This window comes from Hakea prostrata, chromosome 2 (genome assembly GCF_041222555.1).
Source record: "Hakea prostrata isolate BN-2017 chromosome 2, UWA_Hpros_2, whole genome shotgun sequence".
Taxonomy (NCBI): Eukaryota; Viridiplantae; Streptophyta; class Magnoliopsida; order Proteales; family Proteaceae; genus Hakea; species Hakea prostrata.
Window position 1 is genome coordinate 36,717,597 of NC_142601.1, and position 144,179 is coordinate 36,861,775.

General features: G+C 39.4%; 1 protein-coding gene, 1 long non-coding RNA gene, 1 other non-coding gene and 1 pseudogene across 8 annotated transcripts; all 4 read left to right on the top strand.

Moving 5' to 3' along the window:
* The first annotated feature begins 20,387 nt into the window (after positions 1-20,387).
* On the top strand, positions 20,388-113,492 carry LOC149024276 (putative UDP-N-acetylglucosamine--peptide N-acetylglucosaminyltransferase SPINDLY). 6 transcript variants are annotated; one of them, XM_089144591.1, is made up of 19 exons: positions 20,388-20,690; positions 20,904-21,054; positions 21,172-21,607; positions 35,071-35,232; positions 35,352-35,527; positions 35,622-35,697; positions 38,467-38,595; positions 39,533-39,652; positions 39,784-39,852; positions 39,968-40,049; positions 46,005-46,099; positions 80,081-80,145; positions 81,386-81,584; positions 81,797-81,991; positions 98,136-98,230; positions 100,250-100,385; positions 100,507-100,724; positions 110,851-110,978; positions 112,349-113,491. In XM_089144591.1, the coding sequence occupies exons 3-19, from the start codon at positions 21,197-21,199 to the stop codon at positions 112,708-112,710; spliced, it is 2,718 nt and encodes a 905-aa protein (XP_089000717.1). In that variant the 5' UTR covers positions 20,388-20,690; positions 20,904-21,054; positions 21,172-21,196; the 3' UTR covers positions 112,711-113,491. The 6 variants fall into 6 exon arrangements, with proteins under 6 accessions (XP_089000717.1, XP_089000718.1, XP_089000716.1 ...); XM_089144592.1 differs by having other exon boundaries at positions 20,920-21,054; XM_089144590.1 differs by having other exon boundaries at positions 20,388-20,685.
* On the top strand, positions 56,474-59,517 carry LOC149024277 (uncharacterized). Its single transcript, XR_016171619.1, has 2 exons — positions 56,474-58,562; positions 58,658-59,517. It is a non-coding gene; the product is annotated as an uncharacterized LOC149024277 (long non-coding RNA).
* LOC149024278 (putative ribose-5-phosphate isomerase 2 pseudogene) lies at positions 84,000-96,521 on the top strand (annotated as a pseudogene).
* A 6,195-nt stretch (positions 113,493-119,687) lies between the features above and the next one.
* Positions 119,688-119,794, top strand: LOC149024279 (small nucleolar RNA R71). The gene has a single exon (XR_016171909.1). It is a non-coding gene; the product is annotated as a small nucleolar RNA R71 (small nucleolar RNA).
* Positions 119,795-144,179: the final 24,385 nt, after the last annotated feature.

Below are 144,179 nucleotides of genomic sequence, written 5' to 3' on the forward strand. Positions count from 1 at the left end.
CGATGGGCATCTTCGGAGAACATCCCATACTATTCCCTCCGATGTCCAAGGACAGATGTACCAGTAGGGCACTCCCCAATCCCAAATGATACCTAAGCAATCACATGCTCAAGTCCAGCATACCATACACAAATGATACATCATCATAATAGAAGTTAAGTCATAACATCACAATGATTCCTCATATATATAAGTAACAAGAATGACTAATCATTATAACACAAATATATATAAACACAATACTACTGTTCTAAAGCATGTATAGCAGTCCTATGATGTCCAAAAGTAATAAAGAAACTATGTTCACTAAGTTATGAACATCAAGACATAATCACATAGCCTATGAATTTATGGAGATAACCATCCTTACCTTAAGTTGAGTTGATGATGATCCAAGAGTCACAAAAGAATGATCCAATAATAGTGTAAAGACCCTAAACAAACATAAATGAAAGATTAGAGAAGAAATCCGGAAAACGGAGGTCGAATAGGTCAAAACAGCGGAGGATACAGTTCAGCAGCATGCTTGGTCGATGGGATCGACCAAAGAGGATCGACCAAGACAGTCTCGGGGCTGCCTAGGTGGATTTTGGTGATTTGGTCCGAAATCAGTCTTCCGGGGCTTGGATAGATCCGAAACTTGGAGAGTTGATTAATAACAGTATAAGAACACTACCTAGTAAGTATTATCATAATCCAATGGCCCAATTGAAAACCCCCAATTTGAAATCCTATGTTCTATATGCTAGAACCATAGTCTTCAATGAAAATCATTGCAACTTCAAGAGGACTTAGGAATTTAATCAATAGAATGATGAACAACAGAATATAGACAATTACTAACATATAATCAGACCTAATTGAAAGAGAAAATTAGATTAAGAGATGAATTCATGTTGTAAAGAAGAGAAAAATCAAAATAAGAAGGCAAGAACATCATGTATGAGAATCATAGCATGGAAAGGATGAAGAGAGGTTTAATTAAAGCAAAAGAGCTTGTAGAAGAGGTGGTTGCAAGGTTGCAGCACCTTCTTCACGAACTCAGTAGCAAGAAAAATAGTAGATAGGAGCAGAATAGAGAGAAGGTGAGAGAACACATACCTTGTAGATGAATTTTGAGAAGAGAGACCAAGATTTCTTGAAGAAACCTTCACCAAAGCCAAGGAGGAGGCTAAGAGGAGCTTCTCTCATTTTCAGGAGTTTCAAAGAGTGTAATAGGGTTCAAAATACGAGGCTAGCATAAATAAAGTAGGGAATATTCCAAAAGAATCATTAACTTCGAGTCTGGGAAACTTTGGTCGATGCTCTTGGTCGATGGCATCAACCAAGGAGGATCGACCAAAGGCAGTTCAGAAGAAAAATCCAGAAATAGTTCAGCAACTTTGGACAAGGATTCGGAGGACTATACGGGGTCAAATTGAGTGGGGTTTTCTCCTACAAGTCAATCAAGAAGTCTAATTTCGGGAAGTACCTTCGGATTGAGCACGGGAGTTCATTAGGTACTTCAACTAATTAAACCCTCTTCGATGTGCAGAATTTCACTAAACACTGACAATATACCCAAGTAATGGGCATCATCGTCAATGTCCACAGGTTTCGGGTCAAACACCATGTCTTCCATAAAGAGGGACCACAAGGACTTCTTCCTTCACTTCGGGACATTGGATTTACCCTAAGAAAAAGGTCGGACATGACCTCTTAAGGCTTTCAAAGATAATAATACTGAAATTAAGGTCCGACTTCAAGGTCAACACTAAACATGTCTTTCTTTATCTCAAAACAAATAGGGTGTCCCGGCTAGGTTTGGGCTGGATTTCACACTCATAGTTGAAGACTTGGTGTATGATTCGGAGCCCATGGATATTGACAGTGAAGCCCCTTACTTGGATACACTATCAGTGTTCAGTGAGAAACTGCACCTAGAAGAAGGGAAGCTTAGTTGAAGTGCTTGATGCGATTCCGGTCTTGTTTCGAAGGTATTTCTCTACTCTAGACATGTTTATTGACTTGTAGGAGAAAACCCAACTCAATTCGGACCCGTATAGCCTTTCATTTCCTTAACTCAAGCTTGCTGTACATGCTTGGTCGACTGAGTCAGTCGACCATAGCTAGTCGACCAATGGTTGTACAAATTCGAGAAAAACATGCTTTTTGGATATTCCTTTCTCTATTAAAGTGTTTCTCGTGTTTTGAACCCTATTATACTCATTTAGGCTACTGAGAACGAGAGTGGAGCTTCCCAAGGCACTCTCTTGGTGTTTGTGAAGGATTCTTGCCCCCAATCATTGCAATCATTGCCTCTTGTCTCCATTTGCACATTCAAGGTATGATTCATCACTCTCACTCTGTATTCCACTCTTTTTCTTTTATTTTCTTGCTATTGCAACCTTGGAGTTGATGTTGCAACCTTGCAACCATCACTCCAAGTGTTCACTCTTAGCTAATCATTGATCTCATTCCTTTTCCATTGATGCTATGCTCTCATTTCAATCCTTGCATATGCATTCCTTTGATTCTCTTCTTAGCTTCATGCATTTCTATCCTAAACTGAGGTATATAGTGTGCTATTTCTATGTTTATTGTTAGCATATGATTCTAATCCAAATCCTATTAGTTCTCCCCTAGCTAATTCATTCATTCCCAATGCAATTTCATTTGATTTCAATTCTTGCACTTAGAACATAGGGTTTCAATTTGGGGGTTTCTAATTAGACCTTTAGATTGTGTTAATTACTTGATTAGTAGTGTTCTTATATTATTACACTGAATCCCTCCAAGTTTCGAATCGATCCAAGCCCCGAAAGATCGATTTTGAGCCAAAAATCACTATTTGGCCTCGAGAACTATTCACTTGGTCGACTGGGTCAGTCGACCAATCAGTCCACCAATGGACTGCTGAGTTGTGTACTTCGCCGATTTGATCCGTTCGACCCGATTTTCCCGATTTCTTTTCTAATCTTTCATTTATGTTTGTCTAGGGTCTTAATACCATATTCGGATCATTCTTTTGTGGCCTTTGGATTATCACCATCGTGGCTTAAGGTAAGGACGGTTATACCCATATGACATAGACTATGTGATTATTACACTAATGTTGGCAACTTAGTAGGCTTAGCTTATTAGTTGTTATAGACATCATATGACTACTATAGTTAGCTTATAACAGTAGTACCATGTTTATTACTTTGCTTATCATGTCTATTCATTCTTGTCATTTACTTATACACTTGATCATGTGATGTTATGACGTATCTTTCACTATGATGATGTATCATGTATATATGATATGTTGAACTGAGAATGTGATTGGATAAGTATGATTTGGGATTGGGGAATGTCCTTTTGACATTTATGTCCTTGGACATCGGAGGGAATAGTATGGGATGTTCTCCGAAGATGCCCATCGACACTTTCCCGAATTATTGGATGACACACATAGGACTTGTCTAGATGTGTTGGCTAGGACATCCTGTTGTATCAGACTCAAATCAGAAGGGCATTGAGACCGAACGACCCTTGGTAGTAGTATGGTTTGATGGGCACTCAGGACCTGTAACCACCCCGTGAGAGGACATAAATCATACTACGAATACCCGAAAGGGACCATTTATTGGTAGGGTTGCAAATAACTAGACTTGGGCTCACGAGCACTCGAGACCGATGGGTTAGATCCGTGAGAGGACGTGAGAGCTTCCCATCTACTATTTGTGGATGACCAATTGGGCTGGTGAGTCCGGTGAGTCCAGTGAGTAATATCTGTGACTCTAGAGTGAAGGATACCAGAAAGGATCTCGAGATGGGAGGAATGGACGTATTTGGATCTAACATGATATGACTAAGTAGATGGCTTGCATTGGGCTAGGCTTCACCTTGACATGCACCACTACTTAGACTATTGGTGATGTGAGAGAGCGGTGACTTAAACCTCGGCCATGGATTGTCCCGAGGGATGCAGGACCCATTGCCAATCGGTGATTGAGTGATTGAGACTTACCTAAAGAAGTATGGTGCTATGACTTAAAGCATGTTTACCATAGAGACTAGCATATGTAGAGTTAGAATCATACTTGCATCATGTGTTTTATATCATCTTGCATCATGTTATGATTTGTATCATATGGTTTATGTATTATTGATTAACTGCCTTGCTGAGTTCTTTTGAATTCATTCCTTTTTGTGCAATTGTTTTGTTAGATTTATCCATAGGTACCAAAGAAGTCGAATGGGTCATACTTCGAGGCGGACAAGGATTCCGCATACTACACTGAAGGTCCTGGCCATTATGAAAGTTACTGCGAAGGTGCCGAGGGTGATTACCCTCTGTACCAAGATTACCCGGACTTTGGTTTGGGAGAGGCCCTGCTTGGTTTCCTTCGTGTACACTTACGAGGACATCTTATACAAGACTGAGGAGACCTTAGCTTAGGCCCTTTTTATTGTTATTATTTGGAACTCGGATCTGTGATACCATCTATCACATTCCGCAAAATCCACCCAGGGTACACCCTACCTGGATTACTCGGGAGAGTGATCCACAGCCCAAAAGATCAAGTTTAGGAACGATCATATCCACTTAGCACAATAATATAATCAAAAGCAAGAACAAATCTTTGTATTCAAGTAATTTAATGAAAGTCAAGAAGGATCTCAGAAGGATCATAAATGAACATCAGAGTGCGGAAATGATACCAATGAAATTAATAATAAAAGTGCGAAATGAAGAGGGAAAATCACTCTACAACAACAACGGAAGGTAGATCGAATAAAAGTAAAGATTAAAACCGGTTCCCAAAGTGAAAGGGGAACAAACTAAACTACGATCTCAATGAATCAAATACAAGGTCAAAAGAAAATGGGATGATATCCCATTGCTGGCACGCAAGTGCAAAAGCCGAACTGCTCCAGATAAGAGACAATCTCATACTGGTAGCCTTCACCAACAAGTCGATGTAACCAATATTGTATGAGTCGCCAACTTGGTCTTCAAAGTGTTGACCATCGTAGTCAACAGTAGTAGTACCTGCAGGAAAGTCTAACAAAAGATGTTACAAAAAGGAGTGAGTTTAAAAGAACTCAGCAAGGTAGGTTATTCCATAATATATAAGCCAAATGATACAAATCATAACATGATGCAAAATGATATGAAACACATGATGCAAGTATGATTCTAACTCTACATATGCTAGTCTCTATAGTAGACATGCTTTAAGTCATAGCACCTTACTTCTTTGGGTGGGTATCAATCACTCAAGCCGGGGGAATTCGGTCATGCATCCCTCGAGACAATCCATGGCTGGGGTTTAAGTCACCGCTCTCTCACATCGCCATTGGTCTAAGTAGTGGCGCATGTCAAGGTGAAGCCTAGCCCAATGCAAGTCATCTACTTAGTCATATCATGTCAGATCTAGATACGTTCATTCCTCGCCCCGAGTGATCCTTTCCGGTATCCTTCACACTAGAGTCAGCATAGTCCCGGACTACGGACTCATCAACCCTATTGGTCATCCACAAATAGTAGACTGGAAGCTCTCACTCCTCTCATGGGTTGGTTACTGGTCTTGAGCGCCCGTGAGCCCAAGTCTAGCTATTTGCAACCCTACCAATAAATGGCCCCTTTCAGGTATCCGTAGTATGCTTTATGTCCTCTCACAGGATGATTACAGGTCTTGAGCGCCCATCAAACCATACTACTACCATGGGTCGTTCGGTCTCAATGCCCTTACAATTCGGGTCTGATACAACGAGAATGTCCTAGCTAACACATCTATACAAGTCCTATGTATGTCATCCAATAATTCGGGAAAGCGTCGATGGGCATCTTCGGAGAACATCCCATACTATTCCCTTCGATGTCCAAGGACAGAAATGTCAAATGGGCATTCCCCAATCCCAAATCATACTTATCCAATCACATTCTCAGTTCATCATATCATACATATATGATACATCATCATAGTGAAAGATATGACATAACATCACATGATCAAGTGTATAAGTAAATGACAAGAATGAATAGACATGATAACAAAGTAAATAAACATGGTACTACTGTCATAAGGTAACTACAGTAGTCATATGATGTCTAAAACAACTAATAAGCTAAGCCTACTAAGTTGCCAAATCAGTGTAATAATCACATAGTCTATGTCATATGGGTATAACCGTCCTTACCTTAAGCCGCGATGATGATAATCGAAAGGCCATAAAAGAGTGATCCAAATATGGTATTAAGACCCTAGACAAACATAAATGAAAGATTAGAATAGAAATCGGGAAAATCGGAGGTCGAACGGATCAAATCGGCGAAGCACACCATTCAGCAACTGCTTGGCTGACTGGCTTGGTTGACTGACTCAGTCGACCAAGTGAATAGTGCCAGGGCTGAATAGTGATTTTTGGCCAAAAATTGATCTTCCGGGGCTCGGATCGATCCGAAACTTGGAGGGATTCATTGTAATAGTATAAGAGCACTACTAACAAGAATTAGCCTAATCCAATGGCCCAATTGAAAAACCCCCAATTTGAAACCCTAAGTTCTAAAGACAAGAATCATAGCATCAATTGAATTCAAATGTAAATGCAAGGAACATTAGGGAATTCAAGTAATGAAATGATGGACCATAGATTAGGATCAATTACTAACCTAAAATCAGACTTGGCATACAATAGAAATCAGATTAGGTGATAAAATCATGATGCTAGGAAGGAAATCACGGTAATGCAATGATAAGAATCAAATGGGAGCATAGCATTAATGGGGTGAGAGAAGTTTAAGCAAATGAAAAGGGGGAAACACATGAGGAGGTGGTTGCAAGGTTGCAGCACCATCTTCATGGCCTCAACAGCAATAAAGAGAAGAGGTGAGAGTAGATTAAAGAGTAAGAGAGAGAGAGAGAGAATCCATACCTTGGGGAAGAGATTTTAGGAGACTATGCTTCTAGAAGTAGACCTTCACCAAAGTCAAGGAATGGTCTCAAGAGGCTCTTTCCACGTTCCAAGAGAGTCCCAGCAGTTGAATGGGGTGAAAACCACGAAGTTCCACATAAATAGAACCCAAAATGACCAAAAATCCAGATTTTCTCGGGCTTATAAATCCTTTGGTCGACTGGCTAAGTCGACCAATCAGTCGACCAAGCAGAGATAGTAACTTGGGGGAGGGAATTGGAGGGCTAGATTGATCCGAATTGAGTTGGGTTTTCTCCTACAAGTCAATCAATAAGTCTAGATTAGGGAATTACCTTCGAATCATGCCCGAGAGTGCATTAGGTCCACCAACTAAGCTCTCCTTCTTCAGGCTGCAGATTCAAGACTAACATTGACTGTCACACCCCACCCGCCGGTCTCGGTTACCCGCCCGACAACCCATGGGAGTGATCCGTCACAGGATCCACGGTTTTAGTCTATCAACAATAATAAATACAAATATATACAATCAAGAGCAATAAATGAATTAAAGAATTATAGGAGCCCAAATACTCCAATAAAAATAATAATGGAAAGAATAATGAATTAAAATGAATACGAGTTCAGCGGAAGCAATCAAAAGAGTTATATTATTTTCTTTCCAGTTTCCTTTTCTAAGGCTAAATAATGTTTTTCATGAATCTCAAGAAAAGGGGTCCTCCAGTTCTTCTCTATTCATTGAGCGAACTGTCTAACCACTTTCCGTCTCTGTCAATCAATAGGTGCAATAAGCGCACTCCATGCACTCGCAGGAGCTCCCGCATAGGCTATCTCCATTTCCCACTGACGGTGCCACATCCTCTTCATACGGGATGGTTCCTTCATAGGAAACCAGTCCATCTTCCGGCACAATTCCTCCATCTGTGCAGGCTAATAAACATATACAAAATAAAGGAGTGAGTTCTAGTGAACTCAGTAAGAACAATTACAATTCCCATCAATTATCCAACAAAGCATAAATGCATAAATGATATGAATGAGTGCAAAGCATGAATGATACTACGATTCTAACCATGCAGGTCTCTAACAGCTGACATGCTTTAAGATATACACCAGCCCTCCTCTAGGTAAGTCTAGTCACTCTGATCCGGCAAGGACTGGTTACCTCTGTAGGGATCCTAGGCAAAATGGAAGGTCCACACTGGCTCTCAAACCATGGCTGTGGTTAAGTCAACACACTCTCACCATGACCATTGGTAATGAGTACTGGCGCATGTCGGGGTTTCTAATCCAATGCAAGGTCATACTGGTAACATGTCTACATGAAGTCCAGATACATCCCCTATGGCACCAACCAACTCGGTTCAGTATCCTTCGCAACCTAGGAATGAGAATCCTCACGAACTGGCTACCACTGTTGGACTCCACTCCTTAACCCTATGGTCATCCACATATTATTGGGGCGGATGCTCTCATGACTCCTCACGACACCCGGTCCATTCTTTGGACATCCATGAGCCCAACCCTAACATATGCAACCCTACCATTTATATGACTAACAGTGGACCAACGTCACATCACTGCATCACGGGTCATCCGGTTTTAATCCCCCTACCGAAATGGTAGTAGCATGTGGGGTACCTAGCCATGCAATTCTAGACTCTACCTAAGAATGTCATCCAATAGTCATGACAATGCTGGAGACATCAGCAGGCATGTGTCCCATTCCACAGCCTTCTGATATCCCAAGCTATGATATCCCAGAGGAATACCTCATCCATCAAAACCACATACTAACCATCATCAGCACATGACATTCGTAATCAACAAAGTATATATGTAAACAAGACAAACAATAGTAGTATAACAAGATCAGTATATAAAATATGTCTACAGCAATATATATAATGAAAAGCTAATGCTAACAGACACTTGACTAGCATGTTTAAGTCTATTCATAAAGATAGGATTGAATGTCCTTACCTGCATATAAGTAAATTGTATGTAAAATGGAATCCGTAAACTATTACAAGACTCTCTTCAAACAGAGAACACCTAAACACAGGGTTACAATAATGCATAAGTCAATTGAATCAATTTGGATCAAAATCAAAAGTCATTTGGTCACTGTTTACCAGCCGGTCTCTTGTGCCGGTCACTTAGGTTGAGCGACCGCCACTAGTGACCACCCCAAAAACAGAGAGTTTCAATCCGAAACTCAGGCTTCTGATCACCCGTTTTCAATCCGGATTTCAAGTGATCATGGCCTAAATCTTGAATCTAACACTCCTATAGCCAATGGGTGAAAGGAAACCTAACAATTACCATCATTGGATTACCCAGATGAGGGGATGGGTTAACACGAAATTGAAAGACAAAGGAGATAAAGGATGAAGGGTGAATCCATTACCTCACTCCAGAATACCAGAAACAGGGAAGGACTGATCTCCAGATCACTGCCAGCACTTTAGATTTGCTTTTGGCACTTCTCTGCAATCGTTTAACCTCCAAAAACGGTAACCACGAATAAAATATTCGTAATTTGCACGAGGGTTACCTTTTATAGAAGTCAGGGGGCAAAATAGGGCAAAACCCCGCTTGGTTTGATCGACTGCCACTAGCAACCGCCCCCATGTATTTTGCCATACAAGGGTGCTTTTGTTAGGGGGTTGATATCCAAGTACAACCTAGCCCTAAAGAAGAGATGGGGGAGATCTTACCTTCATTCTAGACATCTCCGAACAACACTTGTCTTCTAGAAGTCCAACTACCAAGCAAGGCAGGCTCTTCAGACAAGGGATCTAGATCCATGGGTTCAGGGTATGGATCATGGACTTCTATCTGGACACTCCACAAACTTACCCAACTAGACCTTCGGGTTCTCGGACCTGCTATACGGATCTCGGGTTAGAAATACAGGGGTTGTTACACTGACAATGCTTCCAAGTATGGAGCACCATCAACAATATCCAAGGGTTTCGGGTCAAACACCCGGATTAACACTAAGGGAGAGGCTTGGCTTGACTTTCTAGGGTCTTATAAACATATCTAAGCTGAACTTTGGGTCCCACTTCAAGGTCAAATACAAACAAGCCTTTCTTCACTCAAAACAAATAGGGTGCCCTAGCTAGGTTTGGGCTGGGTTTCACAAGATTTGCAAAACGGACAAAGGATTGGATCTTCTTTGCAAACCATGCTTCTCTTACCTTCCAGCACGTGTTCTCTGCCTCCTAACCGTCCACAGCAGAAATCCCAAATAGAATAATGAGTAAAAAGGTTGGGGTTTGCTATTCATATGAGACTTGGGGGCAAATTAGAGTTAAAACCCCGCAAGTAAACCTGGCGGTCGCTTGGGGAGATTGAAATCAACCGCTTTAAGCAAATGCCCCCTAGTACTTTTAGTACTTGGGTGCTTTTCTCAAGGGGTTGATCCCCAACTCAAACCTAACCCTATACAACATGTAGGGGTGATCTTACCTTGGTTCCGGACATCTTCAAGCACACCTTGACTCCAACTGGTGACCCTCTTTCCCAGTAAAGAAGGTTCTTAATCAAAAGAATCCAGATCCATGGACTCAGGGTATGGAACATGGACTTCAATCCAGACACTCTACAACTTATTCCAGCTGGACCTTCGGATTAGCAGACTTGCAATATGGATCCCGGGTTAGAATTACGGGGTTGTTACATCACGTCCATTAAGCATCTCGGTAAGCGTGGACAATTAAAGGAACATCGTATTAATCAATGCTCGACCGGGACTAAACCGAACCGATGATAACCACCATCGCACGGGGCTAGGGGGCTAGTGTTACGAATGAGATGCACATGTGTGGACATGCACGTGTATGTGGACAGCATATCGCTCAGCCCGTCACTTGGCTTAATGGTCATGACATTCCTCTGTTAGATAAAACCAATAAGGAATATTGCAATCACACTAAGGCAAAAAAGGACATGACATGAATGGAAACTCCTAATTGGGGATTCATCCCACAAACAGCTGGACGAGTAGGTATGCAGGACTTTGTCAGCTTAAAGAAAAGGAACCCACATTGTAGGTAATATTCTATATCTTTATACTCGAAATAGGAGAGAAATATCCTTACCTGGATTTGCTCTCCTAAATATAGAATATCTACAGCGGAAGTAATTTGGATCCACGTCCTACAATCCCGTCACCGGTTTGATTCCACAATCTCTAGGAAAGGGAATAAATTCCACAACCCAAATGCCGTGTGGAATGATGGTATAGAGATCCAAAGCCAGGGGGAAATTTTCACTAAAGAAATCTCCTTCCTGCGTTTTCTTGCAGAGAGGGAGAGAGAGTGTGAGCGAACCGTCTTTCTCTAGAAATCTCACGTAATGCAATCACACACACTTATATGGTGGTTACCAAAATATGTAACACTATATTTTGTAACCGCCCTAAAAGTGATTTTCCAGTTTTGTCCTTGGGCATATAATTATATTAATAATTAATAAACCCACATATTATATAATAAGGTTCCAATCCTTAGGTAAGCACATGAACTTTTTTTGGATAATCTCTTAGTAGAACTCGCTCGGAATCCTAATTGTGAAATCCAACCAAAACCTAGCTAGGACACCCTATCTATTTTTGGTAAAGAAAGGTTAGTTTAATGTTACAACTTGAAGTTAGACCTTGATTTCAATGTTCTATCTCCTTCTTCTCTCTTTTCTTCTTCTTACTGTTCTATCTTGATGTTTTGATTGTGGAGAAGGTGTTACACTACTCTAACTACCTATTCTCTAATCTCCTTATGTCTTAGAGTGAACCCTCAATCACTCTATGCATTCCTTGAAACCACATGGTGAATCTCTTCAATTCTTCATTTATTTTGATTGAGTTTTGGACAACATGATCATTCTACTGTAGCTTCTTTTCTAATTAATGTTTAACATGTTTGATCTTAGCCTTTACTGTCGTTCTAATGTATTACATCTCTTTGAATCAATTCCCCTTTCTTTCTAGCCATTATAGCCTTTTACGTTGATCATTGATATAAGCATTCTAGTAATTTTCTATTTTTGATTCCTCTCATTCTAGGATTAGTATTCTTTTGATTTTCTATTTAGTCATTCTTGCCTCTGATATGTTTTTGATATTCCATTAGAGTGAAGTCTTGTTCTCTCTAATTCTTCCCTTGAATTCATGGTGAGTTTGCTATGAAAACCATGTTGTTTCCAATTTAGAAACTCATGTTCCCAAATTATAAAGTACTGATTTCTGACCATGGATGATGTCCAATTCATGCTAGATAGTCTTGGTATGTTTGTGTGAGGCTCCCTTTTGAATTTCGGATCAATCGGACTTCAAACGAAGAAGTTATGACCAAAACAATGCATTCTGGCCTTGCTATCTCTATTGATTGGCTGGTTGGTCGATTGGGACCAGTAGACCAACCAATCGACCAATGAGATCTGTTTTGACTGTTTAGGTCTTGGTTTCTCTATTTAAGTGCATCCTCGAGTTTATTTCGTCTCCTCTGCCTCCTAAGCCTCTGGAACGAGTCAGGACTCCATCCCAATCAATTTCTTTGCACCCTAGGTTGGATTCTTGCAAGAACTCTTACATTTCTCTTTTTCTTGCATCAAAAGGTATGTCTACACTCTCTTCTTGTTCCCCATCTCTGTTTTTTCTTTTCTTTTTGGACTAAGACAGTAGAGTAGATGCTGCATCCTCTGTTGCAAACATCTCTCCACTCATCTCTCATGGTTTCCTAAGGATTGATGGCTAATATAATGATCTTAATCATGATCATTGCAAGCTTTTGAAGGAACCATGATCTTCTTCTTTGATTCATCTTCTGATTCAAATTCTTATATTCTTAGATTTGTTTTCTTGATTAGATTAGTGTACAATCTCTATGTTTTCTTTACTAGATTAGTAATCTATCAATCTCTGGTTTTCCCTTCATGATCATACCATGTTTTCTTCAAAAACCCTGACTGTTACTTTTATAGTAAGTTTTGTTTCCTTATTTGTATCTTTAGGTTTTGATCAATGATAGTGTTAGACTTGTTCTTTAGTACTAGTACACTGTCATTGTAATTCCCTTTTTGTATGGTGGTGTTTTAGATCGCAAAATTCTGTTTTCAAATCAGAAACCTCTTTTTTGTCTGTTACTGACTCGGTTGGTCGACTGATTGGACGACTGGGTCAATAGACCAATCAATCGACCAATGAAGACAGTAGCTCTTTTCTTGGTCTGTTCTAATTCATTTGATCTTTTGCCTTTTAGACTTCTTTCCTAATAAGGTATGTATACTTGTTTAGGATCTTCTTGCCAAGTTTAGAAAGATTCTCCTTGATTCTTGGGATTCTCTTCAAAATTATATAAGGTAAGGATAGTTACTTCTTACTTCCATAATTACGTAGATTGCATGAATCTTAGTTTCTATGTTTGGATTCATTTGGATTCACTACCATAAATGTAATATCTTGTTGTGATTCTACTAATGTAGGTACTACAACTATAGTAGCATTACATATATGAATTCTTTTGATTATGAATGCCTTTTATTGTCACTTATGTATGAGATTGATCATGTCAACATATATGTTTCTATGTGATGAGACAATGGTTGTGTACGTTATGACTGATTGATGAATGTGACTGATTAGGTATGGTTTGGGATTGAGAGGTGTCCTTTTGACACTTTTGTTCTTGGACATTGGAGGGAATAGTATGGGATGTTCTCCGAAGATGCCCATCAACGCTTTCCCGAATTATTGATTTTCATACCTAGGACTATCTAGCAATGTTTGGTTAGGAATACCCTATTATATCAGACCCGAATCGGAAGGGTATTGAGACCGAACGACCCATGGTAACAATGGGGATTCATGGGCGCTCAAGACCGGTAACCAACCCGTGAGAGGACAAGAATCACATTGTGGGGGCCATTCATTGGTAGGGTTGCATATAGATAGACTTGGGCTTATGGGCGCTCAAGACCGGTAACCAACCCGTGAGGGGACATGAGAGCTTCTCGTTTACCATATGTGGATAACCAATAGGGTTGATGAGTCCGTAGTCAGGGACTATGCTGACTCTAGTGTGAAGGGTACCGGAAAGGATCGCCAGGGATGAGGAATGGACGTACCTGGAACTAAGTTGATATAATTAAGTAGAAGACTTGCATTTGGCTAGGCTTAACCTTGACATGGGCCAATACTTAGACCAATGGTGATGTGAGAGAGCGGTGACCTAAACCCCCAGCCATGGATTGTCCCGAGGGATGGAGGACCCACTACCAACCGACGTTGTGAGATGAGACCTTCCTAAAGAAGTATGGTGCTATGACTTAAAGCATGTCTGCCAATAGAGACCAGCATACATAGAGTTAGATTCATACATACATTGTTTGTTTCATATCATATTACATCATGTTATGTTCTATAATCATGTGATTTATGTTATTGTGGATTTAACTTGCTTTACTGGGTTTCTTTGAAACTCACTCCTTTGTACAATATCTTTTATTAGACTTCCCTATAGGTTCTGAATACTATGACAGTCTGTATGAGGAAGCGCAAGGTGAAGAAGATGAAGACTGAAGAAGAAGAAGAAGAGCCGATTGAGGATGTGAATTAGATTTCCCTTGTTTCTTCTAGACTTTTATTTTACACGTATTAACCTAGAGCAGTGCCTTAGATTTCGATCTACCTTCCGCGCATGTTGTGGGGTATATTTCCACTATACTCTACAGTTGCCTTTTTATTTGTTATCATGTTTTTCCGCACTCTGATATTCTTAGTGATCCTTTTGAGATCCTTTCTTGAATTTTATTATTAACTTATTAGAATACAATGATTTGTTCTTGCTTTTGATTATGTTATTGTGCTAAATGGATATGATTGTTCCTAAATTTGATCTTTTGGGCTGTGGATCACTCCCCTGGGTAACCCAGATAGGGTATAGGCTGGGTGGATCTGGCGGGATGTGACACTAATCGGATCCCCAATTGACTTAGCCATCGGAGGCAGTTGCTCGACATCTTAGCTGACCCGCGTCTAACTCTTTTGCAGGACTCATTCTTCTGTGGATCGGGACGTTGATTGGATATCAGTCTTCCAGTTTGGACGTTGGTCAGATCTGAGACGCAACAGGTAGATTGGGCTGAAAATGAACCTCAGGATTATATGCTAACCTGGACAACACAAAGTCTGGAATTTACATTTCTCCTTGTGGAGAAAAGGCCCTATTGGGAAGCCTTTTTGGGTGCCACAGACTAGAACCTTGCTCTATTATTCTGTCTTTCCACCTTGCAATTTCAATTTGTATATTGAATTGGAAATATTCTCCACTTGAAAAGGTTTGTTACAGTTGTTGTATGCCAAATTCTCTACTAGGCTACTTCATAAACCAATTATTTATTCTGGTTTTAGCTCGTCCATGCATATATTTTTACATGGCTTTACCTCTTGTTCTGTAGGGAAGATTGGTATCTAGATGTGGCTATTTCCTGTCTTTTTTTTTTGTAAGAAAGAGATTTATTTATTATAAGGTGAAATCTTGGAAACCCAGCCCTAACCTAACCCTGACCTTGACCCGAAAACCCGGTTGTTTTTAGGTCCGAAGACCCGGAGTAAAGGAAGAAGCCAACTATGGGCCATCTCAGTAGAAGACATGGTGTTTGACTCTGAACCCATGGATGTTGATGATGGAGTTCCATACTTGGAAGTCTGTGCAGATTTGGAAAGAAAGCTGCAGCTTGAAGAAGATGAGATTAGTTGAAGGACTTGGAGTATTATCTGACTTGGTTTGAAGGCATTTCTACACACTAGGTATGTCACTTGATGTGTGTGCAAAAGCCCATGAGGTTTGGACTTGAGTTGGGCCTCCATTTCCCTATTTTGGCCTTGCTGACCTGATTGGTCGACTCATTGGTCGACTGGGCCAGTCGACCAACTGTGTGTTAAATCCGAGAAAATCCAATTTTAGGGTTTTTCACTTATATTTAAACCCTACTTCGTGTTTCTTAGTTACGGCTGCCTCCTAAACACTTTGTGAACGTGGGAAGACCTTTCTAAAACTCTTTCCGGTGATTTCGAAGTCTCCTCTGCAGATCTGAAGCCTCTCATCTCTAATATGACAATTCAAGGTTAATATCTCTTCTGAATTCTAAATTATTCTTTCTTCGATCTTGTTCTTGATTGAGATCAGGAAGAAGATGCTGCATTCTTGCAACCATCTATTCCATGATCTCATTCTATTCTTTGAGATTTATGATCACCGTCATGATCTTAACCCTAACCCGAAACTTTTCTTGAAACCCTGACCCTTGTTTGATCTTTTTCGATACCTTTGGTAACCTCCCATGTGAGGGTAACCACATGAGTTATATTTATGTTAATCTAAACTCTTTTCCAATGATTTTCTTGTTATTTTCTTCAATTATTCCCTTTCATCTTGTAACCCTAGCCTTTTCATGAGAGCCATAAGGTTGAAACCCTAGTTTCTTGGTTCAAATCAATAACCCATCTCTTGACCTTGATTTGATGATTTTACCTTCCCATATAGTTCTAATACGTTCTAGGAAGTTCCCCTTCGAATTTTGGATCAATCTGACTTCAAACGAAGGAGTTATGACCGATCTAGTTTCTGCAATTCCGTACTGACTCAGTTGATCGACTGCTTGGTCAATTGGGTCAGTAAACCAAGCACTCGACCAATGATGTCAGTAGCTTCGTTTTTCACTCAGTTTGATTTGTTTGCTCTCTGATCTTTCAGGTATCTTTCCTAATGTTGTGTCTATGATTGTTAGGGGTTTATTTGCTAAGTTTGGAGTTGCTCTCTTTGATCTTTGGATTATCTTCAGCGATAATCAAGGTAAGGACAGTTATTTCATAATAACATAGATCGCATACTCTCTGGTTTCTACTTTAAGAAACCATGAGTTTAATTATTGTTCTTGTATTTTATACTACTGATGCACTACTGTAAGTACAGTAGCACTTTACTTATGTTTTCTTTTTCATTATTCAAGCTTATTACTATATTGTTTAATGATTAGATCATGCTTCTATATTCTCTTTTATATGATGAGTTGTTGATTGTGTATGTCATGACTAATCTGAGAATGTGTTTGATTAAGTATGATTTGGGATTGGGAAGTGTCCTTTTGACACTTCTGTCCTTGGACATTGTCGGATTTAGTATGGGATGTTTCCGGGGTTGCCCGATTGACGCTTTCCCGAATCATTAGGTGTCATACCTAGGACTGTCTAGCTGTGTTTGGCTATGATGTCTCCATCATATTAGACCCGATTCGGAAGGGAATTGAGACCGAACGACCCGTGGCAGCAGTGGGGATTCACGGGCGCTCAAGACCGGTAACCAACTCGTGAGAGGACGGGAATCACATTGTGGGGACCATTTATTGGAGGGTTGCATATGGATAGACTTGGGCTCATGGGCGCTCAAGACCGGTAACCAACTCGTGAGAGGACATGAGAGCTTCCTGTTTACCATATGTGGATAACCAATAGGGTTGATGAATCCGTAGTTAGGGACTATTAGGACTCTAGTGTGAAGAATATCGGAAAGGATCGTCAATGACGAAGAATGGACGTATCTGGAACTGAGTTGATGTGACTGAGTAAATGACTTGCATTGGGCTAGGCTTAACCCTGACATGCGCCAGTACTTAGACCAATGGTGATGTGAGAGAGCGGTGATTTAACCCCCAGCCATGGAATGTCCCGAGGGATGCCGGACCCATTACCAACCAATGATGAGTGATTTGAGACCTACCCAAAGAAGTATGGTGCTATGACTTAAAGCATGTCTGCCAATAGAGACCAGCATACATAGAGTTTAGATGCATACATACATTATCTGTTTCATACTGCATTGCATCTTGTTATGTTCTGCTGCATGTTGTTTATGTTGTTATGAGTTAACTTGCTTTACTGAGTTCAATCGAACTCACTCCTTTTTGTACAATCTTTTTGTTAGATTATTCTACAGGTACTGACTACTATGAAGGACAGTACGAAGAAGCACAAGCCGAAGAAGCGTACTACACGCAAGGTGTTGGCAACTATGAAGATAACTTTGATGATCCCTCGAGCGATCACATTGCGTACTACGATTAGACGTAATGTAGAGATGGAACATCTATGTTGGATTGATGAAGTCCACTATTTTGAAGATGTCATCTATAGATTAGAAAACGCATAGTTTACTTTGAACATTCTATCCTTGCTTTTCTTTAGAAACAATTGTAATTCTTTTTAGACTTATGTACTACTTTTCCGCTGTAGCTCTGGAGTGAGTTTCTGCCTCACTCTACTTCTTTTGATGTGATTACATCTAGTATCATTTCCACACTCTGATATTGATTATTCATTTCCTGAATTGAATCTTTTGTTTATAATATTAAAACCCTGATTATTTTTTGTTTATGATTATGTTATTGTATATGTGGGAGGATGATTTCCTCGATACTTGATCTTCGGGGCTGTGGATCACACTCTCGGGTATGCCAGTTAGGGTATCGGTTGGGGGGATGTGACAAAACTTCTATTACAACCTAGTCCTAGTATATCAAATAAAATAAACCAACAAAGATGTGGGGGTGGGGAAGTGATAGTTAGGAAGGCATCTTGGGAGAGAGCACTATCCTTAGCTAGAGCATCAGCCACCATGTTAGCCTCACGAAGAACATGCCTGAAGGATATAGATTTGAATGAGGCCGAGAGATGTAAGATATCTACTATAATTGGGAAGACTTTCGAAGGTGCTTCATTTTGATTGTTTTTCAGGATACTAATGAGAGCTTGGTTGTCAGACTCTACTTCAATCTTAAGCAGTTTAAAATCAATAGCCCACAATATAGTTTGTCTGATTGCCAAAGCTTCTATAGTTGGGATGTCATGAGCTTTAATTCCTCGACCAAAGTAGAAGAGCATTTGTCCCTTATGATCTCTTAGAATTCCTCCATAGCCAGTGACCCTTCTGTCTTTAAAAAGGGATCCGTCGACATTCAATTTAATGTGGGAAGGAGTTGGAGCCACCCATTTAATGCGATTGCTAGTGTTGTGACTTTGTGCTTTCTTGGGGTTCTAGCTATAGAAATGAAGGCCTTTCCAAATCTGAAATTTCACCTGTGAAGGAGAGAGTCTCTCAGTTGAATCATATTGACTGGTATAGGCTTTCCACATTAACCATAATGCTGTTAAATTTGCAATCACTATCTCAGTAGCCGTCTTGTCATGCCATTGATTCATCAGCTGTATAACTTTCTCCACCAAGGTTCCTTGTATATTCATTAAGGGGAAGTGTAAAGTGTTCCAAACTGTATCTGCAAGAGGGAATTGAACGAAAATATGGTTAGGTGTTGTTTGCTCCTCACCACAGTGTAGGTAGCAAGTGGAACATGCACATCCTCTTAGAATTACTAATGTGGCTATTTCCTGTTAGTTTTACCTGCTCATCTCCATTTGGAGTCCAGCGACCATTACACAACTTTACTAGCATTTATTTTACTTGTGAGGATTTAATGAACCATTTGGCACGGGACGCAAGTGTTGTTGGTTCTAGTCTCATTTTTTTAATTCCATTATTCTTCTGGGTATCAATTTTGTGTTTCTTGTATAGGCTGTAGATCTTTGTACAGTTATTTGACTTGGCGATTTTCCAAGCTCTACCTTGTGTTGCTCTCCTTCAAAAGGGATGTTGTAGTTGAAAACTATCATCCCTGCTAGGAAATGCAAGTATTCAAGTACACCTCTCTCACTCTATTTAAACAGAGCAAGAAATTTGAATTAGTAAACTATTTAAATTAGAATTCAAAGCCTCTCGCTTCCTCCTAAAAGAGAAGTGGAGGTGAAAATGTGTATTCCATGAGAATGCAAACGAAGTTGCATTTCCTGCCTGAACCTTCACATTTAGGTCTTCAATTGAGCATTTCTAGTCGCCATTGACAAATGAGAAGATTCTTGAAATTTGAAATTGAGAAACTCAAATAAATGAAGTTGACTAGTGAGTTTTCATGGCAACCGATGATAGGTTACGTGTGTTGGTTTCTTGGAAACCTAGTCCAAGTCGCGGGAATCTGAGCAAATAGAGATTTGAGAGATGGGTAAATGGAGGGTTAGAAATTTAGAATGTAATACTAAAAATAATACTTACAACTAAATCCTGCCGCTTGATTCTATATCGTTCGATTTTATTTTGACGACATGGTATAATCTATGCCATTAGCTGCATGCTGCAGCGGTTGCTGCAAATAGTATAATGGTTAAAAACCTAACTTTCTCAGTAGAGAAGTTATGGATTCAACCTTGCTAGTGACATATGTAATATCCTATCCCCAATTTCTCAATATATAAAAGTGCCTTTTTATAAAAAAAATATATAAAAAAAAGAAAATAAATAAACCGAAGAGAGCTCGTAAAGGTTTATCATAGATTTTTACATTAATTTCTGTGTTTATTATACGTTTTCAGAATGATAAAACACTCCCTGAGGGTTACCAACAGCAAAGACTTGACAGCAGCGACATAAACACAGATCGCAATCCCATTCCCGACCAGGAGACTCACTTTTGCCCACACAACTGAAGTGGACAAAGTCTCTCTGTAGCCTCCCTTTCTTTTTCGAGGGCTTTCGCTCTCGAGAAAGAAAGCCTTATTCCAGCTCTCGTAATCCTTAACCTTCACCCTTCCCTCCTATCCTACGCTCCATTGTATTGCAGCGTTCGCAGAAGGCATCTCCATGTGAACATTCATTCTTTTCTTCCTTAAATGTAAGGTTGTAATCCCTAGTTTCCCCTATTATTTCTTCCCTTCGTCGCACTCTCATTTCCCAAACTCAAAGAAGAAAAAATTATTTGAAATTGGTTTCTTATTTTCAGTTATAGCGAGAATTGAGAAGATTTTCATCCCCACCCGCCATTTAAATGCAAGTTTAGTCTGTGTTATGTAATAAATTTATTTGTTGGCAAACGGTTTTCTGCACTGACAGAGCGTTTGGTCTTTAGTGATGTTGATGAAGCCAAGATTTTGTGCGGGAACTGTGATCAAAGAATGCGCTTTTGGCTGTGCCCTCGAGCTCCCGTTGCAGAGAAGTGGCTCAAAAGTTGTAATTCGTTGTTGGAATCTTGATTAGAATTTAGGTTTTCCCCCTTCCATTTTGGTTCAGTTAGTGGTTTCCTTTGATTTAAAAGTTCAGTGCAGAGGTGTACTGCGTTTAAGGTGTAACCTTTCTTATGTCGAAGGATACTTTGGTGCAGAGATTTGCAGTATAGGTTCGATTAAATGGCGTGGACAGAGTCTTGTACTGGCAATGGTAGACAAAGAGACGGCACTGATGATAATGATTTGTTGAAAGGAGAACGCCCTTCTACTGATAAGATTGGTTCTCCATTATCCATCTCCCCAGCACAGAAGAAGTTGGAAGGGAAGGATGCTTTGTCTTATGCCAACATCCTACGCTCCAGGAATAAGTTTGTGGATGCTCTAGCTATCTATGAAAGTGTCTTGGTTCAGAACAGTGACAATGTTGAAGCTCACATAGGCAAAGGAATCTGCCTTCAGATGCAAAACATGGGTAGTCTTGCTTTTGAAAGTTTCAGAGAAGCAATTAGGCTGGATCCACAAAATGCAGGTGCTCTCACTCATTGCGGTATTCTGTACAAAGATGAAGGTCGCTTGCTTGAGGCTGCTGAGGTATACCCCTATGATGGGCTTCTTAAGTTGTTGTTGCGAAACCATTTATCTTTCTGAGTTGTACCGGTAATACCATGTACCTGCTCTGCGATTGGGTCTCTTGTCTCTTTCTCATGCTTGCAGCCACACAATAGTTTCTGTTGTCTCTTTTTCATTGTTTAGATACCTTTATGTTGATTTTTCTCACCACTTCACTGATTTTTGACATGGAAGACTCATCCTTTGGTAAGTATTACTATTACTTAATAAAATTCTTGTGTGAAGCGTGCCTGAGATTTATGCTGATTTTTGACATGGAAGACTCATCCTTTGGTAAGTATTACTTAATAAAATTCTTGTGTGAAGCGTGCCTGAGATTTATGCAGGATATCGTTGTGTTGGCCAGCCCAAGGCATGGCATTGCGTGCTTGTTGGGAAGCGGAGTCCAGTTGGCCAACTTCAACAAATCCATAGAGAACACATACCAAGAAAATTAACTCTTAGAATTTATGAGGCTAAGAAATTCTGAAGGACTCTTAAGTAAGCCTAGAAAATATTGAAAGGACTCTCTGAACTACACAACAGAGGGCATGGAGTTTCAATGGATTGACATTTTTGGTTTAGTTTTTTATTGTCTTGGGGGTAGATTTCTACGTCTAGGATTTGTTATCTATGTATGGAGAACTCTGAAGGGGATTTTGGAGTTCTAAAGGGGTTTTGGGATTTCTATCTCTATCTATGCAAGTTCTGGTTGTTCTCAAAGGGAACCATGAATTGAGTAGAACATTTGCTCTCTGTGGAAACTTTTACATGGGAAACTCAAGTGGGACTGAGGTGGACTCCTTCGATTGTGACCTCGGTCTAGTGGAACTCCTGACTGTTACCTATTTATCTCCCTTTGTGTTTGTTATTGTTAAAACATTAAAACATTTTATAAAAGACATGACCCTGTGCACCATGGGGGTACACTGGGTCATGTACTCTCCATTTTAAGTTTCTCCTTTTTACTATTTACTAGTTAATATTTACCCTTGAACTTAGATACCAAGTAACCTATTGTAGGCTCCAGATTTGTCCAGTATTCTGGGGTGATATGTTTCCGTATTTGGTAATATTCTGGGATAGAAATCTTCTTCTACGGTCCTACTTCCGTCACGTAACTGGGAGGGCCCTTCAAAAACTAGGCCCCAATTGGTGGCCCTATAGGGTGGCTGAATCCTAAGGGGTAAAATTTTCATTTTGATAGCCCCTTTGGATTCCAATTGGCCCAGAAAAGTTTTATTAGGGCCCCAAATCTACTTTTTGTTTTTGATTCGAGTTTGGTTAGAATCCTGGTCTCTTTAGGAGTCCTAGTTGAAATCCAATTTTCAACTTGGATTCCTTCTTTGGTAGGAAATTTAATTGTGCAAGTCTATTTGTTTAGGAGTTCTAATTGAAAACCCTCTTTTAGATGTGAGTATTTAGTGTGACATAGTATTCCACTTCAAGTTGAATTCCTTGTTGAGTACTAAGTAGTCTTTTATTTTGTTGAGTCCTATTTTAAATTTTCTTCTTGTAAGAGGCTATAAATACAGCCCCATGCAGCTGTAATGGATTAGACTTGATGAATTGAATGAATTGAGATTTGAAGGAAGGATTGGAGTCGTGGTTTCCAAGGAGGATTCCCACAGCTGTGTGATTGTTAATTTTCTGCAAATTCATACCTCTCCGCCTTTCTTCATCCCTGTGGCAGCCTTGTACTGTAGTTTCAAGTCTCCATCCCCAACTACAATGAGTAAGTACAACCCTAGCCCCCTTCCCTACCCTTTTCCACCCTGCCAATCCTTGCGCAACCCTTCCCCTCCCTCCCTCCCTCCCTCCCTCTTGCTTATGGCACCCTCCCTTCCCCAGCCCCCTACCTCTTTGCAGGCCCTAACCCTAACTCTATACCTACACTATAAACCCAAGAGATCATAAAACCTTGTTAAGGAATAATTCTGCAATTAAGAAATTCTATTAAAACAGAATTGCTTTCTTCAAATTTCAGACCCAAAACAGCCTGGCCGAACCCTAAATAGCTTTCTCACTTAACCCTAGATCTTCTCTGACCCTAGATCCAAGGTTTGGGAGTCAAAACCCTTAACCGCATGACATAATTTATTATATACAGCTGCTGTTCATTTAAAATTGATCGAACCAAGCAAGAACAGTAAGATTAGACCCTAAATTGCTGCTGGTTCTCGAAAAGAGGATCCCAATGGCTGGCCCCTGATCTGGGGTTACATCAATTGGCATTAGAGCTATGTAGACCGCCATTTGAGGGGTATGAGACTGAATTGAGACCGCCATGTAGACCTAATTGAACTCCTACCACCCTAGAAGAGCACATTTGATCCTATTTCAGTGAAGGACAGAACTAGTGACGGGGTGTAGACTATCACAAAGTCAAGCACAAACTCAAGGATTTCAATGGTTTCCTTGATCCACAAGTATTCTAAGATTGGAGAGCTGGCCTAGATGATTAATTTGATTTGTAAGAGTTGTTTGAAGATTGGAAGATGAGACTAGCTAGGTTGAACAAGTTGGTGTTGCTAGAGATTGGTGGAACACCATGGAGTGTCAGTTGTGCTATGAGGGGTTAGAACTCACCACTGGGAACCGATTGAGAGAATTAATAGATAGATACCTACTAGATGATGTGAACACCTGTTGACCCCTCCATGATTGGGTCCAAAACTCCGACCAAAGAAACCAATTTAAAGCTGGCCAAATCCCTTGCAAGGGTATTTTGGTAAATTTTTAGGCCTTTTAGGGCTCAATATGGGTCTAGATTGAATCCTCTCAATCCAAGGGTTATGGATCTAATTTTATTATTATTTTTTATTTGGGTTAGTAAATTTTGAGTTATGATTTATGAAGAGTCCAAGTCCATTACAAGTTAGTTAGATTCCTTATCCGAGGTGGTTCTTATCTTTTAGGAGTTTGTTTTGTTTAGAGAGTTCTATTTTGAGTTAAAGTTGTTGCTTGAGTCCTAAGTTATCTTAACTAACATGTGCTTTTAAGATTAACTTAAAGTGTGTTTTAGTAAGATTCCAATCTAAGGGTTGAGATCTTGTAATAATTTGATTCCATTTTGAGTGTTTTCGTCTAAAGTAGGGAATCCTTATCTATCAAGGATTCCCAACCTCAGACAGAATCTGTTGTTTTAAGGCTATAAATAGCCTCTTCATGCAATGTAATTTTCAGTTTTGATGAATAAAATCTATTTAGTTTTTAATTGCCTGAGTGGTTGGCATGGTTCCTTTGAGGGGGACTCTTCGGTTGTCTATTGAGTGTATTCTAATCATCCTCCACTGCAATCAAGCATTCAAGTCATCAAAGCAATCAAGCACAGCAACCTCCATCTACTAGTAAGTACAGTGGCTCCCCCATCCCTTCCCACTTTCCTGCGCAACCCTAGAACCCCTCCCATCACCCCTGTAGCATCCCTGCCCCCCCTCTTTTTAGGACTAGAAAACTACCCCAACCCCATTGCAAATACCCCCGCCCCTTCCCCTTCAGTTTCAGCCAAGCCTTATCCCTCCCCTAACCACCGTAACCCTCCCCTCCCCTCCCCTTTCTTCTTCCCTGCAATACAGCAAAACGCTTCGCCTGTTAAACCTTGATTCCTAGCCCCCTTTCACCCCTCCCTAGATCGCACTAAGCTGTAGAACATACTCCTACAGTTACCTTCCCAATCAGCCGTATTTCCCTAACCCAGACAAATTCTGCAATTCATCTTCTACCTTGGAAAAGTTCTGCAGAATTTTAAAACTTCTGAAACCCTAAATTAGTTGAACCATACCTCCTTAAACTCTCTATAACCTTGAAACCCAGTGCTGAACTTACAAAACCAGTAAGACAGACCTAAAACCCACACTGGCTGAACGCTCCCCCTAAACCCCAATTTTGACTTTTTAGTTCAAATATCAAATCTGGACTTCAGTTTGCAGAACAATTCAGGCCTGATTTCCAGTTACAGCATGCTCTAGAGTACCTGAAAACCCCTGAAACATCCTTCCCCTTCTCCTAGATTTCCTGGGCAAATGCTAAGTCTAGGGAATTACTAAAATACCCCTAACCCTGGACCTGGTTCGATACCAGAACATTATAAGACCAGACTATAGGAGTAATTCCACACACTGAAACAAGGTAATATGTCTATTGCAGATTATATTCATCAATTTGATTATCTGGATTCTAGGACTGGCGCTAGAGAAAGCAAGCTTGAAACCATGACTAGATTCAAGCTTAGGCTGAAACATGACATGCAGATGGCCTTAGGAGTTACTGATGTAGACTTGTTTGACAAAGCCTTAAGGGCTGAAGCACTGTTGGCTCAGGAAAAAAAAGCAGTCAGGACTACATGAAGGACTCCTCCTACTCTAAATCACCTCCATCTACCACCCTCCTGTAAATCCTCCACGGGGAACCCTTCCACCCATAACTGATTTCCCCAACACCAACAACCTTGGAGAGTGTTCTACTACCATGAGAAGGGTCACTTTGCCAGAGATTGCCCGCAAAGAAAGGGAGTTGCTGTATTTGACCCTATGCAGCAAATCCTGAAAAAGTGATTTGCCCTCCACTGGGGGCAGACCCTGAGAACGAGTAAGGTAAAGAGTGCATAGAGCAGACCCCCCACTTGAACACTATGCCAAAGGTTCTATTGTTAGAGACTGAAGGATAAGACTGGAAGAGTAGTATCTTCTGCATAAAGTTTGGTAAGTTTTTGGCCCAAACAATTGTAGACAGCAACAACATGTCTACGTGGTGTTACAGAATTGCATTAGAAGGACATGGCTTAAGACTCAAAAGCATCCCCAACTGCTTCAGGGTCTCCCTCCTTAATAGTGCCAGACTCGAGGTGACTTATAGATGCCCAGTACCAGACTACCAGTAGGCTTACATTCCTACTCTGAAGAAATCTGGTGTGATGTGGTCCCCTATGAGGCTCGCCGACATCATCCTTAGAAGACCTTGGTTGTATGACAACGATGTCACCATCATCAGTAGGGACAATGAGTGCATGTTCAAGCAGAAGGGTCAAAAATTGTTTTCTTACCTCTCAACCTTCTAGAAGAAGTTAAGGAACAAGAGACGCATAGGATAAATAAGAAGACCGCAAAGCATGACCAAGAGCTCCTAGTGGTCCCACCCAAGGAAATGAGGAAAATCACCAAGGACTTCAAGAGAATTGAGTCAGGGCAAGGAAATTCTACCCATTCATCGGGAATGAATGAATTTAAAGAAAGGGAGAGTTGATGTTAACCAGGGAGGGCCCTCCAAATAAGGGCCGAAATAAGGCATAAAACTAGGCCCAATTGGCGGCCGTATAGGGTGGCTGAATCTTATTAGGGGTAAAAATTGTCACTATGAAAACCCTTTTGGGGTCCTAACTGGCCCATAAAGGTTCAATATTTTATTAGGGCAATATCTACTTTTGTTTTTCATTTGAGTTACTGCTTAAAGTCTTGGTCTATTTAGGAGTCCTTGTTGGAATCCAATTTTCAATTTGGATTCCTTCTTAAATAGGAAGTTTAATTGTGGAAGTCAATTTGTTTAGGGGCTCTAATTAGAATTCCTCCTTTTGTTGTGTGAGTAGAGTCTTACTGTGACTAGGAATTCCACTTCAAATTGAATTCCTTGTTGAGTCCTATTTTAAAATTCTCTCTTTTAAGAGGCTATAAATATAGCCCACTCAGCTGTGATAGATTAATCTTGATTAATTGAATGAATTGTAGGAAGAATTGGATTGGTGGGTTCCAAGGAGGAACCTGATGGGCACATTTATGTGTGAAATCTTAGGGCATAAAGCATGCATTTTACACACTTAGAGTGGAGCTACCTTGGGTTTTATGTTGTTTTTGCAGATTTGAGGACTTTTCAAGATTTAAGCAAAAATTTGGAGTTTTGGGTATGAAACATGCAATTTTACACGTCAAAAGGTTCGTTCAAATTCTCAAGTGCGAAAATGGGTCTGATCTGGAGCATGATGGGCTAGAGATGTGATTATGGGCCAACTCTAAAATATTTTAGAAATAAATAAGCAAATTTTGATTTACGGCTGAGATTATAAGTTATCAATCAAATCTACAGAGGTATTATTGGAAATTTTTGTAAAGAGAGTCCTAATGGAACCAAGTTGGATTGTATTCCACTCCAGAAAGCAAAGTCTTGCTCATCAAGTTATAGTGCACTCTAAAAGCTTCCTTAAGTAAAAAACATGGAGAGAAGTCCTTGCATGCTTCAATATTTTATTTCCTATTTGGGACTTGGTCAAAGAAGGAAAAAGAGGAAAAAGAATCCTATTCAGAGAAGGAAGAGGGAAAAATCCCGTTTTTCAGTGTCTCTGTCCAGTTTTGATCAATCCCTTCATCGAATGGTCATCCGGTGTCCGATTGAGCTGATTTTTGGAGGAGAGCTTCACGACTTCTTGGTCCTCAAATCCAACGATGGAATTGTGCATTTGATCCAAGTCGGTCCGATTAGTACGCCAAAACCCTCCTTGGTTGAGTCAGATAGGAACTTTGAGTTTGATTCAAACTATGTCAAGAATCATATCCCATGTAATCTATGAAATTACTCTATAAAAGGAGAGCATACTCCAGCAAGGGAGAACGTTTTTTGGAGCTTTGGAGGAGCAAACTTTCTTTTTTCTTTAGTTTATTTAGGTTGTCTACACTTTTTCTTTCTCTTTAGTTTATTTAGGCTTTCTTTAGTTTTCTTTGATTGCTTTGTGGGATTCTAGTTTCTAGATTGAATGTTAAGGTTCAATTTTTCTATGTAATGCAACTTCAATTTCAATTTCAAGTTCAAGTTTCAAGTTTGAGGATTTGTTTTTCTCTGGGTCTAGCAATTGCAGATCTAGATCATTCTAGATCTGGTTGTTAGGGTTGATTGAGATTCGAATCGTTCGTTCAAGTTTTTTTTTATTATTCGAGATTCAATATGCAAGTAACCTTTGCCAAATTTAGCATTTATGATTTATTCGTTCGTTCAAGTTTTTTTTATTATTCGAGATTCAAGATGCAAGTTTTCTCTCCCCCCTCCGTTCCCGCTTCTATCTACCCCTCCATATTTTTAACTTATGATTTATTTTTCAGCATTTATTTGTTGTTCTCCTTTCCCCCTGGGTCCTTGATCAAAGATGCTTATAGTCGTGCCTCTCTTTGGTTAAAGTTTTTCTTTTCCTTTTATTGCTTTGTTAATTACTTTTTGCAATTTTTTCTCGCATTTATTTATTGTTTTCCTTTCCCCCTGGGTCCTTAATTAGAGATGCCTACAGTCGTGCCTCTCTTTGGTTAAGGTTTCCCTTTTCCTTATATTGCTTTGTTATTTACTTTTTGCAATTTTTTTCTCACATTTATTTATTGTTCTCCTTTCCCCCTAGGTCCTTAATCAGAGATGCCCACCGTCGTGCCTCTGTTTGGTTACGGTTTCCCTTTTCCTTTTATTGCTTTGTTATTTACTTTCTGCATTTTTTTATTCTTGCCTTTTATTTATGCGTATTTATTTAGTAGATGATGAATGGTTAGGTTACGTTTGTGTTATTTTTAGTCTCAATTCGATCGCATTAGATGTATGTGTTAGGACCGCTCATTTAGGTTAATTTTATTTATTAAAATTTTGAATCATTGCACTCTTGTGTTACCTTAAGAGGTTAAATTCTGAAGTGGCATGTCTCCTTGAGATCAACTCGTTAGCTACACGATACCGTGTGCTTGCGGTTATTTTTATATTGCAAATAGAACCCACGGCTGTGTGATTGTTAACTTTCTGCAAATTCAAACCTCTCCCCCTTTCTTTAAGCCTGTGCCTTAGATATTCCAGTTTTCTGAAGTTTCAACTTTCACGTCTCCATCCCCAACTACAGGAAGTAAGTACAATCCCAGCCTCCTTCCCTACCCTTGTCTGCCCTACCGACCCTTGTGCAACCGCTCCCCTCCCTCCCTCCTGCTTGCGGCACCCTCACCATCCCAAAACCCTTATTCACTTCATCCCCAGCCCCCTACCCTTTTGCAAGCCTCTCCCTTCCCTCTCAAACACTATGGTAGTTACTCCTCTCCCTAGACCCTTCCTTCCTATCCCCTTCATTAAACAAAGAATCATCAAATAATCATTCATTATAAAAAAGAAAAGTTTTTTTGAGTAATTTAAATGATATGAATCATATGATAATTGGTGTTCCTTCTGCTCATTCTCTCTAGTCGCAGAGTGGCATACCCAAAAAAAGGCATTCCCCAGCCCCATCTGTCATTCCTTTCTTCTTTTTATTCTTCTCTTCCTTCTTGCAGTGGCCTCGAAACCCAGAAAAATTTAAGACTGTAAACCCTAATGTAGGTTTTTTATTCACAACCCCTTACCCCATCCTAAGACCACCATCTGCTTCCCCTACCTTACACTTTACCGTAACCCTAAGCCTAGAAACCCTAGAAATCATAAAATCCTAAAAACCATAAATCCTAATTGAGGAATAATTCTGCAATTAAGAAACTATGTTAAAGCAGAATTACTTTCTTCAAATCCCAGACCCAAAATAGCCTGGCCGAACCCTAAGTAGCCTTCTAACTTAGCCCTGGACCTTCTCGAACCCTGGATCCAAGGTTTGGAAGTCAAAACCCTTACTGCAGGACATCAGTGATCTTATACAACTTCTGTTCATTTAAAATTCATGAGATCACACCTAGAACAGTAAGATTAGACCCTAAATTGCTGCTGGTTCTCTAATAGTGGATCCTGAAGACTTAACCCTGATCTGGGGTTACGTCACTCAGCTATATAAATAAAGCTCACTGCCACATCTTGCATAACTCTCCCTCCCCTTCTTTCACTTCATACTCTTCTCTTCATTTTTCTCTTGTTCTCAGTTCTGGTTTAAGAGGTGAGATTATCATGACATGGTATTGGAGCTGTGAATTTAGATTAAGTATTGAAAATAAGAAAGTTAGGGCGCGCTTGGTAACGGGCCAAGGAACTGTTTTGGCGTTCTATTGTTCTCAAAACGCAGAAAAATGACTAAAAAGCGTTTGGCAAAATTTGTCATTCTATCGTTTTTAAGAAACGAACCGGTCCAATTTTCGTGTTTGAGAAGGCTTTTTGCACAACAACTTTCACTTATTTTGTCGTTCTCAACAACAAAAAGCACATCTCAAAATTAGGCATAAAGAGGGACACTTGACCCAAATTTTATTTCACACACAACTTCTTACTCCTTTTCACCTTCATTAAAAAAATAAAATAGAAGTCTTCCCATGAATGTCTGGTAAAAGCAAAACCTCTATTGTCTCTCTACCTTGCTCTCTGACCTGTGTATTCTCTCTCTCTCTCTCTCTCTCGTCACTCTAATCTCCTCTGTCCTCATGTTTTCTGTTCTGTCCGTGCTCTCTTCAATCCCCCAGAGAAGAGCCTGTATCAATATTAGAAGCTTGCAGAAATAAACCTGACTACTTCAACCACCCAGAGAAGTTCAACCAGACCCAGATAACATAAATGGCAATTCTATAAAAACAAAATCAGAAGTTGGACTAAAGATTCAAATTCAGAAGTTCTTGCAGAGAAAATGCAAAAGCAGAGAGGGAAGCAGGATGGAAGAACAGCGGAAAAAAACCAGAAAGAGCAGATGTGAATAAATTTATGGAGGATGCCTTTAAAAATTATTTGTTCGAATTAAAGGACAAACACCTTTTACCACCAGTCAACGCTGTATTTTTCTGACTGAGAGAAGGAGAAGAAATTAGAGAATACACCATTTAAGAACAGGGCCTGGTTGGTTTTAACAAGTGGAAAAAAAGAAGCAGCAGGGCCTGGCAATTTGCATTCAAGGAATCTGGGTTCTGGGTTGGGAGAGGGAGAGGGAGAGTGACAGAGGGACAGGGAGATCAACCAGTGGACCAATGGGGCACCTCTCTTAATTACACGTCCTTATTGACTCGTCCCATGCAAAGCTTTTAAAGCAGAAAGCTCTCTGATGACACTTTCTGCTTAGCTCTCAGGACAGAGGAAATTCTCCATTTTTCAAAAGAAATTTCCCATTTTATCCTCATTTTTATCCAGTTTCAGTGGATTTATATAAACGGCTAGCTTGTTTGTTTCAATGAAAAAGAAAGGAAATCGGAGTAGCTTTATGTGGCATCGGTTTTTGTGCAGAAATTATGAGGTGGAATTTTGCTGGATTTTTGAAGATTCCAGTTTTCTAATAGAAGAGCTTCTTGCTAGACTACTGCATTCAATTACACCCTTCAAATTGTTTGAAGGATCTATAGAACTACTGATATGGGGACCAACAGAAGATTTTGAAACATTATGATACGAGGCAGTTAGGAAACCTCCTTCCCACTTAGGAGAGGAGATTCCAGGTTTTCTGCCCTTTTTTCTTTTCGGTAGAAATTCCAGGTCTTATGCCCCGATTATACATTGGAACAGAGCTAAAATTAGAAACTGGAGATGAATTTTTTTTGGGGTGGGGGGTGGGTGGGGGTAAAGCAGGAGATGAATTAAATGATACAAAATGGTGAGTATGAACAGGATAAGGAGGCATTGATGTTCCCTTCTCAAGTTCAAATACTTCATCAATTAATTAAGTCCAATTCAAAGAAAAACAAATCTAATCCTATTAAGCAATAAAAGTGAAGAAATATCAGCACTGGATATGGTCATCTATGTGTTCTCTAGGAAGTTGCACTTAATTTATAATCTGTGATGAGGCCACACCCAATAGTGTGATGTCTGACCAAAAGGTTTTGAATTTTTGTATTTTAAATATTAGATTATGTGTTTTAAATCTCAAAAAGCTTTTGTTTTTTGGGTTTATTTCATATATGTATCAATGACGTTTTTGTAATAAGACTTGTTCTTAAAAACAAAACTTACCAAACGCTGATTGTTTCACAATCGTTTTGAAATGTTCTCAGCAAAGATTTTACCAAACAGTCAAAACTTTGCTTAGACCGTCGTTCTTTGATGAAAATGCTAGAAAATGATTCTTGGAAAAAATGCAGTTCTCATAAAGAACGTTATCAAACACATACTTATTATTTTGAGGGTCTTCTTGAGTTTCTTCTCTCAACCTTTACCTATCACAGCGGTTGCTGCTTTCAATTTACTCTGATAAGATTCGACTATCATTAGATAAAGAAGTAAATCTTTTAAGCTTGATGTACATATCTGCTGTTGCCCACGCGATTTTTTGAGAGTTCATTTCTCTGAACTTTGTGCTTCCATAACCTTCTGCTGCTGCCTCTGCCACCTGATGATGCTGGAATTTTTGGGGGTTTGTTAATCACTCCAAAGGAAGATCTCTCTCTGACTTTGATGCCCCTTTTAGTGTTCTGATTTTGCTCTTTGAATTTTCCTCTCCAAAAGGCTGGCGGTTCCCTGGTTTTTGTATTGTTTTCAGTTAACAGGTTGGTGCCAGGTTCTTCTGTGCCATCTAGATATTTTAATTGTTTGGGAGTTTATTTGCTGCCATGTACAAGTTATTTACATTTACACTACTGAGACTCTTCTTACATTGAGTTCATTTCAACTCCTGTGCTGGCTGGGTTTTGAGCTCAATTTAGTCTTATTTGCAAGCCCCTGTTATTTTTTATGTCTGACTCCAAATCTACCCCTAATGTACTTCAAGTTTAGATCATCACATCACAATTGAACTGAGTGGTGTATGAATGGGCTCAAGCAGTGGAAGCTTATATTTATGTTAAAGGAAGAAGAAACTAAATTAAGGAAGACCCTCCTAAGGTTGATTTAAAGATACTATTACTGTCACTCTCCATGATGAACGGATGCAAGAGAATTCAATTTTTAAAATCTTTTCTCAAATAGGTTGCAACCATATTGCTGCCAATGTGATATTTCATGCATCAGCTAAAGGAGTGTGTGACGATCTTACTGAAAGTTACTTCCAAGTGAAAAATATTTTATGTACTTATAAATTTTTTCCCAAGTGATAAACTTTCCCCTCGAACAATCAAATGCAATTTCTTCTCGCATGCAGAAAGGTTATTGATGTTTTGATCCTAGCACTAATCGTCTTTGTTAGTTCCAATGTTACTGAGGACACACTGTCTTACTCTATATTGGACGGGTTGTCAAGTGTGAGTCCCCAAAAGGGGAGTCAGTTTATAGGCCACTCACATGTTGTCAATTCGAATGCTTTCACATTTGCTTTCTTTTAAGGTTCCTAGGACCATCTACTTGAATTTCTACTTGACTAGTAGAGCAAGGCAGGCTACTGTTCTTTTTTCTTCTGGGCACATGGATCAAAGCAAGTACCCCATCTAAGGTAAGGGTAAGGTTGGTTGTCCCAGAGGTTCCCTGTTGACCATGCTTCTGTCCCTACCATTCATTTGCTTCCTTCTACTGGTGTGGAGTCTTGGCTATGCTAGTGTACAGGAGGCTACCCGCATAGCCCAATGCAGTGCCTAATGTCCTCCAGCCCCTGTACGTTTTCTTCCTGATCAACCTCCTGTTTTTGCAGATCTTCCAGAGTTACGAGTTGCTCTCCACGAGGGTACTCATCTATACTTTAAAACCTTCCACTGTATACCCCATTGTTATAGTCTTGTTGATGCAACCTTAGGTCTTGGCCAGTCTTCAGGCTCCTCTCAATTTTAAGATTAGCCCTCATTACAAATCCCTCAAACACCACATTAGAACCATTGCCACACAATTGCGGAAGCTTTATATTCACCTGGTTTGAGCCTGCTGTAGAAAATACAACTTCTCATTCAGTCTTCTTCATTTGTTTCTGCTGCAAGGATCTTTGATATGACATTGATGGAAGGGTTGTAGTCAAGGTATTCTTCATTATAGGGGTCCTGTGTTTTCTTCCTCCTTTGTGACAATATGTTCTATCATCCATGGCTCTGTCTACTGCTGATACAATGGTCATCCTTTGATGACTGTTGAGAATAGAATCCCCTTGAAATAATAAAAGATAGAATCCCAGCTCCCTTGTTTAGGAACCATTTGGTTTTTAAAGGCATTCATACACAAATCCTTCCCTTTTATAAATATTAGAACAGTTTTCTGGTTGGGCAACCAAAAAACGGATTCCATGATCTGGAGTTGTCAACTATGGAGAAGGCAGAATTCTCCTCTCTGTGGAACAAAGTGTCCAAAGTATCCCATAATGCTGTTTGTCATTAAAGCTTTCTCTTCTTTTGTCGGTCAGATCAGAGAATCCCTGCTCTTTTTATGATAATATATATTTATAGAAGAACTGCTGTCTAGGGAACAGTACCTGTAAGTTTGTTCTGGTGATCAATGAAATGATAATTTCTCACATTCTTGTCAATTAATTATTTTTATCACTGCCTCCACCCCCAACCGATTATCTTGTATGCTTATTCTGATTCTCTCTGTTCCAGTCTCCTTGCTTCTAGTGATGGCTTCCTTTTTTGGTAGTTGCTAATATTTTTCTAGTCAGTGGTCAATTCACATGTTAACAAATTTTCTTTTTGCAGTCATATCAGAAGGCTTTAAAAGCAGACACTTCCTATAAACTGGCTTCAGAATGCCTAGCGATTGTCCTGACTGATCTTGGCACCAGCTTAAAAATTGCTGGCAACACTCAGGAGGGAATTGAAAAATACACCGAAGCTCTTAGAATAGACCCCTGCTATGCTGTAATGTCATGATCCATGTTATAACTTTTATCTGAATGCTTGTATGATTATTGGATCGTCCACTTTGTGCTAGCATGCAGATTTTATTAATTCTAATATGTTTGATGTTTTACATGCAGCCTGCCTATTATAACCTTGGGGTTGTTTATTCAGAGATGATGCAATATGATATGGCTCTTAGTTGCTATGAGAAGGCTGCAGTGCAGAGGCCCATGTATGCTGAGGCATATTGTAATATGGGTGTCATTTATAAAAACCGTGGGGATTTGGAATTGGCCATTGCTTGCTATGAGAGGTATTGTCATTAACTATCTCTATTTGTCGCATTAAAGCCTCAAATGTAATGAATGTTTGTTAGGTATAACACTTTTGGTAATTCTTTGTATCAGGTGTTTGGCTGTGTCACCAAACTTTGAGATTGCAAAGAATAATATGGCAATTGCCTTGACAGATTTAGGAACAAAGGTAGTTTCCATTTCCAACGGGTCTCTCTGATATCTGCAGTATTTAAATCCTGGTGAAATAGTTTCTGAAATTCGTTGTGTAAAGTTGTATTCAAGAGGCTGGTGTGCTTGGTGTATGACACCACTATGTTAATTTTTGTTGTTGCATTAAGCCATTGGTGCTTTTAAATTTGTTAAGGAAATGCGTTTTTCCTTGGCGTTTATGTATGGAGAAGATTCAACAACTTTTTACTGTAAGCATTTTTTCCTGGGTTGGTGGGAAGTTGTTGCTTTCATTGTTTTTTTCATGCTTGGTGAATCCATTAAGCATAGTTGTCTAGGTGTCACGTGGCTCTCTTCATGTTATCTCAGATTCTCAGTACATCCAGACCTAGAAACTGGTTTTGGGGTCCTCTCCATGTTATACATGTTAAGTATTTCTTGTGTTTTACTATAAACAGTTTCTATAATGCCATTTTTAGCCCCTCACTTCTATGTATAGAGTTAGGAAGCAAACAATGGCCTGGGTACTGGATTATAAGTTATACCTAGTGTTTGTGCCTTCCTCACCCATGGTCCATTTTGACTAGCCTTGCATTGGTGCCAAAACAACCCTAATCAGGTTTTTCTTTAGGTTCCGGCCACATTTCCTTTTAAAGAACTTCTCAGTCCATACTATACTTTATTGTCTTGCTTTTACTATTAAACCTTTTAATATAGTCTCCTGTTCACTCCCGTTCCTTCTTGGTCAGAACCATTTCCGAGTTTTGGTCAAGCCAGGTTTAAGATGGGCCTTACCCATACTGATGCAAAGTGGTTGCAATCATCACAACTGAACTTCCATTGGGATGGTATTTGAAGTGAAGTGTTCAATTCCTCCACAATTGAAACACTTTAGTGGTTGCTTTGCGTTGTTGTTCCCTTTTTCTCTTTTTAGGCTTCTAATGTAGTTGTCTTCCATTCACTGTCTGAACTTTCTGCCTTCAAAACTCTTGGCTTGCTTTGTGACTCTTCTGTGCTTTGAAGGCCTCCTCTCCAACTGCGGGTATGGATTTACCAGTCCTTATATGTTGTTAAACCCATGCATCTCGTCTGTGCTAAACTTGTCTAGATCCTTGGCCTTTTCAATTTGTGAGGCTTGGAGTCAACCTGGGAGTTAGTGTTCTGAGGATGTTTCTTCACAACCATTGAATTGTTGATCCTTTCTCCAAGTCCTCTGATTGCTGGATTTGCTCGTCTAATGTAGCCTTCAATATATTCATCTTCACTTTCTCCCACCCTGCAAACAGTGGAAATGGTGTCTGCAATTTTGTTGTGAGGATGTTTCTGTACAGCCATTGAATCATTGATCTCCTCTCCAAGTTCTCTGATTTCCGGGTTTGCTCTCGTCATGTAGCCTTCACTATATTCATCTTCACTTTCTCCCACCCTGCAAACAGTGGACATGGTGTCTGCAATTTTGTTGTGAGGATGTTTCTGTACAGCCATTGAATCATTGATCTCCTCTCCAAGTTCTCTGATTTCCGGGTTTGCTCTCGTCATGTAGCCTTCACCATATTCATCTTCACTTTCTCCCACCCTGCAAACATTGGACATGGTGTCTGCAATTTTGTTGTGAGGATGTTTCTGTACAGCCATTGAATCATTGATCTCCTCTCCAAGTTCTCTGATTTCCGGGTTTGCTCTCATCATGTAGCCTTCACCATATTCATTTTCACTTTCTTCCATCCTGCAAACTGTGGACGTTGTGTCTGCAATTTTGTTTTGTTGATCTTGGCATCACCTTCATGGATGCTTCTCATTTAGTCCCCAGTTTTCTTTAGCTGTTTGCAACCCATACCTATGACAAGCTCACGGTCCACCAGGCCACAAGAAATGGCATCCATGGCCCTTTATCAGGAGAGGTAGAGGGTTCTGCATGCCGTTCACAGCCGTGACTGTATCACATACTGAGTCTTGAAATTGCTTTAGACTTTAGAGCTTTTTCTTTTTTTTTTTTTTTTGGGAGGGGGTGGGGGGAAGGGGGTATTTTTGCACCTCAAAAAGTCACACCTGCGTGGACTTCTTTTCTTACCTTTGGTTCACACTTTTGAGTGCTTGGGCTGCACCCATCTAGTGCAGTAAGTTTCTTAATACTTCTTGTGTTTAGGAATGCCAAAAGAACTTGTCAGTTGGTGACACTTTGTCTATAATAGCTCTTACTGTTTTGATTTATTAGCTCTTTCCCCACTAATGTCTCATGATGGTTGCATGTTGGGCCTTATTTAAGTGACGACTAACCTTTTTTTTTTGTGTGTGGAGCCGCTATGGTCATTTATTGCATAAGTTGGGCATTATCAATTTGAATTGACTTACCCCAATTGTGATGAATGTAATTTTCATATTCTCAGTCATAGGGCTGTCTTTTCCCCCCATGTTTTAAAAATTGACTTTTCTCGTCTCTATTGTATCCGAAGGCTTCTGCACAAGCAGAGTCCTTTTGGGGTGGGGTGGGGTGGGGGTGGGGGGTGGGGGTGGGGGCGGTCCTATGCAGCCTTACCTCAGCAATCTTTGCTGAGAGGCAGGCTATTTCAATGCCTCTACTTTGTGTTTGCCAAATCTATCCTTGGATCCCACTCTAAGTTCTTTCATGTGCTGGATTAGATATCTGTGCATATGAGTTTCCACAACGGCATATCTTTCCTAGGTACTTCGTAGGTTTAGATGCCATCTAACTTTGCTTTATCTGTTTTCCTTAATTCAGTGTTAACATTCACTTTTCTTAGTCCCAAATTCTGCTTTTTCTAATAAGGTCAAACTGGAGGGAGACATGAATCAAGGCGTGGCATACTACAAGAAGGCTTTGAGTTACAATTGGCACTATGCAGATGCATTGTATAATCTTGGTGTTGCATATGGTGAAATGCTAAAGTTTGATGAGGTGAGTTTTCCCAATAGAGTATGTTAGACCATCTGATGATATTGAAGATCTTTCCCCACAATGTTTTTAAGGTTCTAAAATCTTAATTTTTTCAGGAGCATGATGATTCATATAAAGCTAAACTAAGCAACTGATCAACAGGTTATCTAATTTCTTAAGGGTGTGTTTCTTTGACTGATGGAAAGGACTGGGAAACTTGTGAGGGTAGATCCCAAATCTTGTGGGGGTTGATTGACATGGAAAGAAAAGGCGAGGAAATTATTCAATATGCACTTTGTAATGGGGTTTAGTGGGAGTGAGGAAATGGAGATGGAATGGGTTATTTGGGAAAGACAGAAAATGGGAGAAGGAGAGAGACTCAAAAGTAACTTTTCCATGATTAGTGAACTTTGAAAGTGAATTGATTCTTTAGTTGAGTTTTAAGTGGATTTGCACCTTGTATTATAAAATTCGTATGTAAACTGGTGCTAAACTAGACTTCATGAGTTCTTAGATAATGTATAGTCAACACAAAATATCAATGTAGTATTTAAGTGCCAGGATAGAGACTATTTTAAGTGATAAAGCATTGAGGTTGGGCTTTAAAAATGCAGTGGGTGGTAGATGTGAAAGAAGGAAACAGAATGACTTTGTGGTAGAAAAAATAACTTTTAGTATTTTATTCTGGGTGGTGGTTGGAAAGAATTGCAAAAGTGACAAGAGAGGATGGGAAAATGAGATGTTTACAAACTTGATTTGGAGAAAAGGGTCGAATCAGGAGAAGAGAAAGCAGATTTAGTAATAATTATTGCCAATATGTTCACTTGTTTCTTTAATTTGCATAGATGCTATAAATGTTCCATGTTTATACTTTATTTTATTTGAAAGTGGTTGTTATTTTATTTTCCTGCTGTTTTATGTCTCTAAACACAATTTAGAACAAACTTCTACCATGTAGGCAGTTGTGTTCTATGAACTTGCATTGCATTTCAATCCCCACTGTGCAGAGGCATGCAACAATTTAGGAGTAATATACAAGGACAGAGACAACCTTGACAAAGCCTTGGAGTGCTATCAGGTGAGTATTAGCTATCATGTTACATTGTTACACTTAACGTTGGTTTTACAATTTTTCTGTCTTCTTGATCCCATATCGTCTTAATATTATCTTGGAAAACCATGAACTTGAATTGTTTCTGGACTTTGCAGATGGCATTGTCAATCAAACCAAATTTCTGCCAATCTCTAAACAACCTTGGCGTTGTGTACACTGTACAGGTCTATCATTTCTATATAAATTCATATTTGAAAATGGAACTGATTACATGTGTTTAATATGCATTTGAACATTGAACTGATTAAATGTGTTCGTGATTGCTAAAATTCTCTGTAGGGTAAATTGGATGCTGCGGCAACTATGATTGAAAAAGCTATAGTTGCGAATCCCACATATGCTGAAGCATACAATAACTTAGGTTTTTCCCCTTCCAACACCCTTCTCTCATTGTCAGCCAATTACTTCTTTCTAATATTTTCGTATGTATCTTAACTTGAGAGTTTCTCAGCTGCTTACCTGTTCCAAACTGGTTGAGTTTGGTATTACTACCATAACTTTTATCCGGCAAAGGTCCTATTAGATTCAATCTGACATCATAGTAGATTTCAGAGTTCCACCCAAAGGAGAACATCAGGTTGAAATTAGAGATCAGAACAGGAATAGTGTGATAGTAGTTAAACAACAATTCAAATAAGTAATGTAAATCCCAACTCTAGGATTAGTCTTCAGGATCAGTTCAGGTGAACCAGCAGTAAATTTAGGGTTTATAACCCTTTGGTGTTGGTATAATGCTGTCTTGAAAGGTTTTGGGGTTTATGAATAGGGCCTGTAGGGTTCATGTATGGCTTCGAGTCTAGGGTTTAAAGATTTTCAGAACTGAACTTCAGATTTAGGGTTTAAGAAATTAAGGGTTTCTAGTATTCTAGGGTTTGCTGAAGGTAGAGTTGGGTGATGTAACCCAAAATTCTGGGGTTTTTGCACTTGATTATTTTATCCTAAATTTAGGGTTACTGTAGGATCCTCTCCTTGTGAACCAGCAATTAAGGACTAATAATTGTAGTTGAGGATTGTGTGGGATGGATTAGGTAAAAATTAGGGTTTTAACAATCACTAAGATGGGAGTAGATTTTGGGTTGGTTAGGGTTTTCGGGTAAAAGGTATGGAGAAGAGTTTTATTAACAAAGTCTAGATGGGTTGGGATAAATTGGGAAAAGGGTAATTAGGGTGTTAACGAAAACCAAGATGGGATGGTTTACTTTGTAATGGGATATTGGAACTCATCCTAGGTAGAATGGGGTGGGAAAGGGAAGCCTGCAGTTGGGTCTAGGGAGGGTTTAGGGATGAATGGATGAAGGCATGGGGCTGTTTCAAGGTTCTTGGCTGATCTTGATTGGGTTCTTCAATTCTTGGATGTATCTTGGACTCTTTTCTTTCTTGATCTTTCTCTCTTCTTTCTTTCTTTCTTTGCTTCCTTCCTTTTTGAATTTCTCAACTGCTGCTAGATCAAGAAGAGAAAAAGGAGAGGGAGGGTGGGGGTTTTCTGCTGCAAGGGTTAGGAGAGGTGGGGGCTTGCTGCCGCAAGGGCTAGGGGAAGGGGGAAGGTCTTGCGATGGGTTTGGGAAGGGTAATTCAGTTGGGGAGGGTGCTGGGATTTACTTACTGGTTTAGGAGAGCTGTTGGCTTGAGAGGGAAGTGTATCAGGTCTATTTTTGACTAGGAAATGGACCATCCATTTCCCTTTGGAAGGACACCTGTCCATTAGTCACATTCAAAGGTTGAGATTAAATTAAAATATAAAATTTTCTATCTTCTAAATCTTTCCTTAACCTTTGGATGTGACTGATGGACGGGTGTCTGATAAGCCCCTAATAACCAAGGGAAGGAATAAGAGAGAGTATGCAATATCACCTACAGCTGCTACAGGGGATCCAAATGAGGAGAAGACAGATGGCAACATCCAATTGGACAGCAGCCACTAACCTGCTGTAAACAGAGGAGCAGAAGGAAGTCAGGAACAATCCAGGTGGCAACAAATAAGTGGCTGATTGTGTAAGAGTTTGTTATGCGTAGGAGTTTGTTAGAATTCAGAGAGTATGTAAGGGAGGAGGAGATGAAAAGGGGGGGGGGGGTGAGAAAAAACAATAGCAAGCTGTGCTTGTGGGAGAGGGAAGACCTCTCGGGGAAGCTCTGGGTGTGGAGCTGTTCTTGTTATTAGGGAAGTGAAGTTGTTCTTGTTTATCTGATTTTTTATTTGGTTTTTATTAATCTCAGCAGTCCTTATTAGTTAGTAGAATTACAGTTTGTATTCAGAGTTATAACCAATCGGTGTTGCTTAATGAAGATGACTGTTAATTCAATAGCCTGCTGATATATGTTTATGAGTTCAGTAGCTTGCTGTTATATGCTTCCAAGTTCAGTAGCTTGCTAGTGATAATTCCTATTAGTTTGTTAGAAGTAAAGGATCAATGGGGGTTTAGGGAGGGTCCCATCAGTGTCCTTCATCCGGAGGGAAATGGATGGTCTATTTCCTTGTCAGAAATGAACCTGATAAAATTTTGCTTGAGAGTGAGTTGAAGAAGGCTGTTGCAGGCTTGAAGAGAATGCTGGAATTTGCAGAAAAGCTGACTTAGACTGTCAACCCAAGTCATGGGCTATGCTTCCCATGAGTCCATGTCTTCAATTCTCATTATCTTCAACTGAGTTGTTTACAAGGAGGTGGGGGCTTTATAGAGCCTTACATAGGGAAAACGGAATTGGACTTAAACAAGGAAACTAGTTAGGACTCAACTAGGGAATCCTCTTTAGATTAGGATCCTTTTTACAGCTTAACAACTAAATATCCACTAAAAAGGAATATTCTTAAAACAGCTCTCAAAATTAATAACTAATTATTTAGAAGGAATCTTGCTTTAAAATTTATTCCAATTGGGACTCCTACTTTGGCCAGGACTCTAAACACTAATCCAATTGGAAAACAAAAAGTAGATTTGAACTGTCAAAAATATTAGGAAAATTTCTCAGCCTCTCTTGGGTGCAGAGGAGATGGGAAAAGACCAAAATACCCTTTTGAGGGTTCAGCCAGCCCCTTGGCTTTGTTCTTGGGCCAGTTGCTGCTAGTTCTTGGAGGAAGAGAGAAGTGGGGTGGGGGGGGGGTGGCTTGCTTACATCAAGGGGGAGAGAATGATGGATCCTAGAATGAATTGGACTCGGTTGAGGGGTTAGAGACATATAGTGTTGGGAGGTTGCTAGGGTTTTAGGAGCAAAAGATGATTTGTGAATTTAGAGAAGAAGGAAAGGAGGGTTGTGATGAAGAATTAGGGTTGGGGAATCGAAGGGGTTGGGAGAATATGGGTATGTAAGGTTTTTTCTTTTTTTGGGGTTTGTTGGGGGGGGGGGGAGCTGGGGCAAGGAAAGGGAGGGATGAGTGAAGGATGCGAAGGGAAGGGGACTGGGGTTTAAAAAACCTAGGATTTGCAAACTTAATGAAAAGTTCATTCATATAATTAGTATATAAGATAGGAAAATGTAACATAGTCATTAACTTCAAATATAACCACATCAGTCACAAATCAAACTTCAAAGTTAAACAACCAAATTATCAAAACAACTAAACAACCCTACTCGGAGACAAAAAGTAACTCAGATACCTGCTGAATAAATAACTGAGGCATTATGCATACACTTCCAGTTGATAACCAAGAAAAGTAACATAAAAAAAAAAACAACCCAATATCAGAATTGTAGAGAAGAAATGCTAATTCAGAATCACAAAGATGTGATACTGGGTTTATTGTTGGTAATCAAAGATGCGATGTACTGATATTGGGTTTACCATAGAAGTACTATTTTGAAATCTTAAAGAAGAAAACAAAACTTCTAAAAGAAGGATTTAAAAAAAAAAAAAAAAAAAAGGGCGCCAATAAAGCGGTGGCTGGGAAAGCAAACCATCCAAAGTTCCCACTTGGATGCTTAAGCGACTGCTTTATTGACTTAAAAAAAAGCGATGGTCGCTTTGACTGGGCAAGGACCACCCAAATGCTTAAGCGACGCCTTAATAACTATGGTAATTACATACTTTTAACCTGAAATAGTACCTTGTGTGAGAGAGGCTTCAGCATCCTTTTGGATAAAGTGATATTTGCCCAAAGGCATTTGATCTTTAAGCCCCAATTTTGTCCTTATTGGCTTGGACCTTGGCCTCCTTGTTGGTCCTTTTGGAAACCAGCAACATTTCTACATTCCATTGCTAATTGCCCTTGCTTTCTACATTTATAACATTCTGTACTTCATTGCCTTCTTCTTGGAAGCTTCTTGGCTTCTCCCCACCATGGTGGGAGATCTCGCGAGATATCTTGCTTTTTCAAAGAAGAGAAACCGGATGGAGGTCGAGAGCAGAGAGTTGAGATATCTCGCCATATCTCGGCCAAATTTTCACTTGCAACTACTCTTAGCATGTCTACAACATCGAAGGAAGATCAATCATTCTTTGCTTGTCATTTGAACATATGATTTAATGACTTATATGGAACTTCTAATGGTTGTATGATTTTATTAATCTATTCTTGAAAATTGAGATTGTAATACTCTTATGGATGGAATTTTGATGAAATTTAGGTTACTTGATGCATTTGATACACTTGCTTTTCATTTATATGCCTTAAAGGTTCTATATTATAGGTTGTATTACCTTGCATTCCTTAATTCTACAACATTTTGGTTTCCCACTATGGATAGACATAGAAATCATACTTAGGGTTGTTTTCTGACAAATCGAAGGCCACCAATGTGTTCAATAGGCCTTAAATAGGTTTGAAACCAAGTTTCAGCCCAATTGAGACCTTAAAACCCACCGAGATGGGCCGCCGAGTCGATGTCAAAAAATTGCATATCTCGACCAAGATTGTTGAGATCTTGGTGTTTCAAGGTGGTGAGATCTCGCTCGAGAGCGAAATCTTCTACCTTGCTCCCCACTCTAGATACCTGCCAAGTCCATTAAAATATGGACCCCAGTTTTAACACCACCAATGGGGGTGGGGGAAGATTAAAGACATTCTGTTCAAGCATCACAGTTTCCCCTCTTCAAAAATTTTTGTCATTGAAATTGATGTACTATATTCCTAAAATAGGTTGGGAAACTTTGGTTACTTCTTGTCCTATATTTTCCATGAGGCTTTTTGCCTTCACATTGTACCTTCATAGGATCTTTACCAGTGGTGCAATTCCTTAAGGCTTTGCTTATGGTCTAGGAATTCCACCAGTTCTTCATAGGGGGAGGTCTTCCTTCATTTGCAATGGTTGCTTTATGATGTGTGATGGAACAATGACATTTCTTGAGCCAATTCATGGAACATATCGTGAGTACTGGACAATTCGGTGGTAAAGGCAATTTATGGAAGTCTATACAAGCTTTTCAAGACGTTTGGATGGTTTCATGTATCAAGGGTTCAGCTTGCGTTTCTTTCCTAATCTTATCACAGCATTTTGTTGTATCAATTTTAAGAAGTACTCTTGTTGCCAACCTTGAATTCTAGTGATTTAACTTCCTTTCCTTTATCAGTATTAGCTTTTCACATGTTGCATTCCAACAAATGGGAGATCTGTATTCCTTCCATAGAATTACCATTTTGTTGGAGCAATTTTAAGAAATACTCTCATTGCCGACCTTGAATTCTAGTGATTTAATATCTGCATCAGTTCTGTGGTAACTCTGAGCTGCGCTAACATCCTTTCTTTCATCAGCGTTAGCTCGTCACAAGTTGCATTCCAACTACTAGGAGATTTTCATTTCTTCCACAGAATTACCATTTTATTGGAGAATTTTAAGAAATGCTCTTGTTGCTTCATCACCGTTTGCTTTTCACATGTTGCATTCCAACAAATGGGAGGTCTGCATTTCCTAAAATAGAATTCTATGGAAGGAAATGCTGATCTTCAATTTGTTGGAAACCTAACGTGGAAGTTAAACACATGGGAATTCTGCATGTATAAGCACAAAACCATGGAATTAATATTATTAAAATATTTCAATCAAGAAGCAAATAATAGTAAAATAGTTGCTACAAGGGAATTGGATATTACGTTTATGCCCAAATCTAGACTCAGGACCTCTGTTGCATTTGTTCTTTTCTGGCTGTTAATAAGCTAGGTTATATATTTGTTTTATTCCTGCGGAGTAATTTGGGCTATTCGTCTTTGTTCCCAAGTTTAAGAAGATGCTGGATATTATTTCCTTTTGTTCTGTTTTAGATTTTGATTTTTGACATTTCACATTTCTCTGTAACATATGAATTTTGAGTCTGTTAGTTCTTGCTGATTGTAATAATCTGTTTTATTGAGATTGAACTGAATTTCACATCTTTGATTCACTGTGTAGGGGTTCTTTATAGAGATGCAGGCAACATATCTCTGGCTATTGAAGCATATGATCAGTGCCTTAAGATAGATCCTGATTCTCGTAATGCTGGGCAGGTATTTTGGTGACTGCCATTTTGCATGTTCTATGTATTTACTTGAATAATTTCCACAGGATTTGCCTGGGGTCCTCCAAACTAATTTTCATTGGTCTAAGATCTATGGCCTGTAGCATGCAGACAATTTTCACCTTTTTTTTTTGGGTTGGCATGCTTGTTGTTTTAAGAAAAAAATTGTCATTCTTTTTTTCTTTCTAACCAATCCATGTAGTTGCTAGAGAAACTGTGACAACCCTGTTTCAACTGGGATAGTTTGGAGCCATTATTCTGATTACTTGTTCATGCATGACGGAGCATGAATGGGACACAAACTTTACATTCTACCGCATATTACCCGTGCTTTAAACAGAGGAGGCATTAAATGGAGGCCTAGCTCTTGCTAAGAATTTTGACAATTACCATGTCATGTGTCCAAATTTTGTAATAGGATTTTCGACTCTTTAGTCTTATACTTTGGTGTTTCCTTGATGGTTGTTATGTCTTAGGTTTCAATCAAATGTGGGAGTTAGTGTGGTGCTGTTGCTTAAATAAGAACCTTAGTGATGTAATATGGATTGAAAGACTCAAAACTTACCGATATCAAGATGATATTTTCTCTCAGAATATGACTTAGATTGTTGAAAATTCACATAGTACGAAGTTGGATGAGTAGAATAATTCTGAACTCCATTTGAGCGTGAAAAATTCAGCATGTGATTGTTTGCTGAAAATTAGACTCAATTTGATGATTTGATGGCCCAAATTCATGGAAACAAATCTAAGTTTTGCAGGTGACTGGGTTAGCATAGGAGTTAAAAACAATATGCAATATCTCGATTTGCTTTGACCAAGGTTTGAAATCAGCCTCGAAACCGAGATATTTTCGAATTTCAGGGAGATGGGTCGAAACTAGGTACTTTTCCCTGGAAATTTGGGTCCCTGGTTTCAGCAATATTAGGGCTGTTTTTTGACCTGGGTTTTTGCATAAATACCTATTTAAAGCCTAGTAAACAAAATATGAGGTATTTTGCATTTAAGAATTGACTGACTGTTAAGAAATGCATGATTTACCACTTCAGTGGTCACCACATTATGTGAAGTGCACCATAGATTGGATTAGATTTTATTTTATTTTATTTCTTATCTGCTGTTTATTTGATTAGGATATTACTTTCTATTTTTTGCAGTTTCTGTTTTTATGTTGCTTGACTAGCAAGCAATTCATAGAGAGATTTGTTTCCTTTCCTTCTTGTTACTTTGGTATCAAGGAAGTCTTATTTATGATAGTAATATTTGAAGATTTTGTGGCCAGATTTTGGGAGATTTTGAAGATATATCTAATATGGAAACTTTTCAATAATAAATAGACTGTTGAGGAGGAATGCTGCATCTTGCACAACTCTCCATTCCCTTCTTCTCCATCTCTTCTTCTTTGCCACCACTCATTTCTCTTCCTTTCGATCTCTATTATTTCTAGTAATTTAATTTTAATTTTGTATACATGGTATCAGAGCAGTGAGTGCAGGTCCTGTCAATTTGATGTTAGGACCCTCTGAGAGCTGAACTTAGCTTTCCCAAATCAGTAAATAGAAACAGTGACTACTCAGAAATATAAATGAAGAACAATAAAATAACCGAGAGTTGGCTTTCATTCCTTTGCATCACTATGACAATCATATAAGAATTGATATAACCTACATTCTCTTCACTGATAATCAGTTCCTGGAATCATGTAACATTTTATCGCCGAATTCTGGCGAAATATCACCGAAATTCGGTGATATTGGTAAGGGGAGAACCGAAAAGGGCCCCGAAACCGATATCTGCGAGATATCGTGAAATATCGCAATATATCGAAAATATTGATATTTTATTTATTTTTATGCTATTCTTGCAATATTTAGGCAATTTCTCTTGCGATTCTACACCAAAATATTTAGAATCAATGGACAATCTTACCAATTCTATCCCAATGATTCAAGACTCAAAAGGTAATGTTGTAAATGTAATTAGAAGGATAATCTACATAGAATAATTTATGGAAATAATTCAAATTAGGAAGACATTTTATATAAGATCTTCAAGATTAATGAGCAATCTTACTAATTATATTCTAGTGATTTAGTCCTCAAAAGTCAACATACCAAATGTGATCAGATAAGAGTATATACATGAAATAATTTATGAAAACAATTTAAATTATGAAGGGATTTTGTAATAGAATTTTCAGAGTGAACGGATAATCATTCCAAAATTTCCGAATGATTTAGGGCTCATAAGGTAACATGTTAAATGTGGATAAGTAGGAGAATTTAAATGGAAGAATTTATAGGAAATAATTCAAATTTACTATATATTAGCACCAAATTAGGATAGGCATCAAATTTGTGTTTAAAATGACCAAAAATACATTCGAAATTGGGGTCGAAATTTGGCAAATCTTTGGGCGAAATCTCGCTGAAATTTTGGCGAGATTTTTTCATTTCGCCCGATTCACTGGGCAGCGAACCGGGCGAGATGAACAAAATTTCGTTCCTTGCTTGGAATAATAAAATAAACAGAACTAAACTGTAAACAATCACCACACAAGACCATTCCCTGTGCCTAAGAGGCTCCCTCTCCCCGCAAGCTCAGCTTGCTGTTCTCCCTTTTCTCCCCCTATCTCTCTCTCTCTCACTATCCTTATATATTCCCCCCTCCAGCCTACGTAACAAACTCTAACAAACTCTTACTCTCCTATCCAATGTCCTTCTGCCACCTGGACTGTCATTTCTGCCTCTCTGCCCATGTCAGAATGGTGGTGGCTGTCCACTAAGGGATTGCCACTTGTCCTCTCCCTTTCACTTGTTGCGAGTGTTGCTGTATTGTGCTCCCCTGCCCCAGCTGCTGGTGTTGCTATATTCTACCCTGTATTAGCCGCTGCTACTGCTGTCTTCCCCTGCTTATTTCTACGTTTGTACACTTGAGTAATAAGGGGCGTATCAACACTCCCTCCCTTCAGTTTCACCTTATCCTCAAGGTGAAATTTAGGAAATTGACTGTGTAGCTCAAGAAAGTCTTCCCAGGAATTCTCACAGCTTGGCAGCTGCTGCCATTGAACCAGCACCTCCAATGATCCTTGAGTTGAGTAGCGGATGTCTTGGAGTGTCTGAGGAATAAGTTGGAGTTCCCCATCTTTGGCTAAACATGATGGCAGGGGCTGAGTTGTGATGTTGAGACCGACTACCTTCTTTAATTGTGACACATGAAAGCATGGTTATCAAAGTGTCCGCCTAGGCACGCCTAAGCGACCTCCTAGGCGGCAAAGCGGTTTTTGAACCGCTTAAATTGTTGCCGCTTAACTAATGGGCTGATTTCTCGCCGCTCTTTTTCTTAGGCACTATCGCTTTGCCACCTTTTGTGTCATATTGCCGCCTATATGCTAAAGTAACTGCTTTTTTTATATTTTGTAATTTGTGCATATTATTTTCTTTTTTTAATCATAATTTATTCTACAATGCCGTATATAAATATAAATACGTGAGCCATTTCGGAATTGAGGCCCAATTTGCAAATGAACTCCGAGGCCCAAAGTGCCAGTCGGCAACAGAATGTCAAGCATGAGCCATATACAATATTGATAATCAATGAATCATTAAGTAAACAATGACTTGGAAATCGGAATAATGAGATCTATTAATTTATCATGTCAGCATTGTTTGGTTAAAAAAAGGGAAAAATGGATACATCAATTCTGATTATTGATCTATGTACAAGAGTGCAAAACACTTATTTGGCGTCACACTATCATAGAGGTAAGTAAGAATGTAAAATTACTACTTTCATTTTCATTTTTCACATTGATTACTGATATAGTACATACTACATAATTATTGTTATGAATCTTACGATGCTTGATGAGATGAAGTTATGTTTTTAATCTTTTTTTGGATAATTTTTTATAATTATGATTCTTGAATGTTTTTTTGTTTTTATTTTTATGAATGTGATTGTTGAATGTTTGTTTAGTACTTTAGTTTTGTTGAAGTATATACACTTGGGATATTTACTGTTCACGACACTATTCACGTGAACAGTAAAAACAGATTTTTACTGTTCACGGTACTGTTCACGTGAACAGTAAAATCTGTTTTTTTTTTTAGTGTTCACGTGAACACTAACTTTGTTTGTATTGTTTACGTGAACATTATTATGCTATTGATGTTATTCTACTTTCTATTTCTAATGTTGGAGTCTTGCTACATAAGTTTTGGGAGTCTTTAGAAAGCATAGTTTCTATTTTGGTGGTAGTTTCTATTTTGGTGGTAGTTTCTATTTTCAGAACTTTCTATTTTTAGAGCTAGGAAGTTACTAAAGTTGTAATTTTTTGTTTCCTTTTTCTTGAGGACAATTAGTTGTCTCTCAAGTTATATTAAATTCATTAGAAGCTATAAATAAAAGGGCTCTGTGATTCTAGACTCTTAAGCAAGAATCATGAGCCTCTTCTACTAGTTCTTCATCTCTCTTCTCTTCTTCTTCTTCTTCTCTCTTTTCTTTGTTCAAGTTCAGCTGCTGTTTTGATTATTTAATGCTTGTTTCCTAACATGGCATCAGAGCAAGTTTAATCAACTTAGGGACCCTTTTCTCTCTCTTGGCTGCCTAGTTTTTTTCTTCTTCTTTTCTTTTCCTTTTTCTTATCTAGGGCAGCCCCAACCTTCGCTGCAGTAATTGTGCATGGCTGTCCTTTTTTAACTTTTGAAGCACCAAGTATCTATGTATGAATACTACAAAAAGGCCCTAAGCTTTTTGGGGATATGTCTACCTATTTGATTCAACTGAGGCTGCTACTACCTTTTTTTTGTGTGCAAATCTGAAGTTCAATCTGCACTATATTGATGTCTTGGGATTCCTCTTGATTCTTGCAAAGATATGCCCATAATTCGGATTGCAAGAACTAAGTATTGTCTTCCATTGTTTGTGCTATAAGTTTAGTTGCAAGTCGTATACTAATACCCCTGTTTCATTGAATTTCTCTCTTCTGAAAAATTCTGCTGCTACCTTCTTGCTTTACTACTTCTTCCGTTGTTTGTTTCAGAATCAAGTTTAGCCTTCTTTTTATCTAATACTTCTACAAAGACCTAAAGAACTACTTTTCCTTCATATCAAGATCTGTTAGAGTTTCACATCTAGCAGAAGTTTGTTGCTATGGTCCAAGATCTGATATTATCTACTACTGCAACTACTGTTATTGCACTTCTTCTGAGTGGATTGCTGCAGCGACTACTGCAATTTTGAGATTCCAAGCTGATTCAGTAATTTTCTCTTGATCTAATTTGCTCCTACCCTATTAAAGGGTTAGTGGTGGTCTAGAATTTTTCCCCCCTTGGTGAACAAGACTTTGTCTTGTGAGACGATTTTCTACTGCTCGATCAGCTTTATTGGTGAATAATACACTGCTCTGTGGCTGCTACTTTTCCTTTTTGGGTTTCTTTTGTGCTTATACTTCTTGGCTGCTTCACTGGTCATCATTAATTGTCCACGTGTAATGCTACACGTGAGGGGGAGAATGGTACCTTATTCTATATCTACTCAAGATGTGCTGATGGATATTATTTGTGAAGATCTTTGCCCTTAACTTATAACATTCTACAACAATATCATTACCTATCTTTACCTATATTTCCTTTTTACCTTACCTACTTGGTCCGCAATAACCCATATTGTCTTTTACCCTACTTATTTGGTCAGCAGTAACCCATACTGTCCCATACTACCATACCTACTTGGTCCACAGTAACCTATACTGTCTTTTACCTACCTACTTGGTCCACAGTGATCAATATTGCTTTTTACCTGAAGATCTTTGCCCTCTACTTATGGCATTCTACAACAATATTATTACCTATCTTTACCTATATTGCCGTTTTACCTTACCTACTTGGTCCGCAATAACCCATATTGTCTTTTACCCTACTTACTTGGTTACCAGTAACCCATACTGTCCCATACTACCTTACCTACTTGGTCCATAGTAACCTATACTGTCTTTTACCTACTTACTTGGTCCACAATAATCAATATTGCCTTTTACTTACCTATACTTTGCCTATTACTTGCCTTCTTGTGAAGCATTTATTTGGACATTGGAGTTGTAATTTTGAAGATTTAGTATGGATATTTCTCCCTACTACCGGCATTATGTGGATGGTGTCTTTGATTTTGCTATACTTATGGACATTGGAGTTGCAATTTTGAAGATTTAATGTGGATATTTCTCCTACTACCGGCATTATATGGATAATATCTTTGATCCTATTATACTTATAGACTTTGTTCATCTTCAACATCATTGATTGTTCTTATTATTGGATGAATCTATTGACATGAAGAATTAAAGTTTTTTTTTAAGTTGGTGTTGATTATCTCCTGGGTGAAGTTTTTTCAGTGTTTATTGACGTCTGCCATTGCTACACGATTCAAGATTGGTGCTACTTTTCAAGTTTATTCTTATTGTGCAAGCTGAAGTTTTCTTTGTGTACACTCCAGCTTGAGGGGGAATGTTGAAGTATATACACTTGGGATGTTTACTGTTCACGACACTATTCACGTGAACAGTAAAAACAGATTTTTACTGTTCACGGTACTATTCACGTGAACAGTAAAATCTGTTTTTTACTGTTCACGTGAACGCTAACTTTGTTTGTACTGTTTACGTGAACAGTATTATGTTATTGATGTTATTCTACTTTCTATTTCTAATGTTGGAGTCTTGCTACATAAGTTTTGGGAGTTTTTAGAAAGCATAGTAACTATTTTGGTGGTAGTTTCTATTTTCAGAACTTTTTATTTTTAGAGCTAGGAAGTTACTAAAGTTGTAATTTTTTGTTTCCTTTTTTTAGAGGACAATTAGTTGTCTCTCAAGTTGTATTAGATTCATTAGAAGGTATAAATAAAAGGGCTCTGTGATTCTAGACTCTTAAGCAAGAATCATGAGCCTCTTCTACTAGTTCTTCATCTCTCTTCTCTTCTTTTTCTTCTCTCTTTTCTTTGTTCAAGTTCAGCTGCTGTTTTGATTATTTAATGCTTGTTTTCTAACAAGTTTATTATACAAAGTATTTGTATTAAAAAATAGTTATATTAAAAATATTGACTAAACCGCTTTGGTCGCTTTATTGCCGCCTAAGCGCCGCTTAGTCGCCTAATCGCCAAGATGGAGCCCCACTCGCTTTGGTCGCTTTGCCGCTTTAATAACCTTGCATGAAAGACCGGGTGTACCTTGGAGTCAAGTGGGAGTGTAAGCTTGTAGGCAACCGGACCAATTTGTGCTTCAATAGGATATGGACCGTAGTACCGGTAGCTGAGCTTCTCATTGGGACGTTTGGCTAACTTCTTGAATCAGTATGGTTGGAGTTTGAGGAAAACTTCCTCTCCTACTTGGTAAGTAACCTCTCTTCGGTGTTGATTTGAAGAAGATCGCATACGGTCTTGAACCACCCTCAAATTGTTCTTCAGCTCATCTAGGATTTGATCCCATTCACGTGAGTAGATATCAACTTCAGCCACCTTGGAGAAGTTCCCTTCCCACCTGAGCAAGGGTGGGGGCTTACGGCTATAGACTGTTTGGAACGGTGTCATCTTTGTGGCTGAATGGTAAGTAGTGTTGTACCAATATTCAGCCCAAAAGAGCTAAGTGGTCCAGTTTTTCGGCTGTCCCGCACAAAAACAGCGGAGATATATCTCAAGGCCTCGATTCACCACTTCCGTTTGGCCATTTGTTTGGGAGTGATAAGCCCTACTGAACTTCAGGTTGGTTCCAGCTAATTTGAACAACTCCTTCTAGAAATTACTCATGAAGACCCTGTCCCGATCCGATACAATCGACCTTGGAAATCCATGGAGTCGTACTATCTCCCTGCTGAAGGTTACAGCCACATCTCTTGCTGAATACGGGTGTGTGAGTGCAATGAAGTGTCCGTATTTCGAAAGTCTGTCCACCACCACCAATATGGTGTCTCCCCCGCAGCTTTTAGGCAATCCACCGATGAAATCTAAACTGATATCCTCCCATACTTGGTCCGGTATGGGCAGAGGCTGTAGCAGCCCTGCTGGCTTCATGGCTTGATGTTTGCTCCGTTGACATGTGTCACAACTCGCCATGAAGTTCTTTACGGCCCTCTTCATACCAACCCAATATACAATTGCTGAGAGTCTTTTGTAGGTGCGAAAATACCCAAAGTGGCCCCCAAATGGAGTGAAGTGGAATTCAGCTAGCAATTTAGGAGCTAACTGGAACTTTCGGGAATGACCAGTCGCCCTTTAAAGAAAAGAGTTCCATTCTTCAACTTGTAATCTGAAAATTCTGTAGAACCACTAACTAGTGATTGCATTACTTTTCTATAGCGTTCAGATGTCTGAAGCTCAGGTTCTAATTCTTCTCCTCCTTCCCATATTGCTGTTGATAAACTAGAAAGTTGGATTGGGCCCTCCATTTGTTAGGATAATGCATCTGCTGCCTTTTCTTCACATCCCGGTTTGTAAAGGATTTCGAAGTCAAACCCTAACAACTTCATAATCCATTTTTGCTGATCTTCGGCCACTAATTTTTGGTCCAATAAATACCTTAAGCTCTTTTGGTCTGTGTGAACCTTGAAGTGTCTTCCCAAAAGGTAATGGTGCCATTTTTGAATTGCTAACACCACTGCCATTAACTCCTTCTCATAGATTAATTTAGCTCGGGCTTGTGGAGACAAGGCTTTACTCCAATAGGCTATGGGATGCCCTTCTTGCATGAGTACAGCCCCTAATCCTACTCCTGATGTGTCCGTTTCTACCATAGTTGTCACGGCGACTAGGCGATGCGAGGCGGTTTTAGCTAGTTGGGGTGATGAGTCGATGAGGTGCCCTCCGAGGCGCTTTTGAGGCGGTCGAGGCGTTTTAGTGTACATCTCATACACTAATTCATTATAAACATATCTTATATATAATAAAAAAACTAATATTAGCCATTTAGCCTACCTCAAGTCATCCAACATACTACAAACCACACATAGTAGGTCCTAAATAAATTTCAAGTATCATACTATCATTAACAAGAATCAAGATACGATAAAATGTAACTAAATAGTAAACACATAGATGCATGAGCAAAACAAATAAACACTAGACAAGTAGACAACATACCTTCATTAAATGTCACCAACACTAGCACCACCTACAACTCCATAGCTCCACCTCCACCATCACTTACAACTCCACCTCTTCTACATTGTTGAGCTGTAGCGAAATATCCTCACAAGTAAAAGAAGAAAATGAAACAAAGCATATTATATCTAAATAGAAAATTTTAAATATTTAAGCAAACAGTCCCACTTATATCTAAAATCTAAAATCTAAAATCCAAATCCCAAATATACCAACACACCCATATCCAAAATTCCCAATAAAAATCCACAATCCATATCCAAAATTCCCAATAGAAAAGTATAAGTCAGCTAGTCATAATCATCATCAAGTAAATTGGTAGCAAGTGGGAGATCTTCTCGAACTTCTTGTTGCTCCAAAGAGGTAGACCTCAAACCAAAATCATCTGCAATGTTCTCATCATCATGCAAATCTTCCTCTTCTTCCATGTCTCCATCAGACTCAGAGTCATGTTCCTCTTCCTCAACCACCCTCTCCAAAGACCTGTGACGTGAGTAACATATATTAACTCCACCAGATGTTGATCCACTTGGTTGACATCTCCTCGGTCTATTTTGGCCCTCAAGTGATGAAGATGCCCCTATAGCTCTATCAACAATGCTCCAAGTAAGATCACCCTCAGGATGGACTAAATCATCAGGCTGATTAACCATCCACTCACTGCTCCAGTCAAGCTCATCAAGGAGTAGTGGATCATAATTTCTAATCTATAATTGCCTTTCATCGAACCTTTCTTGAAGACGGCGATTGTACTGAACAAAAGCTAGATCATTCAACCTTTCATGTTCCAGCCTATTCCTCTTCTTGGTGTGAATCTGAATTCATAAACAATTGAAAAGAATCCCAAGTCATTCTTCTAAATTTAAATTTAAAAGTGTTATAAATACTTTAATCACTTAATACTTACAAACTCAAATGTGCTCCAATTCCGTTCTCAACCAGAGGAAGAACAACAAAGGCCTAATATCCTCCGTGCAATCTTTGTAAGCTCAAAAACAATTCCTCCATGTGTATCCCACCATGTAACTATAGTATTAAAAAGAAAAAAGATTAACATAATAGGTAGAGTTACAAACCAAATAAGTATAACTAAAAATAAAATATACAAGTAAAAACTTACGAGGACTCATAGTTGTACGCTGTCTGATAGCCATAGCTGTGGAGAAAGGACCTCTAGCTTCCTTGTAGTCATTTACTTGGGACAATATCTTATCTTGTTGATGTGCATCAAGCACTAGTCTTCCAACAACTTCATTGAAAGAAGTTTGGAGAGAAGTGATCAACTCATAATCATCTACATCATCTAAATTGTAAAACTTCCCAGGATTCAAGAAATAGGCTGCACCATATAGAGGTCTCTCCATCTGGCACTCCCATCGCCTATCAATGATTTGTATGACTTTCTTCCAGAGTCGTTCTTTGCCTCCAAAATTGTCCTTTATTTTTTTCTTGGCCTCTTGCATGGCTACAAACACTTCAGGCAATGCGGGTCTTTCATCAGCATCCACAATCCTCAATACAATCATAAGAGGTTGTGATGCTCTAATGCAATCCTCCACACCATGCCAAAATGCTATAGAAAAAGTTGTTTCAGCTACTTTCTTCCCCTTTTCTGTCTTGGACAAATTGGAATTTGTCCACTCCTTAGAAATGAATAAGTGCCTTAAATCATCCTTGTGTTTCAACAAGCTTTGCAATGTCAAGGATGAAGTGGCAAACCTAGTCACTGCAGCCCTCACAAGATCTCTGCCATTTGTCTTCTGTCTCAAGGCCTCCAACAATCTTGTGTGCCTATAAATGAAAGTGGTAATTCTCTTCCCCTGAACTATCACTTTCTTATATTGTTTCAAATTCCCAATGTCCTCTAGCATCAAATCAAGACAATGGGCTGCACAAGGACTCCAATATAATCTAGTCCTCTTCTCCATTAATAATGCCCCTGCTGCTTTGTAATTTGAGGCATTATCAGTCACCACTTGAAGTACATGGTCTTCCCCAACTTCTTCAACTTTGCTATCCAATAACTGAAAGAGCATGTTTGAATCTTGCGCCTGGCTAGATGCATCCACAGAATCAAGGAAGAATGTTCCCTCTGGACAATTGACAAGAAAATTGATGAGATGCCTACCCTTTTTGTCAGTCCACCCATCAAACATGAGTGTGCATCCATACTTCCTCCAATACTTTTCATACTTTTTCCTTGTCTCCATTGTTCTTTCTTTTGCACTCTTCAACAAAGGTACCCTGACTTCATGGTAACTTGGGGGCTTATACCCAGAACCATATTGTGCAATAGACTCAACCATCACCTCAAAGCTTTTAGCTTTAACTGCATTGAATGGAATGCCACATTGATACATCCAATCAACAATGTGGTTATCCACTCGCTTCTTTTCTTCAGGAGATCTCATTCTATTCAAGATGGTTGTTTGAGTAGCACCCTTAGCCTTCCTTTCTTCAACAAGTTCTTCAAGAGTGCATCTAACATGCATATCCATGGTACCCCTTACAGGTGCCTTATTAAGGGCACTTTTTAGTCTCTTTGATGCAGTCCCAAGAGCTTGGTATCTTGGAGCACACCTCAACCTCAGACCCCACACTAGGTAATGTAGTTCCTCCACTAGAGGGCCTAGAGGCAGGAATAGGATGTTCTTCTCCAATTTGAATGTCATCATACTCCTCATTATCCAAATCAGTAACAACAACCCTCTTTTTATTTTTCACCAGCACTGCATTCATCTCTTGGGCAATTGCTGCAGTGGTCTTGGTGCACTTCACAACATCCCCATATCCACCCACTAGATGTTGCTTCAATCTTTTAATTCCTCCTTTAAAGTTTTTGTTGCATAAACTACATATGACTGTATTCCTGTCAGCAACATCTGGCCAATACCCATATTTCCACCCTGGGTCATTTGACTTGGCCTTTCTCTTTGGGTCTTTTGAGGGATCATAGGCTTCACCCCCACTAGGAATAGGCTGACTAGGAGCAGCCGCTTGATTATCACTTGAGGGCCTTGAGGTCATTTTAAATAACTAGTAAAATCTACAACAAATAAACATGATACACATATAATTAGCCAAAATAAAAAACAATAATGAAATTGATAATGATACCAAGCTTCTATTCTGAAAAATCAGAAAACATAAGATGAAGATGATGACTAAAAAAATTATTGTACATGGTGATGAAGCTGATCAGCCGATGCAGTTGTTAATAGAAGGATCCATCACAAGCAAATCAGAAATTCAGAATACAGGATATTGAGTGAAGTAGTGAACCAGGGGAGCCTATTGCAGAGGTTAGTTTCTATTGTGATCATCAAATTATATATGTTTAGAAATGTTGGTATGAATTAATCTGGAAGTTAATTTGTGTTTTTGTTTTGGGTTTCAGGTAAAACAGAAGCAATCATGCAAGGGTGAACCAGGGGAGCCTGTAAAGAAGAAGGTTTATTGATCGAAGCAAAGCTAAGGGAAACAAAGCATCAATCTCAACTGTTTGATGCTGAAAACAAATGGTTTGCACATGGTGCATCAACCAAGCTTCTGAAAAATTCATGCTTGGGAGCAAATCGCAGGGGAAAAAAAAGAAAGCAACATACAGTGATAATACAGTCATACACCAAGCAGTATGCAACAACCAAACCAAAAAAAAAGAAGAAAAAAAGCAAGTTGTAACAATCTTACAATCGCAGGAAGAAAAAAAAAAATCCGGCGACATACCATCGCCTGAGATGGTGACCGACGCGCCTGCAACTACAGTGGCCTTCGTATGAGCCTATGAGGGGGGGAAAAGAAAAAAGGAAGAAGCAGAAGTAAGAGTAGAGTGACCAGAAGTAAGAAAAAAAAAGTATTAGACGACTTACCGTCGCCTGAGATGGAGACCAGAGTGACCGGAAGTGACTCGCTGCAAGCCTGCAACCGCCAGAGGAGTTGCAGAAGAAAGAAGAAGGCTGAGATACGGTGTAGTTGCAGAAGAAAGAAGAAGAAACAGAGTTGCACGAGTCCAAGACTCCAAATCCTTCAAAGGCTATTGCCGGTGATGCTGGCTGTCGCTGGTGATGATGCTAGTTGTTGCCGGTGTCACTGGTGTCGCCGGTGGTCGCTATCAGAGTCGGAGATGAAGAGAGTTGCAGAGGGAGAGTAGCAGAGAGCGAGAGAGAGTCGGAGAGCCTGAGAGAGAGAGCGAGAGGTTAGGGTTGAGACGTTGATTCGATCGATTTCAATAATCTCGTTTTTCCTTTTTTTTTTTTTTTTTAAAATTAATTTAATGTTACAAATGATAATATGTAATAATATGTAACACTTATATAACAACTCACCCATTAGATTCTTTCCGATTAGAATCTACGTTTCAAATTAAATTTCACCTTTGATTTGGAATCAAATAATTTACAATTTCTAAATCCCCAATAAGGCGATCACCCAGTGCAATACGGCGTCCGAGTCGTCTGAGGCGACGACTCAGAGACGCCTCATCTCTGAGGCGCCCGCCTTATGAACTTTGCATGAGGCGACCATCGCCTTAGGCCTTAGAAACCCGCCAGGTTGCCAAGGCGTCGCCTAGGCAACGCCTTGACAACTATGGTTTCTACCATAAACTCTTTCGAGAAGTCAGGCATAGCAAGTACAAGTACAGATGTCATCACCGCCTTCAATGCTTCAAAGGCTATAGTGGCTGAATTATCCCATTGGAAAGCATCCTTTTTTAGCAGCTTTGTGAGAGGTGTGGCTATCTTCCCATAATCTCGAACGAATCGGCGGTAGTACCCCGTGAGGCCAAGAAATCCTCTAAGTGCTCGGACATTCCTCGGAAGTGGCCACTCAACCATGCAATGTATCTTTTGCGGATCTGCTGAAACTCCCTTTGCAGAAATTATGTGCCCCAAATAAGCCAATGTGGTCATAGAAAGCGAGCATTTCTTTTGATTCACTACCAGGTGATTTTGTGATAGAATGTGTAAAACACGCCATAAGTGATCCAAATGGTCTTCCATGGTGCTGCTATAAACTAGGATATCATCAAAAGATACTAGCACAGATTTACGTAGGTGTTCTCGAAATACCTCGTTCATTAGTGCTTGGAACGTTGCTGGTACATTCAAAAGCCCAAAGGGCATTACAAGGAACTCGTAATGTCCATCGTGTGTGCAGAATGCAGTCTTCTCTTCATCACTTTCAGCAACTCTGATTTGGTGGTAGCCGGATTTGAGATCAAGCTTGTTGAACACTTTTGTCCCCCCTCCACCCCCAACTCATCAAGCAGCTCATTTATCGCTGGAATGGGAAATTTGTCAGGTATCGTTAGCTTGTTAAGTGCTCGGTAATCAACACAGAATCTCCATTCTCCATCCTTCTTTCGCACCAATAACACTGGGCTTGAATATGGGCTCACACTTGGACGAATTAGTCCAGCAATTAACATTTCACTGACTAACCTCTCCACCTCATTTTTCTGTGATTGAGGATATCGGTAGGGCCTGAGGTGGTGGATTACTGCCTTTGACCAAGCGTATCGAATGATCGTACTGTCTGCTTGGAGGCAATTCCCTGGGTTTTGCAAATAAAGATTGGAAATCTTCCAGTAATGCACATACCCTACTATTGAGACTAAACTCCTTCGGAGCATCTGCCTGCATAGGTTTTAGCCAAATTCCATTTCCTTCTTGTTGTGCCATTTTCCAGAATTGATGCAGAGAAGTCTCTAACTTGAGTAATGCAGGGTCTCCTCTCAATTTCACCTGCTTATCCTCCCATTTGAATTGCAGAGTTTGAAGTTTCTAGTTACTTTGAATGTCACCCAAGGATGAAAGCCATTCCACCCCTAAAATTACGTCAACTCCGCCAAGCTCGAACGGTAACAATTCCTGTACAAACTTCACATCTCTAATGCAGATGGTAACATCGCGACATACTCCTTGTCCTTGTACATTCTTACCGTCCCCTAGCGTAACCCGGAAATTGTTTTTTTCCCTCAACTTTCAACCCAATTTTCTATACCATTCTCTGCGAAATGAAGTTATGTGTTGCGCCGCAGTCGACCAGCAACACCACCGGAACCTCTTCAATTGAACCTCTCAGCCTCAGTGTATGAGGTGAATCAAGCCTTGCCAGAGAGCTGTATGATAGCTTGGTTTCTGTCAATGGTTCTGGCGGTCCTCCTTCGACTTCGATCGATGCTTCTGTCGTCGCCTCTGTTTCTCCCTGTGTCTCGTCTTCGTGGAGAAGCATGATCCTCAATTGCTTTAAAGGGAATTGGTGACCACGAGAATAGGGTCCATCACCCTGGAAGCATAAGCCCTTATCCATCTTGGTCTTCATTTTCTCTGGTGTCAACCATTTCGGCCTTCCATTGCCGCTGCTACTTCCGCCGCTGGACGTGGTTGTCGAAACACCCCCTTTTGAAGATGATGCAGTGCTAGCAGTGGTATGCCCTACATTGGATCGATTAACCAGGGTTGAACCGGTATTTGGTTGAGTCACTGAACCAGACTGATTAGGCCGCAGTCCTACAGGATTTGATCGGTTCAAAGAGACAATTCGTTGGGCCGCAGTTTGTCCCCAACCACTAATGGGCTGTGCTATCGGGTATTTTTTAAGCCCGCAAAGGGTATTATTTTTGGCCTCGATGGATTTGACCATATCCATAGCATGGGCCAAGTTCTTGGGTTGGAATAGGCACAACTCAGCCCTAATTTCATCTCCCAGCCCTGATAAGAACGCTCCTTGTAGCCATTCTTCTTCCTTGGCGCCGGTAGCGGCGGTGAGGGTTTCAAATTGGCTGCAGTATTCGACGATGGTGTTTCCCTGTTGTAATTCCATGATCGCTTCTTGTGACGTCCTTGCTTGTGTGGAACCGAAGCGCTTTCGCAACTCCTGCTTCAACTCATCCCACGTATGGAAATGATTTTGTAATTCTCAGAACTGTACCCTCCAGATTGCAGGTCCTTCGAAGTAGATTAATGCTGTCTATAGTTTCTCTGTATCGGTAAGCGCTTGCAACCCAAAGTACCTCTCCGCTCTAGCAGTCCATCCATTCGGATCTTCGCCATTGAAGATAGGTAACTCTAGATATCTCGGAAAGAAATCGCGGCGTCCTAGGGAGGCTGTAGCACGTTGCGTTTCTTATATGTCGGCAATCTGCGAGTTGTCTCTCACAGACGTTTGTATTGTTTCATCCCGCTTCCCCAAGGTGATTTTAGGCGATGGACTATCGGTTTCTATGGTTTTGCCTTTTACCAGGTATGTCTTGAGCTCATTCATGAACGTCACTTGACTTTGTTTTACCTTGTCTATTTTAGAATCGATCAACGCCAGTTGGGATTGCAGGTCTTTCACACTATCTTCTAAAATTTCAACTCTGGACTCCATTCTACTTCTTACCATTCCCCGAATCGACGCGCTCTGATACCAGAATGTTAGGACCCTCTGAGAGCTGAACTTATCTTTCCCAAATCAGTAGATAGAAACCGTGACTACTCAGAAATATAAATGAAGAACAATAAAATAGCCGAGAGTTGGCTTTCATTCCATTGCATCACTATGACAATCATACGAGAATTGATATAACCTACATTCTCTTCACCGATAATCAGTTCGTGGAATAATAAAATAAACAGAACTAAACTGTAAACAATCACCACACAAGACCATTCCCTGTGCCTGAGAGGCTCCCTCTCCCCGCAAGCTCAGCTTGCTGTTCTCCCTTTTCTGCCCCCCTATCTCTCTCTCTCTCACAATCCTCATATAGTCCCCCTCCAGCCTGTGTAACAAACTCTTACTCTCCTATCCAATGTCCTTCTGCCACCTGGACTGTCATTTCTGCCTCTCTGCCCATGTCAGGATGGTGGTTGCTGTCCACTAAGGGATTGCCACTTGTCCTCTCCCTTTCACTTGTTGCGAGTGTTGCTGTATTGTGCTCCCCTGCCCCAGCTGCTGGTGTTGCTGTATTCTCCCCTGTATCAGCTGCTGCTACTGCTGTCTTCCCCTGCTTATTTCTACGTTTGTACACCTGAGTAATAAGGGGCGTATCATCTGACATTAGAAAGTTTCCGGTTTGAGAGTCATCTCTGAGGATATTTGGGTTCTACCACTGCTGCCTATATACTTCTGTCTGCTTAGTTATTTGTGTTAAAAGCATGAACTAGACCTTAACAAGGTTATGAAGTTTTAAAGATTCTAAAGTCTGATTATTTAAAGAACATGTTTGTGGTTCAGACTATTTGAATAACTTGCTATGATACGTTCTTTGAAAAGCACTCTCCGGAATTTCTTGGAGTTTAGTATTGTATAATTGATCCAGCTGATGTTTCTGATATTTTTGAGGTTTATTTTCTGCTGAACCAGGTCAGTGACATTGTTAGTTGTTACATCTATTCAAATATGCTACTGAAAGTGGAAGATATTCTATTACTACTGGGCATGGATACTAACTTGTTACCTAAACCAGAACTCTTGCTCGATTTTACTATTTGTCTTCTTCAGTTGCTGAACTGAACCACCTACTGGTCTTGATTTTATTTTCTGATTGACCTTATTGTTATCTCTGTTGCCAAGCGAGTTGTTGTTTAATGGGTGAAGCATCGAGGTGGTACCCCTTTTTTATATTGAAGTCCAGCATACCCCTTTAGTTATACTCACTTCCAAGCTTGCCCTTATTAAATATTTGAATTCCCATTTCCTCCAATCCTAACTCATTAAGTATTTCTGATTTAATCATATGTTTCCTTCTTATTTAGCCACATATTTCTTGTTATTACACCTAAGTCCTTGATTTTGAAATTTTATTAAAAACTAAACCATACTATATTCTAGAATTGTCCCTTGCCCTTTTTAAATACCACTGTTGACAGCTATTGCTTTTACATGTCTACATATTCAAGTACATGGTTGCTGCTTTTTTCTGTTTTCTTTTCATATTTAGTCAATGAATACCGATCATATCTATTTTGGGGGGTTCCAATTTTTGAAGCTAGCATGGATGTGCTTCTAGCATAGTGGTGGCAACCTCCTATGTAGAGGTAGTAAGTCCAAGGGAGTCATGTGTTTTAACCTTTGCCCCTACCACACCTTCCCCCTCCCCCCTCCCCCCTCCCCCTTGGGCCTTTGGCCCCCAGTCAATATGATTGGTTGATGATGACCATTTTTGTTTTTGGAAGCTAGCTATGTGTGTGCACATTATCAATTACCATGAGGAAGATTGGAAGTTATCACTTGGGATCTAATTACTTGGTAATAATTTTTACCATGAAGAGGTGCCTTGGAAATTACTAGAATCTGATTGCAATCCTACTTTTAGTTATTGGTTATTAGTTGCCATAGATAATGCTACACGTGAGGGGGAGATTGAGGACTTACTTGTATCTACTCAAGGCTTGTATCTGAAGATGGTATTCTACAACAACAATATGTACCTAATTGGTCTGCAGTAATTTATACTATCTATTTGGTCCGCAATAATGCATATTGTCCCTTTGGTATCTAATAACCTTGCTTCTACTCGCAGTTGGGGTACCTCTCCTAACTATTGCCCATTTATTTTGGAATAATCTTCTATTCATCGGTTCGAATCCGACTAGGTCTTTTATCTACCTACTTAGTCCATAGTACCCATCCGCATTTTCCTACTTTCTTGGTTTGCGCCCTTTGCATTTATCTACTTTTTGGTTCGTATAACCCATCTGCTATTTACCTACCTACTTAGTTTGTAGTAACCACTTTGTCGTTTACGTACTACTAGCCTTCTTGTAAGCAAGGTTCAAAATTTAGATTCATCTTGCCCTTTCTTGAGATGATTGAAATATCAAAATTTTGTCGGAATCTTGGCAAAGTTTCGGAACCTTTTTTTTTTTAAATTTCAACTCAATGTTTTTTGTGTTATCTTGGGCTAGTTTTCGGTGTCCAGCCTAATTTGAGGTCGGTAAACAATGGAAGTGTTATTTTTGCCTAAAACCTAACCCGAAGTGGTGTTCTTGATCGGCACATGCTCGGTTGTATGTGAGCAAAACTCGAAGTCTGGAACATGCAATTTCACAAATGTGAATATTGATATTATGCATGACAGCAATAAGATTTTCATTTAAATGCAACAACAAATACAACAAGTAGAATTCAATGTGTATATATATTTCGGGCTGGATCCATCCCTTAGGTCATGGAGGAGTACTTTGAATATTGGACATGAGCAAGTCATGACATGGTACGGATAATGTTATCCATATAGTCCATCATTCCCCTTCTATAGGTAGCATCATCAACATCAAGTAGATATCTTACCTTAGGGAATGTGTCATACGACCATGGTTTGTGACCCGATTGTGGAACTGGCATAATTGGTTGTGCTAGTCTGGATGGATATCCAAAGATGGAGTCCACAAATGATGCACATGATTCATCTCCATACCATATGTATACATGCTACTAGAATCAGTAGATGAATCACCATATGCTCCACTAATTCCATATCCATAGCCATAAGCTCTGCACGGTACAACCCCTTGGAATTTTCAAAATTTCATTGAAACATTCGAGATTTTGGCAAAATTTTCGAAATTTCCCAGAAAATTACCCCAAATTTGGCAAGATTTTATCGGATTTTTTATTTTTCATTTTGCAAGCATTTCATTTCGGTATTTACTAGATAGTGAGATTCGCAAAATTGCATACTATGCCTCTAAGAGCTTATGTGTGGGCATTGGAGCTACAATTTTTATCTATTAGTGTGGAGATTCCTCCTTGCTACTGGCAATATTTATATAGTACCTTTGATGCTACTCTACTTATGGATTTTGTTAATCTTCAATATTGCTGATTGTTCTCATTATTGGATGGTTCGTTCGATGTGAAGAATTAAAGATTCTTTTTTTAAGTTGTTGCTCATTATCTCCGAGGGTGAAGTTCTCTTGGTATTTATTGGGATCAGCTATTTCTACTTGTGTCCAAGCTAATACAGCTTTTAATATATTGTTCTTGTTACTCCAAGCTGGAGAGCCTTTGATATGTGTACTACAGCTTGAGAGTGAGTGTTAAGAAATGTAAGATTTCTCACTTTAATGGGAGCCACATTTTGTGGGGTCCACCATATATTGGATTAGATTTTATTTTATTTCCTTAGCTCCTATTTATTAGATTAGGATATTACTGCTATTTTTATGTAGCTTGACTAGCAAACAATACTTGGGGAGATTTATTTGCTTTCCGTCTTGTTACTTGGTTATTCAGTAATGTTTGAAGATCTTGTAACCAGATTTAGGGATATTTTGAAGATCTCTCTGATCGGGAAACTTTTCAATAATAACTACATTGTTGAAGGGGAGAGTTGCATCTTGCACAACTCTCCATTCCCTCCTCCTCCATCTCTTCTTTTCCACCACTCTTCTCTCTTCCTTTAGCTGTCTATTATTTCTGGTTATTTTAATTTTAATTTTGTTATAGACACTACTTATTCATATCCTACTAATTGAGAAATATAATCAATGCTCAAGTTTGGTCGAAATCTTGGTGTTTTTTTATTTTTTTATTATAAATAACCAAAACGAAATGTGTGGGTACTACAAAAGGCATTGTGTTTCGACCAGATTAGACTGTTTCGATGGGTTTGACCAAGTTGTACCATTTTGGTCCATCTTTAATTTAGATAACTGGTTACAACCAAGATTGTGGCGATTGTCATTGTGGTTCGTCAGTTTTGAGCTTCCCAAGTTGGTTATTTATTTCAAACCTCTCTTTTTTACTCAAATCCGTCCACTCCTTTTTGAGATCAAACCTCTATTTTGCTAGTTAAAAGTGGATAAAAGGAAGTTAGGTATGTATGTTCTTATTTTTTGATAGTTGACTCATCAATACATGTTAATTCTTGTTCAAATCAATATTTTTTAAATTTAGGAACATGATATGTGAATTCATGTAATATTCCCCCCCTCTCGAGTAGTCCTAGTATTTTTTGTTTTCTGATTTTAAAAATTAATTTCCATATAATGTATTTTGAAAAACAAAATGTATTTATACATCATAGACGAGATTGAATTTGGTATACGTGAGACACCATCACAGGGTCTAAGCTATGATGGAGTTGAATTTATTTTATATGTATAATTTATTTGAAAATTCTCAAATAATTGCTGTAATTATTTAAAATGCGACAAAAGCTACCGATTATTTTCTTTGTTTATACTTAAAAATAGTGGAATATTAGTATAAATATGTACGTAATTATTGTTGTGGATTGTGATGATGAGGATTATTTTTCTAATCAGATTATTTATAATGTAATTAATAAATAATGTAATAATCTAAAAAAATAGTTGGGAGTAATTAAGTTTAGTATATGCTTTCTTTTTATTTATGGCTCATTGTTAGAGTATTATTAATGTTTTTTTAAGATACTTAGTGTGTATCAGGTTGGTCAGTTGCTCTTATATGAAAAATGAGTGATATTGCTTGGTTGCATAGGAGGCCATTGATTGCAAATAAGAAAAAAAGTCAGTGTAACTTCTGCAAGAAACAAACTGGAATAGGTGGGGCCACTAGATTAAAGGGGCATCTAGCCGGAGAGGACAAGAATGTCACTGGCTAAAAGTTTCAAAAAAGATAAGGTAGCCATTACACAACATCTTAGGGTGGAAAAGCAATAAGCCAAAGAGGAGGGAGACGAGGGCACAAAGAGAGGTGCTTGAGGATGCATATCTAGATGAACTGCTGGACCTTGGAGAGTAGGATTATGAGGAGGAGGCTAAATATGGGCAGCAGGTTCATCTAGACAACTTGCATATAACCTTGAGCCTGAGAGGAGAAGAGTGGGAGACATTCCATTGAGGAGGACCCAGAGTCTGAGAGCCCTAGTGCCAAATTCCATCCCAGTCCCATGGCCCCTACAGTCCCAAGGCCGAGTTGAAGCACCCCTAATACATTATCCAGATTTTGAGATTCCTTGCATTTGATCCTTTAGTTTTCAGGGAGCCAAAGAGCAAATGAAAGAAGTTGAAGCATATGTGGACAAATATGAAGGAAGAAGTGGAGTTGCTTTCTCCAAGTGGACTTTCTACCCTAGAATTCCTGGTAATGCAACCCCGGCCATACTACAATGGCTTTTTGATGAGAGGTAATGCTAGGACTAGAGTGGAGGATTCGACACATATGAGATCTACAACGTGTATCTTTTATATCACAAATAAGATTTGAAAACATATATTGATGGTTTGAAGCCCATGTGGGAGCGCTAGTGGGTGATTGTGATGTGTGAGGGTTGGTATGAAACTAGGCCAACTCCCCTCCAAGACCCAACAACATTAACCAAAGGGCTTGTCAGTGTCCTACACCCCACCAACAACCCAAATATTTTGACCAACACCAGGAGTATTTTGTTAATTTTGGTCAATTTCACAGTGTCCAAGGTTTGGATCTCATCGAGTCTAGGATGTCGTGTAGATCTTGGGTATAATTTAATTTTATTTTCCTATTTAGTATATTGCCATTTATTTAAGACTCCTAGTCTAGGTGATATTCCCAGAGATCTTGGGGTTCCACAAGTTGTGTCCATTTTAATCTCCTTATTTTAGGACTCCATATCTCTTTGAATTTGGATTGGAGTCCTCTAGTGTTAGTTATTTTCTTGTTTGATTAAAATCTTCGTTAAAAGTAGTTGAATTAGTTTTGGATGAGCCAATTAGAGTTAGGGGTGCAAGTTTGGCCTTGACGGTCTTGACCCACTGCCCTAAGCCCGCCTTGAGCCCGAATAGGGCTTGGGCTAAAGATTTTGGCCCTAAGGGCGGGTTAGGGCCAAAATATTCTAGCCCTGAGCTAGGGCCAAGGGCGGGCTTGGGATTACTCTCTGGCTTGCCCAACCTGTCTGGGCCCGTCCCTTATTTTGGACCTTATTTTGTCCATGATCTTGGCCTTGATCCTGGCCCTGATCTAGGCCCAGGATTTTGGCCCTGATCTAGGCCCATGATTTTGGCCTTGATCCTGGCCCTAATTTGAGTCTGGACTCTCTACCCATATGGAGAGGAATTAATTCTAATCCACATGGGTGAATACTTGACACGTGTCAAATTTTAAGGGACTGTTTGGTTACTTGAGTCTGGAGATTTAAAAATTCTAGAGATTTTAAATCTATGGAGTCATGGTTCATAAAATTAACTGTTTGGTTAGCCTCAATCTTTGGAATGAAATCTGTAGAATCATCTTGAAAAAGCATTTATGGAGTCATGGTTCAAATGTTTATCACTTTTATAGTGTAATCTCTGGACTTCACTTCATACCCATAAATCTATAGATTCACGTTTTTGGTGTAAAAAGGTGAATCTCTAGATTTCATGAATCCCGGGATTCACACAACCAAACGGGTATAAATCTCCTATTTGTGAATCAGAGATTCCAAATCTCTGGATTCATGTAACCAAACTGGCCCAAAAAACATGATCATGTTTTGTAGAAAGTTAATAAAAATAAATTATAGCCTCATTACCAATGTAGTAAGCATCCATCTGATTTTGACCCTGATCCTGACCCTAATTTGGCTATAGTCGTAATGTTAATTTGACCCTGATCATGTACTAGATTTTTACCTTAATCTTCATATTAACATTGATATAACTATAAGTCTCAATTTTGTCCTTCAGCCATTTTGAAAATATTATACTTTGAGTTCACTTTTTATATTATTCTTAAGGTAATATTTATTTTTCGATCCAAGTCATATTTAGTTCCCAAAAAATATTTACTTTTTTTGGGGGGACTAAGGTGAGATAATATTATAAATAATAAAAACTAGTATATAGAGAATTAATATCTAACAAATCTACACCCCAACTTCTCGTCATGAATATTGACTTCTTTCTTTTGCCTCCAATGTGATATATCCAAAAAACTTATTAAACACAGATAGCTGTCTTTGTTACTAAAATATCATTTTCTGTAACTACGAAAAAATACCAATACTAAATTATTGTTGATTTACTTGTTAACAAGGTTTTGAATATGGATTTTTTTTTTGTTGAATAAGGATATCAATGGGAGATGTTTTCAATTTCCATCACCAAAGTAACGGGAGAGGTTTTCAATTTCCATCACCAAATCAATGGGAGACTTTCAAAGCTCAATATAGAATTATGGAGTGTAAAGTTGCAACACTATCAACTTATTGACTATTTTATCATTTTGTAGGAGCTTGAATCATCTTATATTTCTATGAATTTCATTTTTATTTTACTTGTAATACTTTATTTTTTTTATGAATTTACATTTAAAATTTTTGGTCCAAGGATAGGACCAAGTAAGGCTAGGGACAAGGCCAATCAGGGCCAGGGTCAATCAAGGTCGGGGCTAAGGACAAGGCCAATCAGGGCCAATTAGGGTCAGGGCCATCAGGGCTAATTAGGGCCGACTCATGTCGACTCGGCCTTGTTAGGGCCAATCAGGGCAAATCAGGGCTAACTCATCTTTGGCCTTGTTAGGGCCAATCAGGGCAAGAGTGGGCATGGCTTGGTTCTGTAGGGTCAGGGCTGGAATGGGCTCAAATTAGAACATATAGGGCTGGGCTTGGGATTGCAAAAGCCCGGCCCAGCCCGGCCCTGTTGCAGCCCTATTTAGAGTTCTAGTTGGTTTTCGAATTTAGAGTCCTTTTTGTTTCTTTATTTGAGGCTATAAATAAAGCCCTTCTGCTATTTAATTTTTAAGTTGAATTGAATAAAGAATTTGAGAATTGAGGGAAAAGGAACATGGTCTCCTTGGAAGGGCCACGGTTGAGTTTGAGTGACTTCACCTTCAAGTTGCAGTGTCTTTTTCCAATCTCCAGCACCAGTTCAACAAGTCCTGCACCCTCACAAGTAAGTACAGCAGCCCCCATCTCTTTACCCTTCCCCCTTTCCCACTCGCAGCCTTCCCCCACTTCTCCCCTACCCTTTGCAAGTTTCTCTCCCCTCTCCCAACCTTGTGACAGGATCACCAGCCCTCCCACCCCCGGCAATCCTCCCTAATCCATTCCCCCACCCCTGCGTCATCCCCTATGCCTTGCAACGCCTGTTCCCCCTTGGTGTCTCACTTTCTCTCTTGGCCCCCATTCTTTCCCCCTTCTTTGTCTTGCGGCAGGTCCGAAAATCAGAAAAGAGAAGAAAGAAAGAAAGAAAAGAAGAAAGAAAGAAAAGAAAGAAAAGAAGAAAGAAAGAAAAGAAAGAAAAGAGAAAGAAAGAGAAAGAAAGAGAAAGAATGAAAGGGTGTCCCTTCCTTTCATCATAGATTAAGCCCATAGTTTTTCTAATCCTTCCCAAATCTATTCCCCACTATTTCTTTCAACCATAGGGTAATTTTGGGTATCTCAAGGTCATCCCATAGCGATTTGTTAAAATCCCAATCCATTTTATTTTATAAAACCATATCTTACTCAAAACCTTACCCATAATACAATTGCCCATCTCTAGTTATCTCAAAGTATATCGATTTATTTCCAAATTTATCTTCTTCTCCATATCTACAATCCCTATCAATCCAACTCATGTTTAACAATTTTATCCATCCCCTCTCTAAATTGCTAATTATTTTGCTAGTCTCAAGAGGATTCATTCTAGGCTAACCCTAAATTCTAGGGAAACAACAACAAAACTCTAACCCGAGAATTTGGTTACATCAATTGGATAGGTCCCACTAGGTAGTCCATCTATAATTTTATGTTGAATTGTGATGGGAGGACATTGGTCATCAAGTCTATTGATGCATCCAAGGAGGTGTGCAAATACATCTATAAGCTGTTCAAGGGCGTGGTGAAAGAGGTTGGAGTGGATAATGTGGTGCAGATTGTCACTGATAATGGCTCCAACTGAAAGAAGGCAGGGATGAAAATGATGGAAAACGTCAGGTACACGCTCATGGTACAAAATTCGGTCGAAATGTGCGAAATTTCAGTTTCGCATTTTGGAAAATGTGAAACGAAACTCATGAGGACCTAAAAAAAGTCCCCAGTTTCATCGAAACTTGTCGAAACCTGTCGAAACTTGGTTCAACCCAGTTGGACCAGCTGGTTCTTGAGGAGAAAAAATTCCCAAATTTCGTGGGAAACTTGGGAAATTTCGTGGAAACCTGGGAAATTTTGTGGAAACTTTGGATTTTTTCCTGTAAATTTTGTAGCTTTCCCAAATTTTCAATTTTTTTGTTATGTGCTTAAGTAGTTAAGTTTATAATGTACTTTTCGGACAACTCTACATTGATGTTATGTACATTGAATTACATATCTACATTGATTTTTTTAGCAAATTACAACCAATGTGTTCTTTATACTCTAATTAGCTTAAATACAGAATCCCACCCCAAAATACTCTCTAAAACCTATTGAAACTTGATGTCGAAACTTGTACGGAAAAGTCCTCGGTTTCCTCGAAATTTCTCAAGTTTCCACCTAAGTTTCCCATTTTCACCCGGTCGAAACTTGAGTTTCCTTCGAATTTTTTACCATGTACATGCTCTTTTAGACTTATTGTGCTACACACTATATCGATTTGATGCTTAAGGACATGGGTCAATTGAAGATTGTGAAAGGAGTGCTTCACAGGTCAAGACACATCAGCACCTTCATCTACAACCATGGTTGCACACTGCATATGTTGTGAACAAGGGTGGTGGTGACTTAGTTACCCTGGGCATTAGAAGGTTTGTGACCAACTGGATTGCATTGAAAAGCTTTGAGGCTAAGAAGGCCGACCTTAGGTCCATGTCTACCTCAGCAGAGTGGTTAAAGTTCAACTTGGAAGGTTCTGCAACCCCAGGAGGAAGAGCAGCCCAAGCGACCATATCTAGTGACAACTTCTGGGAGACTTAGAAGGTGATAGAACCTCGCTGTAAATTCATTAATCCATACCAAGAACTGAACCAGATACTCTTCTAGTTGCTGAATGCAATTCAATGTTAACAGTAACAGTATGGTTTAAATAGAACAACCAAGAACAGTAGCTGTATTCATGTAGTAATATCTGAATTGACAATATTAAGAATACAAGTTGATTCTACTATCTACTACTTAATCTGATATAAACAACAAGGTAAAAGACTCAACAGATAACCAGAATAACTCCCACACAACAGAGTTCCTCCGAGAGGTCTTCCCTCTCCCACAAGCCTCGCTTGTTCCTTCTCTTTCTCCCCCCCCCCTTCCTCCTTGTTCCTCTCCTTACATACCCTAATTGTTCTAACAAACTCTTACATGCCTTCCCAATCATCCCCTGCCACGTGGCCTGTCTCTTCTGCAGCACTGCTGAGAGCAGAGTAATGATTGTTATCCAATAGAATGTCGCCAGCTGTCCCTCCATTGCTTTTGTCTTCTTCAGCCACCGGAAGTGATAGTATTCTCTTCTCTTTATTTTTACGCTTGTACACCTTAGTTATGAGAGGTCTATCAACACTCCCTCCCTTTAGTTTCACCTTGTCCTCAAGGTGAAAATCAGGAAATTGGTTATGCACTTCAAAAAAATCCTCCCAAGTATTCTCACAGCTGGGTAGTTGCTTCCATTGAATCAGGACTTCAAGTGTTCCTTGGGTTGAGTAGCGGATGTCCAATAATTCCTCCGGGATTAGTTGAAGTTCCCCATCATCCGCTAGGCATGATGGCAGCGGCTGAGTAGTAATGTTACTGCCCACCACTTTCTTGAGTTGAGAGACATGAAAAACTGGATGTACTTTGGAGGTTGGTGGAAGAATGAGCTTGTAAGCCACGGGACCGATTTGAGCGGCAACCGGATATGGGCCATAATAACGATGGCTAAGCTTCTCATTGGGGCGTTTGGCTAACTTCTTGAATCGGTACGGCTGAAGCTTGAGAAAGGCTTCCTCCCCTATTTGGAAAGTGACAGTCCTTCGATGTTGATTTGCAGGATAGCGCATACGATCTTGAGCCACACACAAATTCGTCTTCAACTCATCGAGAATGTGATCTCTTGCTCGTAAATAGTTGTCAACTTCTTCCACCTTGGAGTGATGGCCCTCCCATTTAAGCAAGGGTGGTGGTTCTCGGCCATAAACAATTTGAAAGGGTGTCATCTTAGTAGCTGAATGGTAAGTGGTATTGTACCAATATTCAGCCCACGACAGCCAATTGGTCCACTCCTTTGGTTGCCTAGCACAAAAACAGCGGAGATAGATCTCCAATCCCCGATTGACAACTTCGGTTTGTCCATCTGTTTGTGGGTGATATGCACTGCTGAACTTGAGGTTGGTACTTGCCAACTTGAAGAGTTCCTTCCAAAAGAGGCTCATGAACACCCTGTCCCTATCCGACACAATTGATTTTAGAAACCCATGGAGCCTTACTATTTCTTTGCTAAAAACCCCAGCTACCTCCTTGGCTGTATAGGGATGTGTGATGGCAATGATACTTCGAGAGTCTATCCACCACCACAAGTATGGTATCTCCCCCTCGGGTTTTGGGTAATCCACCAATGAAGTCCAAACTGATATCCTCCCAAATTCGATCTGGTATGGGTAGGGGCTGAAGCAGTCCTGCTGGTTTCATGGCCTGATGTTTGCTTCTTTGATATACATCACAACTTGCCACGAATTCTCTCACCATTCGCTTCATACCGATCCAGTATGCTATTGCTGCTAGCCTTTTATAGGTGCGGAAATAGCCGGAATGACCCCCAAAAGGTGTGGAATGGAATTCAGCAAGTAATTTAGGAATCAATCTCGAATTTTCAGGAATTACCAATCGCCCTTTATAAAAGAGTACCATTCTGCAAGGTATAATCTGAGGACTCAGGGGAGCCATTGAGAAGTGATTGTATCACCTTGCGATAGCGCTCTGACTGCTGGATTTCACAATCTAAGCCTTCCTCCTCTTCCCATAGTGCTGCTGACAAGCTAGAGAGGCGTATTGTACCTTCCATTTGTCTTGATAATGCATCGGCCGCTTTGTTTTCACACCCGGGCCTATAAAGGACCTGAAAATCAAACCCCAAAAGCTTCATAATCCACCGCTGCTGGTCTTCAGCTATCAATTTCTGGTCCATCAAATATTTTAGGCTTCTTTGGTCCGTTCGGACTTTGAAATGTCTCCCCATTAAGTAATGGCGCCACTTTTGAATAGCTAGGACCATTGGCATCAGCTCCTTCTCATATACCGATTTGGCACGAGCTCGTTGGGATAGTGCCTTACTCCAAAAAGCTATGGGATGTCCTTCTTGCATAAGGACAGCTCCTAGTCCAACTCCCGAAGCATCATTCTCCACTACAAATTCCTTCGTAAAATCAGGCATAGCAAGTACAGGTACAGTGGTCATTGCTGCCTTTAAAGCTTCAAATGCTTGTGTGGCTAAATCATCCCATTGGAAAGCCTCTTTCTTCAACAAATTGGTGAGAGGTGTTGCAATTTTCCCATAATCCCGAACAAATCGTCGGTAATATCCGGTGAGGCCAAGGAACCCTCTAAGAGCTCGGATATTCTTTGGTAGTGGCCACTCCATCATGCAAAGTATCTTCTGTGGATCTGCCTCTACCCCTTCAGAAGAGATGATGTGCCCCAAGTAGTCTAATTTGGTGACCGCAAATGAGCACTTCTTCTTGTTTACCACCAAGCAATGTTGAGTTAGGAGACCTAAGACAACTCGTAAGTGACTCAAATGGTCTTCGAAAGTCCTGCTGTACACCAAGATATCATCAAAAAACACTAGCACAAATTTCCTCAAATGTTCTCGAAATACCTCGTTTATGAGAGCTTGGAAAGTGGCTGGGGCATTTGATAACCCAAAAGGCATCACGAGGAATTCGTAATGTCCGTCATGAGTTCGAAATGCTGTCTTCTCTTCGTCTCCTTCGATAATCCTGATTTGATGGTACCCTGACTTGAGGTCGAGCTTACTAAACACTTTGGCGCCACCTAGTTCATCCAACAATTCATCTATTGCTGGTATCGGAAATTTATCGGGGATTGTTAGCTTGTTAAGTGCTCGGTAATCCACACAAAATCTCCAACTGCCATCTTTCTTTTGCACTAACAACACTGGGCTCGAATAAGGACTGACACTTGTTCGTATTAACCCAGCAGCTAACATTTCTTTGACTAACCTCTCAACTTCATCCTTCTGTGAATGGGGGTACCTGTATGGCCTGAGATTTGGTGGGTTGCTGTCGTTGGGCATATGTATTGAGTGGTCATAGGATCGGCGTGGTGGTAGCCCTCTGGGTTCCGCAAACAGTGGCTTAAAGTCCTCCAGCATCTCTTGTATCTGCTTACTAACATCTGCAATATTTTGGTTATCTGTTGACATCGGTTTTAGCCAAAATCCATCGCCCTCTTTCTGAACTGTCTTCCATAGCTGTTGCAGGGTTGTTTCCAGTCTAAGTAAGGCAGGGTCCCCTTTCAACTGTACTGGTTTATTCTCCCACATGAACTTCATGGTTTGGAGCTTCCAATTACTCTGTACATCGCCCAATACCGATAGCCATTCTACTCCCAATATGACATCAACGCCACCCAATTCGAAAGGTAGTAACTCTTGTACAAATGTTACTCCGTTGATGACAATAGGCACATCGTGACAGATCCCTTGCCCCCGAGCATTATTGCCGTCGCCTAATGTTACATAAAAATGCTTCTCGCCCTCAATCTTCAAGCCGAGTCTCTCTGCCATGGTACGTGAGATCATGGTAGAAGATCTCGCTCTCAAGAGAGATCTCGCCCCCTTGAAAAAGAGAGATCTCGCCCATCTCGGTGAGATCTCGCCCATCTCGGTGAGATCTCGGTCGAGATATACAATTTTTTGGCGTCAACTCGGTGGCCCATCTCGGTGGGGTTTTAGGGTCCCAATTGGGTTGAAACTTGGTATTTAGCTTATTTAAGGCCTTTTGAACACGTTGGTGGCCTTGGATTTGTCAGAAACAACCCTATGTATGATTTCTAAGTCTACCCATAGTGTGAAACCGAAATGTAGTAGGATTAGGGAATGCAATGTTATACAACATGTAATATAGAACCTTTAAAGCATATAAATGAAAAGCAAGTATATCAAATGCATCAACTAACTTAAATGTTATCAAAATTCCATCCATATGAGTATCACAATCTCAATTTTCAAGAATAAAATAATTATACAACCATTAGAAGTTCTATATAAGTCATTAAATCATAAATTCATAAGACAAGTAGAGAATGATTGATCTTCCTTGTTGTAGATGTGCTAAGAGTAGTTGCAAGTGAAAATTCAGCCAAAATCTACAAAAAAAAGGCAAAAATTGAGAGTTCCAGCGAGATCCATGGCGAGATATGGCGAGATATAGCGAGATATGGCGAGATATCCCAACTCGCAGATCTCGACCTCCATCTCGTCTCGCCAAGGTGAAAAAACGAGATATCTCGAGAGATCTCCCACCATGCATGAGATGAAGTTATGGGTTGCTCCACAATCGATGAGCAACACCACTGATGTATCGTTTATGTGCCCATGTAGTTTCATAGTGCGAGGTGAGTCGAAACCAGCCAACGAGTTGTGCGAGAGTTCCGCTTCAATCACTGGTTCACCAAGAGTATCGTCACCCGCAGGGATGGCTACGACGATGTCTTCCGTTTCACTACTGGCCTCTCCCTCATGGAACGACATCACTCGCAACTGCTTCATCGGACATTGGTGGCCTCTAGAGTATGGACCGTCACATCTAAAACAAAGCCCCTTGTCCATTTTCACTTTCATTTCCTCTGGAGTTAACCATTTGGATCTGTTACTGCCGCCAGTTGCAGGGGTTGCAGAAACACTCGCTAAAGACGACGATGGGTTCGAGTTGGCCTGCCCTACGGTTGGTCGAGTGGCTGTGTTTGAACCGGAGCCTGTGTGGTTCGTTGAACCCACTGGAATGGATCGTGCAGTTGATTGATTCACTCGGTTTACTCCAATGGATCGTTGGGCCGCAGGCTGTATCAGGTTACTGATGGGCTATATCAAACTAGAAATGGGTTGGGCCACTGTTAACGCTTTAGGCCCACAAGTGGCTTGGTTTTTGGCTTCAATTGACTGGGCCAGGTCCATAATTTGGGCCAACCCATTCGGTTGGAATAACGTTAATTCTGCCCTAATCTCTGCTTTTAACCTCGATAGAAAAGCTCCCTGCAACCATTCATCCTCTTTAACGCCGGCAGCGGCGACAAGAGCTTCGTACTTGCCACGATATTCGACGACGGTGTTATCCTGCCAGAGTTCCATAATCGCTTCGAGTGGTGACTTAGCTTGAGTTGATCCGAATCTCTTCCTCAGCTCTTGCTTCAACTCTGCCCATGACTGAAAAGGATTCTGGAGTTCGCGAAACTGTACCCAGCCTAACGCCGATCCCTCAAAACAAATCAGGGCGGCCTGTAATCTCTCTGCTTCCGTCAATCCTTGAAGCATAAAATACCTCTCTGCCTGAGCTGTCCACCCGTGTGGGTCATCTCCACTGAAGATGGAAAGTTCTAGATATCTGGGAAAGAAATCGCGTCAACCAGCAGAGGTCGGAATCTGTCGTTCCGGTAACACGGTGTTTTCCCCCCTGTTTATGGTGATTTCAGGCGATGTTTCTTCGACTTCCAGCGATTTTCCTTTTAACAGGTATGCTCTCATCTCACTTAAAAATGCTGTATTACTCTGTTCGACTTTGTCCAACTTTGAATCGATCAATACGAGCTGGATCTGCAAGTCCCTCACACTCGCCTCCACAATCTCCACTTTGGACTCCATTCGACTCTTTACCATTCCCTGGGATTAACGCGCTCTGATACCACGATGATAGAACCTTGCTGTAACTTCATTAATCCATACCAAGAACTGAACCAGATACTCTTCTAGTTGCTGAATGCAATTCAATGTTAACAGTAACAGTATGGTTTAAATAAAACAACCAAGAACAGTAGCTGTATTCATGTAGTAATATCTGAATTGACAATATTAAGAATACAAGTTGATTCTACTATCTACTACTTAATCTGATATAAACAAGAAGGTAAAAGACTCAACAGATAACCAGAATAACTCCCACACAACAGAGCTCCTCTGAGAGGTCTTCCCTCTCCCACAAGCCTCGCTTGTTCCTTCTCTTTTCTCCCCCCCTCTTCCTCCTTGTTCCTCTCCTTACATACCCTAATTGGTCTAACAAACTCTTACATGCCTTCCCAATCATCCCCTGCCACGTGGCCTGTCTCTTCTGCAGCACTGCTGAGAGCAGAGTAATGATTGTTATCCAATAGAATGTCGCCAGCTGTCCCTCCATTGCTTTTGTCTTCTTCAGCCACCGGAAGTGATAGTATTCTCTTCTCTTTATTTTTACGCTTGTACACCTTAGTTATGAGAGGTCTATCAACTTCTGACAACTTCTGGGAGACTTAGAAGGTGGTAAAGGTTCTTGACCCTATATAACAAATATTTGCAACTTAAATGAGCAACAAAGACCTAGTTCAGTTAAACTAAACCACTCCCCCCCACACCCCCCGAAAAAAAAAAGGAAAAGAAAAAGAAAACTAGATCCTAGTAAAAGCATTCCATATGCAGATATTGAAGTGGCCTATTACATTGAAGACTTCATGAACAAAAGGTTCAACATGCATACAGTCCAATGCTGAAGTTATTTTAAGCGAAAAAGTCATGTTTTGGTGATGCAGACTCTTTAGTGTCTTCTGAGCTATTACTGCTTGAGTTCAACTGCTCTTTATCTTGCTTATCTGTCATTGCTTCATGGTTTAATACTTTTCAGTGTTACCAATAAAAAGGGTTTAATATTTATATGTATATTGAAAATGCTCTTGATGACTATAAACGAATAAAATCTTGTACTGATTCTTTTCTAATTCTTACTATGGATTATAATGAGCTTCTTGCAGAACCGGTTGCTTGCGATGAATTACATAAATGAGGGCAATGATGATAAACTTTTTGAAGCTCACAGGTAACATTGGTTCTCATCTGGAAACCTTTATTTTTCAATGAAGTTAGGGTTCATAAAAATGCTAAGCTGGTCCAAGAATGTTGGTGGACCTCAGGTTGTCACCTTTAAGAGGTCCACATCATTTCAGGTTTTTATATTGAAAAATAATCTGCACGTGGAGTAAGAATCCACAGGTGTGGAGGCTACTGGGAGTAGAATAGCAATGCTGGCTCTAAGATCAGTTAACTCTGCTCTTTCTACTTATGCATGCACATGTTTCTTGATTAAGTGCATAGTTTTTAACATGTGTACCACTGATCTGTTTTTTTATTTTTCTGTCATCTATTTGTCACTAAAAGAGAGTTCTGAATCATGTGACCAAGGTTTTCAAACTTGATATTGGATGTTCTTTCCTGGCTGATCTAGATCAATATTGGATGGGGTGATTCAAGATTGCACAGTGCAAGATCACCAACCCTTACTATTTTTACTGTTAATTCTTTTATGAACTCTGATACCTAGTTAGGGATCCTTGCAAGTTTTCTCAGATCTTTGGCCTAAAAGAATTTGTGCATGAGAATCTTTGCTGGTTGATCTGCACTTTGGCTATGTTCAGTTGTCATAGAACAGAAAAAGTGGAGGTCTTAAAATTGTCTACCCATTTGGTTGGGTACAGAAAATAGATGACTCCATTTCAAAATTTGATACTGGGTTGGTAAAAAGGGTTCAGCTTTTAGTGAGAACTGAGAAAACTCTCCAAGTTGAGAAACCTGCACATTTTACGAGCTCTCTCTTTCACGTGCAGGTGCCTGCAAAAGTCTCCTTTATCTTGGATTTATTAATCTATCAAACAAATATATTCTGTTCTTTTCATTTCTTCTGCAAATCTGTATTAATTTTTTTTTCTTTTTATCCATCTCTAGATAATTAGCCTGTGTCTTACTTTTTAGACGGAGAAAGTCTTTTGCACCTGGAGATCCATTTCGGTGTATAATCTCATTTTTGCATATGTTTGCTTCTTGAGTCTTATCTCATCAGGTACCTGCACATTAGCTGGTAGCATCATTAGCGTGAAATTTCTCTCTCCAAATTGCTAGTTATTGCTTCAGATTATCGAGAAAACACCATTAATTGTTTGACCAGCAAGAATTTTCCACTTGATTGAACTGTACATGATGGTTGATTGAATATGCACACTTTTACTAATAAGTAAAGATTTGCTTGTTAGAAGCATCTGTCTGAATATGGTACTTGTTTTCAGGGGTTGGGGAAGGCGGTTTATGAAGTTATATCCACAGTATGCATCTTGGGACAATCTCAAGGACCCAGACCGGCCACTTGTTGTTGGATATGTTTCTCCAGATTATTTTACTCATTCAGTATCATATTTCATTGAAGCACCACTTGTCCATCATGATTATTCAAATTACAAGGTGGTTGTGTATTCTGCAGTAGTAAAGGTACAGTTAATTTGGAATCGCACTTTTATTTCGTAATGACTCTACCCTTCATTTTGATATGTAAAAGGGCATTTCTTTTCTTTATTGTTACCAATGCATATGTGAAATGGTTTGAGTAAAGAGTGAGAGTATTGAGAAAATTTCACTATGGACTTATCTTATTTTTGTTTCACATTCTGATGGTTTGGTTAGCTTCTCATTCTTTGGTGCAGGCAGATGCCAAGACTGCTAGATTTAAAGAGACGGTTTTGAGAAAGGGTGGCTTATGGAGAGATATTTTTGGGATTGATGAGAAAAAGGTCGCAAATATGGTTAGAGAAGATGATGTTGACATCTTGGTTGAACTCTCAGGTCATACATCCAACAATAAATTAGGAATGATGGCTTGCAAACCGGCACCTGTCCAGGTATTGGCATCCTTATGATGTTTTTCTTGATTTTCCTTGGTCTTCTGTTCAGTTTGTTTGATTCATGGATTCCTTTTTCGTCATTTATTTGCTTTTCTTTGCATTGAAGATCTTGCAAATGCAGTAGTTTTGTAAATCCTATTGTGATTTCAATTTATATGATGAAAACATTTTGGAGAATGCCAAGATCCTCTACGTAGCTTACTTCATCATTTCCCCCTCTTTAGAAGTCCGTGCTAAATAGCTTTTCCATGCCTGAATAATGCACAATCTAGTGATGACAAGGGAATTCACCCAAAAAAATTGACCATGATAAAAAAAATCGCTCTCGATTGAGATCTCACCACCTCCAAAAGCCGAGATCTGCTCATTTTTTTGGGGCAACTTGATGGCTCATCTCGGTGGGTTTTAGTGTCTTGGTTGGCTGAAACTTGGTAGTTAGCCTAATTTAGGCCTTCTAAACACATTGGCGGCATTGTATTTGTGAAAAAACAACCCTAAGTATGACTTCTAAGTCAACCCTATGTGCATGAAAAAAAAATGACTACATGAGGTTGTAGCCCTTCCAATGTAGTCTAACATAAATTAGAAATCACATTCATAACCTAAGTAGTTTTCAAAATTTTTTATTATAATTTCTTGGAAATTATATTTTTTTAAGTACGAAAATCCAAAAAAATAAATTAATAACAGAAAATTAGAATTTTCCCATAAAGCGTAGATTGAATCTAGTAGATCAACACATATTTAGGCTACATTCACACACCTATTGTAGAACTTGATATTAGAAAAAAAAAATCAAAGTTTGGGAAAAAATCTTACTTTCTTGAAGATCCAGTTGAAATGAGCTTGAATGATAGTAATTTGATGTTGTAGATGTACTAAAGATGTTTGCAACTGGAAATCCAGCTGAAATCCCCCCAAAAATCCGGCCAAAAGGGTGTTGAGATTAGCGAGATGTTCTCTCGTACGAGAAGAGGCTTTAAAAAGGGCCTGGTTTGACTGGTTGGACCATGTCTTGCCATCTCGCGAGATCTCGGGGCGAGATATGGGAACTCTCTAATCTCGTCTTTAATCTCGTCTCGCTTTCTTAAAATAGTGAAATATCTCACGAGATTTCAAACCATGAAAATGACAAGGGGTCAGTTACCTAGCTTTTCTGGCATCTTCTAGTGGTGCTCTATGCATAAAGAAAACTTTGCTTAGTGTATCAAACTATCAATTAGTTTTTGTTGTTATTGATGGTATTTTCCAACCTAGGCTTTGGAAATATTAGTCTTTTGATCTCTACTAGAATGGCTGGATGGTAGATCATGAGTATAGAAAAGAAAAAGGGTTTTGATGGGAATACATTCACGTGGTTAGTATATGTGACTAAATTTTTAGTTGCATTAAACTGGTGTTCCATGGACTTAAGACACAAGAATTGGATCGTAGAATTTCACCTTTAGGATTAATGGCATAGTGGAAATGAATCCTATAACGTCACCTTTGCATTCGAATTTAGACTAACAGAGTAAGTAAAATTTACGTGGGGATTAATTTGGCTAACTTAGAGCCACAAATTCATTACCTCCTCTAGCTAATAGCTTTTCCACACTTAAGCAATCAGTGGTCCAATGTCTTTGACTCCTTGAAAGTTTGCAAAGTTGTAGTTTTCCTGTAGCTAATAGCTTTTTTACACATGATAAGCCTTTCTTATCTCCTCTCTCCCTCTTGCATGAAGGCCCCCCCCCCCCCCCCCCCTCTCTCTCTCTCTCTCTCTCTCTCTCTCTCTCTCTCTCTCTCTAGCTAATAGCTTTTCCACACTTAAGCAATCAGTGGTCCAATGTCTTTGACTCCTTGAAAGTTTGCAAAGTTGTAGTTTTCCTGTAGCTAATAGCTTTTTTACACATGATAAGCCTTTCTTATCCCCTCTCTCCCTCTTGCATGAAGGCCCCCTCCCCCCCCCCCTCTCTCTCTCTCTCTATATATATATATATATATATATATATATATATATATGGGCAGACGCTGTAGTTGTGAAGGCGAGGCAATAGAGGACAACGAAAACCAAGGTGATTCCAAGTCACGTAAACCAATAAAAGGGCCAGAACGCCTAGGCGACGTCTTGACAACTATGACATAGACACATTTGTAAACTTCTGCATGCAAATGCATGTGCCATAGGTAAGCGTAGAGAAATGATATTAGATATTTGAGGAGGGCCTTAGGTAGATAGAAGGGAGTTGATATGCTTTGTGCACAATGGTGGCTTCATCCTATATAGAAGCAACACAAACAATCCCAAGATTTATAACAAGTACTAGTTGGAGAAGAAGAAAGAGAGATCGGGGAAGAAGAGAGAATAATTGAAGAACAGGTTGGACGATAGAATTTGCATATTCTACTGTACCAACAAGCACATATTTATAATAAGGATTAGAAAAAGAAAGTCAAATATGACTCTCAACACTTTCCTAGTTAAGCCTAAACTTTAGTAGGAAACTCACTTAGACTAGGACACTAATAACCATTGACACGGAAGTCCACAAGGGTATGGAAGCATTCGTTCATATCTTCTTTGCAACTCTCAATACTCTAAGTTTCCTGCTTTTCCGTTTCCAAGGCTCATTGATTTGTGTACAAGGATTTGATATGACGATCGCCTCCTCGCGTTTCCTGGGGAAACCCATAATGGTTTGCTTGTCTTTATCTTCAACCCTTGTTTCGTTGTCGTCTCTTTCTCCACCTCTACTGCCAATTGTTCCCAATGCAGGACAAATTGAAGCGCATCGCTGCATTTAAGGCGGTTGAGTTCGTGGAATCAGGAATCCTTTTAGGTTAGGATTTGGGTCCACTGCTAATTTTTCTGTGGAGTACTGGAGTAAATAGGAGAGCTTTTTCAAGAAGGGAAATTGAAGAACATTGATGGAATACCCACATCGAAGAAAACCCATGAACTGGTGACGTTGTTAAGAGTCCTTTTTGGATCTTGATTCGCATTTGGTCACTGATCTTGCCATTGATGGTGCTGATGAGGTTGATCCTTATCTGAATCTCGTCAAGGTTCGTGATGGGTCATTGTTGAGGGAAAAGATGGTCGATGGTGCTTGCAGGAATTTTGTCGTCATTGTTGATGAGTTGAAGCTGGTTCCCTTTGGGTTGAGATTGTTCCTTTTTGTTGTAGTCACCGATTTGAAAAAAAGAAGGGGGGGGGGGGAGAAAAAGGAAGAGGAGAAATGAGGAATAAAGATAGTGGGTTTTGATGGGGAAGAAAAAAAGATATATTATATATTGGTTTTGTTAAATATAATTTATAGAATAGGGTAAAATTGTAATTTAATTTATAATACAGAAATAGTACTGAGGATATATTTGACTTTTCCTCTTATCGATTTACCATTCTAATGGAAAGGGAGGTGATTGCTAGGTTAATATATTTTTGGGCTGTGTTATTTTCACTATTTATTTTGGGACGTCTTTGAAATTTTCCCTGGCCATTTTATTAAAAATCTTAAAACGTGAGTAAACATCACTTTTTTGGCGAGGCAAGTAAACCCACGTGGTTTTAATGCAACAATCAATAATGGTAACAATTCGACAATAACCAAAAGTCAAAACAATGCAAGATGGACCTCACACATTAGAATGAATAACAAACAATGAAATATTACTATGGTTATTAAAAACCGGGTAAACATGTCTAGTTTGCTTTGCCAAAACGCAAGCATCACAATGGAAGTCATTTAAATTACGACGTTTAATTAAATCTGGAAAAAGTTTGGCTAAAGTAGGTAAAGGGATGTGGCCTAAATGACGATACCACTATAGTAAAGTGAAAAAAAAAGAAGACCAAGAGAATTGGATATGGAGACCGTAGTTAATGCTGATGGAAACTTGTCCAGTATATAGAGACCCTTGTCGTATACTACAGCCAATCATAAGCCCCGTTTTTAGGTCATGAAACACACAATGAGAGGGATAAAAGGTTTATTTTGCTCTTCAAATCTCAAGTGATGCTGCTGATAGATAAGATATTAGTAGAAAAATTAGGAACATGCAAAACTAAGGACAATTGTAAAGGTGAACTAATGATGGAACCCTTCTTAGAGACGGGCAAAGAGACCCATCAACAATATACACATTATAATTCAAACGAACAGAGGAATAAGTTGTAACAGAGGAGAAGAACCATTCATATGATCGGTTGCCCCAGAGTCAATTATCCATGAGAAAGGACTTGTGGTGACATTGTGACAATCGTAGGTACCTGTGGTGGGACGAATCTCAGAGGAGGGAACTATGCGGAAGCTACACTTGCATTGGAACTCAATGTAGAAAAAGATGCTTCGAGTCTGATCATCAATTGACGAAGGTGTTGGAGTTCATTTGAGGAAATAGGTGTTAGAGCATTTTGATCTTCTAAATTGGCTTGATGGGCAGATGGCCAGATGCTTGAGGATTTCCACTTCGATTAGGATTTAATGCTCATCTATAGGAAGAAGCTGGTTGACCATGCAACTTCCAACACTTGTCCTTGGTGTGACGTTCTTAGCCACAATAATCACACTTACCTAGGGTACGGGAAGAATCCCTTGTGCGTGTCTAAGAGCCTCCTCTTCCAACTGCTGATGTAGACCTCTCTGGCATCGGAGTGTGAACCATCGCTTCCCAACGGCCGTTCTCAATGTCAACCATGGTATAGGCTTGCTCCAAGGATGGAAAAGGTTATCATGAGAGGATGTGAGCCTGTATTTGATCACACTCTTCGCTCAGTCCAGCCAAGAAATTATAGACACAAAGTTTATCCTCCCACTTCTAATAGGCAGCAAGATGGCAACATCAGCACATAGGTTGAAGTGTCCGTAGAAATCAAGAGTCTAATTGTATCCATGGAGTGTATTATAGTATTGGGCCAGAGTGAGCTTCTTCTATTGTAGCCAAGGTACATGTGAGATTTCGCCAATATTTCAGGCGCAATTCGGTGATTCTAGCTGACGGTGGAGTGCACTACACATATGCACATCAAAGTCTATACTTTATGCGGACTTCTTCGTCATTTCATTTTGAGTAGAAGTGTTAGACTTTGGGAGGAAGAGGAACCTGTGAGGGTAAAAGAGGGGAGCAATGAACTCGTAACAGCGAAATCCTTGTTTCTTGTTTGTATCCGTGGGGCTTTTTGGTGTGTCTCTCCTGAAGGTATCAAGAAATGAACTATGTATGTATGGGCAGTTGCGATTCTGTGTTTTATAGTTCTGATGATCGTAAATCCTGCCATTCCCCAATCCTAACTCCAAGAATACCATAACTTGGCTGATAAAAAATTCTTAGGTATTATTTTGTTGCATCCCTCTTTCACTCTTTCTTCATTTTAAATGGAAGATTCAGAGTTTAACCACGAGAAGAATAGCAGAAGATGTTTTATTCTCTAATCCTTTTGAAACCTGTTAGGGTTTGAGATGATCGATGCATTCACCGAATCACAAGGTATTCCAGTTAGGGTTTGAGATGATTGACGCATTTGCTAAATCACAATGTATTTCAATAGATAAGGTAAAGCAAGGCCCTCTCTATGTTTCTCATTTCTTTGAGTTGCAGACAAAAGAAAGAGATATCTAACGACTGTCGGCAATATTCCGACGATTTTTAGTAATTATCGATTTCAGTGGCTTTTTTATTTCAATACCTGTTGAATTGGGCGAATTTCGCCAAGTTTTGGCTAAAATTCGCCGAAACTTCCTACCATGGTTGTAGTTGATGGGCTTTTTCACTAAATCTCAATACACTCAGCATCATTCCCAACCTTCCATGTCGTGGCAGCATTTGGAATGAGGAGATAATTTTATGTAGTACTAGTTTCAACGGAATTAAAGAGAAATCCCAGAACCAAGCATTCATCAGTGTTCCACTTGTCTTATGCTATACTAGTAGTGGAGTGTTTGATAGATGTACCGTGAAGATGACTTGTAAGGCCATGAGCACCCACTACAAGAGAAATGAAACAAGACCATTGTAGATAATTAGTCCCGCTAAGTTTGACAGAGGTCATTTGGAATGGGGAGAAATCACGTTATTGTGAAACTAGAATTTCTTCTATTCCAGACGTACTAGAATTAGCGGACCTAACAGATTCAGAGGCCATTACACTAAATCAAAGAAATCATTGATCTGCAAAAGATCACAACATTAATAAGGAAAAAACAAACACTTGGAAGGAGAAAAGTGCTCACCATCAAAGGAGAAAAGTGATAGCAGGGAGGCAGTAGGCAAAAAAGTTTTTGGAAGATTGGAAAACAAGGTAGCTGATGCGAACCCTGTTAAGGAATACAAGACCCGACGATTGAATAAGGGACCCTAGACCATTCTTCAAAAGGATTTGGATGTCAGGCTTCAACCTTTTGCTTATAATGAAGCAAGAACCTTGGTATGTGAAGATGCCACAATCAGTTGCGGATGGCTGATTGATAAGTCTTGAAATTGAACGCCATGGAAACCCGATAAGTTCAATAAGTTGGTCAATAACCAAAGAGAATATTAACTCTCAAATTTGTATTAAAATTGTTATGTTTTCATGAGAATTCCAATTACATTATTTAGGCTGATAGTCAGAAAGAAAGGAAAGAAGACCTTTTAAAGAAAAGAAAATATGATCTTGAAGAGAAAGGAAGGTAGAAATTACCTTAAGGAAATACCAAAGAAAGGAAGAGACAAATAGCAATCAATTGCCATATTTTGGGAAGTCAACCACAGCTAATATGTCCTTCCATTATTCTTGCCATCCTTGACCACAAAGAAAGGGTAAGTTTCCAATCATGCTCCAATTTATATTATTGCCCAAAAATATAGAGATGAGCATTTCTGGCTATTTACTGCTCTCTCTAATCAAGGAAAGTGATTGCTGCCTTTTTTCATGCCAATTATTGCAATAATCCTTTTTGGATATCATAGAAATTATTCCAGGCTGCGTTTGTTTGCAACGGTGGGGTGGAAAGAAAAAAAAAAAAACATATGGGCCCCATGTGTAATGGGGTGAGGGAGAAGGAAAGGAAAGGAAGGGATTTTGTGGAAAAGTGTTCGGTCCCACTTTTTGGTTTTCCACACTTTTTCACAAAATCCCACATATTTTGTGGGGTTTTGAAAAGGCACGGGGTGGGAAAGGTAGCATGCCACCTCACTAGATAAGCTTCCTTAATTTAAGGGTCTCTAGCTTTCCCACCCCCATCAACCAAACAAATCACACTTTTGGGATTTAATGGAAAAGTTTGCTTTTTCAAAATTCCCGCCCCCGCTTTTTCCCAGCCCACCTTTATTCTAACAAACAAATGCAGCCTAAGGTTTGAATTATGGAATTCCATCTTTGAGAAACTTGGTCAACACCTTCAATAGGACTCCACGAGTTGGCTTGAGCCCATATAGCTTGAATTAGTCAATTAAGCGCTTATATGAATTTCTTAGCCCGACCTCTTATAACCAGCCCAACTAGCACTTAAATTGGATTCTTTAACACTGCATCATGATTTTCATCATTCCCCCTCTTGGAAAGGATTTGTCCTCAAATCATCACCTACATCAAATGGACTTAGATCAGTAACATTTAAAGTAGCATTAACATTGTACTCACCAGGAAAATTGAGCTTATATGCTTTGTCATTGATCCGCTCGAGGACTTGAAAAGGTCCATCCCCTCTTGGTAGCAGCTTGGAACTTCTTTGAGCCGGAAACCACTCCTTTCTTATGTGCAACCGAACCCAATCCCTGGGTTCAAAGATCAGCTTATGTCGCCATTTGTTGGCTTGTTTTTGATATTGCTCCGTTCTCTTCTCTATGTTAAGTCTTGCCTTCTCATGGATTTGTTTAACAAATTCAGCCGTTTCTTTCCATCCAAATTAACAAGCTCAGAAATAGATAATGGAGATAAATCCAATGGAGTCAAAGGATTAAATGCATAAACAATTTCAGAAGGTGAGAACTTAGTAGCATAATGAATAACACGATTATAAGCAAACTCAACATGGGATAGACAATCCTCCCCATGTTTTGATGTTCTTTCTAATTATAACCTTCATCAAAGTAGTCAAAGTCCTATTTACATTTATGTTTGATCATTAGACTATGGATGACAAGTAGTAGAATTCAATAACTTAGTTCCTAACTTACACCACAAGGTCTTCCAAAACTAACTCAAGAACTTAGCATCTCTATTTGAGACAATTGTCCTAGCCATACCATGTAATCTCACGATCTCCCTAAAAAACAAATCAGCAACATGTGAAGCATCATCCATTTTTTGACTTGGAATAAAATGTGGCCTTTTGGAGAATCTATCCACAACCACAAATATTGAATCTCTACTCCATTTAGTCCTTGGCAAGCATAACACAAAATCCATTGAAATATCAATCCAAGGTGCACTAGGAATCGGTAAAGGAATATACAAGCCGTTAGGCTGCACCTTTAGACTTAGCTTGCTTACGTAATACACCTACCACAAAAGGCTCTCAACATCCCGCTTCATGCGTGGCCAATAGAAATGTTCCTGTGAAATAGCTAAAGTCTTAGCAACTCCATAGTGCTCCATTAATCCTTCCACATGGGATTCCCTTACTAACAACTCCATTAGAGAACAGTTAGACACACACAACTTATTTTCTCTAAATAGAAAATGTTCATGCCTAAAGTACTTACCATATATGGTTTTCTCACATTTATGAAAATCCCCACTTAAGTCATGGTCAACAAGATATTATTCTTTAATGTGTTCAAAACCAAGTAACTTAGCATCAAGATTAGAAACTAGTACATACCATCGAGATAGTGCATTGGCTACCAAATTTTCCTTACCTTGTTTATATTGGATGACATAGGAGAATGTCTCAATGAATTCCACCCGCATTGCATGTCTTCTACTCAACTTGTGTTGGCTCTTCAAATGCTTTAAATGACTTGTGATTTGTGTGGATTGCAAACTCCTTAGGCCAAAGGTAGTGCTGCCAAGTTTCGAGTGTTCTAACCAATGCATACAATTCTTTTTCATAAGTGGAATAGCTCAAAGCTGCCCCACTCTCACTAAAATAGACAATCGGTCTTCCCTCTTGCATCAAAACTTCTCCAATGCCTATACTCGAAACATCACACTTAATCTCAAATGTTTTTGCAAAGTTAGGTAAAATAAGTAACGACACATTAGTTCTTTTTCCTTGATGAGTTTGAATGCCTTATCTTGTTTCTTTTACCATTTGAATGGTGCATTTTTCTTGATCCCTTCGGTGAAAGGCGCCGCAATGCTTCTAAAGTCCCGAACAAAGCATTGGTAAAAACTTGCTAAGCCATGAAAACTTCTTACTTGAGTAACAGAACTGGGTTTTGGCCACTTCTATTGCCAAATCTTTTCTTCATCAATTTATATTCCTTGTGCAACCACAACAAAACCAAGAAACACAAGCTTTTTGGTGCAAAAGGTGCACTTCTTAAGGTTAGAAATCAACTTTTCCTTTCTTAGTACTTCCAAAACTGATCTTAAATGCATAACATGCCCATCTAAGGTTTTGCTATAAACAAGTATATCAACAACGTAGACAGCAACAAGTCTGCCTATGAAAGCACGCAAGACATGGTTCATTATTCACTTAAAAGTACTTAGTGCATTGGTTAGTTCAAAACTTCAAATGCATCACTGACCACTTATATAAACCATGTTTTGTTTTAAAAGCAATTTTCCATTCATTTCCTTCATTCATCCTTATTTGATGATAGCCACTTTCAAATAAATTTTAGAAAACACACAAGCACTGTCCAATTCATCTAGCATATCATCTAAGCAAGGAATAGGATGTCGATACTTTACCGTTATGTTGTTGATTGAGCAATCAACACACGTTCTCCAAATCCCATCCTTCTTAGGAACCAGAATCACTGGAATGGTACATGGGCTCATGCTTTCTCTCGCATGCCCTTTTCCCATCAATTCGTTAACCTGCCTTTATAACTCCTTAGTCTCCTCTGGATTAGTTTGGTAGGCTGGTCGGTTTGGAATGGAAGCACCGGTCACAAAATGGATTTGATGTTCAATCCCTCGAATAGGTGGTAAGCCATGTGGTATCTCCTTGGGAATGACATCATCAAATTCTTGCAAAGAGAAACAACAGAATTGGGCAAAGGGCAAAGCAGGGTTAATTTTGTTAGAGTTTAAGAACGCCTCTTTGTACAATAGTACAATCGGCTGATTTGCACACACCACTCGCTTAATTTCACTCGCTTTTGCAAAGAAACTCTTTGTTTTCTCTTTGATTTTCTCTTAATGTCTGGATTTTCTTTTGCTTTTACTCTTTCACTTTTCTCAGCCTCTCTCTGATTTTCACTTTTTTTTTTTTTCTTCTTTTGTTCACTCACTCTTTTTCTTTTGATCACTTTCTTTTTGCAATCTCACTTGATCTTCATAGACTTGCTTTGGTGCCTTGGGAGCTAGAGTGATTGTCTTTTGATCAAATATGAATGAATACTTATTGTTGTAGCCATCATGTTTAACTTGATGATCAAACTGCCATGGACGTCCTAGCGAGAAATGCCCAGCTTGCATCGGAACAACATTGCACAAAACTTCATCTTTATACTTCCTGATGTGAAAAGCCATTAGCACTTGTTTGTGCACCCTTACTTGTCCACTATCATTGAGTCACTGCAACTTGTATGGCCTATGGTGTTTTATTGTTGGTAGTCCTAACTTCTCAACCATGGCAGTGCTAGCAACAGTAGTACAACTACCTTCATCAATAATCAGGGTACATACCTTGTTTTGCACGTGGCATCTCATGTGAAATATGTTTTCTTGTTGTACTTCTTCATCTTCTTTGATGTGTACACTTAAGGCTCTTCTTGCCACCTATAGTTCTCCTTCAGCTGCACATTCTTCCTCATCCATGTCCTCCCATGGTGGCATAGACTTGGATTCTGATTTGTTGTTGGTTTCAAACTTACCATTGTCTCGTATCACCATGACTCTTTTGTTTGGACATTGACTTGTAATGTGACCCCTGCCTTGACATTTAAAACACTTAATGTCACGATTTTGAGAGGTGGAAGGATCAGATTTACCTTGAGAACCATGGCTGGTTGTTTCTTGCTTTGGCTCAGTTTTAGCCTTTGTAGGTGGCTTTTCCTCCTTTGCATAACTCAGCTAATATGGAGAAGTGCTCAAACTATGTACCACGTGTACTACCCCCCTTTTGATATGTTGCTCTACTTTGATGGCCATGTGCACCATATCTTCTAACTCCATATAATGCTGTATTTCCACCCTATCATGGATTTCTTGATTTAAGCCAAGTAGGAACCTTGCCATTGTCGCCTCTCGGTCTTCTTCCACAATAGCACGAATCATAATGACCTCCATCTCTTGATAACCTCCACATTCCGGTTTCCATGCCTAAGACTTCGCAATTTTTGGTATAGCTCCCGATAGTAATGGCTTGGAACAAACTGTCTTCCCATCATGGTTTTCATTTCTTGCCATGTCTCTGTTGGACGTTCTCTGTTTTGCCACCTGTTTAATACAAATTGATCCCACCACATGAGCATAATCAGAAAACTCAATGGCATCAAGTTTTACTTTTTTCATTTCAAGGCAGTTATGGCAATCGAAAACTGACTCCACTTTCTTCTCCCATTCAAAATAGGTCTCCGGGTCATTCTTTCCTCGAAATGAAGGAATTTTCATCTTAATATTGCCCAAATTGTTATCTGCTCGGTTCCGCCCATATCTCCTTGGACTACCATTGAATTTCGATATTTTCATCAAAACTAGTGCCATCATTCTCATGTTCTTATTCCTTACTTCCCTTCGCTAAGGTCTCTCCCTTCTATTCAGAATAGGAGCATTTTTTGATTGTGCCATATGCTCATTCTCTACCCTATCCCAACTGTTTATGCATTTACTAAGCAGCCCTAGTCATTCTTCTCATCTCTCCTATCATGGCTTCCAATGAACAACTTCGGATCTGCCACTCCTTGAGTACTCTATGAATGCTTCACTTAATTACAGTTGTGTTTTCACTTAAAACAATTTGGCTTTTACCCTCTAATATGATCACCAATCTTGCCTTTTTCCACTCAATGTTCTCTTTTAGTTCTTTTAAAACTAATCAAACAAGATTGAATCACTGGCAGCAATTCAAAACTAAGACCACTAAGGTAGCAACAACATGAAGAAACAAGGGATGATGAGGCTCTCTGAGGAATACCCCCCTTTTTTGGGGGGTATTGGAGGTGAATTGATTTATTGAACAATAGAACTCTAAACAATTGAAAATAAAACAAAATTTCCATTGTAGAGATTTTTTGCTATTTTTTGTTTTTGGGGTCATGAACAAGAAGTGACTGAAAGAAAGAACTTATTGGATAAATCGGCTAGCGTAGGAGCATCCTAACCGAAATTTTCAGCACAATTTTTTTTTTGGGTGTGTCAATGGGAAGATGAAAAGGAGAAAAAGGTAGACAAACCCGAGGGTAAAACTGAGTTGTGATGCCAAATGATGCGAACCTCGTTAAAGAATACAAGGCCTGACAATTGAATAAAGGACCTAGGACCGTTCTTCAAAACTATTAGGATGTGAGACCTCAACCCGTTGCTTATAATGAAGCAAGAACCTTGGTATGTGAAGACGCCATAATTAGTTGTGGAAGGCTGATTGACAAGTCTTGATTGGACGCCAAGGAACCTGATAAGTTTAATAAGTTGGTCAAGAAACAAAGAGAATATAAACTTTCAAATTTGTATTAAAACTATTCTGTCTACATGAGAATTCCAGTTACATTATACAGGCTGATAGCCAGAAAGAAAGGAAATAAGTCCTTCCAAAGAAAAGAAAATATAATCTTGAAGAGAGAGTAGAAATTACATGAAGGGAAATACTCAAAAAAGGAAGATACAAATAGCAGCCAATTGCCATATTTTTGGAGAGTCAACCACAACCAATATATACTTCCATTATTCACGCCATTCTTGACCACAAAGAAAGGCTAGGTTTCCAATCATGCTCCAATTTATATTGTTGCCCAAAAATATGGAGCTGAGTGTTTCTGGCAATTTATTGCTCTCTTTAATCAAGGAAATTGATTGCTGCTTTTTCTCATGCCAGTTATTGCAACAATCCTTTTTGGGTATCATAGAAATTGCTCCAAGGTTTGAATTATGGAATTCCATCTTTGAGAAACTTGGTCAACACCTTCAATGGGCCTCCACGAGTTGGCTTCAGCCCAAGTAGTTTGAATCGGTCCATTAAGCGTTTCTTTGAATTTCTTAGCCTGACCTCTTGTAATCGGCCCAACTAGCACTTGAATTGGATCCTTTAACATTGTGTCATGATTTTCATTAGTTGCGAAGGCCCCTAGGAGGATTGCAGAGAGGAGGCGATATGTTAGGGTCCTCTAGAAGGCGATGGGAAGGCTAGCGGTGGGGTATGAGAGCCCTTAAACCTCGCAGCTGAGTAGCGATGGCCTGAGAAGCCTCACGATTGTGGAGGGAAGGCCTTAGGACCTCTCGCTATGATGGCAGGGGCCTGGCAGTGGTCCTAGGACCACTATGGGTAGGGGGCAATGGTCTTTGGGTTGGAGAGAGGGGCAGAAGGTAGTAAGAGGAGTGGTGGGGCTCAAGGGTGTTTTGCTGTGGTCAGATTTGTGGGTCAGATCTGTTGCTCTAATACCATGCTAAATGATTTGAGAAATCATAACTTGTGTTTGAGTGACATAGCCAACCTTTATTTATATGTAATAATATTATGACAAAAGAAAAGAGATATCATTGATGTGGGACAATTACAATAAAATATTCTGGACAAACCACTCTACTCTAGTTATTAGTATTGCAATAGATTGGACAATAGTGGAAGCACCTTACAGTGTAGCAATCAGTTGCCTGATCATCACCACCGCCGGGGGAGGGAAAAAAAAAGAAAATAAAAGAAAAGAAAAAGAAAAAGCACATGGATGCTTTGACAACACTTGGGTTACTATGGTCTTGGCTACAACGGTTTGACAACTCGTTCTTACGAACCATCTTGCTGAGCCAAAAAAACCAAGATCTTGGCAAGTTGGGGGAATTTTTTCCTCCCAACTCAATGGCACAAGTTGGTGACTTATAATGGTCATTTTGTTCTCCAGCCTATTTTAGGCCTTCTAAACACATTGGTTGCCTTAGATTAATAAGAAAACAATTATATATATGAGTTCCCCCTCAACTCCAAGTTTAAAACCCCTGCATTGAAGACGCACTCTTGTAATACCTACTGTACACATATTAGTGTTCAGAGCTCAAAAAACTATAGGATATTGTACACTGCACATGTTCATCATCAATGTTCAAATTACAAAGTTCATATGACATGTTGGGCCTAAAATACAATAAAATTCCAAGATAAACTGAGATCTCCAGAGAAATTGGGGAGACCTCACTGAGATATTGGCCACTTCTTGCTGAGATATATCCAACATACAATCAAGGTAGCTGATGTGAACATGAGGGGGAGGTCCAAGAGGGTTTAGGTCCTCCCTGGCCCATGCGCATCCCATTAGATGTATTTTTGGTCTTTTATGAGCTATTTTCTTTATTTTGATGTTTGTTTCAGATTTAAGAGTCCTTGTTAGTGTCTCTTATTTAAATCTTATCTGGATGAGTTTAGTAGATAAGGTTCCTAACTAGATATGGAACCTAATTTGTGGTCAATTAGGATCAGAGTTTGATTGTGTTTCTAAATTGTAAAAGGCTATAAATTCTCAAACCTCCCACAGAAATTTTCAGTTTTTGAATGGATAAAGAAATCTGAGAGTTTACAGCCAACGAGGTTTGGCAGGGTTCCTTTGGGGCGTACCCTGCGGTTGTTTGTTTAGAGCATTCTGATCTTGCAAAGTTCCAAGTATTGATTTCAGCAAGTGGATCATCACTTCAAGTTGCAGAATTCAAATCAGAATTTTCCCCGGCCAGTTCAGCTCTCAACCCCATCGCCAGCCCACCTTTCTTCCTCACCTAGAACACCATTCCCAGGCCATCACAGCCTTCTTAAACCCCTTCTCTCCCCCATTTAGGCCTGGAACCTTCTCCCCTGCCTACTGTGACTCTTCTGGAATCAAATCGCCTCCTCCCCAGCCCATGATGCCCCTTAAACCCCTCCTCATCCCTCTCGGTGCTCTTTTCTGGCAGAAAAACCTGGAAAACGAAGTGCAGAGGGGAAAAAAGAAGAAAAAAACACCAGAAAAGAAAGATTGGTTAGAGGACAGAAAATTAACAAGAATCAGATGGAGATGAAGATAAAAATATAGGCAAGAAAAAAATAAAAAGAAAGACACGAAAAGAGAGATTCTTGGAGAAGTTCCTAGTCCCTCCTCAGTTCTTACCTCATCCCATAGGAATTTCAGACCCTTCCCACACATCCCTGAATCCTTTATACCAAAGTCTAACCCCTTTGGAAGCTCCCACGGCTACCAAAATTACCCAACCCAAAACCAAATCCCTAGAATTACCCAAAACCAGGAAATTTTGCAATTTCATTAATCCCTTCCTTTTGGTTTACATCAGTAACTGCCATATTATCGAGATACCCGAGGTATGATGGAGATATACAAGGTATGAACGAGATATGAGAGAGATGTAGTCAGTTTTTTTGTCTCTCCACTGGTTTTGTCTCCCTTGGCTGAAAAGGCGAGATAACTCTCGAGATTTCGTAAGTTTCTTGAACCTTGTTGGCTACAAGAAATGGTCATGGTTTATTTTTTAGGTCCTGTAGCACCTGTTGTTATATTACACTAGCCTGCTACCTTACTAAATTGCTTGACATGTGTTATTGAGTCTTTTTTTAGGCTTGTTCTTTTTTTGCCTAAATTGGTTTTCCATTTTAAATGTTTTCTTCTGATGTGCTTAAACAAATTGAACCCCCAAACAATGATATTTTGTTCTCACATTCCTTACTCTAATGGATTGCTCCAATCATTTCTTCTGGTGGCGAATATTGACTTTATTATTATTTTTTTTTGGGTGGGAGGGGTGGGTGGGTTTAAAGGGCATGTTAATAAACATACATAGATGTTTTACTTTTTGGGAGGAATGTATGAGTTTATTTTTAAGCACCATTTGGTTTGTTTCTGAGACATTTATGACTTGCGTTTACTAATACAGGCTACCTGGATTGGCTACCCAAATACCACTGGTTTGGCTACCATTGACTATAGAATCACTGACTCATTAGCTGATCCTGTGGATACTAGTCAGAAGTATGTTTATTTATACCTTTGCTGTTCTTCATTTCTAGTGTTTAACTTGAACTAAATTTAGTTTATTTTTACCTTTTTCTATTTTACATTCCTAATGTTTAATTTGAAATGAATATGGATTTATTATGTGACTGTTATATATTGTAATGGGCACCCAAATCAGCAAATTATTACCTGGGTGTGCTGTTGTTGTTACTTCCAAGTTAATGAGGCAATGCCAAGAATTTGATTCTTCACTTGAACTTTCCAGTAAATCACATGATTAATTCCTATTGGTTCATTAATGGAATATTAAAGGGGAGTATAGATCTTAGCATCTTATTTGTTTACTATGGGATAATGCATGTGGATTGGTAGGCACTTAAATAAAAAGTTACTAAAATAAAAATTAGAAACTACTAGGCTTAACATTTCAGTCACATGCATGAATACTAAAATAGAAACAAATACAAAATCTTCATCCTCGAAATGGATGTAATTAGAATTTTCATGTTGGCCCATCAGAATCTTCAAATAGTATTCCCTCAAACAAAAATCGGACTGTGACATTGTTAATGTTACCTCACATGAATAGTGTTTTGGCCTCTTCCTAGCATGGTTCATGGTTCAAGATCTTGCTTTCAAGGCCTGTCTTGCCAACTCAAGAAAGAGGGTTGGCTTGAGATCTTGGTGATACCTCGCTGAGCTGGTGAAAATTCTCCCAAACTCTAGGGGTATTAGGGGATGAAATATGTTGTCCAGCCAGTTTTATTTCTCTTGAACACATTGGGTGACCTCAGATTTGTGAAAGTAGTAGAGTAAATGTGAGTTCCCTTTGGATCTGGAGTGGGAAACCACTGCACTGAAGTGAAACCATAAAATGGCCTATTATACACAACTACACATCATATACTCATATATTATGCTCAAAATCCAGAACTTTCAAGTCTAATGCATCACACAAGTTCACAACTAAAATTACAAAGTTCTAATGATGACACAATCATCAAAGTTACAACTCAAGAATCAATATATGACATCCTGTGTGCTAAGTACATCATCTCGTCTCCTAGATGGTGAAAGAGAGATCTCGTGAGTTCTCGATGAGATCTTGAGAGTTCTCTGACCATGGGATGGAAATGTGTGGGTTATGGGCCTTTAATCCCATAGGTTTAAGTTGTATTGGGCCTCATCTAGGGGTCCGAACCTTGAGTAGATAAACAGGGTATCAAAGCACATCATCTCGTCTCCTAGATGGAGAAAGAGAGATCTCGTGTGTTATCGATGAGATCCTGAGAGTTCTCCGACCATGGAATGGAAATGTGTGGGTTATGGGACTTTAATCCCATAGGTTTAAGTTGTATTGGGCCTCATTTAGGGGTCCAAACCTTAATAGTTGGTATCTGGTTCAGTTTGGTTCATTTTATTGTAAATCCTGGTCCAATTTAAGTTACAAGTACATGATGATAATTTCCAAAAATCTTATGCATAGTTGTCAAGGTGTTGCCTAGGCGTTCTGGCCCTTCTTTGGGTCAAGGCGTCTTGGTGTCACCTTGGTTTTTCGTGGCCCTCTATCGCTTTGCCTAGCCTTGAGAACTATGGTCTTATGTTTCCATTAGGGTTTCTCTTAGCTCCAGGCCTTGTTTTTTTCGCGTGTGTGTGTGTTTTAAGGGGGGGGGGTTGTTTTGGTCAACTAGGTTTTTAGGGTTGGTTGGAATCTTATTAGGGCTCATATTTGGTTCCTTCTTAGGAATCCTGTATTTCTATTTTTCAGTCCAAAAGGAACATTTTATTTAAAGGCCCTTGTGGATGAATAAGAAGTTTTTTTTTTTTTTTTTTTTTTTTTATTTTTATTTTTATTTTTAATTTGAATAAATAGAAGGTTGGTTGGTTCGCCAATTGGCTATGTGAACCAGCCATTTCCCATACATATCTCTTATTTATTTCTGGCCATGCTTGCAGCTGCATCGGGATTTAGATTTTTGGTAGTCCTCTATTAGATTGTAAATATTTTTATCTTAGTTTCTTGTCTTGTTGCAGACATGTTGAAGAGCTAGTTCGGTTACCTGGTTGCTTCCTCTGCTATACACCATCTCCTGAAGCTGGTCCTGTTTCGCCAACCCCAGCTCTTTCTAATGGTTTTATTACTTTTGGGAGTTTTAATAATCTTGCGAAGGTATTGCTTTAGAGACGAATCTTATGAACATAGAAATAAACTAATAATTGTCTTTGTCATGTTTAATGGGGTAATTCTTGTGTTTCTGAAGCATTTACCTTTTGACCTTTTTTGTTACTAGATAACACCAAAAGTGCTGCAAGTTTGGGCTAGGATACTTTGTGCGGTTCCACATTCCAGACTAGTGGTGAAGTGTAAGCCATTCTGCTGTGATAGTGTAGGACAGAGGTTTCTTTCAACACTAGAGCAGTTGGGACTGGAATCACAGCGAGTTGATCTCTTGCCACTGATCCTTCTCAACCACGACCATATGCAAGCATATTCCCTCATGGACATTAGGTATGATATGTTGCTTTTCCTATGTTTACAATCAAGGCAAAATCTCCTACATATTTCTTCTTCTAAATCTAATTGAGTAAGCTAAATTGATGGAGTTTTTTTTTCAAACATTATCCATTCTACCTGACTGGATTCTATGTTTTAATTTTGACCCTTATTTATCTGGCTTTATTTGGAATATCACTTTGCAAAGGCTTTATCATGTTATGTGGATTATTGCCAGTGAGGGTTGTGCTTTAACCTATATATGCTTCTTGTATTTATTACTAAACATCAAACTTCTCTTTAGTTTTAGAGCCAGCTGAAGATGTTCTAGAATATGGTGGTCTGCGATTCTGCACTAATAAGCCATTTCTTGAATACACAGGTATTGATTACCAGAAAAAAGAAAGAAAGCACGAGGCTCCTCAAACAGGTGTCCGGGGGGGGGGGGGATTTAATACGATAAAGGCTTGCCAGAAATACTGATCATCCATGCCCTGTCTAAAAGGCTCCAAAACCTGGCTGACATCAGCAAAAGATTTGATGCAATCTTCAAGCTTCCCCTTAGAATCTTCTTTCAGCAATTCTTCAGATTGTTCTTTCCCTCAGTCTGCCCCCTATTCCTTTCTATTTTTACTATAGAGTTGAAGCTACTATTTAGGGGCCGTAGCTTTTTAACTCTCTGACTCGAACTGATAATCACCATCTGGAATGAAATACTTTTAAGGTCTGCCAGCATTGTGCATGTAACCTGGCCATTGTGATCCTTGATAATCAAACGAGCGATCTTGTATCATTAATGAAAGATTCCATCGTTTGTTTGCAAATTTGTGCTTCAGTTTGATTGCAGCTGAACAAAAGTAGAGAAGGCATCACAATGATTGCATGTCCTTAGCCACCTAGTGAATGACTTATGTTGTCTTTCAGTTCATCCATCTATCTTCTAGTTACCGACAAAACCTTCTTAGGGCCCAAATAGTTGTGCATCATATTTGATGTTTTGTTTGACATCAATACTGATCAAGCTTTGAAATCTCAATTTTGAAGCTGGTTTTTTGGCTGGCCGGTTTTGGGCTTTTTGGCCTGCCTTGAAATGGAGATATGGCTGAAATTTCAGCCATCTCGGCAGAAACTTGGTACTTCTGACAAAAAGTTCCGGAGGCCAATTGTGGCATTATTTCATGTTTTTTTGACCTGGGTTTTTGCATTCACCCTTTTAAAGCATAATTAACACAATGGAAGAGGCATTTTGCATTAATGTTGTTGAAAGTATTCAATCATATCCTATTAATCGAGGGAGATGTGTGTCCATTACAACAAATACTAGGAGTTGTAAATTGTAACAAAAGTAATTTAAATGCTTCATACAATCAAATGGAATGTTAAACAACTTGATAACCAAAATGTAGATAAGCTAAAAGAAACTTGTGCTGAGAATCTGAGATCTCCACTTAATAATTACATACATACTCGTACTGATATTCTACTATTTTAGTTTTCAAATATTTCAAAATAAATAATAAAACAAAAGAAAAATAAATTCAACGCTATCACATGTCGATTGAGTGATGTTGTCTCATATATGTTAGATTCAATGTCATCTATCATGTATAAATAGTATTTGTTCCCCCTAAAATACATTATATGGAAAACAATTTCTAAAACCAGAAATTACAAAACACCAACACTTAAATAGAAAAAAAATAAAAAATTAACAACATATGTTTATTAATCATGCTCCTAACCTAAACATATGTTGATTTGAAAAGAAACAAAAATGTTTTGATGCATCAACTACCAAGAAATAAAAAATTTGGAATGAATAGACATATCTAACTTCAAGGTGTGTTCAATCCCCAACAATCCATCAAAATAGGTGTTTGTTGACAAAGGAGTGTAGGGAGTTGAGGGAGAAATAAGGATTTGAAGCCAAAAGGTTGGATCTTTAATGCACTAATAGCATTAAAACATATTTTTGGAGCTAGGGATATTTTGGACAGTCCTACTCCAGCCCGCAAGGCATAATTACAATCAGTGTTTTGTTATTTGAGTTGGTCTATGTTATGTACCAGTCTTATTAAGTAGAAGTTCTATTTAAATAGAGTCCTTTTTAGATTTTGTTTTTTAAGTTTTGAGTCCTAGTAGGAATCTTTTAATAAAGGCTATAAATATACAGCCTATTGCTTGTAGCAGATCAGTTTTTATGAATAAAATATTGCAGAGATAGTTACTGGGTTACTACAGGTTGAGGCCCTTGAGGGTTCAAGTAAAGTTTTTAGGATTCTCCAGCACATGAAGGTGCTGCTGCAGCTTGGTTTGGTGTTTTCTTCAGCAATTCTTCATCTCTAACCTCCTAAAGTCAGTAAGTCCTCATCCCTACCCTTTGCCATCTACCCCCAATGCATCCCACAATTTCCCCTCCCTCTCTCTTCTGTGACACCTCTTCTTCTTCCCAAACCCTAAAAATCCTTATCTCCCATTTCCCTCCACCAAATCCCCTCCCCTTCTAGAGTCACAACCCCCACTCCCCATCTAACACTTCGACCTTAACCCTAGCCTTTATTACCTTCTAGAAACACTAATCTCTGAATCCCTAGTTCTCTCAAAACCCTAACTCAAGGAACTTGATCTGAATCTGAAAACAAGAAGGATCAAAATCTTGTTTTAAATGCCCTAAAGCATACAAACCCTAGCTGAACCCCATTTACCCACTCTAAATACCCTAAAATAGCATTGAATCCCTAACGATGGGGTCAGAAAGCCTAATTGTCTGTTGCTTCCCTATTACATCTTGGATTTTGGCCCTCTTCCTATTGCGGAGGCTACATTAAGTGGTATCAAAGCTATGGATGAATCAGCAGGAGCTAGAACTTTAGAGAATTTACAAGAGACCCAAACAGATGTGCCAGCATCTTTACAAGGTTTGACAACTAGTATAGCTCAACTACAGCAATTCCACAGGGAAGAAGAATTGCCTCCTACACCCCCATGGGTAAATTTCAGAATAGTCACTCTCCCCTCGTGGAGAAGCTAGTGGAAACCACAGGTACATGGAGATGCTCTTACAGGTGGTTACAGAGAAGACAGAAAGGAATGATCATACCCGGAAATCCCAATATTTTAATTCTTCTTATGATAGGTATGAAGTTCAAGAAAGGCTACATAGAGAAAGACCCCATTATCATGCACCACAGATGTTAAAAGAGCACATCAAGACTTTAGTTCTTTGGAGGATATTAACAGAGGAGATCGGAAGAATACATTGCATCTAGAGGCAGCAATATCCCCATTAATAGAGACCAATATCAGTACAATTGTCAAATTCAAACTCTTGGTAATGGGAATGGTAACAAAAACGAAAACAAGGTGGATGATAGCATGAGAAATCTGGATAATCAGGTAAAAGAAATTTGTTCAATCATAGAAAAACTAAAGCAATAGATAGCTAGAGAGGTCAAGGTAAATCAGGATAAGGAAAAAGAGGTAGCAATTAAAGCTCCAATACAACATGAAGTCAAGGCCACACAGCCAATGGAAGAGCTGCTGCCTATGTCCGCCAAAGTAATTTCAGCACAGATTGTTAAAGACAAAATGGCTAAAATAGTGGAAGACCAAGAGGTGACTCAAGCCCTTCATGAAAAGGTCGCCAGGGCTAAAGATGGTGCTATGAATGCTTGCAAAAGCAAGGTCGTAGCAATAGCACCAGCTAGAGATGTGATCAAAGATGACCCCAAGAGCATGACTTCTGATTTTGAACAAGAGCACATTGACTTTGTCTTGCCGCCATGGTTCTTTGAAGAGATGCACCCAAAGTCTAAGACTTCATTCCTAGCATTCCTATATGGCTTGAGTTTTGCCTAGGAATGATACAAGCTGCTACACCTTATTGCCCCCACCTCACTACAAAATTTGAGGTCGATTTTAGCCTTCTTCAGCACCAGGGGCATTCTGGTAATTTTGGGACAGTCCTGCTCCATCCAGCAAGGCCTGATTATACTCAGTAATTTCTAGGAGTCCAAATCTATATTTATTTTGTCTTTTGAGTTAGGTTATGTTATGTAAGAGTCCTATTTTAAATAGAAGTTCTATTCAACAGAAGTCCTTAGTCCTAGTACAAGTCTTTCAATAGAGGCTGTAAATACATAGCCTATTGCCTGTAACAAAGCAGTTAATTGTGAACAAAATATTACAGAGAGAGTTACAGCAGAGGCTAAGGGTTTGACTAGGGTTTATGGGATTCTCGGGCGTAGACAAGTGCTGCGGCAGCTTGCTTTGGTTTTCTTTTTTAAGGAATTCTTCATCTCTAACCTTCTAAAGTCAGTAAGTGCTCATCCCTACCCTTCCCCATATCCTACCCTCATCACTTCCCATAGTTTCCCCTCTCTCTCCCATGGCACTTCTTCTTCCCCAAACCCTAAAAATCCTTGTTTCCCAATTCTTTCCACCGAATCACCTTCCTCCCCATCTAGAACCATAGCCCCCACTCCCCATCTAACACTTTGACCCTAAGCCTACCCCTAATTACGTTATACAAACCCTAGTTTTCTCAAAACCCTAACACAAGAAACTTGAATCTGAATCTGAAAACAGCAAGGATCTGGGATATTGCTTCAAATAGCCTAAGCATACAACCCTATTAAATACCCTAAAACAACATAGAAACCCTAGCTGCATGGTTTAGGAACCCTAACATGTCTGTTGTTTAACTATTAGATCCTGAATTTTGGCCCTCATCCTATTGAGGTTTCATTAAGAACTGGCTGTGGTTTTAGGCTTTTTAGGGTTTGTGCGGTGGGTAAACAACATTCGACTAGGGGTTGTATGCTTAGGGTATTTAAAACAAGACTCTGATCCTTGTTTTCATTTTTGAGAAAACTAGGGTTTCTAGAGGGTAATTAGGGCAAGGGTTAAGGTTGAAGTGTTAGATGGGGGAGTGGGGGTTGTGATTTTAGAAAGGGGGAGGGAGGGAATTTGGTGGAGGGAATTTGGAGAAAATGATTTTTAGTGTTTGGGGAAGAAGAAAAAGAGGTGCCGTAGAAGCGGGTGAAGAGAAATTGTAGGATGTGAAGGGGTAGGAGATGGGAAAGGGTAGGAATGAGCACTTACTGACTTTAGGAGGTTAGAGATGAAGAATTGCTGACAAAAAACACCAAGCCAAGCTATCGTAGGAGCGTCCTGCTTTGGAGAATCTCAGAAACCCTAGTCGAACCTTCAACCTCTGTCTAACTATCTCTGCACTATTTTATTTATCAAAACTGATTTGTTACAAGCTACAGGGTGTGTATTTATAGCCTTTATTAAAAGACTCCCACTAGGACATAAGAACTAAAATCTAAGGAGGACTTTTATTTTAAATAGAACTTGTATTTTAGAATAAAACTACAACATAACATAGACTAACTCAAATAACAAAATATAAGTGGATCTGGACTCCTAGAATATTACTAGCTATAATTAGGCCTTGCTGGCTTGAGTAGGACCATTCTTAGGCAAAACTTAGGCAATTTTTGATCGCTAGGAATGAATTGTTCGATTCTGGGAGCTTTCTATTCAAAGAACAATGGGGGCATAACAGAGTTAATATGAGTATGTTCAACTTCAACCGCCAAGCTCTTGGGGTCTTTTTTCACAACTTATGCTAGTACTATTTGTCTTAATTATTTTTTCGTGAACCTTTGTAGTACCATCTCCAGCCTTGTGGTCCTTCCTATTGAAGATTTGTGTCGCACACTATTTTTTCAAGATCTTGAACTTTGATAGCTTGTGGTGGAATGCTCTCAATTTCTTCTTTATCTTGCACTAAGTCAGCCACTGCTTTAGTCTCTACTCTCTTTCTCTGTAGTTTCAAATGTTACATCTTCTTTAAGTTGAACAGAGTCAGGAATTAGGTCAACGGCATGATGAACATCCAGCGCTGGAAGGTTCTGCGACGGTTTGGTTTGGTGTTTTTCTTTAGCAATTCCCTGCCTTCCCAAACCCTAAAGATCCTTAACTCCAAATCTTTTCACTGAATCCCCTGCCTTCCCTTCTAGGGTTACAGCTTCCACTCACCATCTAACTCTAGACCCTATCCCTAGCCCTAATTACCCTAGAAACCTAGTTCTCTCAGAACCTTTGACTCAAGGAACTTGAATCTGAATCTGAAAACAAGGATCAAAGTCTTTTTTCATATACCCTAAGCATACCACTCCTAGCTGAACCCTGTTTACCCACTCTACAAACCCTAAATTCCCTAAAACAGCATGCAAACCCTCACCACGGGGATTTAGAGACCATAACTTGTCTGCTACTTCCCTATTAGATCCTGGAATTTGGTCCTCATCCCATGAGGCAACATTAAGATTGATATGGTCGAAATCTACCAGGCTAAACAGAGACTGAGTATAGAAGTAACTTAGATCTCGTTGAAACTGGGTATAGAAGTAACTTAATATGGACTGAAATGGTCCATCCTGGTCAGAACATGCGAGACAAACCGAGATGGGCAAGGTTTGGTACTTCTTCTCCTATCTGCCCATCTTTTCTTTGGTTAGCTAGTAAACCAAAATTTTGGCAAAATTCCGGGGAGATACGAACCTTGATACTGATACAGATCTGGTATCAAATTGGACTTTTATCCTTTGAAATCATCGTGAGTGTTGATAGATATGATGCTGGGCCTTTGTCCCATAGATTTATGTGGTTATAGGGCTAAAAATTATGGTGATGGGCCTTTGTTCCGTAGGTATATGTGGTCGTGAGCCTAAAAGTTAATTATCTAAGCCAAACACAATCTAATTAATTTGAGAGTAAATTGCACTGGCACCCAAAAATGGAGGCCTTAAAGCATTGACACCTCACTTTATGTTTAAAAAGCACAGAGACCCCAAAATTGGATTTTTGTTGGATATATTTGTCCAATTTATTGCTGAAAACCTTTCAGACAGTATTTATTATAGGAATATTTTTGAAAATAAACAGTGATTTAACTATTTTCAGTGATAAATTTGACAAATATATCTAACAAAAATCCAATTTTGGGGTCTCTGTGCTTTTTAAACATAAAGTGGTGTGTTAGTGCTTTAAGGCCTCCATTTTGGGGTGCCAGTGACAATTTGCTCTTAATTTTATCGTTCTAGTTATGGAAATCCCTGGCCATGTGTTCTTCTTTTGTTTTATTTCAGTTTTAAGTGCCCAACTTAATAGTCTAATAGGAGTCTTATGTGGGTTTGAAAGTTTCAGCTTTTAAATTTCTTGTCTGTACCAACCCCTTTCTCCTGACCGTCAATTCTGTTGAGTTGTTGAATAAAAGAATCAGAAACAAGCTCTACTGTAAGGCAGTCTATGCTTGCCCTTTCCCTGTCCCTGCAATACTGGGGACCCAGTCATTTGGGCTTTTGTATGTGCCTTTTTTGTCTAGGGCTGGTTGAAAGTAGCTACAATGACTATAAGCTTATCTACACTAAATTGCTGGCTACATGGATCCAAAGAGGCTAAGACAGTAAAAGAAAACTGTGAATTATGAAAGAAGTAGAAAGTAGTAAAATATAAAGCAATAAGAGGAGGAAATGGAAGTAGTAATAGTTAAAGCAGCATATCCTATGAACATCGCTGTACTTGGGTCCTTATCCTTCAAATAACTCTTCTCTGTGGTTAACTTGGATCAAACCCCAGTGTATGCATATAATTCTTACTGCTACTCCAAAGTTATTTTAGGTCTGTTCTGCCTGTGCTAGCTCTGTCAAACTGAATCTAGTCGTTTTCCTTACTGGTGCATAGGTCTCTGTTGGACATGACCATATTACCTCGAGCGGTCTCGTGGAGCTTGTTGAATTGTTGCAAGTGACTGATTATAGTTTTGTTGTTGGCCAATGTGTTTTACACTCCCCCTCTTGCCTTTCTGATTTCCCCTTTCCATTCATTATTCTTGTTCATTATTGATTATTTCTCATTTACCTCTGATTACTTTTATTGTGTCTGCCTTCAATAAATTAGGTCCTTCCATAGTACTCCTTTTTGCCATCTAATTCTTCAGCTATACTGTCTGGTTAGTGATTCTAACCTGTGAATCTGAATTTCCATCACCAATTAGGGTAATTCCAGATCTGTCTTCTAGATCTGATTACCATCTAATGTGATAAGTTCCAAGTTCTGGTTATAGCTTGAGCTAAAGGAAGTTGGGTATATCAAATGCAACTTAAATGATTTCCCATACTTTTTTAGCTGATAAGACCATAGAAAAGAATTCAAGGGAAACTCAAGTTTCGACCAGGTGAAAATGGGAAACCTAGGTGGGAAACTGAGAAATTTCGAAGAAACTTAGGACTTTTTCGTGCAAGTTTTGACAGGTTTTAAATAGTATTTTAGGGTGGGACTTTGCATTTAAGCTAATTAGAGTATAAAGAACACTTTGGCTGTATTGTGTTAAAAAAATCAATGTAGATAGGTCATTCAATGTACATAACATCAATGTAGAGTTGTCCGAAAAGTACATTATAAACTTAACTACTTAAGCATATAACATTCAATATATAATTTCTAACTTCAAAATAGCTGACAATAAAAGGAAAGTACAACTTAGTGCCAAGAGGAGTGCCAAGAGTGGATCCATCCTGTGAGTTGAGTAGTACTATGCCTGTAACATCCTCTCCTCCAACCAACGAACATAGACATCCCATGACATTTTATGCCTATGGTTGTCAAGGTAATCGACAACTGTAACTTTATGAGTCTGGTCATCAACATGCTTAAGATAACTAGTCTAAGGGAATACGCAATTTGGATAGGGAAGTCTTGATAGAGGGGGTATTTGTCGTGGTATTTGGGGAAACATGAAATAAACAAAACATTGAAAATTTGGGAAAGCTACAAAATTTACTGGAAAAAGTCTCAGGTTATCACGAAATTTCCCAAGTTTCCACGAAATTTTCCATGTTTCCCAAAGAAAATTTGGGATTTTTTTTTCTCATGAACTAGCTGGTCCAGTTGGGTTGAACCAAGTTTTGACAAGTTTCAACAGGTTTCGAAGTTTTGAGTTTTCAACACGTTTCGACGAAATTTCGACAGTTTCGATCGAAACTGAGGACTTTTTTTTGTCCTCATGAGTTTCGTTTCAACTTTTCAAAAATGCAATCGAAATTTTGCATGTTTCAACCAAAATTTGTACCATGGATAAGATTGATAAAATTGTATACCCAACATAGGTTTCCATGAAAAAAATTGGCCATATTTTTGTGATTATTCAATTTCTCTTATTCTCTTTTAGTCCAATCCTTAGATTTGGTTGAATTGATTCTAAATCACATCACTTTTTTTTTCTTTTCTTCTTTCCTGTCTCAATAACCTTTCCTCACATTCTCATTTATTAGATTCCAAATCTTTTTGAATTTGTACCCACACTAAAAAGGGTAGACCCCTAGGTGTCCACAGGTTCGGACTTTTGGAGTAACGGCAAGTGCTTGATCCTACAAGTGGTATCAGAGCTAGAAGGTCTCGTGTTCGAATTCCCATGGTGCTATTTGGGGGGGATTTTTGGAGGATTTTAGGGCCTCGCCGAGTTGTACTGAGGTTCAGTTATCCAAAAATCTCGCTTTGGAACTGGAAGGGAATTGTTGGGACCTCGCCAAGCTGTGCTAAGGTTGCCCAAGGTCCCGCCCAAATTCAGCCTTGAACCGGGGTAGTTGCTGGCTACGGTATAAGGAAAATTAGTGGCACCGTATCCACATGTCCGGACTTTTGGAGCAACGACAAGCGCTTGATCCTACAATTTGCATAGTCCTTTTAAATGCCCTTTAGTGTAACCATTTAATACAAATGGATACAAAACCATGGAGGTGTGATCCTGCTTCTCCAGTTACATTTGAAAAGCGTGAATATGATTGTGGTCATAAACCTTTCCAACATCTAGCTGACACATTTCTCCTGCAGAACCCTTACTCAATTACCAGTGAATCAACTTTTTTTCCTACTAATACACAATTGATTTGTTCTCCCTTCACAAAGATTTGTTTCAGCTACTGCATCATGTGAATAGTAATCTGTAGTTTATTTAGAAGGTAGAAAACTATAAGTCATGATTCCTTTTGCTTTTTATTTTTATTTATTTTTTTCATCTCTTCTCTTCCGGTTCTGATTATATTCTAAAACTTGTGCATCTGTCCTGTAGCTTGGACACTTTCCCCTATGCAGGAACAACCACCACATGTGAATCTTTGTACATGGGAGTTCCATGTGTCACTATGCAAGGTTCAGTGCATGCCCATAATGTTGGCGTGACTCTTCTCAGTAAAATTGGTGAGCATCATTTCTTTTGACATCTTATTTTGATGTGTTTCTGTTAGTGATCTTTGTAAAGTTTCGTGGAATATCAGTCAAAAGCGATGGAAGACCATTTGTTAGAGACCAATGTTGAAATTTGTAGTGAGTTTAAATGAATTTGACTAACAATTGTATAAATTATGATGGTGGGCCTATATTACTTCAAGGTTGACTTAGGCCCAGATCAAGAATTAGGGTTGATACATAAATTGACCTGTCGTTGTATAATCTTTTCAATGACTGAATTTACATCCATTTGCGAATTTGTGTCATGGGATGGTTGTTGCCACTTTAAAGTTACTGGTTTGATCCCATGTAAAAGGTCATGCTTGGAGCTTGCTCAACTGCTCACTTACTGAACAATTGTCACTGGTTCAGGTCCTAGAAAAAGAAGCTGAGGCTGCATATAATTGACCCTTCTCCCCAGATCTTCCTAAGCATGGGAGCCTTGTGCATAGGGTACTGCCTTTATAGAGTATCAAGCATTTAATAAAAATTGCATATATATATATATATATATATATATATATATTCTACTTCACAGTTATATTATAATTTTCTTGGAAACATGACCAGAGGAGCACCTTGCCACAGTAGATCCTCTTAAAATACACACAAGCTTCCCTCCCATGAGCCGCTATAAATCCATCTGATGCAAAGTTTTACTCATGGAGTGCTGGCTGTACAGTGCTATATCTTCTTTAAAGTGCGGCTAGTGACGTTCATTTTCTTGTAATGCTAAAGGTAGAAGGGGATTCATGGGATATTTAGAAGCTTTTTGTTTCAATACTTTCGCAGTTACTTTGACTTGGATGCAGTCAAACTCAAAGGTCATTCAAAATTGTTTTTTAATATAATCAGGTTCATTTCTTTGTTAGTTATTTGGCAAAACAATTTCCATATTACGAATTTGACTATCATGTCCAAAATCATTCACTTAGCAGACTAGATTTGAAAAAACCATTACTTGTATGTGTGTAAATATGGCCACAATACTGATCGGCAAACCTGATTTATTTCTTGAATACAACAACAACAATAAGCCTTGTCCCAACTAAATGGGGTCGGCTACATGGATTCTTGCCCTCCAATCAGTTCTGTGCGAGGCCATGCTAGATACAAGGCCTAAGCTATACATATCCTTTCTCACCACTTCTCCTAAGGTTATCTTAGGTCTACCCCTAGCTCTTCTAGTTCCTTCAATATGATCTGTAAATTGTTTATTTTCTTGCCTAAGGATCTACCTCAGGAGATGAATTTTAAGTGTCTCCTTTTATGGTGTTCTGATGTGACCTTACTACTGTACAATATTTTCTAATATGGAGGAGTTTATTAAATTGCTGCAGGTTTGGATAATTTGATAGCCAAATCTGAAGATGAATATGTCCAGTTGGCACTGGAACTGGCCTCTGATTTTGCGGCTCTTACAAACCTGAGGATGAGTCTCCGGGATCGCATGATGAAGTCTCCTGTATGTGATGGACCAAAGTTCACCCTGGGTCTAGAGGCAATGTATCGGAATCTGTGGCATAGGTACTGTAGGGGTGATGTGGCTTCCTTAAAGCACATGGAAATGCTACCACAGCAGCAGATCCCTGAAGAGCCTGCTGGAAAATTTTCAGAGCCCATAAAGATCACAACCCCAAGGGAAAGTCCCCGAGTATCTGTCCAGACTAATGGATTTAAAACTGTGCCGCTATCTGGATGAACCTTGTCATCCTGGGGGACTTCCAGTAATGTGTACATTATCGATCTGGAAATATGAGATGAGATTACCCTTTTTTTGTTGGTTGTGGGATACATTATACGGCAGAAGAAAGTATTCGGTGTATTTCCTTTGCTGAGTTGCCTCCCCCTATATACATACATGGACACTTCTATTTGCTGCAAGACAAATGGACATGCCAAGAAAAACAGGCGTTTGCTTATCCTATGCATCACATTTGGGAAGGAAATACTACAGCAGCCAATCGGGATGGTTTTGGTAAAATTAGTTTCAGATTTGTATTGGGATAGAGATGATGCCGGAAGCCCATCGAGTTATAAATATAATTTTCATGTAGGGTTTTTCCCTTAAGTTATAGTGGCTTGTAAATTGAAACATGATTTGTTTAATTAATGGTTGATTGCTCCAGGAATTACCATATTGTGGTTCGATTACATGCCAGGGGAAAAGAATGTATTAGTTCCTAGGGTAATTGCTTCCCAACCTTGAGAACTTATTTGAAATTAGCTTGGGTGTGAGTTTGTCTTGATTTTTTCTTTTCTTTTTCTGTTTTTGAACTCCGATGAAAGAAGAAATTGCATTACTGAAACATCATCAGAGGACAAAAGGTCCTGAGGCATTGCAATATTACATATTGTCATTCTTCCTGACAGTTGTTGTCTAAAGCTCTCCTAGCCAGAGATACAAACCAGATATCTACTAACGTCAAATAAAAAGGGTTAGATAATCGACATAGATTTCTCAAAATATTAATACAGATCGCGGTTCTTCCCGTTTGATTAATTGATAAAGATGGATGTTTTGGATTGCTCAACTTGGCAGTAAGGATCTGTTAAAGTTGACTTCAGCTGGTAAAACTGTGGCACACAACTGGTAGTATGATGGTTCAGATCAAAGTTTTAGTTTTAATACGAATCCCTGCAGCTGATCTTCCTGAGAACTGAGCCGCCAACATGATCTAGATTTTGAAATCTCACATCGTCTTGCATGCTAAACTGTAGTCTGCACGAGGATTGATAGTCAGGACGTTCGGTGATCCTGACCACGGTTTAAAGATAGGGGATGGTTTTACTCCCTTGAAATTACAGACTCAAAATTTTTGTCTATCATTCTTTTTTAATGCGGATCTGAGGTTTTCATGCCAGTTTATGTGCACCTCGACTGCATTTTCAGGGTTACTCTTTGTTTTTTTTGGTATAACAGCAATTTATTTATTTAGAGGGAGAAACTCCGATTACAACCTATGCCTAATATATCAAGCAGTAATACCAAACAATGTTGAAAGGGGGGATGGGAAATAGTCAAGAACGCATCCTGTGAAAGGGCACTTTCTTTAGCAAGAACATCCTCTACCATGATAGCCTCGTGGTATGTGTCGGAAGGTGAGCGAGGCAAATGTCTCCTTGAGCTGGAGTATGTCCTTAAGAATTGTAAATAACTTCCAAGGAGCGTCATGTGGTTGGTGTTGTAGGATGTAAAATACGGCTTGGTTATCTGTTTCTACTTCAATGTCTGTTAGCTGAAAATCGTGCGCCCATTGTAAGGCTTGACAGGTTGCCATAGCTTCTATGGTGAGAATGTCCTGGGAAGCACTTCCACATCCAAAGCAGAAGAGCATGCAACCCCGATGGTCCTGAGCAATACCACCATAACTCAGCTGCCCGGCGGTCTTTGAAGGAGCCATCCACATTCAATTTAATCTTTGGAAGGGTTGGTGCTATCCATTTGATTCGTAATGTTGCATTGCTGAGAGGAAGGGTTCTCTGTTTTCCTGTATTGTAGAATTGAAGGTCTTTCCAGATTTGAAATGTTACCTGAGATGGCAAGGGACGCCCATGTGTATCAATAAGACTAGTATATGCTTTCCACAAAAGCCATAACGCTGTAAGGGTGGTAATTGATCCCTCAGCCAATGGATCAGCATTCCATTGGGTAATCAAATATGTGACTTTCTCCACCAGGGTACCCTGAGGAAGCATTGTAGGGAGTTGTAGGGCCTCCTAAACAGCGCGTGCAAGGAGACAAGTGATGAAAATGTGGTTTGGGGTTGTTTGAATTTTGACACAGTGAAGACATAGATCTGAACATATGTAGCTTCTCTTGAGAAGAAGTGACGGAGTAGGGAGTTTTTGATGTAGTACCTTCCAAAGAAAGTGTGTCGCGCGTGGCGGTAGGGGTACCTTCCAGAAACTTTTCCAAATAGGTGGGAGAGGGGCATTTCTTTTTGAAGGATTGGTGAGCAATATGTAAGCTGACTTGACGGAGAAGGTCCTTGTTGAGGTCCATTGCCAGATAAGTCTATCCTAGATTGATGTGATAGGTAAGGGGATCTCCAATATTTTGCTGACAATATCAAAAGGCCACTATTGATGTAATAGATGTGTTTTCCATGTATGGGTGTGGACATCCACAAGTTGAGAAACCTTTTTCGGAGCATTAGTAGCGTATGGAAAACATCTAGAATCAGGGTCTGTGTGGGGGATCCAGTTGTCAATCCACGGATTGATTATATGATTGTTTCCCAATTGCCAGAGTATACCTTTTTTAATCACATCACGACCCATCAGGATGGATCACTAACCCTAGGAGTTGATCGTGTCGCTAACCAATCAAAAATAAAATCCTATACAAATCTAGCAAGCAGAAAGTACGGGGTCGAACTATGGGGAACTAAAAGGCTAAGTTACTAAGATTGAATTCAACAAAACTAAATTTAAACTAAATCTACTAATTAATGCCTAAACGTTAACTATGAATATGTGAAGATCTTTGGGATTTCGAATCCCCAATGCTTCTCCCTAACCGATATAACTCTACACTTCAAAGTAAACTAAGGATGGTATTCCTAGATATGCCCTATATTCGCAAGACTATCGTCCTTCACCGAAGCTTAGCAGGCTTAGTTCACTGAGCTATAAAACATCTTTGGCCAAACTCAAACACAATCGACTAGAAGATATAGAACAATCAAATTAATGAAATAAACATGGTTCATCTACATCCCAAAGAAAAGGAACTAGCTACTCATTATCACAAAGTTCATAAGAAAAATAAAGATGAAACATAGGGAGAGAGAGAGATGTGGTCTTCTTCTTCAGCAATGAGAGATGAGAACCGCATTCGCCGTCTTCTCCTCTTCTCTATGGTTGGCTTCTCTTTTATGTCTCCCGCACACAATGAATCACTTCTCTTTACCCATCGATTTGGCCTTTATTCTTTCGGATTTTGGAAAAACTCAAAACTAGAAAGTTGTAGATATTTTCAATATTGTTCCATAGCATCTTGAATCACCGAAATCCAAGCTCATACGAGAGACATATGCCCAACATACTAAAGGTATGTCTGTTTATCCGATTTTCAAATTTATTACCAATTTTGTTCCTTAGACCTCCACCTGTTTCCAATTTGACTAAGATCTCACTTTTCATGATTTCTTGGGCAGCAAGATTAAATGCCATGATTTAAAATTCACCAATATCTAATATATTTGCCAACTTTACTCCATATTATCGCTAATATCCAAAATCACCATATTCCTGAAAAATACACAAAAATACTCAATTAGCTCTCTTCAATTAAGTATGGGGAATTAAATCAAATAAATAATGATTAAATGCATGTTTATCAAATACCCCCACACTTGAGTGTTTGCTAGTCCTCGAGCAAAACGAAACAATAAATGCAATACGAGAAATAAATAAAGAAAAACCTAATTCACTTTCGTAGGAATCACGATTGCACTTAGCATGTGCAACAAGCCTTTAAACCCCTAGGTTACCCTAGTGGACGAGTTATGTCTCATGAGTGTTTTGCAGAGAATATACACACAAATTTCTTAAGTGCTCTTCTAATTATTCTGGCAGTAGTAAGAGTAAAAAGATAGATTCCAAGACAAAGACACTCCACTAAAGATTGAAGGGAATATAGGCACCCCCACACTTAAGCTCTTTACACCCTCTCTTGAGTCTAGCTCTAGGCAAACAATTCAATCGAGAAGTCTCTTCTTATCTTAAGTCTACTAGTTCACCCTCAGATAAGGCTAAACTAGGTACCAAATAATACCAAGAACCCAAGATCTAAGCAATATTGACCTTCTTAGACATTTCACCTTTATAAGCACATTAATTCACTTCTTTCTTTAATGGTCACAGTTCTAGTCCGTGCAATGTCTTGCCTCTTAAGCTTTCTAGATGGCCTATGTAATGAGTGTTGGGTCAGCCGCTCTCAAGCCAGATGGCCTTAAGGAACTAGGTGTAGAATACCCCTCGAACTTACTTACTCAAGCCAACTAGGCTACAGGCCAAGACTGGACCAAAGACACCCCAACTGTTTGACATGAAGCACGATGTTGGTGACACCGAGACCCGATTACTAAGAAGGAGGTCTAACCTTTAAACTTCAGCATATATTTTTTTTTTCACATTATACTTCAATTCACTTCATATTTAAATAGTCTAAAATCGGTCTCAACTTGTCACCATAAGCACAAGGCAATACAAGACAACTAGATGGTCAAACCTTTTGGACTACTTGGAGTTCCTATTTTCCAATTCAACCTCAGTCTCAAAATGTAAAACCCATTACTATTCTCTCAAGAGGGTGCTCATTACATCAGATGGGATTTCTAAAACACTTAAACTCTCATTTTGTATCTAAGCAAGGAATTAAAAGATTTATCTTACCAAAGCCAGAAAAAATTGGGCACTTTTTATCTTTGTGACAATGCTCTACCAACTATCAACAAGTCTTACTCGAGTTGACACCCCCCCCACACACACACTTAAATTATGCAATGACCTCAGTGCATGCAAGATATATAAAAAAAATGATAGAAGCAAATAGAGGAAAGAGTTTACCCGATGTTTGAAATCATGATAGAGCACGCAATAGTAAAACCTAACAACAAACAAAGAAAAGAGAAGAAAAAGAACAAGAAATAACATCTAAACAAATGGGTTGCTTCCCATAAAGCGCTAAGTTTAGAGTCTTTAGTCAGACTCAGTGAGATGCAGCCAATGGAGGTGGAGGCTCAAATCTAAATTTGAATGGTGACTTCTCCAAAGAAGTGGAAGAGTCCAACAATATGTTGACTTTCTCAATATTTAGGTTAGATTCCCCAAATGGCAAGTAATGTTGTAGGGGATCATCTATAAGCATGTTTGGAATATAATCAATCACTACCTCATCAGTAAGGTTAATCACAAAGAACTCTTCATCCCTATTTGAGCTTAAGGATGCATTGAAGATGTTGACTCTAAGTTTCTTATTGCTAAATGATATGTCCATGACACCCGATCTACAATTGATGCAAGCATTTGCAGTGGCTAAAAAGGGTCATCCAAGAATGACTGGTGGTAACTTATTGGTAGTTGTATTGTCCATATCTAGGATAAAAAAATCAACAGGAAAATATAGATCCTCAACCTTTACCAAAACGTTTTAGCCCACGGGGTTGTTTGATTGAACGGTCTACCAATTGTAGAATCACATCAGTGGATTTCAAATCTCCTAGACCAAACCTATCATAAATTGAACCGGGTAAAATATTCACACTGGCTCCCAAATCAAGCAATGCTTTACTTATGGATAAATCTCCAATGACACATGAAATTAAAGGTGTACCTGGATCTTTAAGTTTAGGGGGCAGTTGGTTGGAAATTACCAAGCTGACTGGTTCAGTTAGGTGCACAATTTTAGGTGTTTGAGTATTCAACTTACGCTTTTGGGTGCACAAATCTTGTAGAAACTTAGAATAAGCTGGGACTTGCTTGATAGCATCTAATAGTGGGAGATTGATACAAACTTGTTGGAATAAATCAATCATCTCCTGCATCTTAGCATTCTTTCTAGAATCTAGACTTGAGGACTCAAGAGCTTCAGGGAAGGGGGCTTTGAGAGTGTAAGATTTAGGAGTAGGACCCTTTACAATCGGAATGTGCAACCCCTTACAAGGAAATTGATGGGGGGAATACTCACAAGTGGTGTTTCTTTACTAGGCTTGTGTGCATCATCACCAGTCTCATGGGTCAAATCAACCTCCTCTCGACTCTCAAGATCAATGGACAATGGCTTGGGAGTATTCCTTCCCACTACGTGTCACAATAGAGACTGCTTGGACTTGTTCTTTCCTAGACCCAATTTGATGATTAGGGTTACCTATTGGTTGACTAGGTAACTGATCAACCTCCCTCCTACTGATGGCATCAGCTAGTTGACCAAGTTGGGTTTCCAATTTGTTAATGGACTGAGAATGGGAATGCAACAATTGAGTGTTTTGCTCTAATCCACTAAGTGCTTTTAGTACCTTATCCTCAAATGATGAATTATGTGAGGGTTGTGGAGATGATGGTTGCTCATTCCTATAGGCATTTTGTTGCATATTAAATAGAGGTGGCCTATAAGGTATTTGATTAGAGGGATTGGGCATTGAGTTTCGCCATGAAAAATTGGGGTGGTTTCGCCATCCTAGGTTGTAGGTATTGGAATATGGATCATTTCCCAATTTAGAGACTCCTTGGGCCAAATGTGCATGCTCCTTAACAAACTCAGGGTATTGTGTAGCCAAATAGCAATCACTGACATGATGGGATAGGCTAGAACATAAAGCACATGCTTCAATCTGATTAGGTGGAGAGAAACTTGTAGGAAGTGGAGATGGGGTTTGTTGTCCTAATGACAAGAGATGGTCCAATTTCTTTGATAGCAAGTCAACCTTAGTGCTCATCTCAATGGTAGGATTGATCTCATAGAGACCGCTCCTCTTTGGTTGCCCAATGGATGGAATCTCAGTCCTAGCTGCTGAAGCATGGTGTTGGGAGTTTTCACTAAGGGTCTCAAAAAGTTCCTATGCCTCATTCTCATTCTTGTGCATGAAAGTCCCACCACAAGAAGAATCAACCATTTGCCTATGTTGGTCTCTAAGGCCATCATAAAAGCATTGAAACAATCGCCATTTAGGAATATCATGGTGGGGGCACTTTCTAAGTAATTCTTTTAGTCTTTCCTAGGCCTCATGAAATTGTTTTCCTTCTTGTTGGGAGAAACTCGTTATCTCTCTCCTAATGCTATTAGTATGGCCAATGGGGAAGAGCTTTTTAAGGAACTCCTGTTGCATTTTTGCCCAAGTGGAAATTTTAACATTGTCCAAAAATTGAAGCCACTGCTTAGCTTTATCTTTAAGGGAGAATGGGAAAAGAAGTAACCTTAAAGCATCAAGTGAGAGGTTTTAAATTTTAACCGTGGAGGACACCTCTAAAAACTCATCTAAGTGCTTATAAGGCCCTTCATTGGCAAGTCTATAAAAAGATGGTAGCATTTGAATCACACTAGATTTGATCTTATATTGAGACACCTCTATGTCAGGCAACTTAATACAAGAAATCAGAGTATATATCGTAGGAATGAAATGCTCACTCAAGGGCCTCATTGGAGGCTCATAGTTTGCCATGGTTCTTTGCCTTCTAAGGTTGGCCAAAGTCTCTTCTAACTCTAAGTCAAGTGGAGTCAACTCAGGGTTTAGGGAACGACGACCATGCATACACACAGAAGAAGAAAAAAATAAGAAGCTAAATAAGTAAAATTAAAAGAAAATAACTATAGCAAAAGGGAGAGTTTAGGACGTACCTGAGGCGCAATCCATGTGATCTTTCGAACAAAAGTTACACATGTGGGATCTGAGGGATGGGGATTTTTAAAAATTAACCTAAACAACCCAATCTAATGCAAATATTACAATTGAAAAGTCCCAAATACAATTATATCTAAGAATAAAAGATAACAACCTAAACTAATTATCGAATTGCTACTCTTGCAGTTACCTACAAAACAAAAGAAAAAGAGATTAGTTAAATAAGCAAAAAAAAAAAAAAAAAAACGTTAAAATTACTCTAAAAACTATTCCTAATTGACAAAAATCAATCCTAGCAACTGTGCTTTGGGTCCCCGACAACGGCGCCAAAAATTGATCGTATCGCTAACCAATCAAAAATAAAATACTTTACTAATCTAGCAAGCAGAAAGTACAGGGTCGAACTATGGGGAACTAAAAGGCTAAGTTACTAAGATTGAATTCAACAAAACTAAATTTAAACTAAATCTACTAATTAATACGAAAACGTTAACTATGAATATATGAAGATCTTTGGGATTTCGAATCCCCAATGCTTCTCTTTAACCGATATAACTCGACACTTCAAAGTAAATTAAGGATGGTCTTCCTAGATATGCCCTATCTTCGCAAGACTATCGTCCTTCGCCGAAGCTTGGCACGCTTAATTCGCTGATCTATAAAACATCTTTGGCCAAACTCAAACACAATCAACTAGAAGATATTGAACAATCAAATTAATGAAATAAACATCTTCTCTGTGGTTGGCTTCTCTTTTATGTCTCCCGCACACAATGAATCCCTTCTCTTTACCCGTCGATTTGACCTTTATTCTTTCTGATTTTGGGAAAACTCAAAACTGGAAAGTTGTAGATATTTTCAATATTGTTCCATAGCATCTTGAATCATCGAAATCCAAGCTCATAAGAGAGAGATATGCCCAAAATACTGAAGGTATGTCTGTTTACCCGATTTTCAGATTTATTACCAATTTTGTTCCTTAGACCTCCACCTGTTTCCAATTTGACTAAGATCTCAATTTTCATGATTTCTTGGGCAGCAAGATTGAATGCCATGATTTAAATCCACCAATATCTAATATATTTGCCAACTTTACTCCATATTATCTCTAATATCCAAAATCACCTTATTCCTGAAAAATACACAAAAATTCTCAATTAGCTCTCTTCAATTAAATAAGTATGGAGAATTAAATCAAATAAATAATGGTAAATGCATGTTTATCAGAAGTCTGTTGGAGACGGGTGCACTTCAAGAAAAGAGGAGTGCTGACAATATTTCTTTAGCATTAACCAACCCCACAAGGAATGCAGGTTTTGAAGCACTTCCCATGCCTTTCGAGACAGAAGAGCTAGGTTAAAGGCAAGGAGGTTATGAAAATTTAGACCTCCAAAATATTTAGGAGCACAAATTGTGTTCCAGTCAATGGTATGAACATGTTGTTTGTCTCCATTGGACCAATATAAATTCCTCATTTTTTGCTTCATAGAGTGGTTGATAGCCATTGGCAAACGAAAGCAGGACATATTGTGGGTAGGCATTGCTGCGAGAGTCGACTAAATGAGCACTACTTTTTCAGGGACTACCAAGTATTTGGATTTCCATCCCTGCAAACGACTATTAACCCTGTCAAGGAGTGTTGCACAATGTTTCTTTTTCAGTTTGATGGCGATTAGTGGGATGCCCATATAGATATCTTCCGCATTCGTCGGTGAAATATGAAAGTGTAAGGATAGGTCTCTCTTCATAGTTGTTTTAGTGCTCGGACTATAATGTGATCTCATTTTGCTGACATTTAGTTCTTGACTAGAGAATTTGCAGTATTGTTGAATAACTTGAGCGAAAACCCAGGCTTCCTTTCAAGTTGCTTGACCAAATAATATGAGATCATCATCAAAGGCTAAATGAGATAGACGCTCACCTCCCCTTGAAAGTTGGACGCCCTTCAATTGTTTATTCTGCATTGCTAACTCTAGATGTGAGGATAGTAATTTGAGCAAAGAACAAATAGGTAAGGCGACAGTGGGTCTCCTTGGCGAAGGACCTTGGAAGGAGTGAATGGCGTGGAAGGGGTTCCATTGACCAACGGGGTATAAGGGATTGTGGTAACATAGAACATGATCCAATCAATCCATTTCTCTGGGAATCCATATGCTTGGAGGGTGTATGTTTAAGAAAAGTCCATTCAAGCCGATCATATGCTTTGCTCATATCGAGCTTCACTGTCGTAATGCCAGTTTTCCGATGCTTGTGCCTGTGGATGTTATGCATAATTGTGTGTGCTATTAAAATGTTATCTTGGATGTGCCTGCCTTTGACAAAATCATTTTGCTGGAATGAGATTAGATGCGGTAAAATGTGCTTGAATCTGGAGACTAGGATTTTTGAAATGATCTTATAGCTCATATTGCATAAACTAATTGGTCGGAAATTACCCACTTGATTAGGATTATCTATTTTGGAATCAAGGCTATAAATGTAGAGTTACGAGATTTGGAAAAGGTACCCGTGTCAAAGAAATGGTAGACCATAGCCTGAAGATCCGATTTAATTTCCTCCCATCCTGTTTGGTAGAAAACCCCTGGATAGCCATCAAGACCTAGAGAATTGAGTCCATTCGCCCCATACACAGCCTCTTTGATCTCCTCATCAGTCGAAGTACGCATCAGCCATTGGCAATCATTAGCAGATACTCTATGAAACCCAGCCCTAACCTTGACCCGGAAACCCTGTTGTTTGTAGGTCCGACAACCCGAAGTAAAGCAAAAAGTCAGTTATGGGACATCCCAGTGGAAGATTTGGTGGCTAGCTTAGAATCCATGAGAGTTGATGTCAGTGTTCCATTTATGGAAACTGCACCCTGATGAAGATGGAATTAGTTGATAGACTTGGAGTACTCTCTAGCTTGGTTTGAAGGCATTTCTACCTACTTGGTAAGTCACTTGGTGCGTGTGCAAAACCCCTTTATGTTTGGACTTGATTTGAGCCTTCATTTCCCTGTTTTGGACTTGCTGTCCTGATTGGTCGACTGGGCCAGTCGACCAATCAATCGACCAATGAGATCTGATTTTGCTGATTAGGTCTTTGCTTGCTCTATTTAAGTCCAATCTCGAGTCTACTTCGTATTTTCTGCCTCCAAACTCTTTGGAACGTACCAGAGCCCTCTGCAAGTCATCTCCCTTGCATCCTTGGTGATTTTCTTGACGGATCTTTGTCAAATCTCGTGCTTTTACACAAAAAGGTATGTGATCATCCTCTTCTATGTTTCATCTTTGATTCTTCATTACTTTTCTTTCCTTTTCTGATTGAGGACAGTAAAAGTAATGTTGTATCTCTGTTGCAACTATCACTATACTCTTTCCCTCTCTTTCCTAAGGATCTAAAGCTTGATGGATGATCTTCATCAAGATCATCACTCGCTTTTGAAGGAAAACATGTATTCATTCACTTTCCTTATTTAGATTAATGTTCATCAGTCTTAGATCTATTTTTGTTGAAGATTTATGCATGCTTTTCATGATTTCTTTATCACAATTAGTGATCCATCATCCTATTGTTCTTGTCCATGATTTTTACTATGAATTCTTCAAGAATCATGATTGATCTAATTATGGTAACTAATTGTTTCCTAATCTGTGACTTGAAGACTTGATATGATTAGAGTTTTGAAGTCCTCTATATACTAGTATACTATCATAGTAGTTTCCCCCTTGTTTAGTACCCTTTTGAACCACCAAATTCGGTTTTATATTAAAAAATCTCTGATTTTGAAGGCCACTGTCTCTGTTGGTCGACTCATTGGTCGACTGAGGCAGTAGACCAATCAATCGACCAATGAAGACAGCAACTTCATATTTGGTCTATTTTGGATGTTTTGATATCTTTCCTTTTAGGTATCTTTCCTAATATGTTATATACACTTGTTTAGGACTTTCTTCCCAAGTTTAGTCAAGGTCTTACTTGATTCCCTAAGATCCTTTGCGAGTTATATAAGGTAAGGATGGTTATTTCCTTAACTACATAGATTGCATGTTCTAGTTTCTATATTTGAATCTTTGATTTATTTCCTTAATTAGATTCTTACAATGATATACTATTGATGCAACTACCTTGATTACAGTAGCATTACTTGTTTATGCTAAATGATTCATGTATGATTTACTTACCAAATATATGCAAGTTGGATGTTATTACTGATTTCTTTCCATATAAGAAGTTACCATATATGTGACATGATGGATTTATGTTTGTGAATGATTAAGTATGGTTTGGAAAGGAGAGGTGTCCTTTTGACACTTCTGTCCTTGGACAACTACGGGAATATTATGGGATGTTTACGGAGATGCCCTTTGGACACCTTCCTAAACTGTTGGATGACATATTTTGGGCTGTCTAGTAGTGTTTGGTTAGGATGTCCTGTTATGTTAGACCCTAATCGGAGGGGTATTGAGACTGAACGACCCGTGGTAGCAATGGGGATTCATGGGCGCTCAAGACCGGTAACCAACCCGTGAGAGGACAGAAATCACATTGTGGGGGCCATTTATTGGTAGGGTAGCATATGGATAGACTTGGGCTCACGGGCGCTTAAGACTGGTAACCAATCCGTGAGGGGACGTGAGAGCTTCCCGTTTACCATATGTGGATGACCTATAGGGTTGATGAGTCCGTAGTCAGCGACTATGAGGACTCTAGTGTGAAGGATGCCGGAAAGGATCGCCAAGGGCGAGGAATGGACGTATTTGGATCTGACTTGATGTAACTAAGTAGGAGACTTGCATTTGGTTAGGCTTTGACCCTGACATGCGCCAGTACTTAGACCAATGGTGATGTGAGAGAGTGGTGACTTAACCCCTAGCCATGGAATGTCCCGAGGGATGCCGAACCCACTACCAAAAGGAGTTGTGTGATGAGACCTTCCTAAAGAAGTACGGTGCTATGACTTAAAGCATGTCTACCAATAGAGACCAGCATATATAGAGTTAGAATCATATTGCATCATGTGTTTCATATCATATAGCATTATACTTTGCTTTGAAATCCTGCTATTTATGTTGTTATGGATTAACTGCCTTACTGGGTTTCTTTGAAACTCATTACTTTTGTGCAATGTATTGTTAGATTTCTCTACAGGTTCTGAGTATCATGACTGCTCGTATGATGAAACGCAAGGAGAAGAGGCATATCTCCAGGAAGGTGATTGCGGTTACAACAATTACACTGAAGATTCCGCGGGTGGTTATGCTGCGTATGATGCTTAGTCCGACCATAGAGTGGAAGCGCCATTGTGCCATTTTTGAGATTTATACTTATAGAGATGTTGTCTATAAGATTGAGAACAATTTAGTTACTTATTGTACCTGCTACTAGGATTAGTTTTCATTCCTTTCCCTTTTCTTTTTAGAACTACTTTTCCGTTGGTTGTAGAGTGGGATTCCACCTCACTTTACTTATTGATTTAGACATTTTGATTGTCTTTCGATGATATATGATTTATTCCTTCCTTATTTGGATCTTTTGGATTATACTTTGTACATTGATTATTTATGTTCATGATTATGTTATTGTCGATGTGGGAGGTCGATTACCTCGATACTTGATCTTCGGGGCTGTGGATCACACACTCGGGTATGCCAGGTAGGGTACCGGCTGGGTGGATGTGACATACTCTGTTTTTGATAGGATTGAAATAATCAGGCATTTGTCGTGGTGATGAGGATGAATACAATTGTTTGAAATGTGACAGAAATGCATTCTCAATGCCCCTTTGGTCCGTGAAATTGATGCCATAGTGAGTTATAGATCTTATTCGATTTCTAGCTCTTCTTGCCACAGTGCATTGATGGAAAAATCGTGTATTACGGTCCCCTTGGAGCTTCCATTTCAAGCAAGACTTTTGGCACCATTTATTTGCCTTCATCAGATTGTGCTATTTTACATAACTTTATTTGAAAGCAAGTGGCTTCAGATTGAATTTTGAGATGAGAAATGAGAGATTGATGATGAATTTGAAAGCAATGATAATGATGAGGTCTTAAACTGTTAAGGTTTACAAAACTAACCATACTTATTTATTAGATATGAGAAGTATTTATAAAAGATTACAATTCACATATAAGAGATAACTATCTTAGCTGGCATGCTGAGCTGGTAATTCCTTAACACACCCCCTCAAGCTCAACGGATCCAGCACCGTAAGCTTGTTACATAAAAGATGATGACGAGTTATGGGAAGAGCTTTGATAAGCAAATCAGCATATTGATCCAAAGTAGAAACATAACGAACGATAAGCTGTTTGGTAGAGACAAGATCACGAACGAAATGAAAATCTATCTCTACATGTTTCGTCCGGGCATGAAAGATAGGATTAGCAGTCATATAAGTAGCCCCAACATTGTCACACCAAACCTGAGGAGCAGAAGGCAAAAATACTCGTAATTCACCCAATAGTGATCGAATCCAAATAAGTTCAGTAGTCACTGGTGCAATTGCACGATATTCTGCCTCGGTAGATGATTTAGAAACTGTACATTGTTTGCGAGCATTCCAAGAAATAAGATGAGAGCCTAGAAACACACAAAAACCAGTAGTAGATCGCCGATCATCAGGACAGCCAGCCCAATCAGAGTCATAGTAGGCCGATAAAAGCATAGAAGTTTGGGTGGAGAAAAAGATACCCAAAGTAGAGGACCCTTTTAGATACCGTAAAATTCTCTTAACAACAGCCCAATGAATATCCGTAGGAGAATGCATAAATTGCGCAACTCTATTAACAGCAAAGCTAATATCTAGCCGTGTTCTAACCAAATATTGTAATGCTCCTACAATCCTTTGGTATTCGGTTCCATCAGGTAAAAGAGAACCATCATGCAAAGAAAGGGTAGAACTAGATGCCATTGGCGTAGAAACAGCTTTTGCATCACTCATGTGAGCTTGAGAGAGAAGGTCACAAATATACTTTTGTTGAGACAAAAATAAGCCTTGAGAAGTGCGCTTAGCCTCAATACCCAAGAAATAATTAAGATCTCCAAGATCTTTAATAGCAAAGACGGTGGCTAATGCTTTGAGTAGAGAACTAATAACACCAATGCTACTACCCGTGACAAGAATATCATCAACATAAATGAGCACAAAGATGGTGACTGTAGGAGAATGATAGAAAAATAAAGATGTATCAGTCTTACTTCCAGTAAATCCTTGAGAAATCAAGAATGTAGTGAGTTTAGTGTACCAAGCCCGAGGTGCTTGTTTTAGCCCATAAAGAGATTTCCGAAGAAGACACACATGAGAAGACTTAGTAGGATCGACAAAACCAGAACGTTGATCCATAAAAACAGTCTCTTCTAGATCACCATGAAGAAATGCATTAGACACGTCCAACTGTCTAATGGGCCAATTGCGAGAGACAACCAAGGATAAAACAACCCGAATAGATGTATGCTTTACAACAGGACTGAAGGTATCTGTAAAATCACATCCTGGTCTTTGATGAAAACCTTTGGCCACAAGTCTAGCTTTGTAGAGCTCTATAGATCCATCAGCTCTCGTTTTTATCCGATAGACCCATTTACATCCAATTACATTTTGAGATGCCATTCTAGGAACTAATTTCCAAGTTCCATTTTGAAGAAGAGCATTGATCTCTTCTTGCATAGCAAACCGCCATTGGGGATTTTCAACAGCCTTTGAATAACAAGTTGGAATATCACGATCCTCTACTAATGCACCAAGATTGAGTTTAATCTGTGATTTTAAAGAACCAGTTTTCAAGCGGGTAGTCATTGGATGCCTAGAAGAAGCAGTTATAGGCAACAACTCTTGTGAAATAATAGGTAAAGTAGCTGCACTAGGAGGAGCAGAATCAGGCGCTAAAGTCAGTGGTGAAGATGAACGCCCAGTAACAGTAGTGGAAAAAAACAGCCCATAGGCCCATCAGAATAAGACTGATTTAAAGGTCTTGCAGCAATAATAGAGCCATGAGAAGGCCCATCAAGATCAGGGGTGGGGTGATTTTCATTAATTTGTTGTACATTAGGACTATTACAAGTGTTATTTAGAGAGGAACAAGGTAATATCACCATAGATGCCGCATCAAACCAGTGAGAAACAGAAGCTGCTTGTAGTTCAGAATTTGAAGTTGGACTCAAAGTAGCATAGGGAAAAACTTGCTCATCAAATTCAACATGTCTTGAAATGAACACCCGTTCAGTTGTAGGATCAAAACACATATAGCCCTTATAAGCAGACGGATATCCTAAGAACACACAAGGGCGATATCGTGGATGAAGCTTTGATGCGGAATAAGGACGCAACCATGGATAGCACAAACATCCAAAAACTCTAAGTGAGCCATAGTCTGGTTTAGTGCCAAACAAAAGTTCTAATGGAGATTTCCCATCCAACCTAGAAAGAGGAATACGATTCAGCAAAAACACAGCAGTAAGAGTAGCAGTAGACCAAAACTTCTGAGGTAATCCAGCTTGAAATAACAAGGCAAGCCCAGACTCCAAAATGTGTCTATGCTTGCGTTCGGCTGTGCCCTTTTGAGCAGCAGTATAAGGGCATGAAATTCTATGAGTTATACCACTGGTAGACAATAGTTGAAGCAAAGATTTATACTCACTACCACCATCAGTTTGAAGACAACATATCTTTGTAGAGAAATAATTTTCTACTAAAGATCTGAACCTTGAAAATACAGCAAGAAGATCAGATTTTCGTTTTAAAGGGAACAACCAACTGTATTTAGAATATTGATCAACAAAGACAACATAGTAAGTGAACCCACCAAATGATTCTATTGGAGCAGGACCCCAAAGATCATTGTGTACAATATCTAGAGGTCCTCTAGCACAACTTGTAGACAATTGAAAAGGTAAGCGATGACTATGAGAGCAACGACAAGCATCACAAGTAGGCAATTTAGAAGACAGCACACCAAGCTGTTTAAGCAACATCGTAGTCTTCTGAGATGCTGGATGACCCAAGCGACGATGCCAATCAACAGTAGAAGCAAGTAAGGCAGAAGAATTACAAGACATCTTATGATCTTCACCAGTGTTACAAAAAAAATTATTACACAGCAGGGATTTATCATGATAATTCCAAGAAGCAGAAGGAAACGAAATAGAATACAAGCCATTGAAGCTCCATCCTTCAAACAACACTCTCAGGGTCCGCCGATCCATAATCAAGAATTGTCCAGCAGAAAATTCAAAAACCACATCATTATCTTCAGAAAAACGAGAAACAGACAGCAGATTATAGCGCACAACAGGAACACAAAGCACACTCTTGAGCACAAATGAACTACCAGAAACAAAGACAATAGAAGAACCAATATGTGTAATAGAAAGAGGTAATCCATTACCTATGTAAACACTTTTTGTGCCAGTATAAGGTTCACTAATAGCAAGATTAGCGATATCTGCAGTCAAATGACTGTTAGAACCCGAATCTAAAACCCAAATGGAAGAAGCAGAGGGTTCTTGAGAAGCCTGTAAAGCAGCAGAGCAGAAAACCTTACCCACGAAAGCGTGATTGAAACGTTGAGGACAATTCATACATTGATGACCAGCCCCTCGACAAAGCTGACAAATAACGCGAGCTTCATCAAGAAAGGAAGGAGAGCCTAACTCAAAATTTCTTGAAGCAGAGAATCTTGAAGCAAAACCATTGGATGCATTAGAAAAATCATTACGATCAAAACCAGAGCGTCTATTGGAAAATCAACCATTATACCGCCCAGAAAAACGTCTACCAGATCTGTTCCAGGGACGCCGATAACTTACTCCTGGGCGCTAAACATTAACAGTCGAACCAGAATCTTGAACAGAACGAGAGGGATTTGAAACTACTCTGTTATTACGAATAGTTGACACTTCTCTGGAGGCAAGATTTGCAGACAAAATACCTCAAACAGAGGCTGAAGCAGATGCTTGAATATGAAGTTCTTGTGTTAAAAGCAACCCAGACAAATCATCAGAACAAATCGAATCACCTCGAACACGAATCGATGTTGAAAAATCTTGATATTCTTGCCCTAATCCTCGCAAAGTTGCAAGAACAAGATCAACATCATCTACAGGAGAATTAACAGCACGCAGCGAATCCGCAAGAGTGCGAATCTCAAGTAGATAATCAGCGATTGAAATTGAACCACGCTGAACATTGAAAAGATGATCCTTAAGATCAAGAATTCGCGCCTTTGAAGTTGGTGCAAAAATACGAGCCAAGGTGTCCCATGCTTGACACGAGGTTGCAGCAGAAGTTATGTGAGGAAGAGTTGATTCAGTCATGGAAGTAATCAACCAACCAAGCAATAACTGATCTTGCCGATCCCAAACTACAGCAGCCGGAGAGTCAGATCCATCAACAGCCGGAGAGGGGCGAGGGTATGAACCATCTAAGAAACCAAAAAGATCATATCCTCTGAGAAAGGGCACAAATTGAGATCGCCAGATCTGGAAATTGGTTGCAGTAAGCTTAATAGGTAAGCCATTACCAAGATTCATAGAGAACAAAGAGGAGGAAGAAGTAAAAGACGATGAAGCGGAAGACGAAGAAAGAACAGGAGTAGACATTCCTAACCCAGATCGAGGGCATAAGCCCGAGATGCTAACCTGATACCATGTTAAGGTTTAGAAAACTAACCGTACTGATTTATTAGATCTGAGAAGTATTTATAAAAGATTACAATTCACATATAAGAGATAACTATCCTAGCTGGCATGCTAACCTTGTAATTCCTTAACATAAACATTGCCAATATGGTAGACTGCACAGAGCAATTATAATGAGAAGAATATCGAAAGGAAATTGTGAAACAAATCATATAAGCTTATTAAGATAAATAATAAACATATAGATACTTATTTTCCTTACAAGTGTTTCGTGTAGTTTTATTTTAATAGATATTACATTGAAGTTGTAGTGAGTATGTAGTTTATATGAAAATTATTAACTTATTATTTTGTTTGATGCATTTTTTATAATTAGTTAATTGTAAGTATTATGATTAATAGGGTTTTTTAATTAAAATTTATTATTATTTTTTAACAAATTTTCATCATACCAAACTTATTTTTCATTGTATAATTTATTCTTGACAAAAGTCACCAAACCATTTTTCATTCTTGACCAATAATGATTTACTGTACTCATTTAATTTAAATAGGCACAATAGAGAATGAGAATTGATTCCAAAAAGAGCCTTAGTCTCTTACGTGAGCCAGACTTAGAGATGAAATGATCCCTCTAACTCCGGAAAAGTTATTTTCTCTTTATATTGACTTTCGATAACTTTTTATGATTTTAGGCTTTAATGTTGCATGTGCTCCCGTGAGACTTAGAGAGATTTGTTACGGCTACTTATACAATGAAATATGGGTAAAATCAACTTAGTTGCAATACTAAAGTTCGATGCAGTTTCTTAGTTTTTTCCATGTCTAAGTCTGCAACAAACAATGGGGAAAAGGAGGAGTAATAGAAAAACAGTAAAGCTAGAGAGCATCATTCAGGATACCTCACAGGTTGTTCCTTTGTGCATCATGTGACATCTCTCATTCTTGGCCTTATGCCGGGTTAAGGGTTAACCAGGAATAAAGAAGGACTGGCTAGTTGAGGGGGATTACTAGGATTCAGGTAGGTTATTGTGGGTTAAGAAGACAATGAGGGAAAGGAGAAAACATGGTGATACGGGAGAAATCACAATCGGACCGGGTCCGCCCTTGGTTCAACCACTGACCCCGGTCAGGAAGAAACAAACCGACTCGCGTCCGTGCGGGCCGGGTTTAAGAGATAAACTTGCTGAAGAAGTTATCTACTCAGTTAACTCCCGAACCCGTGATACTCGGAGTGGACGAATCGTCAAGCAGACGGTTAGCAACACTTGCGGGAGCAAAGGATCGTGTTTCTTCAGATAACTGCCACGCTACAATCGTGCAGTTATCCATTATCCTACCATGAATGGATCTATTAACAACGGATCTAATCGTTAAGATTGGATGGCCACCCGAAGAAGGCTTGAGTAAATCCAACGAAGGAGATTCGACAGTAAACACTATATAAGACACAACCTACCTTCGAGAGAGGTATCTAAATCGTATTCCATCTATTCGTATTTATACTTTTTCTCTGTACACAAACAAAGCCTTTTGTGATTAGGTTCATCAGTTGACTTAGCCTTCGGAGGTGGACTCCCGACCCCGGCGGTCGGGCCACATCTGATGCTTGTTTTTGCAGGTCATCCATCGAAGATCTAATGGCTGAGCAGATTTAGGACCCATTATTTGGCGCCGTCTGTGGGAAACACTTCAGAAAGTCATGGTTACCAGATCATCGGCAGCAGCAGCAGATGTCACATCCACCCAGCTGGTACCCTATCTAGCATACCCGAGTGTGTGATCCACAGTCCACAAGATCCAGTATCGAGTAAATCAACCTCCCACATTCACAATAATATAATCAAGAACAAGTCTAAATCAAGGTTAACAATATTATTTAAATGAATTAAAGTAAAGTAACGAGATAATCATTAGAGTGCGGAAATGATACCAATAGATATATAAAATAAAATATAGAGTGAGGCGGAATCTCACTCCACAAGTACAGCGGAATGTAGATCAAAAGTCAAAGGAAATTACAACTGGTTCTAAGATAAGAAAAAAGATAAAATGAAACTAAACTAAAGTCTAATCTACTTTGTAAAGAACGTCTTCATAAACATAGACTTCATAATCACGCTCAGACGCTCCCATTCCATAGTAGGGCTAATCTTGGTAACAAGTAAGACCACTTGAGGAATCCTCAATGTTTTCTTCATAGTTGCCAACACCTTGCGTGTTGTACGCTTCTTCATCTGGCGCTTCTTCATATTGGCCTTCATAGTCATCAATGCTTGCAGAATAGTCTAACAAAAGATGTTGTACAAAAGGAATGAGTTTCAAACGAAACCCAGTAAGGCAAGTAATTCCATAATAGCATAAATAACATGATAACATAAACAAAGAATAATGTGATATGATATGAGACAGACAATGCATGTATGAGTCTAACTCTATGTATGCTAGTCTCTATAGGCAGACATGCTTTAAGTCATAGCACCATACTTCTTTGGGTAGGTCTCAATTCACTCATCTTCGGTTGGCAAAGGGTCCTTCATCCCTCTCGAACAATCCATGGCTAGGGGTTAAGTCACCTCTCTCTCACATCACCATTTGAACTAAGTACTGGTGCATGTCAGGGTAAAGCCTAGCCCAATGCAAGTCATCTACTTAGTTACATCAACTCAGATCCAGATACGTCCATTCCTCCACTCTCGGGATCCTTTCCGGTATCCTTCACACTAGAGTCAGCGTATCCAACTCTCTCAAATACATACTCATCAACCCTATAGGTCATGCACATATAGTAAATGGGAAGCTCTTATGTCCTCTCACGGGTTGGTTACCAGTCTTGAATGCCCATGAGCCCAAGTCTATCCATATGCAACTCTAACCATAAATGGCCCCCACAATGTGATTCATGTCCCCTCACGGGTTGGTTACCGGTCTTGAGCGCCCATAAATCCCCATTGCTACCACAGGTTGTTCGGTCTCAATACCCTTCCGAATCGAGTCTGATATAACAGGGAATATCCTAGCCAACACTGCTAGACAAGTCCTAGGTATGACAACCAATAATCCGGGAAAGTGTCAAAGGGCAACATTGGAAATAGCCCATACTATCCCCAATGATGTCCAATGACAGAAATGTCAGAAGGACATTCCTCAATCCCAAATCATACCTAAACAATCACAATCATAATTCAGTCATATCATCCACGATAGATATCTCATCAAATAGAAGAGTATAATAAGACAAGATTAAATGAATAAGCAACATACATGAATAAGTATTCATACATGATTCAAGTACATAAAGTAAATAAGGAAATAAGATCCTACTGTACTTACAACATTCATATCATAATAGAAACTAACATAACAGTAGCAAATCTAAGTAGTTCTCAAATTAGAAACTAAATCTACGCAATCTATGTTAATATGGTAACAACTTTCCTTACCTTAAATAGATTCGAATATATTCCGGACGGACAAAAGGATGAATCCAAAGTTAGCAAACAAACCCTAGAATAACATCATACAGTCATTAGGAAGTAGTCCTAAAAGAATAAGCATCAATCGAATTGAAACGGATGAAGAAATCCAATTCTGTCATTGCGGGTTGATTGGTCAAGTTGATTGAGTCGATTGACCTGTGCAATCCGCCCCAAGAGCAATTCCGAATTCAAAAAGAGAATCTTGATCCGAAACCTATGCTACACAATCCGGAATGCGACGAAACTTGGAGAGAATGTCTAACACAGTAGTCTAAGACTAAAAATCATATTTTAGACATTAAACAAGGATTAAAACCATTACTTACTAATTTGAAATCATAGTTTGTATTTTGGTAAAAATTATGGTTTTCATTGGAAGCATGCTATGAATAAAAGAGATGAACTAGAGATGATAAGGTCTCATTCTAGTACAAGAACACAGTAGATCAGAGGTATGAATAATCATGGAGAGGCATCTACAATGCTAGAATAAATCAAAATAAGAATATGATCATAGTTTAAGAAGAAATCATAAAAATCATATTAAGAATGAATAAGATGATCATGGCATAAGAGAATGAAAAGAGATTGTAAAGATATGACTACAAGGTTGCATCATCTTCATCATAATCTCAGTTCAGAGATGAGAGTGATCATGGAAAGAATGAATCAATAACACAAAAGATTGAATACTAACCTTTGATTGAAGAACAAGAGAGAGAATTTGCAAGATTAGGTCTTCTTCTACACTTTTGGAGGCTTGGAGATGAGTTCCCTTTGTTCTCTAATTGTTTTGGAGGCTAGGGATACTAAAATCACGAAGTCATGGGGTATATATAGCAATATAACCTAAACAGAAGATTCTGCTCGAGTTCAGCATCTCTGGGTCGATTGGCTGGGTAGCCTGGCTCAGTCGACCCAAGCAGTAGACCCAGGCAGACAGCAAAGCCAAGATCAGGGATTTGAGCGCCTTCCACTACTCGGAATCAAACGAAACTTTAAACACATATTCTATAACTTACCTAGCATGGAAAAATGGCTTTAAATCATAAGCCACCAAGCTCTATGGTCATCAACCAATCTTCTCTTCATCAAGACGTAGTCTCTTCTCTATATCCAACACTGTCTTCAAGTATGGGGCATCATCTTCAATCTCCATAGGTTCGGAGTCGAACACTATATCTTCTACTGATATGGCCCATAGTTGACTTTCACTTCTACTTCGAGTCTTTGGACCTACAGACAAAAGAGTATCCGGGTTAAGGTTAGGGTCGGGTTTCACAACAGCACTGCGATGGCTCAGTGAGAAGCTGACCTACAACTTCCTAGAGGGGACAATCCAGAGGATATCCCCGAAGGAAGTCGACCCCATGAAATTCAAGAAGATGGTGGCCAGGGGGTAATAATCCATTACATCCTCCTAATCCACTCCAATAGCAGTTGGATCAATTAAAGCTCCAACTTTTGGAGATGAACCAAACGCTTCGCACGTTGACCAGGCAGGTGGTGGCGCTGCAAGCTCCTGATCAAAGTGAGGCAGTAAGGCGTATGGAAGAAAGGGAGGAAATAATTGCCTCTCGTCTACCAAGACATTCTCCACGAAGGGAAGGAAGGCTACAAGATGACCAAAATGTTGGTCAAAATTTCTGGGAAGATGCCCGGAGACAGGACATAGAACCAAGAAGAATGGGAGAACCCCTTAGAAGAGATGAGCGGTTTGAAAGACTGCAAGGAAGAACAACTCATTCAACGACAAGGTTGGGTGCAGGAGTGCGAACTCATTCACCAACCCCTAGGCATGCAGTTCATGGTAATGCTCGCATCATTATTGACCGTTTGAGGCATATTGGTTAGGAGTTGGCTAATATCAATCAGAGACTAGGACAATTGTCTAGAGGAAGAATAACGGATGACATTTATTCAAGTCATCGAAAGACCCTGTTCGCCGAAGCAATAGCTGGATATCAATTTCCTCATAATTTCCGGTTACCAACCTTTTCTTCGTTCGACGGTTCGGGAGATCCTATCGCTCATATTAGCTATTATGAACAAACTATGGTTGTTGCGGGTAATTCAGATGAAATCCTTTGCAGAGTATTCGGTTCATCTCTGACCGGCGCAACACAAAAGTGGTTCTCAAATCTTCCCTCGGAGAGAATTGTAGACTTTGAGGAGCTGGCATGGAAATTCATTGGTCGATTCCAAAGTGGAATACAGATCAAGAAGACCGAGGAGATCTTGTTCACCATTAGACAAAGGGAAGAGTGAATCGATTCGGGAATACCTTAAAAGATTCAATAGGGTCACTATGGAGATTGAGAATCTAGATGAACATGTAGCTAAAACTGCATTGTTCACTAGACTCACTAATATAAGACTCTTGGAGTTATTGCTTCAGGACATGCCTACCACCTACGCTGAACTAGTACAAAGGTGTCAAAAATAGGCGGAGGTGACTGAAATCCTAGATGCGCGGTAGGGAGACACCAAGGCCCCTACAAAAGTATAGAAAGCTCCTGAGAAAAAGCAAAAGCTGAAGCAGGAATGTTCGGGATCGGTAGGAAGGCCTCGGGTGGTGTGGCAACAGAGGTCTCCTGATCAAAGTGAGTATACACCATTGAATACTCCTCGGGCAAACATCTTGAATATTATCAAGAGGTAGGATATCCTGAAGTGGCCACTGAAGCTTCCAACAAAGCCTGGGCAGCAGAATAGGAAGAAGTATTGTCGTTTCCATAAAGACTATGGTCACTATACTAATGATTGCAAGCATTTGAAGGCCGATATTGAAAGATTAATATCACAAGGTCACCTGTCCAGCTTCGTTAAAGGGAGACAGACAGAACCACGAGGAACCGGTGACAAGAGGGAGTGTTCGGTAAGTCAGGAACGATCGACCAAGGCTCCTCAATCTAAGAAAGGCAAAGAAGTGATCAATGCCACTCAATCACCTATACTCACAATATTTGAAGGACTTGAACCTGAGTCGCTCCAAAAATTGAAAGCCAAATCCAAGTTCATTGGAACTGGAGAGACCCCGAAACAGAAGAGACCGAATGGTGAGAGTTCGATCACCTTAGGGAAGAAGATGAAAGAGACGTCTGCATACCTCATGATGACGCCATAGTCATCAAGGTAGAAATTGCACGTCGAGAAGTGCATAGGGTATTAATTGACACAAGGTCTACTGCAGACCTTTTATCCTATGAGGCTTATCAAAAGCTAAAAGTCGAAGAGAATCTAATGGATCCATCGTCTATGCATCTTTACGATTTTTCTGAATCATCAGCTATAGCTGAAGGATTGGTACAATTGGATTTGTCAGTAGGAAGTTTCCCCAAAGAAGCTACTATTCGAGTAAATTTCTTGGTGGTTCAGGAACTTCCAGCTTACAACGTCATTCTCGGGAGGCCATCCCTTTCAAAGTTAGGTGCTGTAGTTTCGACAAAGCACCTAAAAATAAAATTCCCGACAAATATGGGAATCGGTCAGGTTTCCTTTGACCAAAGAGTCTCTCGACAGTGCTACGTGTCATATCTGAAAGATAAGGAGGGTCCGAGAAAAACCACGGCGTTGCCAATAGAGATACTGGACGATTGGGACAAAACAGAAATGCAAAGGCCCGAGCCAGTAGAGAAATTGGAGCGAATCCAATTATATCCTGATGATGAAAAAAGGACTACTCATATCGGATCTGAGTAGCCAGAGGAATTCAAGACAAAACAGTGATGTGTTCGCATGGTCTGCAAAGGACATGCTAGGAATAGATTGGTAGATTGCGGAGCACAAACTTTGGATAAATCCAAAGATGAAACTAGTTATTCAGAAGAGAAGAAACTTCTCTTTAGAAAAGCACGAGGCCATCAGGGGCGAAGTCGAAAAGTTGAAGGGCTCTGGTTTCATCGAACCCATCGAATGCGCAGTCTGGTTGGCCAACGTGGTAATGGTCAAGAAGGCATACGGAAAGAAGAGAATGTGTACAGACTACACAAATCTCAACAAAGCTTGTCTAAAGGATTGTTATCCGTTGCCCCAGATAGATCTTTTAATAGATGCCACTGCTTGATATCAAACGTTAAGTTTCATGGATGCATATTCAGGGTACAACTAGATCCTCATGAATCAGGAGGATGAAAAGTTTACTACTTTCATGACTGATCGTGAAAGTTTCTATTACAAAGTCATGCCGTTCGGCTTAAAGAACGCAAGGGCTACATATCAGAGGGCAATAAAAAAAATATTCAAGGATTTGATTGGGAGAAATATGGATGCATACGTTGACGATATGCTAGTAAAACCCAGCCCTAACCTTGACCCGGAAACCCTGTTGTTTGTAGGTCCGTCAACCCGAAGTAAAGCAAGAAGTCAGCTATGGGCCATCCCAGTGGAAGACTTGGTGACTGGCTTTGAATCCATGAGTGTTGATGTCAGTGTTCCATTTATGGAAACTGTATCCTGATGAAGATCGGATTAGTTGATGGACTTGGAGTGCTCTCTGTCATGGTTCGAAGGCATTTCTACCTACTAGGTAAGTCACTTGGTGTGTGTGAAAAACCCCTTGATGTTTGGATTTGATCTGAGCCTTCATTTCCTTGTTTTGGTCTTGCTGTTTTGATTGGTCGACTCATTGGTCGACTGGACCAGTTGACCAATCCAATCGACCAATGGGTTCTGTTTTTGCTAATTAGGTCTTGCTTGCTCTATTTACGTCCAATCTCGAGTCTACTTCATATTTGCTACCTCCAAACTCTTTGGAACGTACTAGAGACCTCTGCAAGTCATCTCCCTTGCGTCCTTGGTGATTATCTTGATGGATCTTCGTCAAAATTCGTGCTTCTACACAAAAAGGTATGTGATCAACCTCTTCTGTGTTTCATCTTCGATTCTTTGTTATTTTCATTCCTTTTCTGATTGAGGACGGTAGAGAAGATGTTGCATCTCTGTTGCAACTATCTCTTTACTCCTTCCCTCTCTTTTCCTAAGGATCTAAAGCTTGGTGGATGATCTTCATCAATATCATCACTCGCTTTTGAAGGAAAACTTGTATTCATTCACTTTCCTTAATTAGATTATTGTTCTTCAGTCTTAGATCTAATTTTCTTGAAGATCTATGCATGCTTTTCATGATTTCTTATTCACAATCAATGATCCATCATCCTATAGTTCTTGTCCATGATTTTTACTATGAATTCTTCAAGAACCATGATTGATCTAATTATGGTAACTTTTGTTTCCTAATTTGTAACTTGAAAACTTGATTCGATTAGTGTTTTGAAGTCCTCTTTATACTAGAATGCTGCCATTGTAGTTTACCCCTTGTTTAGTACCTTTTGAACCACCAAATTCGGTTTTTTATTCTCAAAATTCTGATTTTTGAAGGCCACTGTCTCGGTTGGTCGACTCATCGGTCGACTGAGGCAGTAGACTAAGTCAATCGACCAATGAGTACAGCAACTCAATATTTGGTCTGTTTTGATATCTTTCCTTCTACGTATCTTTCCTAATATGTTGTATACACTTGTTTAGGACCTTCTTCTCAAGTTTTGTCAAGATCTTACTTGATTTCTTAAGATTCCTTTGCGAGTTATAAAAGGTAAGGATGGTTACTTCCTTAACTACATAGATTGCATATCTTAGTTTCTATATTTGAATCTTGTTAGTTTATTTCTTTAATTAGATTCTTACAATGTTATACTACTGTTGTACTATCTTGATTTCAGTAGCATTACTTGTTTATGATTCATTTATGATTTACTTATTAATTGTACGCAAGATATATGTTGTTATTGATTTCTTTCCATATATGAAGTTACTATATATGTGATGTTATGGATTCATGTTTGTGTATGATTAAGTACAGTTTGGAAAGGGGAGGTGTCCTTTTGACACTTCTGTCCTTGGACTACTACAGGAATATTATGGGATGTTTCCGGAGATGCCCTTTGGACAACTTCCTAAACTGTTGGATAACAAATTTAGGACTGTCTAGTAGTGTTTGGCTAGGATGTCCCGTTATGTCAGATGCTAATCGGAGGGGTATTGAGACCGAACGACCCGTGGTAGCAATGGGGATTCATGGGCGCTCAAGACCGGTAACCAATCCGTGAGAGGACAGGAATCAAATTGTGGGGACCATTTATCGGTAGGGTTGCATATGATTAGACTTGGGCTCACGGGCGCTCTAGACCGGTAACCAAGCCGTGAGGGGACGTGAGAGCTTCCCGTTTACCATATGTGGATGACCTATATGGTTGATGAGTCCGTAGTCAGGGACTATGAGGACTCTAGTGTAAAGGAAAACGGAAAGGATCGCCAGGGGCGAGGAATGGACGTATCTGAATCTTACTTGATGTAACTGAGTAGGAGACTTGCATTTGGCTAGGCTTTGACCCTGACATGCGCCAGTACTTAGACCAATGGTGATGTGAGAGAGTGGTGACCTATACACCCAACCATGGAATGTCCTGAGGGATGCCGGACCCACTACAAAAAGGCGTTGTGTGATGAGACCTTCCTAAAGAAGTACGGTGTTATGATTTAAAGCATGTCTGCCAATAGAGACCAGCATACATAGAGTTAGAATCATAATGCATCATGTGTTTCATATCATATAGCATTTTACTTTGCTTTGAAATCCTGCCATTTATGTTGTTATGGATTAACTGCCTTACTGAGTTTCTTTGAGACTCATTCCTTTTGTACAATGTTTTGTTAGACTACTCTACAGGTTCTGAGTATCATGACTGCTCGTATGAAGAAGCGCAAGGAGAAGAGGCATATCTCCAGGAAGGTGATTGCGATTACGACAATTACACTGAAGATTCCGCGAGTGGTTATGCTGCATACGATGCTTAGTCCGGCCATAGAGTGGAAGCGCCTTTGCACCATTTTTGAGATTTATAAGATTGAGAACAATTTAGTTACCTATTGTACCTGCTATTGGGATTAGTTTTCATTCTTTTCCTTTCCTTTTAGTACTACTTTTCCGCTGGTTGTAGAGTGGGATTCCGCCTCACTTTACATTATTGATTTGACATTCTGATTATCTTTCGTACTCTGATTATATATGATTTATCCTTTCCTTATTTGGATCTTTGGTTTATCTTTTGCACATTGATTATTATTGTTCATGATTATGTTATTGTCTATGTGGGAGGCTGATTACCTTGATACTTGGTCTTCGGGGCTGTGGATCACACACTCGGGTATGCCAGGTAGGGTACCGGCTGGGTGGATGTGACAGTGTGGTATCAGAGCCCAAAGTTCGAGGAAATCCTAACCACGAAAAACAGTAACGGAACATTCCTGAGTCATAGATCTAAAAGGACTCCTCTACTCTTAGAAGTTAATAATAGAACACTTGGATTAAAAACTTAACCAATGAAGCATAATTGAACATTTCTGAATAACATACCATAATTATACTTAAACAAATGCCACATAATGCAATAAAAGAAAAGTGCATAATACACAATAATTAAGTAAAACAAAGTGAACTTCAATAATTTCAAAAGTTTTTACAACGATTACATCAGATAATGCATAAATGAAAATCCTAATATATAGTCTATCTAGGTGATCTCCTCTGATCTCTGTATGCTCTGAAGTCCTCTGCTAGCTGAGTCACCTGATGCTCTATCCTATCTTGTCGTGACTCCATCCTCTCATACATCTGCTCTTGTCTGACCTCCATCCTCTCCAGCATGGAAGTCATCGATCTCATCTGTGCACCGAGATCTGAAGTCTCTGAAATTGCATGGGATGGACCACCTGTCTTGAAGTGTGATGAAGTAGGAAACTCGTGATGCCCCGGCTCAGCCTCGTTCATCTCTATATCATCTCCGGCCTGATCATCACTATCAGGACCGACATCCTCTCCTTTATCATCAGACTCCTCCTCCTCCTCCTCTATCTCCTCATCATCCTCATCCTCTAGACCAGGAGATCTCACTGTCTGTCTCAGCCTCATCTGCCGGATAGTCCTAGTCCCGATCGTGTATCCCCGAGAGCCAGTGTCCACTGGTGTATCCTCGAGACTCACTCAGAAATGCCGGAAGATCAAAGTCAGTAGTCTCACAAAGCAAAGGTTCCGCATGCTAGGCCGCAGAACCCCCGGCCCCGGCCTGTCCCGCCTGAGATGATGTAAGAAAGGTCGATCTCGAAGCCCATGTAGATGCGGTAGATGACTAAGGCCTCCATCACTGTGACTCGATGGTGATGTCCAGCCTTCGGCATAATGTTTCAGCAGACAATGCGACCGATAATCCATGCTGAATCTGTCATCCGCCCGCTGGTCCATGGAGTGTGGCATCGGCGACTATCCCACAGTGTAGAGCAAATCTCGTGCAGCTCATATGGCATCAAGTAACTGTCGATCCCTGCCCCAGCAGGTATCCACACGCACAACCGTGGGTAGTAAGGAACCCGCAAGATCTCAGCCAATGATCTCGTGGAGAAGCGGATCTGTGTCTGAAGGACTCTCCTCCTGAGGACTAGCCGAAGAGGATGTCCTGGACCTCTAGACTCCTCTGTATATGTAAGGTTGCTGAAGAACAACCTCACTAGCTCCGGATATATCGGCAAATCCTCAGTGAAGAGATGCATCCACTGCATAGTGTCGAATCTCTGCCGAACCCTGGAAAACTCGACCTGACAAAGGTGAAGTAGACGTCCCATCTCGATACTGTAGTAACTGAAGTAGGCCTCGTACAAGAACTCGGCCTGTGGTGTATCGAACATGTCTGGCCGCCGAACCTCCTGTCTAGGCTTTGAAGGAACCTGATCTCTACCCCTGAGTGCCCCTACAATACGACCACGACCTCGACCTCGACCTCGACCTCGTCCTCGCTCTCCTCTCTGCATGGTGTATCTGTGGAAGAGACAAAAGACATTGCTAGTTAGTGCCATTTCATGATTCCAGCCAAAAGGGTATTCGTAATTTTTTGGAAATTTTCAAATTTGGGGAAAATTTGATTTGAAGATACTAACATGTGCACAATACTTGGAATTGCATGATCATGAACTTTATTTGAAGAAAATCGATCGAAAACTTGATTAAAAGTGGAAAATTCAGCAAGAAGGAAATTTGGGGATTTTGCAATTTAGGTCAAAATGGAATTTTTAAAAAGTTGGAATTGGTTAAATCAAATTATATGGACATATCTACAATAACATCTTGAGCATGTAGCATTTGATTTCGTGCGAAAACTCCTAGCGGTTTGTGAGGAATTGAAAATTTTCTAAAGTTAACAATTTCGGTATGAAAACGTCATGAGATGTGCAAAAATGTGTTAGAACTTGTTGTCTATGCATGTCATTGTGTTTAAAACCTAGGGAATATGTTTCTAAGTATTCCTAAGCATGATTTCTAACATTGGATACAAGCAAAACATGGTTTTTGTTGAAATGCAAGCATGAAAAGATGAAAATGGAAGAAGGAATGAGAGATTTACCTTGTATGTGATGAATGTGAGATGTTGTGTTGTTGTTGAAGCACCAAAACACCTCAAGAACACTTGGAAGAACCTTAGGAGACTTTCCCCAAAGCTCTCTCACGTTTGGAAGAAGATAGAATGAAGTTGGAATGAGGAAATGAGGCTTAAAATGCGAAATTTTGTATTCTGTGAGCATTGGTCGACTCATTGTTCGACTGGGCCAGTCGACCAATCAATCGACCAATGGACACAGAGACCTCATTTTCTACTGAATTTTTGGGAAATGTG

Coding starts and splice junctions, on each gene's coding strand:
- LOC149024276 (XM_089144594.1), top strand. CDS start 21,197: ATGGCGTGGACAGAGTCTTGTACTGGCAATGGTAGACAAAGAGACGGC. Junction 35,698..38,466: donor TGACAGATTTAGGAACAAAG/GTAGTTTCCATT, acceptor TTTTCTAATAAG/GTCAAACTGGAGGGAGACAT. Junction 110,979..112,348: donor GACTCTTCTCAGTAAAATTG/GTGAGCATCATT, acceptor AAATTGCTGCAG/GTTTGGATAATTTGATAGCC.